General features: G+C 39.3%; 1 protein-coding gene and 1 pseudogene across 1 annotated transcript; one reads left to right on the top strand and one right to left on the bottom strand.

Annotated features, from left to right (window-relative positions):
- Window positions 1-64,295: 64,295 nt before the first annotated feature.
- LOC136137508 (phosphatidylinositol 3,4,5-trisphosphate 3-phosphatase TPTE2-like) lies at window positions 64,296-114,410 on the top strand. Its single transcript, XM_065895913.1, has 16 exons — window positions 64,296-64,339; window positions 65,515-65,676; window positions 67,472-67,591; window positions 69,064-69,163; window positions 69,306-69,369; window positions 70,122-70,186; window positions 76,152-76,212; window positions 77,213-77,294; window positions 77,400-77,488; window positions 84,121-84,182; window positions 85,854-85,934; window positions 89,249-89,354; window positions 95,105-95,196; window positions 108,231-108,326; window positions 109,587-109,657; window positions 114,305-114,410. Exons 2-16 carry the CDS (start codon window positions 65,585-65,587, stop codon window positions 114,408-114,410), a joined length of 1,287 nt encoding a protein of 428 aa, XP_065751985.1. The 5' UTR covers window positions 64,296-64,339; window positions 65,515-65,584.
- Window positions 73,499-74,365, bottom strand: LOC136137851 (serine/threonine-protein phosphatase 4 regulatory subunit 2 pseudogene; annotated as a pseudogene).
- Window positions 114,411-117,207: the final 2,797 nt, after the last annotated feature.

The following is a 117,207-nucleotide window of genomic DNA, read 5'->3' as shown; positions in this document are numbered from 1 at the left end:
TCTACTTTTAAAATCTGCAAATAAGGCTCATAATAACCAACTACATATAAACTTAAGAAATTGCTGATTCTAGATGTTAAATGTTGGATACATATTTTTAAATAAAATAAATAAGTCATGAGACTTTATTCCCACTTTTCCTCCCTGCCAACCATAAATATATAGCCACCTGAGAGAATTTACAAGCCTGTACTCACAGTACTTCGCTCATAAACCAGTTTTGCCTTAATCTCATTGCTTTGTAGTTATTTATATGCTTTTTTTTAAAAGATTTTTTTTCTTTGACGTGGACTTTTTTTTTTAAAGTCTTTATTGAATTTGTTACAATATTGCTTCTGTTTTATGTTTTGGTTTTTTGCCGATGAGGCATGTGGGATCTTAGCTCCCTGACCAGGGATTGAACCGGCGCCCCCTGCATTGGAAGACGAAGTCTTAACCACTGGACCACCAGGGAAGCCCCAGTTATCATATGCTTTTGTTCCCAATAGTGTGTGAGAGCTGGGAGCAGGGATCGTATATACTATTCTTCCATGTCTCAAGCAGCACCTGTAGGGGAAGGTTCGTTGTCTCTGGAATCTTGGCTCTGCCATCCCCCAGCTTGTGTGTGGTACATCACTGCTGTGGACTTCAGTTTTCTCATCCATAAAGGAAGAAGAATCTCTTCTTGCTGGACTGTTGATGATATTGAGTGAGTTGATGTGAGTGAAGGGCCCAGTGTGTGGTCCAGCTATCATCCGAGCTTTCAGTGTCCCTTGGCCACCATTTGACTTGTCCCTAGATTCAACTTCCATTTCCATTTCTGACATCAGCTCTTTTGATAGATTTTACATATTTATTTCTTTATTTTCTTGTCCCAACCAGTCAAAACCCATCATGATATCCCTGTGCTCTCTCTCTTGAAAATAGGTGTTCTTGCTTCTTAATGCAGAGCAAAAATGGCATGAATGGAGGGAGATGGGAACACCCGGTTTCACAACTCCAGGGCACAACGCTCCCACAGTCTTCTGAACCACGTCTTCTGGAGTTGTGCAGCCTCGCAGCCCTACTTCCTGGCCTCCAATCTACAAAACTATCTGTTTTCAAACCCTTCTTAGTCTGCATTTTCCCTGTCCCTTCTACCTGTGCTAAGGACCACATCCCTTCCCTGATTGCGTCGGGCTCTGTGGAGGAGTTATTTCTCCATTTCCTTCTCTTTCATCAGCTCTTTTCTCTTCTTCTCCTCCCCCCACACCCCATTCACTCTTCAGTTCATTGCAGTCTGGCTTTTACATCCACTAAACTGAAACTGACTCCAGTAAAAATCACTCTAATTTCAAGGCCTTTGCCCTTGCTCACCGAAACTTTTTAATCACTCTATTTTACATTGCATCCCAGCAACTCTGCTGTGAAAACCAATTTATAAGCTTTACCGTTCTAAAATCACCTTTGTATTTTATCTGTTTTTGTAGGGCAATTACAATTCTGTTTATCCATTTTGTAGCTACTAGAGTCACAGGTGGTCATTTTAGACCGCAGACTCCAGAAGGGCAAAAGGCCTTGTAACCCTCAGCGTGTGGTTGAACAGAGTATCTGGTGCTTCATATATACTGGCTGAGGTGATCTAAGCGGAGTTCAGAACAACTTTCACGCAAGCTCAGAAATGGCAAGATTAGAAGCAGATTTGCTGTGATTTTACTTATAAATAACAAGAAGTTTTGCTCCTGGTAAATGGAAGGTGCCGGTTCATCTAAAAGAATAAGAAAGAAAACTGATGACATGACTTCCTAAATCTAAATCCTTTGAGTAAAATCAGGAAATAGGAAAACCCGCTTAGATGCCTGTATGATGTGTGGTTATGCTCAGAGTAGGCTGTCTACAAATTCCTGTTGGATGAGTCCAGCTACCCTGCTGGATACAGCTTTAATGAGCTCCCAGGAGCAGCTAGCCACATCCCTTAATAATGTCTTGCGGCTGACAGCTGCAAGACCTGCATGGTGGTAGCATCCTTGTTAGACAATGGAAGAGGAGAAAGGCCAATCCTGAGTAAACATCTAGGAATTTAGTACAAGAAGTTTAGCAAAGAACTGTATAAAACTGCAAATAAGTCTAAATATCAGTTAATGCAAACTTCATATTGTTAGGTATACCTATTAAAAAAGCAAAAACAAGAGCTGTCTGCTTGCCTAAGGGTTGCCTTTAGCCAACAGGTGAGTTTTGGACAAAATGTTTTTGGGTTTTTTTTTAGGTGTTTATTTTTTTATTTCTTTTTTTCCCTTTATTGGAGTATAATTGCTTTACAATGCTGTGTTAGTTTCTGCTGTATCACAAAGTGAATCAGCTATACGTATACATGTATCCCCATATCCCCTCCCTCTTGCGTCTCCCTCCCACCCTCCCTATCCCACCCCTCTAGGTGGTCACAGAGCACCGAGCTGATCTCCCTGTGCTATGCAGCTGCTTCCCACTAGCTATCTATTCTACATTTGGTAGTGTATATATGTCCATGCCACTCTCACTTCGTCCCAGCTTACCCTTTGGACAAAATGTTTGAATTAGAATCTTTTGTTCATGATGCCGATACAAGCCAGTTTTCCACCATTGCTAACACTCCCAATTGATCTTACTTCACTCATTTACATAATGCATGAGACTCCTGAAGGCAGGAACCCTAGGCTCACAGGAAGCAGAAACCAGAGAGAGACATTTAGGGGTCAAACTGGCCTAAAATTAGAATTCAGTCTTCAAAATTGGTTTAGCCAAGCTTTCAGAACTTACGGGCATTGTTTCTTTACCTAATTTCTCTTAAGAGCTTTGTGGAGTGCTACCACTTGTGGAAACACTTTGAAAAGAAGGGCTTGTTACAAGTAATTTCCCAGAGGATCTTACAGATACGCATTTTTTCCAATAATCAAGAAGCACTTATTGTGTGCGTTCCATGTAGCAGCCTCGATGCATAGATGTATGACGTCTCGTTGAATTTGCATGGCCATGGGAGGCTCAGAGAGTAAAGCCTTGCTCAAGGGTACCCAACCGTCACCTGGCCAGGAACAGTCCCCTGAACCCAGTACCATGTCCTTTCCATGGGTCCCAAAGGCAATACATGATTTCCTATCATTTTGGGGTGCTGAAAATAGTAATTTTATAATCTAGAAACGATCGGCCTGAGGGTACGGGTACAAGATTAGAATAAAAAATCTCTAACGTTTTTGGGTGCCTACCATGTGCTGGCGTTATTTTAAGTGCTCACATGTATGAATTCAATTAATACATCAACTCTATAAGGCATTATCCCATTTCACAGAGGAATAAAGTGAGGTACAAAGAAGATAAATAACTTGTTTGCCCAAGAGTACAAGCAGTCAGTGAACTGCTAAGCCAGCAGTCCAACTCCAGGGTTCATATATATACATACATTAAACCATGTTGTAGCTATTTCTCTTTTATTTAAGGGGCAGGGGTGAGGGTGGTGAGAGACAGCAAATTAAGCACTAGTCTGTATTCAAAATCCAATGAAACGTTTCTGATATAAAAATGATTTGTCTCTATTGATACTTTGATTGACATTCAGCGTTTTATTACTATGGCATCCTGTGATATAAATGTATGCTTTCTTTGGTGAGTTCTAGAACTATAAAATATCATTGGAAGCTAATTATATGGATACATCTAAACAATTTTCTTGTTTTCCTAATTGTTTATTGTTATTAGGAAAATAAGGGGGAAAAAACGTGGGATGAGTAGCTCTCAGCAGTGGAAGAGCTACAGCTCTCCTCCCATGAAGTCACCATCTGCTTCTGTCCGGCCATTGCTGAGTCCAGATGTTCCTAACCTAGCACAATTCCCACAGTGAATGTTTTCCAACCGAAACTTCTTTGTTCAAGAAAATCAAGGCAGAGCAATATTTTATGGAGGTTGGACTTTGGCTGTTTTGAGCCACATGTTATTAAAACACAATTCTCCTGATGCATTTGTGCTGTGTTCCCAATCAGTAATGTGATCCCTCATTCATTATATTGAACTTTGGTTTTTGCATGACAAAAAAATTTAAATTTCAAGTCTGAGTTATTACAGGAAAGATTTCTTCTAAAATATGAGAGGTAGCAGGAACTTGCTATGGGTTCCTTGCTCACAGCTGTAAAAAATAACATTGTGACCAAGATGTTTGCTTGAACTATTTAAAAACCAATTGATTCTGACGATTCATAAGGTGATATTCATGAATAATGATTGTTTGAAAATTATATGAATCAAAAGCGGAAAATCCTTAGTAATTTTAACTTAATTTCCATATATTTAAAATCTGGTTTAAGACTAAAGGAAGCTTTTGAAGAAGAAAAAAGATGTCCCAGATCCCTAACACCATTTTTCATTTTGGAGTGTTCCTATCCAGCCTATAACATCGGTGAGTGATTAGTGGATAGACTACAGGACATATTTATGGTGCTAGGATGACCCATCCAAAGTTCTATCACTAAGTTTAAGTTTTATGACCCATCCCATAAGACACAACTTAAGTGAAAGAGGAAGATTTTTTTCCCATTTAAAAACAATTTTAAAGTAAAAATTTACTTTCATGGAATTTGGTTGTTTTCTAGCATTCGAGAGGGTGTGGTGACTATAAAAACAGCTGTTTGTTGACTGCAAGTAGAAGTTATATGGGCTTGGCAAATCAGGAAGTCTGAGAGTATTAAAAAAGCTAAGCTGGTAAAAAAAATAGCAGCAGGATGAGGGAATGTTGCTTGAGTTTTGGGTGGGCTAGAAGCCCTCCTGAGGCAGTGTCTCTGGCAGTCATGGGCCAGTGGCAGGAGATGAGAACAGAGGCCAGGAAGGAGGGACTAGGCCAAGTTGGAATGAACTAGGCCTTGAAATCAACATGTGGAATTACATTTCTACAAAGAAGTAGCTGCAAGGCCGTATACTATTTATACTTAGAGTTCCAGGATTTTAAAGAAATAATTGGCCAATGTTTTTACCAGAAGTCGGGACCACTGTTTGTATATCTAAATATTAGAGCTAAATGGGTGTGATGTGGACATTTAAAGGTGAAGTCCAAAGAGGCTAGTCTGCTTGGCATTTGCTGCAGGAAACCAGTGTGTGTAATCTAACACAGCTAATATTTGTTGGGAGCTTGCTACGTGTGAGGCATTGGTGAAGGCACTTACCTGTATAAAATAATTTTATCTTTACACCAACTTTGTGAGCTACATGTCTCCAGACAAGGACCCTGAGACCCAAGGAGGCTTAAGAACTTGCCCAGAGTCACACTGAGAAAATGTGGCGTCAAGATCGTACTCTGGCCATTTTCTCCAGAGCTCTCACTATTAACCAGTGTTAGATCTGCCTCTCTTTTTATTTTTTGAATGTTATTTTTTTTATACAGCAGGTTCTTATTAGTTATCTATTTTATACATATTAGTGCATATATGTCAATCCCAATCTTCCAATTCATCCCACCACCACCCGCTCCCCCTCCACCGCTTTCCCCCCCTTGGTGTCCATGTGTTTGTTCTCTACATCTGTGTCTCTATTTCTGCCTTGCAAACTGGTTCATCTATACCATTTTTCTAGGTTCCACATATATGCGTTAATATACGATATTTGTTTTTCTCTTTCTGACTTACTTCACTCTGTATGACAGTCTCTAGGTCCACGCACGTCTCTACAAATGACCCAATTTCGTTCCTTTTTATGGCTGAGTAATATTCTATTGTAAATATGTACCACGTCTTCTTTATCCATTTGTCTGTCGATGGGCGTTTAGGTTGCTTCCATGACCTGGCTATTGTAAATAGTGCTGCAGTGAACATTGGGATGTATGTGTCTTTTTGAATTATGGTTTCTCTACGTATATGCCCAGTAGGGGGATTGCTGGGTCATATGGTAATTCTATTTTTAGTTTTTTAAGGAACCTCCGTACTGTTCTCCATAGTGGCTCTATCAATTTACATTCCCACCAACAGTGCAAGAGGGTTCCTTTTTCTCCACACCCTCTCCAGCATTTGTTGTTTGTAGATTTTCTGATGATGCCCATTCTAACCAGTGTGAAGTGATACCTCATTGTAGTTTTGATTTGCATTTCTCTAATGATTAGTGATGTTGAGCATCCTTTCATGTGTTTGTTGGCAATCTGTATGTCTTCTTTGGAGAAATGTCTGTTTAGGTCTTCTGCCCATTTTTGGATTGGGTTGTTTGCTTTTTTGATATTGAGCTGCATGAGCTGCTTGTATATTTTGGAGATTAATCCTTTGTCAGTTGCTTTGTTTGCAAATATTTTCTCCCATTCTGAGGGTTATCTTTTCGTCTTGTTTATAGTTTCCTTTGCTGTGCAAAAGCTTTTAAGTTTCATTAGGTCCCATTTGTTTATTTTTGCTTTTATTTCCATTACTCGAGGAGGTGGATCAAAAAAGATCTTGCTGTGATTTATGTCAAAGAGTGTTCTTCCTATGTTTTTCTCTAAGAGTTATATAGTGTCCAGTCTTATATTTAGGTCTTTAATCCATTTTGAGTTTATTTTTGTGTATGGTGTTAGGGAGTGTTCTAATTTCATTCTTTTACATGTAGCTGTCCAGTTTTTCCAGCACCACTTATTGAAGAGGCTGTCTTTTCTCCATTGTATATTCTTGCCTCCTTTGTCATAGATTAGTTGACCATCTATGTGTGTGGGTTTATCTCTGGGCTTTCTATCCTGTTCCATTGATCTGTATTTCTGTTTTTCTGCTGGTACCATATTGTCTTGATTACTGTAGCTTTGTAGCATAGTCTGAAGTCAGGGAGTTTGATTCCTCCAGCTCCGTTTTTTCCCCTCAAGATTGCTTTGGCTATTCGGGGTCTTTAGTGTCTCCCTACAAATATTAAGATTTTTTTGTTCTAGTTCTATAAAAAAAAATGCCATTGGTAATTTGATAGGGATTGCATTGAATCTGTAGATTGCTTTGGATAGTATAGTCATTTTGACAGTATTGATTCTTGCCGTCCAAGAACATGGTATATCTCTCCATCTGTTTGTGTCATCTTTGATTTCTTTCATCAGTGTCTTGTAGTTTTCTGAGTACAGGTATTTTACCTCCTTAGGTAGGTTTATTCCTAGGTATTTTATTCTTTTTGTTGCAATGGTGAATGGGATTGTTTCCTTAATTTCTCTTTCTGATCTTTCGTTGTTAGTGTACAGGATTGCAAGAGATTTCTGTGCATTGATTTTGTATCCTGATACTTTACCAAATTCATTGATTAGCTCTAGTAGTTTCCTGGTGGCATCTTTAGGATTATCTTTGTATAGTATCACGTCATCTGCAAACAGTGACAGTTTTACTTCTTCTTTTCCAATTTGTATTCCTTTTATTTATTTTTCTTCTCTGATTGCCGTGGCTAGGACTTCCAAAACTGTGTTGAATAATAGTGGTGAGAGTGGACATCCTTGTCTTGTTCCTGATATTAGTGGAAATGCTTTCGGTTTTTCACCATTGAGAATGATGTTTGCTGTGGGCTTGTCATATATGGCCTTTATTATGTTGAGATAGGTTCCCTCTGTGCCCACTCTCTGGAGAGTTTTGATCATAAATGGGTGTTGAATTTTGTCAGAAGCTTTTTCTGCATCTACTGAGATGATCATATGGTTTTTATTCTTCAGTTTGTTAATATGGTGTATCACATTGATTGATTTGCGTATATTGAAGAATCCTTGCATCCCTGGGATAAATCCCACTTGATCATGGTGTATGATCCTTTTAATGTGTTGTTGGATTCTGTTTGTTAGTATTTTGTTGAGGATTTTTGCATCTATGTTCATCAGTGATATTGGTCTGTAATTTTCTTTTCATAGTATCTTTGTCTGGTTTTGGTATCAGGGTGATGGTGGCCTTGTAGAATTAGTTTCAGAGTGTTCCTTCCTCTGCAATTTTTTGGAAGAGTTTGAGAAGGGTGGGTGTTAGGTCTCTTCTAAATGTTTGATAGAATTCACCTGTGAAGCTGTCTGGTCCTTGGCTTTTTTTGTTGGAAGATTTTTAATCACAGTTTCAATTTCATTGCTTGTGATTGGTCTGTTCATATTTTCTATTTCTTCCTGGTTCAGTCTTGGAAGGTTGTATCTTTCTAAGAATTTTCCATTTCTTCCAGGTTGTTCATTTTATTGGCATAGAGTTGCTTGTACTAGTCTCTTAGGATGCTTTGTATTTCTGTGGTGTCCATTGTAACTTCTCCTTTTTCATTTCTAATTTTATTGATTTGAGTCCTCTCTCTCTTTTTCTTGATGAGTCTGGCTAAAAGTTCATCAATTTTGTTTATCTTCTAAAGGAACCAGCTTTTAATTTTATTGATCTTTGCTGTTGTTTTCTTTGTTTCTATTTCATTTATTTCTGCTCTGATCTTTATGATTTCTTTCCTTCTACTAACTTTGGGTTTTGTTTGTCTTTTTTTCTCTACTTCCTTTAGGTGTAAGGTTAGATTGTTTATTTGAGATTTTTCTTGTTTCTTGAGGTAGGATTGTATTGCTATAAACTTCCCTCTTAGAACTGCTTTTGCTACATCCCATAGGTTTGGATTGTCGTGTTTTTGTTGTCATTTGTCTCTAGGTATTTTTTGATTTCCTCTTTGAGTTCTTCAGTGATCTCTTGGTTATTTAGTAACATATTGTTTAGCCTCCATGTGTTTGTGTTTTTTATGTTGTTTTCCCTGTAATTTATTTCTAATCTCATAGTGTTGTGGTCGGAAAAGATGCTTGATATGATTTCAGTTTACTTAAATTTACTGAGGCTTGATTTGTGACCCAAGCTGTGATCTATCCTGGAAAATGTTCCATGTGCTCTTGAGAATAAAGTGTAATCTGCTGTTTTTGGATGGAATGTCCTATAAATATCAATTAAATCTATCTGGTCTATTGTGTCATTGAAAGCTTGTGTTTCCTTATTAATTTTCTGTCTGGATGATCTGTCCATTGGTGTGAGGTGTTAAAGTCCTCCACTATTATTGTGTTACTGTCGATTTCCTCTTTTATAGCTGTTAGCAGTTGCCTTATGTATTTAGGTGCTCCTATGTTGGGTGCATATATATTTATAATTGTCATATCTTCTTCTTGGATTGATCCCTTGATCATCATGTAGTGTCCTTCTTTGTCTCTTGTAACATTCTTTATTTTTAAGTATTTTATCTGATGTGAGTATTGCTACTCTAGCTTTCTTCTGATTTCCTTTTGCATGGAATATCTTCTTCCATCCCCTCACTTTCAGTCTGTATGTGTCCCTGGGTCTAAAGTTGATCTCTTGTAGACAGCATATATATGGATCTTGTTTTTGTATCCATTCAGTGAGACTGTGTCTTTTGGTTGTAGCATTTAATCCATTCACTTAAGGTAATTACTGATATGTATGTTCCTATTACCGTTTTCTTAATTGTTTTGGATTTGTTTTTGTAGGTCCTTTTCTTCTCTTGTTTTTCCCACCTAGAGAGGTTCCTGTAGCATTTGTTGTAGAGCTGGTTTGGTGGTGCTGAATTCTGTTACCTTTTGCTTATGGGTAAAGCTTTTGATTTCTCCACGAAATCTGAATGAGATCCTTGCTGGGCAGAGTAATCTTGGTTGTAGGTTCTTCCCTTTCATCACTTTAAATATATCGTGCCACTCCCTTCTGGCTTGTAGAGTTTCTGCTGAGAAATCAGCTGTTAACCTTATGGGAGTTCCCTTGTATGTTATTTGTCATTTTTCCCTTGTTGCTTTTAATAATTTTTCTTTGTCCTTAATTTTTGTCAATTTAATTACTATGTGTCTCAGCGTGTTTCTCCTTGGGTTTATGCTGCCTGGGACTCTCTGCGCTTCCTGGACTTGGGTGGCTATTTCCTTTCCCATGTTAGGGAAGTTTTTGACAATTATCTCTTCAAATATTTTTTCAGGTCCTTTCTCTCTCTCTTCTCCTTCTGGGACCCCTATAATGCTAATGTTGGTGCATTTAATGTTGTCCCAGAGGTCTCTTAGGCTGTCTTCATTTCTTTTCATTGTATTTTCTTTATTCTGTTCTGTGACAGTGAGTTCCACCATTCTGTCTTCCAGGTCACTTATCTGTTCTTCTGCCTCAGTTATTCTGCTATTGATTCCTTCTAGTATGTTTTTCATTTCAGTTATTGTATTGTTCATCTCTGTTTGTTTGTTCTTTATTTCTTCTAGGTGTTTGTTCTTTAATTCTTCTAGCTCTTTGTTAAACATTTCTTGCATTTCCTCGATCTTTGCCTCCATTCTTTTTCCAAGGTCCTGGATCATCTTCACTAACACTATTCTGACTTCTTTTTCTGGAAGGTTGCCTATCTCCACTTCATTTAGTTGTTTTTCTGGGTCTTATGTTGTTCCTTCTTCTGGTCCATAGCCCTCTGCCTTTTCATCTTGTCTATCTTTCTGTGAATGTGGTTTTCATTCCACAGGCTGTAGGATTATAGTTCTTCTTGCTTCTGCTGTCTGCCCTTTGGTGGATGAGGCTATCTAAGAGGCTTGTGCAAACTTCCTTATGGGAGGGACTGGTGTTGAGTAGAGCTGGGTGTTGCTCTGGTGCTTAGAGCTCAGTAAAACTTTACTCTGCTTGTCTGCTGATGGGTGGGGCTGGGTTCCCTCCCTGTTGACTATTTGGCCTGAGGCGATCCAGCACTGGAGGCCACAGGCTCTTTGGTGGGGCCACTGGTGGGCTCCAGGAGGGCTCATGCCAAGGAGTACTTCCCAGAACTTTGCTGCCAGTGTCCTTATCCCCATGGTGAGCCACAGCCACTCCCCACCTCTGCAGGAGACCCTCCAACACTAGCAGGTAGGTCTGGTTCAGTCTCCTATGGGGTCACTGCTCCTTCCCCCTGGGTCCCAATGTGCACACTACTTTGTGTGTGCCCTCCAAGAGTGGAGTCTCTGTTTCCCACAGTGCTGTTGAAGTCCTGCAGTCAAATCCTGCTAGTCTTCAAAGACTGATTCTGTCGAGGTTCCTCCGACCGTTGCCAGGCCCCCAGGTTGGGAAGCCTTATGTTGGGCTCAGAACCTTCACTCCAGTAGGTGGACTTCTGTGGTATAAGTGTTCTCCAGTTTGTGAGTCACCCACCCAGCAGTTACAGGATTTGATTTTATTGTGATTGCACCCCTCGTACGGTCTCATTGCAGCTTCTCCTTTGTCTTTGGATGTGGGGCATCTTTTTTGGTGAGTTCCAGTGTCTTCTTGTTGATGTTTGTTCAGCAGTTAGTTGTGATTCCGGTGCTTTCGCGGGAGGGAGTAAGCGCACGTCCTTCTCTGCCATCTTGAACCAATCTCCTCCTACATCTGCCTCTCTGATGCATGGCTTCTGGAGTGGTGTCTAAAGGAAGCTTACCCCCAAAAGAGCTCACAACAACTTTATTCACTGTATTCCCTACTAACAGATTCACGACTAACATTAGTGCGGTGTGTGGCCTGGTTCATTCATCGAGATGCCCTCTTCAGCCTGCCTTTGTATGGGGTACAGTCTGACTCCCACCTGCTCAGCCCTCAGGCTATGTCTACTGGCTCCCTGAGATGTTCCAACCAGTAGTGTGAACATTAGCTTATCCTTTGGATTTGTTTTCTAGTTCTTTCTGGTCCTCTTACTATTTTTGTCTCAGTCTAGCTCTTAAAAATATGCTTTCTGTTGTAGTGTATTTAGATTTTTCAGTAGCAGCATTTTTAGATATTCTGTACTGGGAAAAGTGACTCTGAATGTTTACTCCTCAGTATTGCCATCAATTATCTGAAATGCTCTTCTCTAATATTACTGTGAAACAGCTTGGATTCATGAAGACATAAATACATCACCCAACAACAAAAGGGATTCAGGCTAGTAAGGAATGGTGGGCGTTACTGCTTTGCAGAGGCATACATTAACTAGCGCAATGCTTCTTAAAGTGTCTGGGAATCATAATCTTCTGGGGAACTAGTTTAAAATGCAAATCCTAATTCCTAGCCTCCTTGAGATTGAGATACAGTAGATCCAGGGTGGAACCCAGGAATCCCCATTTGAAACAAGCACCCCCAAATGCTTCTGATACAAGTGGACAGCTGATCCACTTTTGAAAAACATGAAACTAGCAGAAGGTTGGGGAAAGCATATTAATATGGAGAGAGAACTATAGAAATTACATCCATGGACTTCAGGAGATGCTTTCTCTTTGGGAGGCAAGAGCACGGACTTTGGAACCAGACCAACTGATCTGAATCTTGTTCCATACTAATTATCCATCCAACCTTGAGTAGGAGTTGAAAACTCCTATGTGTACCTTGGTTTCCTTACATTAGGTGAAGCTAATAATACCCTTCACATAAGGTTGGTGTAAGGATTGAATGTGATAACAGAATAGAACATCTTGTAGACTTTTTGCTAAAGAAAGCTTCTAAATGCATGCATTTATTTCTACTCATGCTGAAATCACACCAAATGATAATAAAGGAATACAACAAGGCATATACACTTAAGGACAAGCAGAATGGGAGGAGCCAACAGTAAACAAGAAATGTTGTCAGAGTTTGGAGACAAAAAAATGGATGGAGGCAGAGCAGACAGTTGAATGGTCCTCATCACTTGACCCTAGTATGACCCTATTGGTTGTTTATAGGCAGTGTCCATTCAGCGCTCATGCTCTCCTAGTGGTTAAGTATTTTCATGGTCACCCCTGGATGGAGGAATAGTAGTTGACTTGATAAGCTGGAAGTTGAACCTAAGTGCCTGAGGAGAGTGAGGCCAACAGGAAGAAGCCGATTTGCTCCAGAGAACACTGGAAAAGCTTAGGATTTGGCAGTACCAAACACCATGCAGAGCAGGGGTGAAGAATAGGGGCTAAAAATGGAGACAGGCTAAAAAATGTGTTGGGGCAGATTAGACTCAAAATTAGACTTCTTAACTACAAATCTGAAGTTAATAAGACAATGAAACAACTATTGAAAACGTAGAGGAAAAGAAGTTTTTCAATGAAGTATTCTATATCAAATTAAATATCAATCAAGACATTTTCAGACATAAAAGGTCTAAAATGTTTTATTTCCTATGATTTCTATCTCAAGAAGTTACTGGATAATGTGCTTTATGAAATGGGCAAGTAAACCAGGATAAAGGAAGACACATAAGGGCAGGAAATGAAGACTCCAATATCGAAGAGAAACAGAAGGAATTCCCAATAGATGCAGAAGGGAAGTGCCAGGACAACTGTGCATAAGGCCTTGATTGGAGCAGGACAATAGACAGCTCTGGGAAAAAGTCCCCTCAGCCCCGAAAAATGGAATTGATAGATCATCTGATACATTTGACCATGAGAAAAATAATATTAAGAGAGATTTTACAATGATTTTGAGAGTTTGGAAATAACAATTGTAAATACATTGAAAACTTAAACAAGGCAATTAATAACTCCAGGAAAAACAAAATTTGCACAAAAAACCCCATTGTGATCATAGGCCTCTTTGGCTCAGTAGTAAACAAAATTGTCATATACCTTACTGAGAGCATGGGGGAAAGAAATGAAGGAAGTGAGGCTGAATTCTCATTGTCCATAATAGGAAGTTAGTAAAATGCTGTCTGAAATAGAGAAATCAAGAAATAGTAGCATAAGGATTTTATTTATAATTTTGGATGTAAATATTAGAAGAAATTTAAATGAACTGAGGTCGTTTCCTCTGGGGAACAGGGTGGCACTAGAGAAGGGTGAAACGGGATTCTGTTCTTCATTAGAAGTCTTGTAGTACTATTTGCTTTTTTTAAAAAAATTAATTTATTTATTGGCTGTGTTGGGTCTTCGCTGCTGTTCGCAGGCTCTGTCTAGTTGCGGTGAGTAGGGGGCTACTCTTCGTTGCGGTGCGTGGGCTTCTCATTGTGGTGGCTTCTCTTGTTGCAGAGCATGGGCTCTAGGCGCGTGGGCTTCAATAGTTGTGGCACACGGGCTCAGTAGTTGTGGCTCACGGGCTCTAGAGTGCAGACTCGGTAGTTGTGGTGCACGGGCTTAGTTGCTCCGAGCCATGTGGGATCTTCCCGGACCAGAGCTCAAACCCGTGTCCCCTGCATTGGCAGGCGGATTCTTAACCACTGTGCCACCAGGGAAGCCCATACTATTTGCTTTTTAAAATTTGTGTACAAGTATGACTTTAACGACAGTGATTAATTTAAAATATAAATGCTCTTCATATATAGATATACATATACAGTGCTTGTCACTGGTAAATACTCATTAGTTGGTAATTATTTTTATTGTTTGTGGTGAACTGTAGGTGAGAACTAGGGCACCCTCAGAGGCTTCTCCAGAATTTCTCTAGGAGAGATTCAGAGACAGCAATCAGATTGACAGGTGGAGGTAGTGGGTTGAATTATGGTTCCAAAAATATATGCCCCAGTCCTAGCCCACATATCTGTGAATGTGACCTTACATGGAAGTAGGGTCTTTGCAGATGTATAATAATTAAATTAAGGATCTCATGATGAAATCATTCTGAATTTCAGGTGCACCCTAAATCCAATGATGAATGGCCTTATAAGGAACAAAAGAAGGAGAAGAACAGAGAGATACAGAAGAGAAGGCCACGTGAAGATGGAGGCAGAGACTGGAGTGATGTGTCTACAAACCAACAAACACTAAGAATTTCCAGCAGCCACCAGCTAGGTGAGATGCAGACTCTCCCGCAGAGACTCCAGAAGGAATCCACCATCACCAGCATCTTGATTTTAGACTTCTGGCTTCCAGAACTGTGAGAGAGTAAATTTCTGTTGTTTTAAGACACTCAGTTTGTGGGAACTTATTACAGCAGCCCTAGAAAACTAACTCAGTGAGGTTAGCAGATAGGTCTGGAACTTCATTTGTAGAGCACGCATCTTATTCTTTAGATTGTATATTTTGGGGGAATTTGATGGGGTCAGTGTAGGAGATTATGGGGGTGACTAAAGCCTCCTTATACTACCCTTGGGCACTGCCACTGGTAGATCCCGGTTGGATGAGCCAATGAAATAAATGTGTTTTATTATTTTTTCCAGCTTTATTGAAATATAATTGACATATAACACTGTATAAGTTTAAGATGTACAAGTGTTGATTTGAAATGCTTATTGCAAAATGATTACCACCATGGAATTAGCTAACACCTGCATCACATCACATAATGATCATTTCTTTTTTGTGGTGAGAACATTTGCAATCTACTTTATTAGCAGCTGTCAAGTATATAATAGAGTATTATTAACTATAATCACCATGCTGTACCTTAGATCCTCAGAACTTACTCATCCTGTAACTGGTATTTTGTACCCTTTGACCAACACCTCCTTTCCCCCCACCCCCCTTCAGCCCCTGGTCATCACCATTCTAGTCTGTTTCTATGAGTTCAGGTTTTTTAGATTCCACATATAAGTGATATCATATACTATCTGTCTTTCTCTGCCTGACCTATTTCACTGTAAAAAAAAATTGTATTTTAAAGTGATTTCAGATGCATACGTTCGTGTTATGAAATGTATTTTGGGGACAGCAGCATTTCTATACCACTATGTGGTAAAGGGCTTGAATGTTTCCCTATTTCATCAAAGAGGCAGATGTGAAACCAAGAGAAGAAATAGGTCTCCTCTGAGCCCATCCTTTTAGAAAACTTAATGAGACTTGGCTACAATAAGGTATCATTCATTGACATTCCACTTCTCTGTTTTAGAACTGGCTTCCTAATCCTTGAAATTAAATGAGTAATCTCTTTTTCCGTCCTATTCTTTGCTTTTTTAATTTACCTTTTCTCCTTAGTCTCATTTCTTTTAGCTGTCCTGGCCACACCTTTAATGACTCACAGAAAATTAGCCCACACCAAAAAAATGGTAAACTTAAGATTTCAAAAATAGTGCTTGGAAATTTTCTTGAAATTTTGATCTATTTTTTTTTAACATAGAAATTCATTTGATAGATGCCGTGAGTTCAAATTCTGTTTCCGAATGTCTCAAATAAGCCCATGTTTCTCCATCTCTAGCCCGACTAAGGCCATGCCCATCTCTCCAAAACCTTGCTCAGGAGATGTGTCTGCTTCTTCCTTTATATACTTCCATCTCTTCCCTTGAAACAATGGACAGTATAAATTGGTCTCCTAAAATCGTTAGTTGGGTGCACTTATCTTAAGATAAAATCTACCTTTTTTTTTTTTTGGCTGAGCAGCTTGTGGGGTCTTAGTTCCCCGGACCCTCGACAGTGAAAGCACAGAGTCCTAACCACTGGACCACCAGGGAATTCCCAAATCTAGCATTCTTAATGCAGCCTACTAAACCCTGCATAATCTGACCCCTGCCATCTTCACAGCCTCGTCCTCTACTATTGAGTTGGCCAAAAGGTTCGTTCGTTTTTTTCCCGTAAGATGGCTCTAGTAGTGCTTGGTTGTCTTTAAATTCATTCGAAACAATTTTGTTACATTGTACTGTGACAGCTGCCATATCAGCAACATGCATTAAAAAAAACATCAAAACTGGTGAATTTTTGTGTAGCCGTTTTAATGTTGAAGATGGACGGAAAACAACATTTTTGGCATATTATGCTTTATTATTCCAAGAAAGGTAAAAATGCAACTGAAACGCAAAAAAAGTTTTGTGCAGTGTATGGAGAAGGTGCTGTGACTGAGCGAACGTGTCAAAAGTGCTTTGCGACGTTTTGTGCTGGAGATTTCTTGCTGGATGATGTTCCACGGTCAGGTAGACCAGTTGAAGTTGACGGCGATCAAATCGAGACATTAATGGAGAACAATCAATGTTATATCACTCGGGAGATAGCCGACATACTCAAAATATCCAAATCAAGCACTGAAAATCATTTGCACCAGCTTGGTTATGTTCATCACTTTGATGTTTGGGCTCCCCATTAGTTAACCAAAAAAAACCTTTATGACCGTGTTTCCGCATGCGATTCTCTACTTAAACATAATGAAAACATTCCATTTTTTTAAAAAATAAATTTATTTATTTATTTTTGGCTGTGTTGGGTCTTCGTTTCTGTGCGAGGGCTTTCTCCAGTTACGGCGAGCGGGGGCCACTCTTCATCGCGGTGCGCAGGCCTCTCTCTCACTGTCGTGGCCTCTCCCGTTGCGGAGCACAGGCTCCAGACGCAAAGGCTCAGTAGTTGTGGCTCACGGGCCTAGTTGCTCCGCGGCATGTGGGATCTTCCCAGACCAGGGCTCGAATCCATGTCCCCTGCATTGGCAGGCAGATTCCCAACCACTGCGCCACCAGGGAAGCCCGAAAACATTCCATTTTTAAAACAAATTGTGGGGCTTCCCTGGTGGTGCAGTGGTTGAGAATCTGCCTGCTAGTGCAGGGGACACGGGTTCGAGCCCTGGTCTGGGAGGATCCCATATGCCGCAGAGCAACTGGGCCCGTGAGCCACAACTACTGAGCCGGCGCGTCTGGAGCCTGTGCTCCGCAGCAAGAGAGGCCACGATAGTGAGAGGCCCACGCACCGCGATGAAGAGTGGCGCCCGCTTGCCACAACTAGAGAAAGCCCTCGCACAGAAACGAAGACCCAACACAGCAAAAATAAATTAATTAATTAATAAACTCCTACCCGCAACATCCCCCAAAAAACAAAACCAAATTGTGACGGGCGATGAAAAGTGGATACTGTACAATAATGTGGAACGGAGGAGATCGTGGGGCAAGTGAAATGAACCGCTACGAACCACACCAAAGGACGGTCTTCATCCAAAGAAGGTGATGCTGTGTATATGGTGGGATTGGAAGGGAGTCCTCTATTACGAACTCCTTCCGGAAAACCAAACGATTAATTCCAACAAGTACTGCTCCCGATTAGACCACCTGGAAGCCGCACTCAACGAAAAGCGCCTGGAATTAGTCAACAGAAAACACATAATCTTCCATCAGGATAACGCAAGACCACATATTTCTTTGATGAGGAGGCAAAAACTGTTACAGCTTGGCTGGGAAGTTCTGATCCCTCCACTGTATTCACCAGACATTGCGCCTTTGGATTTCCATTTATTTCCGTCTTTACAAAATTCTCTTAATGGAGAAAATTTCAATTCCCAGAAGACTGTAAAAGGCACCTGGAACAGTTCTTTGCTCAAAAAGATAAAAAGTTTTGGGAAGATGGAATTATGAAGTTGCCCGAAAAATGGCAGAAAGTAGGGGGATAAAACAGTGAATACGTTGTTCAATGAAGTTCTTGGTAAAAATGAAAAACGTATCTTTTATTTTTACTTAAAAACCAAAGGAACTTTTTGGTCCACCCAATACTATTCCCTTCATACGTTATGCTCCAGCCACATGGCTTTCACTTCGCTCCTCTAATACATCAACTATTTTCCTCCTAAGGCCTTTGCATGTGCTGTTCCTTTTACTTAGTATGCTCTTTTCTCCAATCTTTTCTTTCTTCTGTAACTATAGCTACATTTCACTTGCTTTCTTTATAGATTTAACTCTAGAAATTAAAAACCAATCAATAACATTTAAGAAATGATTATGTATATGTAAGTTATTATAAAAACAAGTAGTAAGATTGGGCCTATTAAAAAAAAATTCCACTCTTAGGTATTTATCCAAGAGAAATAAAAACATATGTCCACAAATGACTTATACTTAAATATTTTTAGGGCTCTATTTATAATAGCACCAAGCTGGAAAGAAACCAAATTCTGTCAACAGAAGAATGGACAAACAGATTGAGTTATATTTGTGTAATAGACTACTACTCAACAATAAAAAAAAACAAGCCACTAGTGCATGCAACAACTTGAGCCTCCAAAACATTTTATTAAACAAAAGAAGCCAGACATAGAAGAGGATATATTGTATGATTCCATTTATGAAAAGTTCGAGGGCAGGTAAATAAATAGCAACAGAAATGAGAACAACCACTGTCTTTGGGGGTGTGTGGTGGGGCAGGGAGAGGCATTGTCTTGAAAGAGAGCAAAGGAACTTCTGAGGTGATGGGACTGCTCTGTATCTTGCTTTGAGTAATGGGGTTACACAGGTATACACATCTGTCAAAACACACTATACACTGAAGCTATGTGCATTTTATTGTGTATGAAACACACCGTAATTAAAGAACAATGCAATCTTATATTTTTGTAATCTAGCTGCTCAAAGAGACTTGTCAATAATCAAGTCCAATGCTTCATTTTATTTTCTTTCTAGCTTCTTTCACCTCTTCTGAATCACACTCAAATGTCATGTATGTTAATAACGTGAGAGGTTATCAGGCCTCCCTCCAGATCCATAGACTTATTTTACCCGTGGCATTATGATTCCAGACATCTCATCCCCACACCTACATCAGATCAGAAGTAGCTGAAAAGTACACTGGAAGGCACACTGGTAATAGTGACACCCTGACAATGAAAGAGAAAAAGAAAAACTAGAAGTATGACGTAAGATGGGACTTCCCTTATAGTTCAGTGGCTAAGACTCCATGCTTCCACTGCAGGAGCCGTGGGTTTGATCCCTGGTCAGGGAAACTAAGATCCCACATGCCAGCGTGGCATGGTCAAAAAAAAAAAAAAAAAAAAGTATGACCTAAGACTCCAAAAAGAGTGTGAACCTGGAATAAATGAAACAAAATCAGACTATGGTATACATTTCCTTAGCTGTAGGGCATCACATTTTATAATAGGGTTCATCCGGAAACGTTAAGTCGTATGCAGTATATTCTATTTTAAAAGCAAAGAAGGGTAAATACACGAACATTTCATAGAGAACATTTTAAATCATATTTTTGTTTTGGCACACGAAGGGATAAATTTTAGGATAGCCAGGTAAATCCAGTCAGGAATGAAAGCCACTCCCTGCTAGAACAAGGACTGGTGGCAAAGGAGCCACCTTTGGGCAGATGGCTAGTGTTAAACCACTTGGTGGAGCCCCAGGCAACCGAGAGGGTCATGTAATCCCAATAAGCTCTGATTTGACACCATTACCACCAACATGGAATTTCCTGAACGCTGTAAGGAGGCTGAGAAATGCTGCAAGAATGTGCTTTGTCTGGGCCACATGGTTGTCAAAACTCCATAGGCGAAGACCCATGAAAGTGTCGTGCTAGCTCTTCTGAACGTAAATCATTCTAAATGGGCTCGTAGAGCGCTTTCTGAGTAATTTCCACTCTACAGAGATTTGATTGCAGAAAACTTCCGGTAAACTTAAAACAAAACTCAGTTTCCTATAACACTTAGAAAGTGTACCGGGGCTTCCCTGGTGGCACAGTGGTTGAGAGTCCGCCTGCCGATGCAGGGGACGTGGGTTCGTGCCCCGGTCCGGGAAGATCCCACATGCTGCGGAGCGGCTAGTCTCGCGAGCCATGGCTGCTGAGCCTGCGCATCCGGAGCCTGTGCTCCACAACGGGAGAAGCCACAACAGTGAGAGGCCCGTGTACTGCAAAAAAAAAAAAAAAAAAAAAAAAAGAAAGTGTACCAAGCTGGGCACTTGTACCAGGGCAAGTGTACCAAGTATTAAAAACACTGGGTTGGGGGCTTCCCTGGTGGCGCAGTGGTTGAGAGTCCGCCTGCCGATGCAGGGGACGTGGGTTCGTGCCCTGGTCCGGGAAGATCCCACATGCCACTGAGCGGCTGGGCCCGTGAGCCATGGCCGCTGAGCCTGCGCGTCCAGAGCCTGTGCTCCGCAACAGGAGAGGCCTCAACAGTGAGAGGCCCGCATAAAAAAAACAAAAAACTGGGTTTTTGTTCTATTGAGGGAGGCCCTTGATGAGTAGTAGAACTTTGACATTTCGGAAAAAAAAAAAAAAAAGGTAGATAAATAAAGAAGATGGACATTTCTGATCATCAGTGACTAAACAAAACCTTGCTGAACTTGGAAAGTATAAAGAAAGAGGGAATACCTCCTAGCTTGAGGTGTTGTATCCTTGAGTTCAGATTCATGCTTGAATTGGATGCCATGTATCCTCAGGGATGAAGGGCCCACGGGAGAATGAGAAAAGTGAGGGGAATGCTGCTGGAAGGAGAGAACATGGAATGTCCTAGTGGTCAAGAGGAATGCGTTTGTGGGTGTGTGGGAGGATATCAAGGGAAAAGAACACTGAGAAGCTGATTTGTTTTGTAACTGCCAAAGCATTCCTGGGACGTTCTTCCTAGATGCTGGGATTAGAGAGGTGGGAACTTTCAACCATATGTTTCTCCAAGTACAAGCATTAAAAGAAATTTTTTGGCAGATGTATTTTTTAATTCGAAAAAGAAAATGGTGACATTAAGGCAACTTTGAAACAAAATGACTTCTCATAATTCCACTACTCTTTAACAGCTAATATTCTATGTCTATGTTTTCTTCTAGACTAAAACTCTCTTTCTTTAGCAATACTTTTGGGCGAGTAAGTTTCCTCTTGGCATGATCTCTATTGAAGCAGCTTCTGACCCCTAACAAGCTGGGAACAATCCTCCAGTCCTGTATCATTCTGCTTTAAATTGGAAACTTGAACTGCAGAGGGGAATTACCTGCAATTATCATTTCACGGCTGTTTGCAAGATTCCCCCCTTTCAACATCTGCTGCCTGTGGTCTGTGGAAGTAAAGGAAGTCAAGCACTGTGGGTAAGAAAGCAATTCTGTAGCTCCTCTAGAATGGGTTTAGGGAACATCCATTCTAACTCTCTGTTTAGTAAGAGAAATGAGGCCCAGAAAAGGCCACGGAGCTAGTAAACGCTGTAGCTGAGATTGGACTCAAGCTCTTAAAAAACCAAAACATTTAAATTTTAAATAACTTTAGATCTATAGAAAAACATTTAAAATAGCACAGAGAGAGTTCAAGTCTACCCTCATCCAGCTCCCCCTAATGTTAACAATTACACAACCATAGTTCGGTTATCAAAACCAGAAAATTAACATGGATACAATACTATTAATTAAACTACACACCTTATTTGAATTTCATCAGTTTTCCCTTTAGTATCTTTTTGTCTGTCATTCTGGGATCCAGTCCAGAATCTCACATTGCATTTAATCATTATGTCTCCTTAGTTTCTTCCAATCTGGGAGAGTTACTCAATCTTTGTCTTCCATGACCTTGAAACTTTTGAAGCGTACTGGCCAGGTATTTTGTAGAATGTCTCTCAATTGGGCTTTGTGTGATGCTTCCCCACGATTAGATTGTGGTTGTATATTTTTGGCAAGAATAACACAGGGAAAGTGTCCTTCTCAGTGCATTATAAGAGAAAATACACAATGTTGGTATGCCCTATTACTGGTGATATTATCCTTGATCACTTGGTTAAGGTGGTATCTGTCTGGTTTCTCCACTGTCAACTTACCACTTTTCCCTTTGTAACTGATGAATATCTTAGCAGATATTCATTGAGACTGTGCTAATATCCTAATTTTCCTCAAACTTTCCATCAATGGATCTTGCCTGCAGCAATTATTATTGTGATGTTTACCTAGTAGTGATTTTGTCATAGATAGATGGATAGACATAGATATGTATGGACTCATGGATATTTATTTAATCCTATGGACAATAACCCCATATTATCATTATTTACTTTGTCGCTCAAATTGTTCCAGCTTTGGCCATTGGGTACTCACTCCTTGAGGTTGACTCCTATATCCTTTTGTCAGGCCTCGTCATTGTGGGCATTCTGAATTTTCTGACACAAGACTTTCCAGGCTCGATTAGATTCTCCCTACCCCAGCCCTAGAATCAACCACTTCTGTGAGGAACCCTCTGAACCAAGACCTTTTGATATAAACCCCTCATGCCCCTTCCACCAGCTCATGTTATATCTTAAACACTTTTGACTTGAACCTTTTGTACACTTTTCTCAGAAATACACTCTACGGTGAAGTTTGTATTGGTTGGGTTTGGTCCAGTCATTCAGCATCGCTTTTTACTCCCGATGCTTCTCTGTCCACTTTAATTGTCCGCAGGGATGATCCAGGCATGAGGTGGCAGGAGGGTGAGAAGACAGAGAAGTGGATTGGAGTGTAGATAAGGGGATAATGCGGATAGAGATGAAGATATGGAGAGGGAGCCTGGGAGACTCAAATATACACATCTAAATTCTTCCTGCTTCACGACTACACAAATAAAACAGACACACACACACACAAATTTCAAAAAAAGGAAGTTAGAAATTTTGAAGTTTTTTTTTTTTTTGAAGTTTTAATTTAAGTTTTCTAGTACTTGATCCACTCTGCCTGTGGGGAAGGTGCTCTGTGACTTTGGCTTCTCTTCCTTCTCTCTCTTTCTCTCTCCCGTTGCCTCTAGCAGCTGTCCAGGCTGATTTATAGGGTCATAGCAAGTCAGCTTCCGGCTGAGTCTCACACGCTCATTGAGTATGTGTTATTACACTCCCTGTGTTAGGGGCTGGATAAAGTTACCCATAAGGATGTTAACTGAAAACAGAGCTAAGTTTGCAGTGGACATTAAGAGACACACTGGAAACAGAAACTTGAAAATCCTAGGTTTCTAATCCTTTGCATGAAATAATAGGACTTAAAAAACAACTTAGAAAACTATTCCAAATAGATGAATACGTATCATGTTGTAAATACCTGCAGTAAAGCCCATGTTCCATTCCAAGACTCAAGAACACTGAAGGGTAGCGGCTGTAGTTTCTTGGGGTTTGGTATGAGTGTGGGATTGTTTTTCCTGCTATCTGAATAGTTATTCTATTTTTTTAATTTGTAACTTTCTACAAACGACACTACACTTTTTCCTACATACTTGTCCCTGGGTGTGCGTGTGTGAAGGACAGAGAGATTGAAAGAGGAGAAGGAGAGAGAGGGAGAAGAAGAGGGAGAGCGAGAGACATGACACACTAGTTTCTTACTGTTACAGGAAATTTAATACATGTCAGCACAAATCTGAGACTGACTCATTTGGCAGGAAGAACAAATCCACACACCACAGTAAACAGAGAATGAGGTGAGATCTCAAGAATAGGGGAAGGGTGGGGAGGCACTCTACAATTTAAGATATGAATAGAGGTGCTTTATTAAAATTATTTTCAGTTTCTGATAGTCACGTTGAATTTTTATCCTGACCTCCACAGGACTTGTCTTAAATGGTTTAGGAAATTTCATCCTTCCCTCTGATCGCTCAATCATTTAGCCATCGAGTCCAACGTATCCTACCTCTCGTGCATCTTGTAGGCCACACCATCTCCTTTCTGTCCCCACGTGTACTCACTTGGTTCGGGCCTTCACCGAGTTTTGTCTAGACTATTGCTCAAGTTTTCTTTCCATCTTTGAATGTCTCTGAATTATTCACCCCTTAAAACTCATTCCAGGCATCTCTTCCTACCCCATCAGGGCTAGCTATTTCTTTCTTGATGCCACCACTGAACCTTGTGTTAACTCATTCTATTATTCTGCTCCAAATGGATTGTAACTTCTACTGTATATACTCATTTCCCTACTAGACCAAGGCTGTGGGCTCCTCGAGGAATGGGATTGTGTCTACGTTCCCAATGGGGTTTATTTCTATATCCCCGATGCCTGGCAGTGTTGGGCACACTCGGTGCTTGATAAATGCTTGGTCAGTGAATGAAAAAAATAAACAAATGACCAGGTGAATAAATGAAGGAGTCCACTCAGTTCACCAATGAACTATTTTTAACTAGTAAACCCCTCACTGTCAACCCCAAGCAAATGTTTCTCCCTGGAGCTGACAATTCATAACAAGTCATATGATGGAAGATTATATCCTTTAAGATGACATCTACAGGCAATAGTTTCTCCTCTACAGCTAGCGGTCTTCTCAAGATAAGTTATTTTTACTTTTTTTGAAGGCATTTGTAATTATTATGCCTCATATCGCCATCTAGTGAAGCAAACTGGTAATACAGCAATTAAGCTATCTATGCATGAATGTGAGAAACACACTTGTGAAAAATCATTTATAGAAAATGATCCTTCCTTCTCCAGGTTCAAAAACCTTCAGTGATGTCTACTTTGTACTTTCTAGAGTTCAGCAACTTTTTTCTTGCCAAAATAACTTATTTCTAGATATCTGAATGGTGTCATGCCACTGGAAAATAATGTGGATATATGGAAAACATTTACAGCTAGCCTGTGTTTCACGGCCTTTAAATCAAAGAGCCACTGATATTTATTAACACAGAATGCTCTTTTAGATATGTTATAGAATAAAATTTTTTGTGCTCGCTTCGGCAGCACATATACTAGAATAAAATTTTTGTAAGCTATGCAAACAATCCCAGCAATTTAATTTAATTAATATTTATCGAGTGTATTTTAGTGATCAAAATGTGCTTCAAAGTAAGTATCATTTCACTGTGATACCCATCTTTGTAAAGCTTAAAAATAAATGCTATAACAAAATACTGTATTGTTTAAATATCTGTCTTTTTTTATTCCTAACATCTTTATTGGAGTATAATTGCTTTACAATGTTGTGTTAGTTTCTGCTGTTGTGTCTTTTATCTATCTATCTAGACTGTAAAGAAAAGCAAGGGGGTCATGAACATAAAAACCTTCAGAAGAATGGTCACCTCAATGGAGAGACAAGGGGAATGAATAAGAGGAGAACCCCCAGTAGCTTCCACAGGGTTAGAAATGTTTTTGTTCTATGTGAGGTCATGGATTTTTATTTTATTGCTTGCTTCATAATTTAGATGCACATATTTTTGATCCAGTAACCCCGCTTTTTAGAATTCTTCTGGTAGAAACAAAGCACCAGTATACAAGTATATGCATTTAAAAAAGGGAGAAGAAAGAAAGAAAAAGCAAAATAAAGAAATGAATACAGTTACCACATAAGCTTCATGTATACTCTACTTTTGGACTCATATTCGTTTTTCATAAAAGCAAAATTTGATCATAAATATGATAAGCATTATCATATGATATGCTTCAATAAAAACTATTTTTTAAAACTTAAAAAGACCTTTCAGTGATATTTTAATAAACATATAGTTTGTTATAAATAGATACATATGCGTAATTATAATAAGGTTATTATGCTAATAAAAGAACATTGACAAAGTGGAGAAAGTCTGATAGCATAAAAAAGAAGTAAATGAATTACAATGCTTTCATATGGGGATTTAAGAACATGTTTTCTAGTATTTTCTTCAGCCTAAAACTTTAGTATGTTTTGGTAGCTGTTCCCCGAACAATATTTTATCTTATTTATTTTATTTTTAATTTTTAAGATTTTTATATATCTTTATTTTTATTGAGGTATAGTTGGTGTACAATATTATAGGAGTTTCAGGTGTACAACATAGTGATTCAATTTTTAAAGGTTATACTTCATTTATAATTATTATAAAATATGGGTTATAGTCCCTGTGTTGTACAATATATCCTTGTAGCTTATTCATTTTATGCATAGTAGTATGTACCTCTCATTGCCCCTCCCCACTTCTTTCTCCCCACTGGTAAGCACTAGTTTGTTCTCTATATCTGTGAGTCTATTTCTTTTGTGTTATGTTCACCAGTTTGTTTTATGCTTTGGATTCCACATATAAGTGATATCACATAGTATTTGTCTTTCTCTGTCTGACTTGTTTCACTAAGCATAATATTCTCCAAGTCCGTCCATGTTGCTGCAAATTCCATTATTTTCTTTTATGGCTGAGTGGTATTCCATTGTATATATGTGCCATATCTTCTCTCTCCATTCATCTGTTGATGGACACTTAGGATGCTTCCATATCTTGGCTATTATAAATAATGCTCCTATGAACATTGGGATGCATGTATCTTTTTGAGTTAGTGGTTGTTGTCTTTTTTTTTTTTTTTTGTCTTCTTTGGATATACACCCAGGAGTGGAATTTCTGGATCATATTGTAGTTCTATTTTTGAATGTGGTGTAAATTCAAATTTCAGCATGGGAGTACAGCTGATTACAAAACACTGGGGAAGATTATCAAAATTAAAATTATTAATGTTTTTAAATCCAATGCCAGCAGAGACAGACTGATTTGCTTGTTGGTTCACTCTGCCCCACCTATAGATTTCTCCAAGTTTATCTTTTCAGCCAAATATGTAGCCAGTTTGAGCGCCTGGATTTATGTGTAGGTCTCATTGAGCTGCCCACTTTGTCAGGTTCAGATCCTGTTACTTGGTTAACCAAGAAAACTCTATGTTCCCAGGAATATGTCAGACCTTTTCAAAGTCCTCTCTTGACATCTTATTTCACAGCTTTCTTTTTTTTTTACAAAGTATTATGGTTAGCCTATTGTTTTCCCCAACTCCTATCTACCACTTCAGTCAGCCACAATGTTGACCAACAAAACTCTAGATTTTTGGTTTTGGCAAACTTCCAGGGCACCCTTGTTTCTGTGTTGGTTTATCACTTTAGTTTCAGTGCTAAAGTGTGTGAGTGTGTGTGTGTGTGTGTGTGTGTGACGATTTAGTGCTTCCCTTACTTTCTTGTGAATTTAGCAATGTATTTAAAAGTACATTTGGAAGTAATATCAGTAAAACTGGCAGAGACCTCCAAAAACTCTTCCCTTCATAAAAGCAGAAGAACACTGGCAAAAATGGTCAGAATCAACTTTTTCAGAACTCTGGAAACTAACCAAAGCCTTACAGCAATCTGCAGAGCATTTATTCGAGAACATAGGCTGAATTTTGATGAGAACGGTGAGCTTTGGGGTCCTCTAACTTGCCCTATTCCTAGTCACACCCTCCTCAGCCCCATAGGAGCCTTGAAAACCAACATCTGCAATCCCGGTGTTGACCTAAAATAGACTGCCAGCTATTTCTCCAGCAAAAATGGGTTTATATGGGGTCAACAGAAATGTGCGATTCAGGGTCTGCAACCGTGGCGAGCCATTTGCAAGTTCCCACACAGCAAGGGAAAGAGAACTTTTTGTAGAGTAGAAATGGAAGCTGGGAGAGCTGTAGTGAGAAAAAAAAAAAAAAAAAAAATCCATGCTTTTCACTGGTTGAGTCCTTGCCAGGAAAGGAAAGGAGGTCTTTCTTCTTCTTGTTGGGCATGAGAGCGCCCCCTTCTGGTCTCCTGACTATTTAATTGAGGTTTCTGTTGATTAATTCTTTACCTTTTCCCCTTTTGATCAAGCTCTTTCTCTGAAAGCATCACTGATCAAGAGTCAGGTTTTCCAGTTTCAGTGGCTTTTTATCTCTCAGTGCCAGGAAGGACCTTTCCTGGGGGTAGTGTCTCATGTGGGAGAGAAAGTGTACAGATTGGAAACCTACTGAGGTTACACTGGGATAACAAGGCGGGATGGGAGAGAGCAACTCTCAGCACTTTTTTCTTTAATTTATTTTTTTATTGATAGATTTTTTAATTGTATCATGTTTTTTACATCTTTATTGGAGTTTAATTGCTTTACAATGTTGTATTAGTTTCTGCTGTATAACAAAGTGAATCAGCTATATGTATACATACATCCCCATATCCCCTCCCTCTTGCGTCTCCCTCCCACCCTCCCTCAAGCACTTGTAATCTAAAGTTTATATGTTATCAAGATCATAGACATTGGAGAGCCTCTGAAGCATTACATCATCATCAAAGGTTTAGTGACAAACTTCCAACAGCCCTGGTTTGGATATCTTTACTTCCAGGTCACCAGATGATGTGCAGGTCCAGTTGGGGTTTGGTGCTTTCTTTAGGTGTGTCATGTGAATCTAAGAGTCTATTCCCTAGAGTCTGGTGGCACAAGGATTGGTTAGTAGTACCTGATGGGGGCCTTTTCAGAGAGGTTAAATGGAGTCTTTCTGGAAGTATCTTTTCCAATTGAAGAAATCTCCAGTTTATAAGCTGTGATGCTCGAGGGCTTCATCTCCCAAGAGTGCACTGTGAAAAGATGGCTCTACAAAACATGGTTATTTTTTTTAATAGAAGCAATTAGGCCTTTGTAATATTGGTGTATCTCTCCTTTTGTCAGTTGTGGGTCAAAAGAGGCAAAAGCCAGTGCATTGGGCATCCTGTGACTATTTCAAAGGGTGAGAGTTCATGAGTTCCAGTAGGGGTGAATCTAAGATCGACAAGGTATTTGGAGGGCCTCTCCAAGACTCAGGTTTTGCCAGTTGAGTCTTAATAACGTCATTAGTGCTTTTGACTAAACCAGAGGATTGAGGGCGGCAAGTGCAGAGAAAGTGTTGTAAACCTGGCCAAATAGCACAGACTTGTTGAAGTATCTGACAAGTAAAATGGGTTCCTCGATCACTGTGAAGTTTGAGGAGCTCCCCAGGTAGGAATAACCTTTTCCAGAAGGACTTTAGCCACAGAAGAGGCAGTAGCATGTCTGCAAGGGAAGGCTTCAGTCCAGTGTGAAAACATGCAGACCGTGACTAAAACATATTTATATGCATGAGACAGGAAGTTGTGTGGAATCCGTTTGCCAGACCCCACAGCATCCGTTAGGCAGTTTCAAATGCCCAGGAACAGTACAAACAGGCTTCTGTGAGTTAGATTTAGGACAAGTGGGACAAGCGATGTAGGCATTTTTGTGGTCTTGTTAATGTTTCCCCGCCAATATTGATTCATGAAGGCTATCATTTTGTCAGTAGACCAATGGTTTAAAGCATGAACTGTGGTGAGGTGTGGGAATTTTAGAGTCTCTCGCAGGACTGGGTTGTTATTTGGTCCAAACCAGAACTTTCTCTTTTTATCAAACCAACAGTTGTTGAATTTCCAGTCTTGTTTTTCCTTTTCTGAGGCCAATTTTTGGGCTTCTCTAGCCAGGTTTCCTAAATTATCATTTGTGGAAATAGCCCTTTTGATCATGACAGAGGTTTGACTGCTGTTGGTTCCTTTAAGGACAGCATGCCTTGCAGTAATGTCAGTAAGATGATTTCCTTTAGCTTCCAGAAAGTCAAGTTTAGAATGCCCTGGAATCTTAATGATAGCTAAAGCAAGCAAGTAAAATTATTGCACCCAAGAATTCCTAAACATAGGGGGCTTTTATTGGCATTGGAATTAAGGAAGTCACATTGCTTACACAACATTCCGAAATCAGGAGCCGTTCTGAAAGCATATTTACTATCAGTATAAATATTGGCAGTTTTGCTCTTGGCTAAAGTGCAGGCCTGTATAAGAGCATATAGTTCAGCCTGTTGGGTCAAAGTAGCCATAGGTAAGTATGCTGCCTCAACAATACCAAAAGGAGTTGCGCTAGCAATACTCAGCCCAATGTTTGCCATTGTCACCGTTTAAGCAAGAACCATCAGTGAGCCATGAGAAGTCAGCGTTACCCGAAGGAATTGCCTGCGGATCACCACGAGGAGTCAGGAGGTGACCCATCGGCATTAAGCAGTCAGGAGGGACTTTGTCGGGGACAGAGGGGAGAACGGCAGCAGGGTTAAGGTTATTGCCACGTAGAAGTGTCATGTGAGGAGAGTAAATGAAAGGACTTCATAGGAAGTGAGCGACTGGCTGAGAAATGTTGAGTATGAGGATTCAGGGGGGCTTTTACTGCGTGAGGTGCAAAAGTGGTTAAAGGGGATCCCACAACGATATTCTCAGTGGTCTTAACCAAAAGGGCAGTGGCTGTAAGGCAAGAGGGGGTATCCCAGTGTCACAGGGTCAAGTTGCTGGCTCTAATAGTCAGTGGAGTACCCCAAAGGCATTACATTACTTTTCTTATACGAAAAAGGAAGAAGGGAATCTGAAAATTGGGATGCCCAAGGGCAGATGGGTTCATCAAACTCTCCTACAAGGCCTTAAAGGCTATGTTTATGGTTTTTCCCATAAAATTGGGTCAGTGTTGTTACTATTTAGTAAAACATACTAAAGAGGTTAGGCTATAAGAAGGAAATTCGGAATCTAATTTTAGCAATAACCAACTAGCTTTGGTGCTTTTAGTTTGGGGTTTTAGGAAACTTAGGACATCATGAAATCTATCTGGATCTGGGTGTAGCCCTTGTTCTGATAGTAGATGCCCTAAATATCTAAACTGGGTTTGGGCAAGCTGTAATTTTTCCTTGCTGACCTTATGTCCCTTTAAGGCTAAAAGCTTTAGCAGGTGGCCGCTGTCTTCCTGTGAAGGGGCTTGAGAAGGAGAGCAGAGAAGCAGATCATCCACATATTGCAACGAAGTGGAACCTCTCGGGAATTTTTTATCATCAAGATCAGCCTTCAGGATTTGTAAGAAGTAAGTAGAACTCTCAGTAAACTCTGAAATATTACTGTGCAGGTGAATTTTTCTTCTTCCCAAGTGAGGGGAAAAGGTATTGGCTAGTTTCATCAACTGGAATACTAAAGAATGCACTGCATAAATCAATTTCAGTAAAGAATGTGCTTCCTGTAGGAATGGATGTTAGCAATATATGAGGGTTAAGAACAACAGGGTGTTTAGGGATAACAATGTTTTTTCTTGTTCAGAAGTCCTAGACAAACCCCCACCCTCGCCCTTAGGTTTTCTCACAGGGGCAATAGGAGTAATACAGGGATTAGTAAAAGGGATAATGAGACCTTGAGCCTGTAATCTTCTATTATGGGCTTTATGCCTTGAAGGGCTTCTTTACTTATACGCTCTTGATTAATTCTGGGAACAGGTTTTGAGAGATCTCTCTGAATCTTGATGGGAGGTGCACTGTGAATTTTGCCAATATCAGTGGGGATTTTGCCTGTAAGGAGGGTGGTAGCTGATTCAATAGGGACAAATGATTAGTGTTTCCAGGATCAGCTGTAGACAGAGCAAATAAAGATGTCACAGGGTCATTTAATTCATCTGATTGGCTGCTTTGATGCCTACTGTTAAGTTCTAGAATTTCCCCACCCCACCCCCAATTCTCTCCTGGTGGTCCTGTGGTTAAGACTCGGGCTTTCCCTGCTGTGGACCTGGGTTTGATCCCTGGTCTGGGAACTCAGATCCCACCAGCCACAGTGTGGCCAAAAAAGAAAAAAAAGAATTATTCCCCCCTTCTGAGAGAAGGAAATTCTGGCATGATACTTCTTTAAGGAGTCACAGCCTTACAAATGCATAGGGGTGAAGGAACTAAGGAGAAAAGGGTGTGTGTCTCTCAAGGGGCCTAAACAAAAGGAAATAGGTTCAGAGACAGAAGCATCTTGAGGTTCATTAGAGGTCCCTGCTGTTTGAACTGTTCTAGTACTCCAAGGCAGGGGCTGCTGCTTTATAGCAGTGGGGTTGATAACCAAGAGTGTGAATCTGATGTCACTTAGGACTGGAGGAGATTCAGCCCCAATCTGGAGAAATGTTTCTCCAAGCCAGTTAGAGAGAGGATTGGAAAAAGCCCCTGTAGTTCCTCAGAGCCCCCTCACTGAGAATTGAGAGCCTGTTCAAAGGCTGCTTAGAGGGCTGCAGGTGCTTGAAGAGCTCAAATTGCCAAGTCTCTTTTCCAATGTCTCTGCAAAAATAACAGAAACTAGGAGGGTTTTGCTTTTCAATTGCTGGAGTTGAAGATTAAGAATTTTGGTGATCTTCCTTTTAGGTGACTCATCTAGCACGCAAGAGAACTGCTTTGCCAGATTAATTAAATTTGGAGTGGACATAGTTTCCCATTTCATCCTGGTCCATTTTACTAGAAGGAAAAGGTCCTGGTTTAGCCTGTAAATAAATACAGAGTTAAAAGCTACCTGAGTGGAATCAACATCTGAAGGAAGATCAGAATTTTCATTTAAAATAATCAGAAATTGACCGTAATAGTCATGAACAGGCTTCTCAGATTTTTGTGTGCAAGGCTGAATTGTGTTCCCATCAACAGGCTTTGGAAAACCCTAGAAATTGCCCTAGGAAGCCACCTAGCGATTGTTGAGCCTGATCATATAAATTAGCAGGCTGGTTTTGAAACTGAAAGTAATCATCAGTTAGATCCATTACACCTGTAATGATCAAGCTCCCTTTAATTGTTTTTACAAAAACGTGCAGGTCCTCGAGTAGCCTGAACAATAAGAGGTTGGCCTGAGTTGTTTTTCAGGAGCTTGGAGTCAGCTGTGTCCAGTTTGAGCTCCAGCTGGTTAAGACTGGTTAAGACCACCGACCCTCCAACTGAGCATGCTCGGTGACCTTTTGACATCAGAAGGCAGGAAAACACCATCCTCAGAGCATGCTAATACCATTATTTTCTGAGCATGCGTACTGGGAAGAAGCCGGTAGCTTAGGTGTATCTACGCAGAAAGAAGATCACCTCACCTTTTTCTTATTTCCAATTAGCTTTCCCCATGCTCCCCACGCCTTAGTTTTAGCCCATAAATACCCCTAGCTCCCAGGCTTTTGAGGAGGTGGTTTTCAGACTTGTTCTCTTGTCTTCCTGCTTGGCTGCCTTGTGAATAAACCCCTTCGCTGCTGCAAACTTCGGCGTCTCAGCATTTGGCTTGCTGCGTGTTGGGCAAACAAACCTGATTCGGTAACGCTTTTCCAGTTGTATTTTTAGGTACCTTTCAGGATTTTCCCAATTAGCAGTCTTTATTCAGTGTTGGGATTGGCCTTTGCCGACCAGCATATGGACTAGCTGATACAAGTCAGAGAAAGTAGGCTGATAAGTTGAGTATCAATATGAAATTCCTCAGCAAATCTGTGAGGCTCTTCGGTTACTTTGGGGAAAATCTGTGACTATGGCTCAAAATTCAGCTTTAGCTCAGAGAATAGAAGAAATTAAGGGTTTAGTCTCGGGATCCTCAGTAGGTTTAATTTATTATTTTTTTTTGCGGTACGTGGGTCTCTCACTGTTGCGGCCTCTCCCGTTGCGGAGCACAGGCTCCGGAGGCGCAGGCTCAGCGGCCACGGCTCACGGGCCCAGCCGCTCCGCGGCATGTGGGATCTTCCCGGACCGGGGCACGAACCCGTGTCCCCTGCATCGGCAGGCGGACTCTCAACCACTGCGCCACCAGGGAAGCCCAAAATGAATGTTTGTTAATTTACAACTAATACTTGATTGTTTCTTCTCAATCCTATGAATTGATACCTTGAGTAAAATGATTTTGTTTCCTCCTCATTCCTGTATCAACCTTGCTTATTTTACTTAAAGTTAATATTAGCCAGAAAATATTCAGCCCTCTGGTCATTCTCTCCAGCCTATAGGGGAAGCCAAAAGCTCAATGTAACCTTTTTTAGAATCAAAATATGTAACAAGCATCCCCTCCATTAGATGCAAAAGAAAAAGTAACAGGGGAGACAGTCTGCCCTGAGATGATTATCCTGGGCTCTTTGGTCTTCATACCCCACCCCTGTCCTTAAGGAGAACAGCGTCTGTTTTTTTGTTTTAATTATTTTTTACCTGTTTATTGGAGTATAATTGCTTTACAGTGGTGTGTTAGTTTCTGCTTTATAACAAAGTGAATCAATTATACATATGTTCCCATATCTCCTCCCTCTTGCATCTACCTCCCTCCCACCCTCCCTATCCCACCCCTCTAGGTGGTCACAAAGCACCGAGCTGATCTCCCTGTGCTATGCGGCTGCTTCCCACTAGCTAGCTATTTTACGTTTGGTGGTGTATATATGTCCGTGCCACTCTCTCACTTTGTCACAGCTTACCCTTCCCCCTCCCCATATCAGCGTCTGTTTTTAAGTCCTTGCAGCCTGGAACCAAGTTCATTGTATTCCCCACTCTGGTACATCTCGGGACCACCTGGAATCTGTTGTTTAGTGTTGCTATGGACACGGAGTTCTTATTCTAGTGTTGGCTTGTTAGCAGCACCAGGTAAAGACCTAGGGTGGAGGCCTCTGGCCAAGGACGTCCCGTCCCATCCCATCCTCTGCCGTTTATGTCGCTCATGTTGCCCTTTCACCCTCACAGAGTGAGAAGAGTATAACGTTTTAGAGGGACAGCTGGAGGGTGTGGGGAGGAGGAAGGAGGGGGAGAAGGGACCGGAAGGGGGTCTTCGGACCCCGTAGACAGGAAGGTTTGCCTTGTGCTCAGCTGTGGGGAGCCCTAATTAACGCTCCTCTCCCCTCCGGCTGATCCTGCAGAGCCCCGTCACCATCAGGGCATGGGGACGTGGGACATGGAGGGGGAGGGGGCACTAGGCCGATGTAGGACCAACTAGCGGTAACTTTGTGGCTGGCCAGGACCTGGGCCGAGATTTCACTTAACGGGCTTGATTTGGGGAAATTAAAAATAAAGAATGGAAAAGAAAGAAGGAAAAGGCATTATCCTGAAAGGCAGCGGGAGAGAAAACGGCTGTCAGGATCTTGAGGAAAGTTTGCTCCCGCTTAGGAAAGGCTGTACCCGAGTCACAAAATGCGCCCCACTGCCCCGCAGCCCCTTCCGAGAGGCAGAGCCTCTGCCCTTGTTAAAGCAGCCTTGCCTGCAGATAAGTGGGTCCAGGGCTTGCAGGGAGGGGGCCCAAGAACCCGGCTGTGCCGTGGCCGCCCTGGCTCTCGGGTCCACCTCGCCCCTGGAACACAGGCGGTACCTCTGAGCTTTGGGCTTCCTACTCCCACTTCCTACTCCCATGAGCTGGTATGCCTCGAAGGTATGGGATTCACAGGTGGCTGGGCCCCAAGCCCAAAACTCAGAATCAACATTTATGCCCAAATTGGTGTTTTTGAAAAAAAAAAAAAATTTGTTTTCTATTTCTTTTCAAATTTCTCTCCTTGCCCGGAATTTAGGGGCTGGTGGCACATTTCTGCCTGTCTCACATGGACGTAGTATTACTGCTTGTTACGTTGGCAATCTACTTGGCACTGTGTTACTGTCCAGTGACTTCCAGTTTTCATCCATGAAATCTGCTCTGTGAAATGCTGAGGGTCACATCTCTGAGCTTTCCCGGTTCTTTCATGTATTCTGCAGAGAATACTTCAGGATGGAAATATCCTAAGTCACTATGATGATGTAAAATTGGTTTGCAGTGGGTTTTGTTTCACTTCCTGGGTCCTGTCTGGCAAGTGGGTAATCTTTAAAGAGTCCTGTGCTTGAGCTAAACTTGAATTTTATTGAACACAAGAAATGTTTTTCTCTTTCTTGAGCTAAAATGCATGTTTCACAGGATTGATAAAATTGCACATTTTATGTTTGTGGAGTCAAGACTGGAAATGCTGATCCAGATGTGTGACTTTCTAACTGGGGGGACATCATATGTGTTTTAAACGTATCGAATATATAATGCATACATGCTTTTCCTTTTCTTAGATTAATTGTAGATTAAATTCAAGAACAAAACAAACCATGCAGAGATTAAAGAAGAGTTCTTTATGTGCCTGGTTCATGCCTCAAAAAAATAAGTAAGTGATAAGATTCAAATTTACTGAATTTTAAGCATAATTCTCAGCCTTGGTTAACAGAATGGAGGGAATACACGTGTACCTTCTTTCATAATAAATGTAAGCTGTATGCAAATGAATTAGCAAACTCCAAATTTAAAGCCCTTGTTTTATGCCTGTAATTTCCTTAAATACTACAGGTTAGGCAGTATGTCAGTAATAGTATGCATGTGACAGTCATGGTCCCTTTAAACTTGTCCTTTAGCAGTGGCCGGTTGCCCTAATGGAGGATGTTCTGTCCATGGGTGGTGACCACTTTCTAGGGACGGCCACTACAAGGGCTTCAGTTGTCACATCTCCGTCAACACCTGAAATGTTGCTAATTACCACAGTGAAGATCACAAATGCATTTTTATTAGTGAGATTAGTGGTTTACAAATCGGCATGATGGATATTAGAAATACAAAAATATTCAAGATCTGTGAACTGGTGAAAATAAATAATAGTAACTATCTCGAGGAATGTAATGAGGACCAACTGAAGTAGTATTTGTGAAGCATTAGCACAATGCCTGGCCCTTAGTAAAGACCATTTAAATGTTTGTAAGGTGAAAGATCACTTTGTGATATTTCTTTAATATTGGAAATTTTATCCTTATTTTTTTCAGCTTTTTCTTTTCCATTTTTTTCTCATTTATTCTCAGATGTCTATAATCCAGATTTTTTTTTATTGGAGTATAATTGCTTTACAGTGGTATGTTAGTTTCTGCTTTATAATGAAGTGAATTAGTTATACGTGTTCCCATATCCCTTCCCTCTTGTGAATCCAGATGTTAGATATGATTTTATGCTCCATATCAATTGGCTTTTCCTTTGTATGTTCGCCCTCTATATTCTTTTTTTTTTTAAATAAATTTATTTTTGGCTGTGTTGGGTCTTCGTTGCTGCACGCGGGCTTTCTTTGTTGTGGCGACCAGGGGCTACTCTTTGTTGCAGTGTGTGGGCTTATTTCGGTGGCTTCTCTTGTTGCAGAGCACAGGCTCTAGGCACGTGGGCTTCAGTAGTTGTGGCTCGTGGGCTCTAGAGTGCAGGCTCAGTAGTTGTGGCACACAGGCTTAGTTGCTCTGCAGCATGTGGGATATTCCTGGACCAGGGCTCAACCCGTGTCCCCTGCATTGACAGGCGGATTCTTAACCACTGCGCCACCAGGGAAGCCCTCTCTATTCTTTTCTACTATTTTCTGGGAGAGTTTCTCAATCTCATCTTCCAACTCTGATTTGCTTTCCACATGTACCCAAACTACTCTTTATCCCATGAATGGATTCTTTATTTCAACAATTATACTTTTAAACTTAAGATTTCCTCTTGGGTTTTTTCCTTATGGTTTCTTATTCTCATTTCATGTTACTAACATCTTCTCATGTATCATTAAGTGTGCTTCTCATGTGTATTTAAAAATCTTACTACAGTAATCAAGACAGTATGGTACTGACACAAAAATAGAAATATAGATCAATGGAACAGGATAGAAAGCCCAGAGATAAACCCACGCACATATGGTCACCTAATCTATGACAAAGGAGGCTAGAATATACAATGGAGAAAAGACAGCCTCTTCAACAAGTGGTGCTGGGAAAACTGGACAGCTACATGTAAAAGAATGAAATTAGAACACTCCCTAACACCATACACAAACCCTCAAAATGGATTAAAGACCTAAACGTAAGGCCAGGCACTATAAAACTCTTAGAGAAAAACATAGGAAGAACACACTTTGACATAAATCATAGCAAGATCCTTTTTGACCCACCTCCTAAAGTAATGAGCATAAAAACAAAATAAACAAATGAGACCTAATGAAACTTAAAAGCTTTTGCACAGCAAAGAAAACTATAAACAGAACAAAAAGACAACCCTCAGAATGGGAGAAAATACTTGCAAATGAAGCAAACAACAAAGGATTAATCTCCAAAATATACAAGCGACTCATGCAGCTCAATATCAAAAACAACCCAATCCAAAAATGGGCAGAAGATCTAAACAGACATTACTCTAAAGAAGACATACAGATGTTTTGTTCATCTCTGTTTGATTTTTCTTTAATTCTTCTAGGTCTTTGTTAAACATTTCTTGCATCTTCTTGATCTTTGCCTCCATTCTTTTTCCGAGGTCCTGGATCATCTTCACTATCACTATTCTGAATTCTTTTTCTGGAAGGTTGCCCATCTCCACTTAATTTAGTTGTTTTTCTGGGGTTTTATCTTGTTCCTTCATCTGGTACATAGCCCTCTGCCTTTTCATTTTGTCTATCTTTCTGTGAACGTGGTTTTCATTCCCTAGGCTGCAGGACTGTAGTTCTTGCTTCTGCTGTCTGCCTTCCAGTGGATGAGGCTATCTAAGAGGCTTGTGCAGGCTTCCTAATGGGAGGGACTGGTGGTGGGTGGAGCTCAGTAAAACTTTACTTTGCTTGTCTGCTGATGGGTGGGGCTGAGTTTCCTCCCTGTTGATTGTTTGGCCTGAGGCGATCCAGCACTGGAGGCTACAGGCTCTTTGGTGGGGCTAATGGTGGGCTCCAGGAGGGCTCATGCTAAGGAGTGATTCCCAGAACTTCTCCTGCCAGTGTCCTTGTTCCCACGGTGAGCCACAGCCACCCCCCGCGTCTGCAGGAGACCCTCCAACACTAGCACGTAGGTCTGGTTCAGTCTTCCCAGGGGTTACTGCTCCTTCCCCTGGGTCCCGATGTGCACACTACCTTGTGTGTGCCCTCCAAGAGTGGAGTCTCTGTTTCCCCCAGTCCTGTTGAGGTCCTGCAATCAAATCCCACTAGCCTTCAAAGTCTGATTCTCTAGGAATTCCTCCTCCTGTTGCTGGACCCCCAGGTTGGGAAGCCTCACTTGGGGCTCAGAACCTTCACTGCAGTGGGTGGACTTCTGTGGTATAAGTGTTCTCCAGTTTGTGAGTCACCCACCCAGCAGTTATGGGATTTGATTCTACTGTGATTGCACCCCTCCTACTGTCTCACTGTGGCTTCTCCTTTGTCTTTGGATGTGAGGTATCTTTTTTGGTGAGTTCCAGTGTCTTCCTGTGGATGATTGTTCAGCGGTTAGCTGTGATTCTGGTGTTCTCGCAAGAGGGAGTCATTTTGTTTACTTTTGGTTCAGTGATTAGTTAGGAATCAACATTTCTATAAAGAAGACATACAGATGGCCAAGAGGCACATGAAAAGCTGCTCAGCGTCACTAATTATTAGAGAAATGCAAATCAAAACCACACCGAGGTATCACACAGGTCAGAATGGCCATCACCAAAAAATCTACAAACAATGCTGGAGAGGGTGTGGAGAAAAGGGAACCCTCTTGCACTGTTGGAATGTAAATTGATAGAGCCACTATGGAGAACAGTATGGAGATTCCTTAAGAAACTAAAAATGGAACTACCATATGACCTAGCAATTCCACTACGGGGCATACACCCAGAGAAAACCATAATTCAAAAAGACATATGTGCCCCAATATTCATTGCAGCACTCTTTATAATAGCCAGGATATGGAAGCAACCTAAATGTCCATCAGCAGAGGAATGGGTAAAGAAGGTGAGGAACATATATGCAGTGGAATATTACTCAGCCATGAAAAGGATCGAAATTGGGTCATTTGTAGAGACATAGATGGACCTAGAGACTGTCATACAGATTGAAGTAAGTCAGAAGGAGAAAAACAAATATTGTATGTTAATGCATACATGTGGAATCTGAAAAAATTGGTGTAGATAATCTTATTACAAAGCAGAAATAGAGACACAGACGTAGAGAACAAATGTATGGATACCAAGGGGGAAAGCGGGGGTGGGATGAATTGGGAGATTTAATTGACATATATACACTCTTGATACTCTGTGTAAAGAAGATAACTAACAAGAACCTACTGTATAGCCCTGGGGACTCTACTCAGTGCTCTGTGGTGACCTAAATGAGAAGGAAATCCAAAAAAGAGGGGCTATATGTATACATATAGCTGATTCACTTTGCTGTACAGTAGAAACTAACACAATATTGTAAAGCAACTCTACTCCACTAAAAATGTATTTTTAATTAGAAAAAATATCTTAGTCATTGTGTTGCAATGGTTCTGCTTCAGATGGTATATGATGTTCAGTTTGTTGTATTTTTCAGGAGTCGTACTCCTCAGGTATCTATTTTGACTTGTGAGTTCACATTCCTTGTGCCCATTGGCCCCTCTGTCTGGTAACTTGTATTAGGAAAGAGCTGAAGGTTGGGGACCGTCTCAGCATAATTATTAATAGTGCATTCTTTTTTTTTTTTTTTTTTTTTGCGGTACGCGGGCCTCTCACTGTTGTGGCCTCTCCCGTTGCGGAGCACAGGCTCCGGACGCGCAGGCTCAGCGGCCACGGCTCACGGGCCCAGCCGCTCCGCGGCATGTGGGATCTTCCCGGACCGGGGCACGAACCCGTGTCCCCTGCATCGGCAGGCGGACTCTCAACCACTGCGCCACCGGGGAAGCCCAACAGCGCATTCTTGTCACTTTCAAACGTATCCTGGCTTGGATGACATATTATAATGTCACTCTTGTTGAAAGCTAAGATCCAGGGTGTGTTTTCCTCAGTAAGTTTAACATGAGTGGAGGTGATGAGCCTGGGCACAGAGAGTCTCAGGAACCATGAAACACTGTGACCAGGCAAATCCTCTGATCAGGGTATGTCGCCTTTCAGCTCCTGGGCAAGGCAGCATTGGGGGAGACAGTCACCCTAGGTTGTCACCTGGGGCTTTGGAGATGGGGCGTGGATGAGTGAAGGCCCAAGGATCGCTCTTCAGCCCTTTCCTGTTTTCATCAGCTAACCTGATCCTACCCTAACTTTATCCTAACTACCTCTGGGTAGTTGCTACTGGGTTCTACTGAAGAGGCACTTAATGTCTCCAAGCAACTCAAGGGAAAGGCAGGAACCGAACTTAAAATTTCCCCTCCCACTGAGCCCCTCCAGGCTGCCCTGGGCAGCCCTTTTCCTCAGTCTGTCCACCAGTTAAGGGTCGACTCTTTAGAGTCTTCCAGTTTTGTGTTATTTCTTGGAATCCATACTTCCATTCGTCTTTTATAGTTTTGGGAGGAAGGCTATTTCTCATCTTGGATAGGAACCCAAGATTTCCCAGGGAATTACTCTGAGAATGGCAGGCCGCCTAAAAACCAATAATATTTGTGAAATGGTGAATATTCAGCATGATCTTATGAGGTTGACGGATGCAAAGTGCATTTTTATGTGTCTTATTTTACAGCTGAGGAAATTGAGTTGTAGAGAGATTAAATTATCCAAGCCAGTGATTTGGTGGTGGGGAGTCTTGGTTTTGGATAATATAACCAAATATCTTTGAAATAAATTCAGAGAAAAATAACAAGGAATCATTCTAAACATGCTCTACTTCTAGTTGAGAAAAAAAGTTTAAAATATTATATAGGCCGCCCTTGATCTACCTACCTGTTTCCTCTCTACTGAATGATGACCAGTGACTAGTCCTTGGCGTTGGAATATTCGTTGTTCTGGCATTTTTTTTTTTTTTTTTTTTCCTGTAACCCTTCATCCACCTCCTCGTCCCTATACTCTTGGCTCTTTCGTGTTTCCCAAATTGATTCCAGAGTGTGTGCATGGTTGGCAAAATGGGGAAGGAGAAAGGAGGTTTAATAATGGATGCTACGTCTCCTTTGCTTCTTTCCCTCGCTCTCCAGTGGATTCACAAACACACACACAGCCCAGAGGCTGTCTCAGAGAGCCCAGTGCTGTACTCAAACGGTTTGTTTAGTTTTTTCCCATATTCATGATTTTACTTTTCATGTCTTGAAATTCTATTGGGAAAAAGAAACTAATTGCCTTCCAAACTGTCTGACGTATTTTTTGTATGATTTTTACTCTTTGGCAGAGTTATGGATGCCTCTTTAGTTATGGATGCCTCTGACGACGTTGAAAAGGGGTGAGTTGACTGATATGGGTGGTGAAAAGTATCGGGAGCACTGACCGCAAAGGGAGGTCTCTTTCCATGAGAGACTGGAAGCTTCTATAGGTAACTTTCTTTTTGGGGTCTAGATGGAAAAAAGAAGAGGTCATAAGTGGGAGAATCCTTACTCATAGTCTCTTTGTGACCTTTACTAACTAGTAGCCAGAACTCTTAGGAAACTGTCAGAATGTCTGGGTGTGTCTCTGCTAGTATGGGCCAGGAAAGGAGGAAGGATGGGGCAGAAGAGAGCAGCCCTGCTCCATCTCGGCTCTGACCCTCACCCTCCAGAGCTCTGCTACCATCTAAAGCTGGTGTTCCAACTGTAAACCCACCATCATATTGGAGAGAGCCCCTGCGTCGGGCTTGTTGTTCTTTGAACCAAACTGAGGAACAGCAAAGGAGTACACAGTACAAGAAAAATTGGGCTGCAGGGGAGGGGAGGATAATCAGGAAGTTAGAAGGGGCTGGAAGTTTGTAGATCTACAGGCTGAAGTTGAATTTTGAAGTAAATGCGACCTCAGTGCAGTTACACATGAGAGTTAGGTTTAGAAATCAAGAATTGTACTTTTCTGGGTTTGTCAGTCTCCTTGGACAGGCGTAAGGTCTTCATTACAACTAATAAAGCCCTATTTCTTGGGAAAATTGAAATACTGATTGCCAAATAAGTAACTTCCATGTAGATTTTTAGGGTCCAACCAGTTTAAAAATTGAAGGCTACTTGTAACTAATTAACTCTATGAAGTCATTTGGAGTTTGATCGTGTGTTTTTAATTCCTTAGAAATGACCCATATGAAGTGACATCAGGAATCTGTGACGGAGCGACCTGTGAAAGGTGAGGTGTATACTGAGGGGTGGGGGGCCAGGGGAAGTGAAGTGGAGAAATTTAGTCTCGGGATTATCCATGGCAATGCAGAATTTTCTGGACAACGATCTAAAATTCTTTCTAAAGACATAGGAATTGCAGTGAGTTGTTATGTTTACTATGTTTTTTAGATTCAAGGAATCCTTACTGTTCAGATAAACTCTTTATATCACTATTCCATACAGAATATCACTAATGATAAATTTCTGCATACTAGTGAAGTAAAATAGAACAATTCTTGAGGGTCCATGGTGGTAATACAGATGTTAACTTTGTTAATTCATATGATAAGTCAGTGTGAAGTTTGAAAGGAGGGAACTGTTGGTGGATCTCTTATCATTGGGAAGATAGGGTTTATACTGACACATGAAGAAAAGGGAAAACTATGGAAAGTAAAGATATGTGGCACTGAACAGCACCTTCAATCAACTAGACCTAATTGACATTTATAGAAGAGCTCATGTAACAAGAGCAGAATATATATTCTTCTCAAGCTCACATGAAACATTCACCAGTATAGATCACATTCTGGAACATAAAACACACCTTAGCAAATTTAAAAGAGTAGGAATCGTACAAAATTTGCTGTCAGACCACAATAGAGTTAAAGTAGAAGTCAGTAACAGAAAGATAGCTCGGAAGTCCCCAAATCCTTGAAGGTTAAACGGTGTACTTCTCAATAACACATGGGTCAAAGTAGAAGTCTCGAGAAATTTTAAAGTCTTTTGAACTAAATGAAAATGGAAATATAAACTATCAAAATTTGTAGGATGCAGCAAAAGCAGTGCTTAGAGGGAAATTTACAGCCTTGAATGCATATATTAAAGAAAGATCTAAAATCAATAAGCTTCCAGCTTAGGAAACAAAAGGGAAAAAAGACCAATATAAACCTAAAAAAGCAGAAGAAAAGAGATAATAAAAGAGCAGAAATCAATGAAATTGAAGGCAAGAAAACAATAGAGAAAATCAACAAAGCCAAAAGCTTGTTCTTTGAAAAGATCAATAAAATTGATATCTCTTTGGCCAGGCTAACAGGAACAAGAGTCAGAAGACACAAATTGCTAATGTCAGAAATGAAATGGGGGTTATCATGACTGATCATATGGACATTGAAGGGATAATAAAGGAATATTATGAACAACTCCAAGCCCACAAAGTTGATAGCTTACATGAAATGGAGTAATGCTTTAAAAGATACTACCAAAACTCCTACAAGGAGGAATAGACCTGTATCTGTTAAAGAAATGGAATCAATAATTAAACCTTCCAAAACAGACACTAGGCCTAGGTGGTTTCACTGGTCAATGGTCAATGTTCCACCAAACACTTAAGGAGGAAATGATGTCAATTTTCTAAACTGTTCCAGAGAATAAAAGCAGAGAGACCACTTCCTAACTCATTCTCTGAAGTCAGCATTACCATAAACCAGACAAAAATGTTACCAAAAACTAAAAGCACAGAACATAGAAGCAAACATTCTAAACAAAATACTGGCCAATTGAATCCTACACTGCATGTAAAAAATTATATAGCCAGACCAAGTGGGATTTGTCTCAGATAGGCAAGGCCAGTTCAATATTTGAAAATTGGTCAGTGTAATCCATCACATCAACAGGCTAAAGAAGAAAAATTGATCGATGCAGAAAAAGCATTTGGCAAAATCTAACACTCATTCATGATTTAAAAAAAAAAAAAAAAACTTGGCAAACTAGGAATGGAGGGCAACGTTCTCAACTTGATAAAGAACAGCCATAAACCCCCTACAGCTAGCATCATACTTGATGGTGAGAAACTCGAAGCTTTTCTGTGAAGACCAGGTACAAGGCAAGGATGTCCCCCCAATATCACTCCTTTTCAACATCATACTGTAAATCCTAAGAGGGATTATAGTAATGAGCAATGAGAAGGCAATAAAAGTATGCAGATTGCAATGGAAACAATTAATGAAGAAAATCCAACAGAATCAATTAAAAAAAAAACTGGGCTTATTAAGCTTCTATCCTGTAACCTTGTATAACTGCATAACATACAAAAGCTGATAACTTCCCCATACGCCAATAATGAACAGGAGGAATTTGAAATTAGAAGGACAACACCATTTAAATTAGGACCCCCAAAATAGATTTATACCTAAGTATTTATCCAACAAAATGTACAAGATCTATATGAGGAAAACTAAGAAATTCTTATGAATGAAATTAATGAACTAAATAAATGGCAGAGACTTTGTGTTCATGTGTAGGAAGCCTCAATGTTGTAAAGATGTTGAATTCTTTCAAATTGTAGATTCAATGCAATCTGAATCAGAATCCCAGAAAGTTATTTTGGGGATATTGGCAAACTGATTCTAAAGTTTATATGGGAAGGCAAAAGACCCAGAATAGCCAACACACTACTGAGGAAGAGTAAAGTCAGAGGACTGACAAGACCCAACTTAAGTCTTAGTGTAAAGCTACAGTAATCAAGACATGTGGTGATGGTTAAAGAATAAACAAATAGATCAAAGGAATAGAATAGAGAACCCAGAAACTGGCCCACACAAATATAGACAACTGGTCTTTGATGAAGGAGCAAAGGTACGACAGTGGAGAAAGGATAGTTTTTCAACAAATCATGCTGGAACAACTGGACATCCACATGCAAAAAATAATCTAGACACAGATCTTACATGCTTCACAAAAATTATATCACAGACCTAAACATAAACTGCAAATCTCTAAAACTCCTAGAAGGTAACACAGGAGAAAAGGTGGATGACCTTTAGTTTAGTAATGACTTTTAGATACAACACCAAAATCAAGACGACGAAAGAAAAGTGATAACTTGAACTTCATTTGAATTAAAAACTTCTGCTTTGTGAAAGATCTTGTTAAGAGAATGAGAAGACAAGTCAGCCACAGACTAGTAGAAATTATTTGCAAAAGACACATCTGATAATGGACGGCTATCCAAGTTAAACAAAGAACTCTTAAAACTCATCAGAAAATGAATTATCCAATTAAAAAAATGGGCAAAAGGTGTGAACAGACACCTCACCAAAGAAAATACACAGGTGGCAAATAAGCATATGAGAAGATGCTCAACATCACATGTCACTCAGGAATTGCAAATTGAAACAAATTTCGTTGCATGCCTCTTAAAACGGTCAAAATCTGGGACACTGACCACACCAAATGACGGTGAGGGTGTGGACAGCAGGAAACTTCATTCACTGCTGGTGGCAGTGCAAACTGGTGCAGCCACTTTGGAAGGCAGTTTGGCAGTGTCTTACAAAGCAAAATGTAGTCTTGCCATATGATTCAGAAATTATGCTCCAAATGCTTTGGAAACTTGTCTACACAAACACCTGCACACAACTATTTTAGCAGCTTTACTGATAATTGCCAAAAACTGGAAGCAACCAAGATGTCATAGATGAATAGAAAAACAAACTGTGATAGCTATATATAATGGAAAATTATTCCACAATTAAAAGAAATGAGCTATCAAGCCATACAAAGAAACAGAGGAACCTTAAATGCATAAGTGCTAAGTGAAAGAAATCAGTCTGAAAAGGCTACATACTATGTGATTCCAACTATATGACACCTGTGGCAAAGGTAAAACTATAGAGACAGTAAAAAATATTAGGAGTCGGGATTGGGTGGGGGCAGAGGGATGAATAGGCAGAGCATAAGGAGATGCTTAGGGCAGGGCAACAATTCAGTATGATGCTGTAATGGTGGACACATGGCATTATGCATTTGGCAAAATCAGTAGACCTGTACAACACAAAGGGTGAACACCAGTTTCAGCTATGGACATTAGTTAACAACAACAGATCGATATTGGTTCATCAGTTGTAACAGATGTACCAGATGAATGCAAGATATTAATAATAGGAGAAACTGTTAGGGAGAAGGAGGTATATGGAACTCGCTCTATTTCCTGCTTAATTTTTCTATAAACCTAAACTTGTTCTAAAAAATAAACTATTTTAAAAAATTTACAACCACAAAGGAATATCACCTCATGCCTGTTAGAATGGCATTGTTGGGCTTCCCCGGTGGCACAGTGGTTAAGAATCCGCCTGCCAATGCAGGGGACACAGGTTCAAGCCCTGGTCCAGGAAGATCCCACATGCTGTGGAGCAACTAAGCCCATGCGCCACAACTACTGAGCCTGCGCTCTAGAGCCTGCGAGCCACAACTACTGAAGCCCACACGCCTAGAGCCCGTGCTCCCCAACAAGAGAAGCCACTGCAATGAGAAGCCCGCGCACTGCAATGAAGAGTAGACCCCGTTCACCACAACTAGAGAAAACCCGCGTGCAGCTACAAAGACCCAACGCAGCCAAAAAAATAAATATAAATAAAATTTAAAAATATGTATGTATAGAATGGCATTGTCAGAAAGATAAAAAATAACAAGTGTTGACAAGGATGTGGAGAAAAGGGAAGGCTTGTGCACTGTTGGTAGGAATGTAAATTGTTACAGCCACTATGAAAAACACTATGGAAATTTCTCAAAAAATTAAAAATAGAATTGTCATATGATCCAGCAATTCCGCTTCTGGGTATTTATCTGAAGAAAATGAAAACACTAACTTGAAAAGACGTTTGCACCCCCGTGTTCGTTGCATTATTTCCAGTAGCCAAGACATGGTGACAACGTGTCCATTGACCAATGAATGGATAAAGAAGTTGTGGTATATATGTATACAATGGAATATATTCAGTCATAAAAAAAAGAATGAAATCTTGCTATTTGCAACAGCATGGGTAGAACTTGTGGACATTTACGCTAAGTGAAATAAGTTAGAGAAAGATAAATATCATATGAGCTCACTTGTATGTGAAATCTTAAAAGAAAAAAAGGTCATAAGAGAAAAGATTGGTGGTTTCCAGAAATGGGGGGTGAGGGCTGCGTAGCGGGTGGGTGAAATGGGTGAGGGAAGTCAAAAGGTACAAACTTCCAGTTATAAAATAAGTCACCCTGGGGATGTAATGTACAGCATGGTGACTATAGTGAGTAATACTAATAATACTGTATGAGGGATGGTACCTGCAAACTACAGTTGAATTTGAAATAATTGCAAACACAAAAACCAGTTACACCTTGGGATTAGGTTCAGAAGTAAAGAAATGCTTTTAAATCTTGATCCAGTAAGGATTCTTTTACAGGCCTAGGAATTTCATTGCCACCATGTAAAGCCACATTTCTAGGGTAAAATGAAATACTTATTTCCAAATAACCAAATTACGCATGAATTTGTAATTTTCGATTCATAATTGAAAATTTGTTTCTCTCTCTACAACTTAGCTAATTTGAATGAAAAAAGTAAGTCTATGAAATCGCATGATGTTTCTGTACATTTTAATCCTTAAGCTATAAGCTGAATGAATTGATATCTGTAACCAGTAAGGAAGCCATCACTGAAAAGTGAGATTATATACAGATAGATAGATATGTAAAGATGCACACACAGAGATATTTAATACTAAGTTTCTTGTATGCTTTTTCTAAAATGTTGGCATGTTCTGTATGTAACATTCTTTTTTTTGATCTAGTTGATAAAAGAGAAACAGATCAGAAGAGGGAGACTTACTCCCATCTGAGTGACTAGTAGCCAAAACTCTTAGAAACCTGTTAGATTGCCTGTGTGAGACTCTGCTAGAATGGGTTGTATTAGTTTGCTAGAGCTGCTGTAACAAAATATCACAAATCTAGTGGTTTAAACAACAAAAATTTGTCTCAATCCTCAAGGCTAGAAGTTGGTATCAGGATGTTGGCAGGGTTGGTTTCTTCTGAGAGCTGTGAGGAAGAATCTCTTCCGTGCCTCCCTCCTAGCTTCTGGTGGCTGCTGTCAATCACTCCAATCTCTGCTTTCAACTTCACATGGCATTCTTTACTTTTGTGTAAGGACATCAGTCATACTGGATTAGGAACCCACCCTAACCAGTAGGACCACATCTTGACTAACTACTTCTGCAGCAATGCTACTTTCCATAAGGTCACATTCTGAGTTAAAGGGGATAAGACTTCACCGTATGAATTTTAGTGGGACGCTGTTCAGCCTACAATGTGGGACAAATGAGGAGAGATTCATATTTGGAAACAAGGGGAAGGCTAGCAGTGGCCTGGGAAGAGATGAGCCCTCAACAGAAGGGAATGGAGCTAACAGACCCTAGATCTGTCCCACACCCTCCAGTGCTCTGCCACTACGTAAGGGTCCTCAAACCCAAACCCATGATGGCAGTGGAAGTGGCTGGAGCCATCACTGCCTCAGGCCTGCAGTTGTTGACCCTGTGTGAGGGATCAACATTATGTAGTGTCCTTCCTTGTCTCTTGTAACATTCTTTATTTTAAAGTCTATTTTATCTGAGTATTGCTACTCCAGCTTTCTTTTGATTCCCATTTGCATGGAATATCTTTTTCCATCCCCTCACTTTCAGTCTGAATGTGTCCCTAGGTCTGAAGTGGGTCTCTTGTAGACAGCATATATATGGATCTTGTTTTTGTATCCATTCAGCGAGACTGTGTCTTTTGGTTGGAGCATTTAATCCATTCACATTTAAGGTAATTATCGATATGTATGTTCCTATGACCATTTTCTTAATTGTTTTGGATTTGTTTTTGTAGATCCTTTTCTTCTCTTGTGTTTCCCACTTAGAGAAGTTCCTTTAGCATTTGTTGTAGAGCTGGTTTGTTGGTGCTGAATTCTCTTAGCTTTTGCTTGTCTGTAAAGCTTCAGATTTCTCCGTCGAATCTGAATGAGATCCTTGCTGGGTAGAACAATCTTGGTTGTAGGTTCTTCCCTTTCATCACTTTAAGTATATCATGCCACTGCCTTCTGGCTTGTAGAGTTTCTGCTGAGAAAACAGCTGTTAACCTTATGGGAGTTCCCTTGTATGTTATTTGTTGTTTCTCCCTTCCTGCTTTCAATAAATTTTCTTTGTCTTTAATTTTTGCCAATTTGATTACTACGTGTCTCGGCGTGTTTCTCCTTGGGTTTATCCTGTATGGGACTCTCTGTGCTTCCTGGACTTGGGTGGCTATTTCCTTTCCCATGTTAGGGAAGTTTTCAACTATAATCTCTTCATTTATTTTCTCTGGTCCTTTCTCTCTTCTCCTTCTGGGACCCCATATAATGCGAATGTTGTTGCGTTTAATGTTGTCCCAGAGGTCTCTTAGGCTGTCTTCTTTTTTTTTTTATTCTTTTTTCTGTATTCTGTTCTGCAGCAGTGAATTCTACCATTCTGTCTTCCAGGTCACTTATCCGTTCTTCTGCCTCAGTTATTCTGCTATTGATTCCTTCTAGTGTATTTTTCATTTCAGTTATTGTGTTGTTCATCTCTGTTTTGTTCTTTAATTCTTCTAGATCTTTGTTAAACATTTCTTGCATCTTCTTGATCTTTGCCTCCATTCTTTTTCCGAGGTCCTGGATCATCTTCACTATCACTATTCTGAATTCTTTTTCTGGAAGGTTGCCCATCTCCACTTCATTTAGTTGTTTTTCTGGGTTTCATCTTGTTACTTCATCTGGTACATAGCCCTCTGCCTTTTCATCTTGTCTGTCTTTCTGTCAGTGTGGTTTTGTTCCACAGGCTGCAGGATTGTAGTTCTTTCTTCTGCTGTCTGCCCTCTGGTGGATGAGGCTATCTAAGAGGCTTGTGCAAGTTTCCTGATGGGAGGGACTGGTGGTGGGTAGAGCTGGCTTTTGCTTTGGTGGGCAGAGCTCAGTAAAACTTAAATCCACTTGTCTGCTGATGTGTGGGGCTTGGTTCCCTCCCTGTTGGTTGTTTGGCCTCAGGCAACCCAACACTGGAGCCTACCAGGGCTCTTTGATGGGGCTAATGGCAGACTCTGGGAGGGCTCACGCCAAGGAGAGCTTCCCAGAACTTCTGCTTCCAGTGTCCTTGTCCTCACGGTGAGACAGAGCTACCCCCCACCTCTTCAGGAGATTCTCCAACACTAGCTGGTAGATCTGGTTCAGTCTCCCCTGGGGTCACTGTTCCTTCCCTTGGGTCCCGATGCACACACTACTTTGTGTGTGCCCTGCAAGAGTGGAGTCTCTGTTTCCCCCAGTCCTGTGGATTTGCAATCAAATCCCACTAGGCTTCAAAGTCTGATTCTCTAGGAATTCCTCCTCCCGTTGCCGGACCCCCAGATTGGGAAGCCTGACGTGGGGCTCAGAACCTTCACTCTAGTGGGTGGACTTCTGTGGTGTAAGTGTTCTCCAGTTTGTGAGTCACCCACCCAGCAGTTATGGGATTTGTTTTTACTGTGATTGCACCCCTCATATCGTCTCATTGTGGCTTCTCCTTTGTCTTTGGATGTGAGGTATCTTTTCTGGTGAGTTCCAGTGTCTTCCTGTCGATGATTGTTCAGCGGTTAGTTGTGATTCTGGTGTTCGTGCAAGAGGGAGTGAGAGCACGTCCTTCTACTCCACCATCTTGAACCAACTTTGAGTCATTAACTTTTTGGCGGGTCAAAAATATTCATTACAATGTATATAGAATCATTTCTAGGAAAAATGAGATATCAAGTTCCAGATAACTGATTTACATGTGAATTTCCTAAGAGCCAACCAGTTTATAAGCTTAAGTGTAATTGTAGCAGGGAATTCTCTGGCGATCCAGTGGTTAGGACAGCACACTCTCACTGCTGAGGGCCCAGGTTCAATCCCTGTTTGGGGAACTAAGATCCCACAGGATGCACAGTGCAGCCAAAAAAAAAAAAAAAAAGAGTAATTATAGCTAATTTGAACTAAAAATGTAAAAGTCTAGAAGTCATGTGGTACCTTACTATGTCTATTTTTAATACCATAGCACAAAAACAAAAACATACCATAACACTACCCTGAGTGAATTGGCAGGAGGATTCTTCATGGCAAACTAAGATATGATAAATAAACACATGTATAATATGTACACACATACAAACACACAGAACATAACATATTCAGAGAGACTGAGATTTGGGATGTTTACCCTTAGGAGCACCCATGGGAATATAGAGTTCCCTCGATACTGTTTCTAACGTCCGCTCATGGTAAGATTCTATGTGGAATAGTCTTTGTCTTTTGAATTGAGGTAGAAAAAGAGGCACAAGACATAGAGGGAGTCTTCTTACTCCCAGTCTTGACTCTCAGTTACTAGCAGCCAAACTCTCGGGAAACTGTCAGATTGCCTGTGTATGAGACTCTCCTGGAGTGGGTGTGGGGAAGATGAAAGCCGTCTGGAGCAAGGAGAATAATAATAAATTGTATCAGCTACTATGTGAGGCCGATAACCCAAATCCAGACCCATGTTCACATCAGATGGAGCCCCTGACTCAGGCCTGTAGTTACTTGACCCTATGTCAGGAGCAGGAAAGACGAGCGTGCTTCCTGTGGAGCACAGACGTGGTCAGGAAGTTAGATTGGTCAAGAAAGTTGGGTACCTACAGCCTGAAGTTGAATTTGAAATAAATTCCACCCCAAAAGGTTGTTCCACATTGGATCAGGTTCAGTAGTAAAGAACTGTACTTCAATCTTGAGTCATTACCTTTTTGACAAGTGTAAGATATTCATTCCAAATACATAAAGCCTCGTTTCTGGGGAAAATGACCTACCAGGTTTCAAGCAATCGATTTACATGTCAGTTTTTAAAGGGTCGTCTAGTTTATAAGTGAAAGCATTAATTTAAACTAATTTGAACCAGAAAGTTTAACTGAGAAAATTATAGGGTGTCTGACTCTGTGCCTTTTTAATCCTTTAGCACTGCTTTGAGTGAATTGACAACAGGAAGACCTGATGGACCCACCACTAATACGTGAGATAGAAATAAAGATAGAGAAATGTCAACAAAAAAATATATATGTATATAAATGCAGAGAGAGAGAGCATGTGAGAATGAGAGAAACAGAGAGAGGAAAGGGGAGAGAGGTTGATTATATTTGGGAGGTTCATTTTTAGGAGTATTCATGACATAACAGTGTCTTTGACATTGTTTCTAAATCTTTTTACTGTAGCCTATGTAAGTATGTTTCTTTCTTTCTTTTTTTTGTATCTAGTTGGATAAAACAGAAACAGGTCATAAGACGGATGCTTTTACTCATCTGTTTATCACCCTTAGATGCAGCCAAAACCCCTAGGGAAACTATCCAAATGCTTGTGTGTGAGGCTCTACTAAAATGGGCCAAGAGAGGAGAGAAACTTATTTTGCGAGGAGAAAGTTGTACTCCTGAAGGGGTTCAGGAGTCAAGAAATGTCTATAAACTTGATTCATGACTTCCCCCCAACCCAGGACTTAAGATTTTCATTACAAATGTATAAAGCTTCACTTACAGGGGAAAATGAAATACCAGGTTTTAAACAACTGATTAGAATGTTATTTTTAGGACAACTAGGTTATAAATTGTAGAGCAATTGTAACTAATGGGCACTTAAAAATAAGTCTAGGGAGATGTGAAGTCTTACCGTGTGCGTTTATAATCCTTTAGCTATGACCAGAGCGAGGTGGAAAAAGTAACTTGTGTTGAACCCTTCGATGAAAGGTGAGATATAAATATATATAGATAGTGTAAGGGGGAATATTGAGATTTGTGAAATTTATTCTGGGGACCATCTGTGGCAATACAGAGTTTCTTTGATGCTTTATCTAAGGGTTTTGTTTGTTTGTTTTGCCAGCCTCAATATGTTACTGTCTTTCTTTTTTGGATCTATTTGGGGGGAAAAAAAGAACAGGTCATAAAAGGGAGTGTTCTTACCCCTAGGCTGTTTGTTACCCTTAGTTAGGAGCAGCCACTATCTGATACTTTCCTTTAGGAAAGTATCAGATTGCCCATGCATGGGCCAAGAGAGGACAGAATCATAATAGGAGTTAGGAGAAGGTCTCAGCGGATAGAGAGCAGAGGGGGAACCCTCAGCAGAAAAAAATGGATCTGATAGACCCTGGATGTGTCCCTCACCTTCCAGAACTCTGCCACCGTGTGAGGCTGGTGCCCCAAACCCAAACCCACCAACATTGGAGGGAGCCCCTGCCTTGTCTTGACCCTGTCTGAAGGGCAGCAAAGACATCTATGATTCGTGAAGGGTTACTAGGTGGTGTAGGGACTTGAGAAGGCAGAAAATTATAGGACAAGTGAGATGAGTACCTACAAACTCAAGCTGAATTTGAAGTAAATTTAATCACAAAATGGTGTTACACTTGGGGGTTAGGTTTGGGAGTAAAGAAATGTACATAAATTTGATTTATTAAGTTTTCCCACAGGACTAAGATTTTAATTACCAACATATAAAGTTCATTTCTACAGAAAAATTAAATACCAGGTTTTAAATAACTGATTAGAATGTTATTTTTTTTTTTTAGAATGTTATTTTTAGGGCAACTAAATTGCAGAGGAATTATAGCTAAATTGCATTTAAAAATAAATCTATAAGACACGTGGAGTCTTACTATGTACATTTTAATGCTTTAGCCCTGACTCATGTGAATTGAGAGGCAGAGATGAAAGGTGAGATATAAATATAGAGAGAGGGGAAAAGGGGAGGACATTGAGATTTGTGAAACCCAATTAGTTATGGAGTCCTTGTCTCAGGCAGTGATTTGAAACCTATTCAAGGAGAAAACGATATCCATAGTATGTGAAAAGTAGGTGTTGCAGGGACCCAGGTTCCAAATAACTGACATATAAGCTTTTTAGAGTTCAACCAGTTTGTAAGTTCTAGAGCAAGTGTATCCAATTTCTGCCCAAAAAAAGTGAAGTCATTTCGTGCTATGTACATTTTTAATCCTTCACAGTGACCCAAATAAATTGACATCAAAGGTCTTTGACTACTTTGATATATCTTGCCTTTTAGTTATGGTGCCTTCCAAGGCTGCTGATATAATTTACTTGCATCAGTGCTATCTACATATTATTAATCTCTGTCTTTATAGAAAGAGTGAGACAGAGAGAAGCAGAGACAGAGACATAGGGAGAAACAGAGAAGGAAAGACTTGCAAATTTCAGTCTTAGAAGTATCCATAGGAATACAGCGTTTTCTAGACAATGATTCTAAATTTCTTTCTGTAAGATTGGGTCATCCAGTGAGCTAAGTCATGGTTCCTTTAGATTTAAGGAATTCTTTTTCTTCAAATAAGTTTTTCATATCACTGTTCCATGTAGCAAATCTCTAATGATATATTTTTGCATTTGTTGGCGGTTAAAGTATGAAGGAACAGCTGTCCAAGATTGATGATGGTGATGAAGACATTGACCTTCTCAATTCACATTAGTAAGTCAGTTTGAAGTTCAGAGGGAGGGAGCTGTTGATGGATTTCTTATCTTTTAGAATATGGGGCTCATGCTGAGGTGAAAAAAAAAGGAGCTATGGAAAAGATAGCAAAATGTTTGGGAGGGAGGGTATAAAATGATTCCATTTGAATTTGTATATAAGTACCGTACTTGAAAAAATATTTCCACATATTCACAAGTGTTCGTCTAGTTTGAAAATGTGAAAATATCCTTAGTAGAGACTAATTTTATTACAAAGTTTCTTTCTAAACAGGATTGCAGAATGCTACTTGCTCTTCACTTGTGTTCCTTTCTCATTTTTCTTGGATATGTTCTGATTCTTAGTTTTGTTGATTTTGTCTATGAGCAAATGGGACTGAGAGCAAAAGCAAACATGTTTTGCTGATTAAAGACCTCTTAATGTCCATTGGGATTTTATTAATTTTGAGTAATCTCACGAGAGTACTTCCTGTTGCACTGATCTGAAGGCATTTTTACCTGTACTCAATGACAGGGACACGATACCTTCTTAAAATCACATACGTCTGAGTCTCCCTCCCCCAAACTACTATGTATAAAATAAGCATCAAGGATATATTGTACAGCACAGGGAAATATAGCCATTATTCTGTAATAACTTTATATAGAATATAAGCTGTAAAATTATTGAATCACTGTGTTGTACACCCGAAACTAATATAATATTGTAATTCAATTGTATTTCAAAGAAAAGCCCATATGTCTGGACTGCAGAATTATTCATGCAATTTTTCTTCTGCTACTCTCTTGGCCAGTTACTTAACCATTCACCAACTTGAATTAATGTTGGGGAGTGAGTATCGCTAAAGAGGCAATGAATTGGTTACTGTTGTAATCTGTTGGTGTCTAGACAAAAACAGCATGAAAAATAAAGGGGCAACTAATGAATACAAGTAGTTCTTCAAATTACCCATGAATTTCCATTTTCTGTTTTTTCATCATGGGCCATCAGTGAAGAGTTCACTCTGCTACTTAATTAAATGATATGTCTGCATATTAACTATATATTTTCTGCAATGAGGCTGCCCAGGGCGGGGGCAAAATTTGAATAGACTGAGGAAGGCAAGCATTTCCTTCTTCTTACAAACAAAAAGTGTTAGTTTAGTTTTGTTTTTTAAATTACAAATGCTTATGGTATAGATTTGGGTGGCATTTGCAATAGTCCCTGTGTGAGAGACACTGGTGTTTCAGACTGGGGGATGGTATTAGATTTGGAGTAAGACCTGGAATCAGTGCTTGGCTTTGGCATCTAATATGCACTGGACACTTGGCAAAATACTAAACTACCTTAAATTTTAGATCTTTTATCTGTAAACTGGTAATAATGTTATCTACAATATCTATCTACTGGGTGCTAGGTGTAGTATAATAAAAAACTAAAAATAAATGTGGAGTAATATGTACACACATATTATGTAGTGTCATTTTAAAACTCTAAAGCACCATAAAGAATTTTTATACTAAAAACCAAAAATAAAGCAACAAATTTCACTATTACGAAAATCAGAAAATACAAACAAGCAATAAATCCTCCCATTAATAGGCATTGCTAATGTTTAATAGATGCCCTTCAAGGTTCTTTAGGCTTTTTGTTTATGGATACGGTATCATACATTGTTTTAAAAATAACCTTATTACTTAGTGACATATCATGACTATGTTTCCATGCATTTACATTTGCATTTACAACATTATATATTTTTTAATTTCAGATTTTTTATTGTTGCCTGAAGTTCTGCCTGTATTTGACTTTATTGATTTTTAAATTTGCAACATTCCTTTTGACAGCTGTATAATATTTCATGGTATAGATGTTTAAATTGTCATTCATTTAAATTGTCAGATATTTCTGGACATTTAAGCTGTGACTTCTTACAAAAAAAATGGTGAATAACTTTGAGACCAAACCTCTGTATATTTTATTTCTTTATAATAAAAATTCTCAGAGGTGGAAATTCTGTGTCAAAAGGAACGTGTGTGAGGCTATTGATTTTGATACTTTCCACACCAAGATGCAGTGTACATTTCTTCCCCTTTCACGCTAGCCATCGCTCATCTTTTCAATGTTAGTAAATATGTTTGTTCTAATGCACATTTGACATTGTTTTTGTTTATACTTTTTTTCATAGAACTTGTATTTCATTGTTTGCAAACTACCTTTGCCTGTTTAAAATCGGGGTGTTTATCACTGCCATTGGATAGAAAAGTTAAATATATCCTTTTTATATCATAGATAGGGCAAGTATTTTTTCCCAGGTTGCCTAGCTTTTCACTATATAGAAGTTTATAATCCTCATACAGTTGAGTACATCTGTCCTTTTCTTTATGATTGATGCCTTTAGTGTCAGAAAGTCTTTCTCTACCTAAGATTTTAATATATTCACCAAAATTCATCTATGTTTTGAATTTATTTTCTGTATTTAAATAAAACATCTGCCCAGGATTTATTTTGTATTAAGGTATAAAATGTAGGAGTCTACTTTTCTCCCAGGTGACTACTTAGTTTTCCCAGGATCAAAGTTGCATCCCCCTCCATTGTCCTTACCCTAATTTATTGCATTTATCACCTTATAACTTACTACCTTATTTACTTATTTATTATATTCATGGTCTGCACGAGACAGAATTTAAACATCATGATGGAAGAAAATTTTGTCCATTTTTTTAACTGCTGTATCTCCAGTGCCTCAAACAGTGCCATGGCACATAGTAGGCACTCAGTGAGTTTGGTTGAATGAATGAACCCATTATTGAAAACATTTATATCTTGTTCAAAGATTTTAAAATCCATCTCTATTATGTTATGAATCTTTATACACTGGGTCTTTCCAGAATCTATTTAATCATTTTTCTAGCCTTCTGATTTCAGCATGCTTTTCACACATTATGATATAATTTATAGTGAACTAAAACATTTTTTAAAAACATAAGTTCCATCTTTTCCTCTTTCCCTTTTGTTTTTGTAGTCACAAATTACCTGTTTTTGTTTAGTGAGTTTGTTAGCAAACTATAGATAGCTATAGTTATTTTTCTACTTTCTTTTTTTCTCTCCCTTCAACCTTTATACTATAATAAAGTATTTAAAAACCTATCTTGGTAAAGAGTGGCAATTTTCTGGTTCTATTTATCACCTTGCTCAAAGTTTTGTGTATTTTTGTCATTTTGTTTCTGATAGAAGAGTTCCTTTCAACATCTCTTGTAAGGCAGGTCTAGTGTTGATGAACTCCAGCTTCTCTTTGTCTGGGAAAGCATTTATTTCTCATTCATATCTGAATGATAACTGTGTTATATAGACAGTTTTTATCTTTCAGTATTTTGAGAATGTCATTCCACTCCCTCTTGGCCTGTAGGGTTTCTGCTGAGAAATCTGCTGATAGCCTAATAGTGGGGGTTCCCTGGTAGGTTACCATCCTTTTTGCCCTGGCTGATTTTAAAATTCTTTGTCATTCACTTTTAACAATTTTAATATTATGTGTCTTGGAGAAGGTCTTTTTGCATTGAGGTAATTAGGTGTTCTCTTAGCTTAATGGACTTGTAACTCCAGTTCCTTCCCCAAGTTTGGGATGTTCTCAGCTATTGTTTCTTTAAATAAACTCTCTGCTCCCTTTTCCCTCTCTTCTCCTTCTGGGATATGCACTATCCTAATGTTGTCCTTCCTGAAAGAGTCAGATAACTCTCTCAGGATTTCTTCCTTTTAAAAATCTTTTTTCTCTTTCCTCTTCCACGTGTAGCATTTGTAGATTGCTATATTCCAGCTTGCTAATTCTCTCTTCCATATTGTCTGCTCTGTTTCCAATGCTTCTAATGTGTGTTCTTCATCTCATTTATTGAGTTCTTCAGCTCCAGAGTTTCTTTTTGGTTCCTTTTTATTTATTCTAATTATTTTCTATTGACGTATAGTTGATTTACAATGTTGTGTTAGTTTCTGCTGTACAGCAGAGTGAATCAGTTATTTATTTTAATTATTTTTTATTGACGTATAGTTGATTTACAATGTTGTGTTAGTTTCTGCTGTACAGCAGAGTGAATCAGTTATACCTATACATATGTATCCACTCTATTGAGTAGAGTTCCCTGTACTACACAGTATTCGTTATCTATTTTATATATAGTAGTGTGTATATGTCAATCTTAATCTCCCAATTGTTTCTTTTTAGAGTTTCAGTCTCTTTGGTAAAATATTCTTTCTGTTCATTCATTTTTATTCCTGAGCTCATTAAACTACCTTTCTGAGTTTTCTTATATCTCATTGAGTTCATGGGCTGTGCCACTGCAGGTGGGGGAGTGGCAGTGAGGTTGTGGTCACCTCGACGGCTGGAGGGACAGGATCCCAGGCTCCACTGTTGGTCAGTTACATGTAGCCATGGGTGCTGGTGTGGTCTGGAGCCTGTAGTCATGTGTCCTGCTTCCCCTGCTGCTACTGTGTTCTCTGAAGCTGTGTGCACAGCTGCTGTGGTCAGAGGGCCAGGATTGCAGGCACTGATTCCACTGTTCCCTCGTTCCATCTCTTCTAAGTGTTCCAATTCACCCGCCTTTAGATGTACAGATGTGTGGAGTCCTCTGGCAAACTGTTGTGTTGGACAGTGGCACCTTTGTTGAGTTGTGGGTTTTATTGGTTGTAGATTGAAGGGGAGAGACAGAGGCAGTTTTTCACTCTGTCATGTTTCTGACATCACTGGGAATGTACCATATTTTTTTATCCATTCACCCATTGATGGGCATTTGGATTATTTCCAGTTTTGGCCTGTTATGAGTAATGTGGCTATGAACATTTATGCACAAGTTTTTTGTGTGGACACAACTTTTATTTATTTTGGGTTAGTGCCAAGGAATAGGATTGCTGATACTTAGGTAAAGTGTATGTTTAATTGTATAAGAAATAGTTTCCAAAATGGCAGTACCATTTCACATCTCTTCTTACCTTTAGGTTTTTATTTTCTTTCATCAAGTTTTGTAATTTTCAGCATACAGATCCTGCACATATTTTGTTACTTTATAAAAAAGTATTTCATGGGTTTTGGTGCTAATAGAAATGGTTCAGTTGCTTAAATTTCTACTTTTCAATCATTCATTGCTAGTATATAGAAATATAGTTGAATTTTGTATATTGACCTTTTATACAATAACTATTAAACTCACTTATTAGTTCTGTTAGCTTTTTTGTAGATTCCTTGGGATTTTCTAGGTAGGCAAGCATCTCATCTACAAATAGTGAGAGTTTTATTTCTTCGTTTTCAATCTATAGGCCTTTTATTTCCATTTCTTGCTTTATTACATTGACTCCAATATAATTTTGAGTGGAAGAAGTGTGAACTGACATCCTAGATTCCTAATCATTGGAAGAAAACATTCAGTCTCACCATTAAGATTGATATCAGCCATAGGTGTTTTTGTTTGTTTGTTTGTTTTGGGGGGACATAAATGCCCCTTGTCAGGTTAAGGAAGTTTCCTTTTTTCCTAGTTCACTGAAAGTTTTTATCATAAATGGATGTTAAATTTTGTTTAAAAATTTTTTTACCTCTATTGAGATTATTATATGGTTTATTTTCCTTAGTTTATTGACATGGTGAATTACATTATTTGTAGAATGTTGAACCATCCTTGAATTCCTGGAACAAACACCAAGTGGTCATGAATTTAAAATATATATATACTGCTGGATTCAATTTATTAATGTTTTGTTAAGGATTTTTGTATCTATATTTATGAGGGATATTGGTAATTTTCTTGTCAGGTAATGTCTTTACTGGTTTTGGTATCAGTAATGCTAATCTCCTAAAATGAGTTTGGAAGCAGTCCCTATTCTTCTGTTTTATGGAAGAGTTTGTTTAGATTTGTATCTTCCTTAAAGAATTAAGTAGAATTCTCCAGTGAAGTCACTTGGGCTTGGACTTTTTTGTTGTTGTTGGAAAGTTTTAAACTACAAGTTCAATTTCTCTACTAGATATATTACCTTTTAAACTATTCAGGTTATCTATTTTTTTCTTGAGCACATTTTAGTAGTTTGTGTCTTTCAAACAAGATCTCCATTTAATCTAAGTTGTCATGTGCCACTTTTAAAATTTCTGTAGTGATAAAATGCAATTAAATATCTTGTATAGTACTCTTCCACTTCACTGGTTTTATTAAATCGTGGTCAGAAAATGTCTGAATAATTTTTATATTTTAGAATACCATTAAAGTTTTTTTTATCTTGTAGGATAAATTTCTTTTAAAATTTCATAGAAAGTCTTTAAATATGTTTTATCTACACAATAGAAAAAATATATATATATAGTTTTTAAATAAATATATATATATTTTAAAATGGATAGTGTTTGACCAGGGACACTCAGATCTTATCCTTGCTACCAACACCCCACTCCAAAGGGAAGTATATCCCTGAGGACCAAGCTGGGCAAAGGACACTCCTAGGTACTTTGGAGGTTCCTCTCTAAGTCCCAGTAAAGAATCCTAATGAGCTAACTTAGGTTGGACTCAGATCTAAAGCCTGACGCTGCTCTCTTCAACCTGAGTTTAATCTAGGAATATAGCCTTGTCTGTTGTGGATAGTTTGGTGGTGGTGGTGGGGGGGACCCAGAGCCCTGGAGTGAGAGCAGGAAAACCAAAGAATCATCCCAGTGCTTTAATGCTTTGAGTATGACCACATGCCTCCCTCCACCATCTGTGCAGAGAAATAAGTGTCCAATGGGAAAGATAGGACCTGCCCCCAATGCAGATCCCACCCCTGTTCAACATGGTCTTAATAGTATCTTATAGAGTCTACCTTCTATCAGTATAAAATAAGTCATTGTCATAGTTAATATTTTTGCTTTGAATTCAACTTTGATATTAATATTACAACTTTTAATGTTTTGAGATTTAACATTTGCATCTCATATCTTTGTCCATCTCTTTATTTTCAAACTATCATTTTAATTTAGTTTTTGTCCTTGTATACAGCATATAGTGCCTTTAGTTTTTAAACTTATCTAAAAGTATTTGTCAGTATTTGATATGAGAGTAATGTGTTTGTATTTATTATCATTTCAGGTATGTTTGGTTTTATTTGCTATCATTTTACTTTGTTTTCTGTATTAAACACTTCTTGATATTTTTCTTTAAATTTTTTTTAACATTATGCTATTAGTTGATTTGTTTTTATTCAAGTTTTAATAATATGAAAGTTATAAACCTATTTTTAGAAAACATAATTGTACCTTTGTTTCTCCATCAATATCCAGTTTAAAACTGGACTTGTACCTGGGAAGATAGAAATGCAACATGCTTTTACTTCTGTCTTCTGAGAAACCTAAATTAATGTGGGAAAACCCTGCAAATTTAAATCCATACTTTTATCGAGAATTTTGTTATTTATCTTTGCTTTTAGAATCATTTGTTTACATTTCCACGTGCTACATTAACAATGATTATTTGGACTTAGTTCTGAATTTTTATGACTTTATTTCTTGACACCTTTTCTCTATAAGGCATCTTCCTTATTCTTGCCTCCTTCATTTTTATTCCTTGCTCAGTTGGCTCAAACACTTCTCTGAGTAGTCATTTTTAGGAAAGTTGCATGGTTGCACTGGGTGTTGGGGAGTGTATGTCTGTTGCTCCCAAATATGAATAGTACTTTTTCTAAATGTATAATTACCAAGTTATAGTCCTTTCCCAGCAAACTCCACACACATTGTTTGAAGCTGCATTTATATAGCACACTCTTTTTTTTAAAAAATCTCAATTCTATATTTACTTGGGGTAGTTTTGGGAGGCACTGAAAGTGATAGTAGAGCCTAAAGCCACCCCAAGCCATCCTTTTTTGCCCCAATGATTCTGTCGGGCATGGTTCTGTAAATTCACTTTGTCAAGTAAGTTCTGATTTGTTGTAACATTTCTTTGCTACCCAGAGATCTGATAGTCTGTCTGGGATCAGAAAGGGCTTGTATTAAGAGAATGGCAACCTCAGGGGAGGTTCACCTCTTTTGGCCAGTCAGTTCCCCATCCACATCCACCTTTGCTCGCTAAACCTGGGCAGAGGTAGTGGGTGCAGATGGAGAAGGGAGAAATGAGAGGAGGTGGGGAGATCTTATAGCTCAGCTTAGCCCAACAGTATCCATCTGTGGCCCGTTCCATTTGGCAGTGCCCCAGTTCTATTCGGCATATATCCTCCCTCTTCTCCAGTCTTGGGCACAGTCTGTGAGCATCGCTTTGGGATTAAATCCCACTTGGGGTGGAATTTGGGTCACGTGTTGGAGGCTTCAGCAGGGCAAGAAATTGCTCCTCAATGACTACCTTGTCTCCAGCCATAGGGCAAAATGAGGCACAACTGCTGGCGCTATAAAACCGTCTCCTCCTCCTACTAACAGAAGGAGCCCAGCCTCCAGTGTGTTTCCGCTTTGAAATGTATCTTACTAACATTCCTCACCTCCAAAGTGCACTTCCCACCCCAGCTGTGAGTCTCATTAATGTTTAACTGTCTTATTCATGGGGTGACTTGTTTCAAGAAATGAATATTACAAGACGAGCTTCCCTGAAGTCCCTTATTCTATTGCTGTAGAACAGGTTTGGCCATAGTTTGATGACTTGCCCAGGATCCCACAGCTCACTCATGGGAGAGCGGGAACACACATCTCTTCTACCATTCCCTTCTGTCTCCATGCTCTGTTGCTTTAGTTGATGACCCCAAGCTTAATCTTACCGTTAAGTTGGGATTAGAGCTTTACAGTGAAGGGAAAGTTTAATGGTTTTTTTCACATATGTTCTACATAGGAAAGAAAAAAAGAATCAGGTGAAATTTTTTTTTTTGCGGTACGCGGGCCTCTCACTGCTGTGGCCTCTCCCATTGCGGAGCACAGGCTCTGGACGCGCAGGCTCAGCGGCCATGGCTCACGGGCCCAGCCGCTCCGCGGCATGTGGTATCTTCCCGGACCGGGGCACGAACCCGTGTCCCCTGCATCGGCAGGCGGACTCTCAACCATTGCGCCACCAGGGAAGCCCCAGGTGAAATTTTTACAGTTATTAGTAAAAAGCATTTTGTTAGGCAACTTCTGGAGACTTTAAAAATTATATTTATTAAAGGCCTTTGTTGGTTAAATTCATACTATATGTTAGGAAAAATCTGATACACTTGAAAGCTCTGAAATTTTATTTTTACTTCTTATTGCAGCAGCAAGATTAAGAGAATTGTGTACTTGATTGTATCATCCTTCGCTTTCAGGTATGTGAGACTCCAGAAAAGGAGGTAATTAAGTATGTATTACATTTAATATCAATATTTTTTAATGGCAAAGGATCTGGGAGGGAAAAAAAAAGCATTTCCACTGTCAGTTTGTCGCTAAATAACCTTTTTGCCTCATTTAATGCAATCTAATTTATCTTGGAATTTTAATTGAAACTAAACATTAAGAATTGCAAAGAAATGGCATGTACGGAGTCTAATATCAACATATTAACATGTTTTTTTCTACCTGTAAAAGTAAAAATAATGAAACATGCATTTCAAAATTCTATAGTTATAAGGAAAGTTTTAGTAAATATTAATAAATACTAGGTGTTTATTCACCTAGAATTACTCCTTAATTCTGGAAACATTTTACTTAGATCTTTCTTCTCTACACGATAGTAAGATTTCATACTATGTTACAGATTCACACAATGTACTTGCTTCCTTTTAAATTGATATTTTAATTTGCATTGCAATTGTGAAAAAGTGCTTTAAGATTAATTTATCTTCATAGAGTATACAAATAGTATAATCAACTTATAGAGAATGTGTTTAGCATATACAGGAAAAAGGCTTAGGAGTTAGAGTTCAATTATGTATGTATTTATTGAATTGAATTCCTTCTTACATGCCCAGAACTGTGCCAGAACCATCCATTGATATGTAATCTTATATTTGTTGATAAACTCACTGATAAGAAGCCTTACTGGTCAAAGTAGTCTTTTAAGGGCTTATGTTAGTCATGCTTTCACTTGGTTTTTATTACTAAATTCTTTAAAAATATCAAGATTAATGAGGTTTAATTTATTGTGGGAAATGGGTAGAAGACCCTTCTAAAGTTCTTAAATTTTAAGAAGAGTTTACAATCGGAAACATGTAATTTTAATGTAGTTTGCCTCTTCTGTCTTGGAGTGTTGGTCTGATGTGTCTTAATATAAAAGGGCATGACACCATGAAGTGGTTTAGTGGGAAATTTATTTCCCTAACAACTGCTTCTATTGGGTGAAAGCAGAGTCATTTATGTTGAGATTCTAAGGGCAGTTCTCCCTACCACTGAACAGTTTAACCCAAAATAATGACATTTTGATATCAGATCATTGGGCTGAAGTTAGTCTACCTATAGGTGTGAAAACCACTTTATCCTTATTTGATTTATTTGTTTGTTGTAGAATATTTGGAATTTTGCTGACCTTTGTGGATCTGTCCCTCATCATTACAGACATAGTTGTCTCTGATAGCATGATGTATATTCCTTTGGAATATCATTCAGTTTCTTTAGCTATTGCTTTATTTTTTTTCATGGATGTTTTCCTTCGAGTATTTATAGAAGGGTAAGTTTGATTAATTTTTTAAAAGCACATAGAGCTATTTTGTACTGCTATGAGAAGCATCCCAAGGAATTACCAGGTCAACCCAACTAAATATGCCCCTCTTTATCAAAATAATTCTCCTTGAAGGGCATACTCCACAAGAGAAACAACAATCCAAATCCCAATTTCTATCAGATTGAGCTTTGATATCACTATTGCAACTGGCACTCTAGTCTCCAAACCATGTATTCTAGATGGTTCCTTCAACAGGTAAAGCTTAAAGGGTTTGCAAAATGGGGCCAGGCAGCTAATATGTCTACATGCATGTTATTAAGAGGAATATGTATGTGAAGTATAAATATTGATATTTTTATTGAGTTCAATGTAAATAAAAGCTGACAGTATATTAAGTACTAGATAATAGATCATGAGCAAACCCTACCTCAGTTAAAAATTTGTGGTACTTCCCTGGTGGTCCAGTGGTTAGGACTCCATGCTTCCACTGCAGGGGGCATGGGTTCGATCCCTGGTCGGGGAACTAAGATCCTGCAAGCTGCACGGCCAAAAAATTTTTTTTAAATGAGAAATTTAAAAATAAATGAACAAAAACTTGTGTTAAGCTCTATGGGAGAGCGAGTCAGGGACTGAACTCCCCAGCCTCACTTCATCCACAGCACTTTGGAACATGCTTGCCTCCTTTCTGGCTGAATCTCTGTCCTCGTGCCTCTGAGCTGAGGACAGTTGCCCACTCCCAGGTTACTCAGAGCCTAAAGGGGCTATCCCAGGATTAGAAGAAGATTTCCCTGGAGCCCCAGTGCCAATGGCTGAAGGAGCTAGTGTTGAGGAGGTGCCAGGGCTGAAAGTTCAGCTTTGCACAGAGGAGGCCACACCAGCTCACTGGGATTCCACTGTGGGTGCAAAGCCAGGTGATGAGTTTGCAGGCCAAAGTAGTGGACCCATCTTCCTCTCACAAGCTCCTGTCATGCACATCTTACAGCCCGTTTCTCTAGAGCTGTGACACGTTCAGCTTCCATTGTCCGATAGCATCGCTCACCATCCCATCTCTCTCTCCCACCTGTGTGAAGGCAATGCTTGTCTCTTGTTCAATGGCTTGGTTATATCTCTTACTATACTATGGTTATACTTGCCATATTGATGTTCTTGTCCTATATAAGTATAAAATGAGTATGAATATTTTTTTCCTTAATCTACTCTAGTAAATGCACTTTAAATCATTCATCAAGGGCTTCCCTGGTGGCGCAGTGGTTGAGAATCTGCCTGCTAATGCAGGGGACACGGGTTCGTGCCCTGGTCTGGGAAGATCCCACACGCCGCGGAGCAACTAGCCCCGTGAGCCACAACTACTGAGCCTGCGCGTCTGGAGCCTGTGCTCTGCAACAGGAGAGGCCACGACAGTGAGCAGCCTGCGCACTGCGATGAAGAGTGGCCCCCGCTCACCGCAACTGGAGAAAGCCCTCGCACAGAAACGAAGACCCAACACAGCCAAAAATAAATAAATAAATCATTCATCAAAGCTGAATTCCTTTTTTTAAAAAATATTTATGTTGGCTGTGCTGGTTCTTAGTTGCAGCATGCGGACTCTTAGTTGCGGCATGCACGTGGGATCTAGTTCCCTGACCAGGGATCTAACCCGGGCTCCCTGCATCGGGAGCGCAGTCTTACCCACTGGACCACCAGGGAAATCCCAAACCAGAAATCTTAAGGGGGATGAGTCAAATAATTTGTGCTTTTAAAATATCCCTACCTCTTCTTTGGGGAAGCATAAACTTATATATATATATATTTTTTGTTACAGGATACGACGGTATTTTTCTGATATATTTAACTCCTTAGATGCTGCCATTATTGTGGTGACTCTACTGGTCAATATTGCTTATATTTTCTATGACTTTAAGGTTCTTAAAGATTTCCCCAAGTAAGAAACATATGCTTCCCTTCTCTTAAAGTTTTTCTTTCTTAAAAAATATTTTCTGTGGCTTTCATTTTGTGTAATCTTTTTAACTCTGAATGTGCTAATTCTGTGCTAAATGAGCTGCTTGAAAATGAAACATTGAGATAAATTTCCACATATCTGGAAACTAAAGGATGGTGGTGTTTAGGGACCAGTGAAGGGTGTCCACACTGAGTACCTTTAGTTGAATGAAGAAGATGACGCCCCCAAAGAAGAAACTGGGGACTTGCCTCTTGTCCTAACTTGAACTTCTCTACATTTTGAAATTCCCACTTGCGCTTCAACCACAAATTTCTTACACGTGAAATTCCTGGGTTTTTCCTATAACCAAGAGAGTACTGGTTTGAGTTGATGAAAAATTTGAGTGCCTCCAATGATGATTCTCTAAAAAGGAACAAATGGAAGAGAAAAACGAGGTGCCATGGGTGGAAACACAGAGGTACAATTTTGGCAGTATAGTTAACATGATGAAAGCTGAGGCAAGGTTAGAATTATTAGGGATCAAACAAAAATGTGTATGAGAGACCGATGGCTTTTTTCTTTCTCCTCCTCTTTCTACTGTGGCAGCGAGAAGAAAAAGAGCAGAAGTGTTCTAGGATGTAGCTGTTGGGTGGCTCCCTAGGCTTATTCCTTAGTCAGATAGCTTGCCACTTCCTGCACTCCAGCTTCTCAGGACTTTCCCTCAGGTCCCAACAAAACTTGATGTGACAAGCTTTCGGAGTTTTTGAAAATAACCAAAACCAGTATGGTCTTCAGACAGGCAACCTCAGCATCACCGAAGAGCTTGTCAGAAATACAAGAAGAAAAACACCTCAGGACCCACTCTAGACCTACTGAATCAGTATGCACACTCAAGCTAGAGAAGCGCTAGCCCAAACCATCAGTTCTTTGCCATCGTGTTTCTTCCTGATGGTCGGAGACACACTTGGGAAGTAACTCATCTGCTACCTGCCTGATGTGTGTTCACAGCTCTAGTGAACCCCTGTTACTCATGGGAGTAACAGAGGGGAATAAGAATTCTGTTTTGATGGGAAAAAGATTGAAAAATGCTTGTCTTAAACCACAGAAGTTAAACCCACAAATTCTGAGAGTCTACCATATGACTACTTCTTTAAATCAGAGTTTCTCAACACCAGCACTACTGATATTTTGGACAGATACATTTTTAGTAAGGGAGCTGTCCTGTGCATCGGTACTGAACAGCATCCCTGGCCTCTAACCACTAGATGCAAGTAGCAGCCCCTCACAGGCAGTTGTGACAACGAAACATGTCTCTGGACATTGCCAAATATGCCCAGGGTGGGTGGGGTGGGTGGGAGGCTTGGGCCAGGGGGTCGTGTGCAAAATTGCCCCTGGTTAAGAGCCACTGCTCTAAACTTAGTCCATACTGACAAATTCCTCTGTCTCTAAAGCAAAAATGAATCTTTTTTTGTTAGATTGACAATTATTTTACGACCTCTACGACTTATCACTCTGATAAGAGTTTTTCATCTGGCTCATCAAAAAAGACATCTTGAAATGCTGACCAGGAGGATGGTAAGTGGGCAAAATATGTTTATGGTTCAGAAAAAATGTTTGTGCTTCAGGAAATACTGGCAGGGGTTGTAGATATCTATATATTGTTCTTTTTTTATGTTGATTTATGTTTTACAAACGAATGATTGTTTTAAACCCTCAGGTTTCAGGAAACAAACGGCGATACAAGAAGGATGGATTTGAGTTAGACCTCACTTACATTACTGGTTTGTGAAGTTTTCCTATATTAATATCACATTTTTCTTGTGTGTGAGTAAGTAATTATATGCTAATTTTGTTCTTTCCCTGTCTGAGGCATGTTCTTTCAAAGCATTTTTTATCCACGAAGACATAGGCCACTATGATAGTGGGACATATTTGGAGTTTAACCCTGAAAATGGAAAAATCTTAATTTTCATCTCAATTCAGGGCTACTTGCTTATAGTGTAGGAAGTTGAATGGATTTTCAGCTGACTGCATTTGTTTGGTTTAGAATTTATTGAATTCTAGTAGTTATCCTCGGTCCCAAGGATTTCAGAGAGGCCTGTTCTCTTCCTAGAACGCTGAAGTCATTGCTTTGTAGGTCTGAGTTTCTGAGTCAGGGGAACACTGGAAAACATCCTAGGAGTTCCCAACATTGCTGGAGCCCAGATCTCTCATTTTTCTTTGGTGTTTAAATAAGAAATCAATTCCCACCACAGGGGGCCCTCCAGACTAAAGTCAACGCAAATCTGTTGCGTAAGGTTAGAACCGGTTGAGACTTGGGAACACTGAATGTAACGGTCAAAATAGTGGATACTTTAATATCCAGTATTGGATATTAAAGTTGATTATCCTGAGGGTTAGTTAGCTTTTTTCCTGTCATTCTCAATCCTGACAGTTCTTTTCTATGAAAGCAGTCTGATTATATGTAAGTCGAGTTATCATATATTGTTTCACATCTATAACATTTGTTAATAGTGACTGTTTTGACTTCCAGAGCGAATTATTGCCATGTCATTCCCATCTTCTGGAAAGCAGTCTTTCTATAGGAATCCCATTAAGGTAAGAGTTTTTATCTAACAAATGCTCACATTTCTCAGTAAACATAGACTGTGGAATTGTGAGATAATGTGGGCCCAGAGATGACAGTGTTCTCCTAAAAATTTACTCCTTCAGGTAAAAAATTATCATGGATTGCTATCAATTAGCTTTCGCTCTGTGATGAATCACCCGCAAACTTAAATGACTTATAACAGCAAACATTTCCTTTGCTCGTGATAATGTGGTTTGTGAATTTGAGTTGGGCTTAACTGATCAGGGACACGCTTAACTAATTTCAGCAGAGCTAACTCATGCATCTGTGGGCAGCAACTGGGCATCTGAGGGTTGGCTAGTCTAAAATGGCATTGCTGGATGGCTCCAAGTGATGTCTTATTCTGTAACAGGCTAGCTCAGGCTTGTTCACATAAGGCAGTGGCGAGGACCTCACTAGCATCAAGCAAAAGAATGCAGAGGCCCTGGCTCTCAACTAGTATAATGTGGCTTCTACCTTATCATATTGGACAAGCGAACTACAAACCCGGTTCAGATTCAAGCAGACGACAGATGCCGTCTCCGGAAGGCAGGAATTGTGGTGAATTGTGGGTGTTTTTCATGGTCTGTCATAGGGAAGAAGATTGAGAATTCTTTAACTAAAATGTGTATTCTTAGATTGAGATGCTAAATTACAGTGGATACATACTGCTTTAGGTCCCGTAGATTAAATAAAGTTCAAACATCAAGTGATGCTTACTATGAAATGCCAGTTAAAAGTCATTGTTTAAGAAGTTTGCATATGTGTGTGGGTGTGTATACATTAGTGCAATTTACAGTATTTGTTCTATCTCAATAAAACTGTGATTATGTATGTATATATGTCTATATATAAGTATGTATATATATAATTATACTTTGAGGCATGTAAATTGCACTAATCTCATGTATATCTTGATAAAATTATATATAGGTATATATACAGCCAACACCCCTATCAAAATATAGAACATTTCTTGCTCTTTTTCAGTCAATACCCCAACACACTGGAGGTAATTACTATTCTCCCTTGTGTCACAACAGATTAGTTCTACTTTTTCTTGAATTTCACATAAATGGAATCATAGACTACATCTTCTGTGACCAGCTTTCTTTGCTTAAAATGAATTCTGTGGGATTTATCCAATATTGTTGGGTGTACAGTAGTTCTTTCTAAATAGTATAAGATAATATTTATTGCTTCTAGAATACTGATTGAAAGCTCAAGCATTCAGTTTACTTACAGAAATTATACAATTATACATTGCTTCACAAAGTCAGCAAACACATTACACTCTAAAAAGTCTATTTTACAGAAAATTAAAAATTCTAAATATCAAAAGGTACATCTGAAGAAACAAGTATAAATTTGGCAGCCAGTAATTTTGACAGGAAGTTGTACAGCTTGCATGACTTTAATCTGTGAATATGGCCTTCAGTCATTTAGCTCAAGTTCATCATTAATTTATTTTTCCAGTGTAATTGTGTTTCATACCATTGACATTTGCATACTCTAGAATACGTTAGAAAGAAATGTGTAGTATTCACAAATGTTCAGAAAAGCAAGCAAAAGTTCTGTGAATCTGCCCAGTTCTTCTGAGACGGTCTCACATCAACTTCATAAGCATATTCAATCCTACAAAATAGTAAGCTAATGTTTGAACACAATTTCCAAGATAAAGCACATTTTCTTACAAATAGTGAAGTCTTTTTCTCAAGCACCACAAAAGTATACAAAAGAATTTTAGTTTGAACAGATCTCTCAGAACGTGTTTAACCTGATATTTCAACAGACTTAAAGTTTCCATGGTTTCACAAGGACCAGATTTTTAATTACTTAGAGGAGAAAGAAACAGCCTTGAAAGATGTGGACTCGATCATTACCAGTAGAAAAAGTATCCAATGCATACCTTATAGAGACAGAAAAATAGAACATTTCCCCTCTCAGAATAATGTGTATATAATTATATGTAATATATATTATATATACTATACTATACAGCATATATAAGATAATGTATAGTTGTACATGGAATTATATAATATATAATACATTTCCTTAAAATAGTGTATATTTAAATAAAATGTATATTGTATATATTAAATATATATTAATATATAATGTATAAAATATAAAATTATAGTAAATGTAATATATATCATATGTTATATATAATTATATGTTATATATTACTGCATATAAATTTTATATAGTATAACTATTATTCTATTTATAAATATATATCTTATCTCTTATAGAAACAGAAAAATATAACATTTCCCCCTTAGAATAATACATGTATACTTATATATAATATATATTATACAGAATAATATATAATTACATGTATAAATTATATATTATATGTATATGTCTTATATAACATGTAAATATATTATTCCATTTATAAATATATAATATAAACTCATCTCTTATAGAAACAGAAAAATATAACATTTCCCCCTTTATAATAATATATTATATTTATATATAGTATATTATGTTACTATATATAATTATATATAAATTATATAACTATATATTACACATCATATAATTATATAACAATATAAGTATGCATATATTATGAATGTATTAACATCATAAATATATAATACTATAAGTAGATATGTAACTTATATAAATTTATAATTTATATATTATATAATTTATATTTTGTATGAATGATATGTAAATTAAAATTTATATATCATTTATGCAATATGTAATTCTGTTATATATATTGTATATAATATATGTTATATTACTTTATTTTATATGATATGTATTATATTACATATGTTATATCATATAACATTATAAAATATGTTACACATAAATATACATATATTATTCTAAGGGAGCAAATTTTTAATTTTTCTGTTTCTGTAAAAGATGAACATATATGTAATTTATATTTATAAATATAAATAATATAACTACCATGAAACCCTTTAATTCATATGGTAAATGTTGAAACTATGACCAAAATATGAAAACTACCAGAGCTGTTAGAAAAAGACTAGAAGCCTCTTCACATATGTATAATCTAAGCATGATACTCTCCAAAAAAAAAAAAAAAAAGAATTGTAATTATTACCTTCCAGTTTGAAAACTTTAATTCTAAATTAAAAAAATCTATACACAAGCCACTGATTTAACCAGATCCTCACCCGCGCCCCAGAAAAGGTGTTTAGTAAGCAGGACCCGGAAGAGCTGATATTCACAGTTCCTACAAGAACAACTCTTTCAGGGTTTATCCCATGAAGTACTTTATTTTACAACCTTCTTCTCATGCAAAACTAAAGGTCCATTTGATTACACAGAAATTTCATACAGTGTAAAACTAGAACTGAGTGTGAAATACTGCATGTAAGTATTTCTAAATAGTCTTGTTCTATCGGTTCATCAGTGACTTCTGTGGCTTTATAGTCATTTTCTGTGGAATATTCTGAGAGAATCTCTCCAGTTCTACTGGAATTGGAGCCTCCTAGTTCTTCTGTTTCATGGCAGTCGGAATCCTACTTGCAGGGCCTCTGTTTTCACTGTCTTCTGAATGTAAATCTGTCTCATCCTGAGACAGATGAGATTCCTCTATTTGATTATTTTCCACAGAATTCTCTTCATTTATAGTTAAGGCATCATCAGATTCTTTCTCTTGAATTTTTTTTTCCTGGAATCATTTCTGTTGCTAAAGACACTCGTCCTCTTCATCCTCTTCTCTTCGTCTTTATTATTAGATGAAGCTGGTTCTTCTGTTTCTTCTGTCATAACTGAAGAAGTATGACTAGAAGTTGTTTGGTCATCTCTGACTTCACCTTCTTTGTCAAACTTGAGTTTTTTAACCTCATGTCCCTCAGCTCCCAGACCATATTCATTTGGATGTTTATTTTCTATACGGCTGACTGAGGAACTCCTGATCCAGATGTCAGAGTCATTGTGAATTTTGTCCTAGTCATGCTGTAAGTTTGTAAAGACTCTTTGCTCACTGTGCTCTGAGGCAAACCATTCCTCCCTCCCTCCCTCCTTCCCTTCCTCCCTCCCTCCCTTCTTTCCTTCCTTCCTTCCTTCCTGCTCTCTCCCTTCCTCCCTCTCTCCTTCCCCACCCCATTCTCTCTCTCTCTTTGTTTTTGTATAAGTTGCAGGAGTACAGCATTAAACTTTAACATCTGTATACACTACAAAGTGATCACCAGTACAAGTCTAGCTGCTGTCTGTCACCATACAGTTGACACTCTACCTATTTCAGCCACACCCCAAACCCCTTCCCCTCTGGTAACGAGTAATCTGTTCTCTGTATCTGGTTTTGTTCACTTTTGTTTTATTTTTTTTAGATTTCACATATGAGTGAAATTGTATGCTGTTTGTCTTTCTCTGCCTGACAGTTTCACTTAGCATAATACTTTCAAGGTCCATCCATGTTGTTGCAAATGGCAGGACTTCATTCTTTTATGGTTGAGTTGTATTCATTGTGTGTGTGTGTGTGTGTGTGTGTGTGCACACACACACGTATTTATCACATCTTTATTCATTCATCAGTGGACATTTGGGTTGTTTCCATATCTTGGCTGTTGTTCATAATGCTGCAGTGAATATAGGGGTGCATATATCTTTTGGAATTATAGTGGTTTTTTTTGTTCTTTGGCTAAATACCCAGAAGTGGAATAGCTGGGATCATATGGTATTTCTAGTCTTAATTTGGGGGTAATCTCCATGCTGTTTTCCATAGTGGCTGCTCCAATTTACAGTCCCACCAACAGTGTTTGAGGGTTCCCTTTTCTCCACATCCTCTCCAACATTTGTTACTTCTTACCTTTTTGATAATAGCCATTCTAATAAGCGTGAAGTGATACCTTATTGTGGTTTTGATGTGCATTTTTCCCTAATGATTAGTGATGCTGAACATCTTTTCTTGTGTCCATTGGCCATCTGTATATCTTCTTTGGAAAGTTGTCTATTCAGGTCCTCTACCCATTTTGTAATTGGGTGGTTTTTTTGTTTTTAAGTTGTATAGTTCATATATTTTGGATATTAACCCCTTATTGGGTATAGAAATTGCAAATATTTTCACCCATTCACTAGGTTGCCTTTTCGTTTTGATCATGGTTTTTACCACCGTGCAGAAGCTTTTCAGTTTGATGTAGTCTCATTTGTTTACATTGGCTTTTGTTTCCCTTGCCTTTGGAGTCAGATCCACAAAAACATTGCTCAGGGCAATGTCAATGAAATTACCAGCTATGTTTTCTTCTAGGAATTTTATGTTTTCACATCTTTCATTCAAGTCTTTAATCCTTTTTGAGTTAATTTTTGTGTATGGAGTGACATAGTGGTATAGGTTCATTCTTTTGCATGTGGCTGTCCAGTTTTCCCAACACCATAGATAAAAGAGACTATCCTTTCTGTATGTCCTTTGCTCCTTTATCATAAATTAATTATCCATATATGTGTGGGGTTTTTTTCTGGGCCCTCAATTCTGTTCCGTTGATCTATGTGTTTGTTTTTGTGCCAGTACCCTACTGTTCTGATGACTTCAGCGTTGTATCAATAGTATAGTTTAAAATCGGGGAGCATGATAACTCCAGCTTTGTTCTTCTTTCTGAAGATGGGCTATTCAGGATCTTTTGTGGTTCCATACAAATTTTAGAACAAATTACAATTTTCTTAAAGCTTGTTAACCGCCTACTAACTTCCTTCTCTGGTAGCTTTAAACAATGTGTATTTACAGTAGAGGCTAATCAGAGTAGTCATCACAACTTCTGTGGGCTATCTGAAAACCATCAGTGGGTTAGATGTGACTTGGAATGTATGTACCTTTTTATTCCCTGAATCTCCCATAAAAGGTGCTAAGTGACGGACCAGTGAATAAAAGGGTGATAATCATTTTAGGTTAGTCCTAGGAAAAGGCTTATGTTGGTGCCACGTGGAATATGTAAGGTATGTGTCCATCTTTTTTAGGAAGTTGTACGGTTCCTGGATACCAAGCATCAAAACCACTACCGAGTCTATAATCTCTGCAGTATGTACATGACTTGATATTTTGCTATTATAGATAGAAAACAGGTCACTCACTGCATGTAAGAAGGTGACTCAGTTTTTACGTTTCCTTTAATCGTAGGTATTTGGTGGTGGTGGGAAGTGAGTTTTAAAAAGTCTCCATCTTGTGCTGGCTCCATTTGGTAGGAAAAGAAAGTGCAACAGCACACAGTACCCCGTGAGGTAGGCAGGAGACTGGGGGCAGAGCTATTTTAGGAGACTCAGGTCTAGTGGTAGTAGGTTTTGGAAAATATTTGTTTTTTCCTGCCAGCTCGTGTTTTGAAGACAATTCAACAAATGCATGCTCTAACCCACTAGGAATGAGGAGTGAGGAGACCAGGGCCCTGCATGGGAAGAAACCCCAAAACCCTATAGCAAACAAACTATAGCCCAGCTGACCCTCTTCCTGTATATTAAATGGACATTTTCAGGAGGCAAGTATCTTGGTTGGTTGCATTGGCTTCTGCTCTGTGTAACCTTCTGATAATGGAGTGAGTAGCCTGCTAGAAAAGTACAAGTAAGGCCTATTAAACCAAAATAATTTGGGCTTATGTTACTCAAGACGGACAAAACACTACTCTACTTTTTTTTATTATTATTATTATTTTATTTTTTTTGCGGGACAGGGGCCTCTCACTGTTGTGGCCTCTCCCGTTTTGGAGCCCAGGCTCCGGACATGCAGGCTCAGCGGCCATGGCTCACAGGCCCAGCCACTCCGCGGCATGTGGGATCTTCCCGGACCAGGGCACGAACCCGTGTCCCCTGCATTGGCAGGCGGACTCTCAACCACTGCGCCACGGGGGAAGCCCCTACTTTTATTTTTGAGACCCTTACGTTTCTTTTAGAGCAGCAGGAGCCAGACAGAAAGCTCCTTTTAAAGGTAGAGGAGGAATTTCAAATAGAAAAGTATAACTTATTTATACCTTGACCATTTACTGTGTTTATTAGGGTTAGAGATACAACCCGTGCATCATTTATTTCAGGTGAAAGAGCTTATGATGCTAAGTACTTCCATGATAGGGTCCGTCGATACATGATTGACGATCACAATGTCCCCTCTTTGAGGTAAGTTTGATGCCAAGCTGGCTGTCAGAAGGGGGCTAAATACAAAGGGCTTGATTTTTTGGGGAAGTATTTTCATTCAACTAAAAATCTTTCACTTGGAATCAGTGAGATGGTGGCGTTCTCCAAGGAAGTAAAAGAGTGGATGGCTCAAGATGAGGAAAACATCACAGTGATTCACTGTAAGGGGGGCAAAGGTAAAAAACATTTTTCTTTTTCTTTCTCTTCTTCTAAAGAAATTTGAAAAATATATTAAAGTACACCAACAAGATACGTTCTGCTATTAACCGGTATTAATCATTGTTAACATTTTTTCTATTAGCTTCAAGACTAAAGGAAGGGGAAGGAAAGGGAGGAAGTGGGGAGGAAAGGAAGAAAGAGTAAAGAAGAGAAGAAAGCAGGAATAGAAGAACTGAGGAAGGTTAAGTGTGTTTTCCCTTGTTTATTGACTATTTGGGTTTCTTCATTTTTGATTTGCCAAAATATCTGTCAAAATACAAACACTGTTTAACTTTAGAAACCATCAGAGCACTTTTCATTTTATTTAAGGTTATTCTTAAACTTTGTGAGGACCTTTTAAAGTTAAGAGTGTCGACAGCAATGCCATTTCAAAGACCAAAAGTTATACTGGAATTTTTATAGTGTCATGATACATAGAAGTTGATTTTGGTGGGGGGAAAATGGGGGTGGTGGGAAAGCCAGTTGTAAATTCAACCAATTTAACTTGAGTCAGATTTTCTCTCATTCAGATTTAGGCTTTTAATAATCATCTAGGCATATTTCACAGTTTTTGACAAGTAAGGAATTATGGTTTCGTTGGGCTGTGAAACAGTTTTTTATATTAAATTCCAGGAAAACACACTTTAAAACTGCCTTCTGTAATTGAGTAGAATAAAGTTTTAGTCTTATGTGAAAAGTAGTTCCAAGCTCATGAGTTAGTAGGCAAGTTCTATCTTTAGTTCCACAGGTCGAAATATTCTGTATGTACGGCAGTTTACAACATTGTGCGTAAAAGAAGAATACAGAGGTTGAACCACATGGAATTGCCTTTCTTTGGACCATCTTTTGCTTTAAAAAAAAAGGCCATTTAATATGGCTCAACCAAAATATTATAATCTAAGAGTTGGCTTTAGTTTTCTTTTAATCAGGTTAATTCCCTGCTTAAAGGAAAACCTTCATTTCAAATTTAATTATTTTTTCTGAGGGCAGACTCACACTATTCTGTGTCCATGTGCGTTTCATTGCTTTTCCTTTAGGATTGTTTGGAAGAGGCTAGTATTCAGTTGGTCTGTACCAGAACAGCTCCTTTTTTCAAGTTTTCATTCATCTTGGTTTTGCTTCTTTTTGTTGGTTGATGCCTGCACATTACCAGTAATATCATGATAGCCCAAATATTTTATTATTGATTTATAGGACTTCTTTAAATAATCTGGGTGCTAATTTTTTGTTAGCAGTTTGTATTGCAAATATCTTCTTCCACTGTGTTGTCTGTTACATTTGATTATGATCTATTTTGTCATGTAGAAGTTTTTAATTTTTAACGTAGTGAAGTTTATCAGTCTTTTGTGTGTGTGTGGTTCGTGCATTTTGGTCACGTTTAAGAAATCCACCCATACCCTGAGGTGGTGAAGATATTCTCCTTATAAAATAGTAAAGTTTCGCTTTTTACATTTAGGTCTTTAATCTAATTGGAATTTGGGGAGGGAGATTTTTTTTCCATATGGATAGACAATTGTCCTAAAACCATCTATTACATGCTCATGTAGTCCCCATCAACTTGTAGTCCCTTCTCAGTCATATACCAAGTTTCCGTATGTATTTGGGACTGTCTGTGAATTTTCTATACCACACTATTATAATTTTTATAGCTTTATAATATATCTTGATAAAGACAGAAATCTCTGGACTCTTCTTACATTTAATTTTAGAATTTTATCAAGTTCTACAAGAAAACATATTTGGGATTTTTGTTGGAACTGCATTGAATCTATAGATTAATTCAGAAGCATTGAGAACTTTGCAATATTGAGCTGTACATGAATAGTTTTCTATTTATTTGAATCATCTGATCTTTCAATAATATTTTGTACTTCTCTTCATGATGGTCTTGTATATCTTTGCTAAATTCATCCCAAGACACATTGCTACTGCAAAAGGAAGCTTTTTTCTATTACATTTGGATTGGTTCCAATTTCTACTATTATAATGCTGCTATGAAATACATTTTTCTTATTGCACGTGTGCCCACATTTCTGTTGAGTGTAGACCTTGGACTAAAATTGTTTTGTCTTAGATAATGAATCTCAAACTTTAATAGATGATGTCATCTGTTTTCCAAAACAGTTGACAATTTACACTCCACTGGCATTGCATAAAAGTTCCAAGTGTTCCACATCCTTACCAACACTTGGATTTCTCAGTCATTTTATTTTTAGCTGTTGGGTGGGTATGTAGTTGTATCTCATTATGGCTTTCATTTGCATTTCTATGGTTACTAATAAGATTGAGAAAGTTTTCATAGGTTTATTATGATATCCTTGCATATTCTTTTTTTGTGAAGTATCTGTTTAATTTCCTTGTCTATTTTTATCCTGGATTGTTTGTTTTTCTCCAGTTGACTTGTAGGAATTCATTATATATTCTCAATTTCAACTCTGTTGTTTGTTATATGTATTATACAGTATTACAAGATAGCTTTTCTGCTCTGTGATTTGCCATTTCTCTCTGAGTATCTTTTGGTTAACAGCACTTCTTTTCTAACATAGTCAGTGTACATTGTTCTGTCTCTTCTTAAGGTTAGTGTTCTGTGTCCTAATTAAGAAATCTTTCCCTGAGTTTAAAAATACATAGTCCTATATTATCTTATATAAGTTTTATTTCGTTTGGAATTGATTTATGTGTGTGGTGTGAGGAAGGGGTCAAGTTTTATCATTTTCCATTTGGCTGTCTAATTGTTTCAGCACACTGATTTCATTTCCTTGCTGTTCTGCAGGACATGGGTCTCTTTCTGAACTTTCTAATCTATTCATTGCTTTTTCATCTATCTGTGTGCTAGTAGCACAACTCTCTTACTTGTCTTAGCTTTCTAATAAGTCCTGATTTCCTTTCAAGGGAGTCCACTCATCTTGTTCTTCACAGTTGTTTGGGTTTTTTAGGTCATCTACATTTCTGTATACATTTTGGAATCAGTCAAGTCACACACACACACACACACACACGATGGAACTTTGGAATTTCATTGAGGCTGTAGACAGAGGGGAATTGAAATCTTTACAATACTGAGTTTTCCAATCCATGAATGGAAATATCCATTCATGTAGTTAAGTCTTCTTCAATCTCTCTTTATAATGCCTTTTCATTTTCTGCATAGAAAGCTTGTATATATGTGGTTAGATTTATTCCTAGATATTTGATATCTTGATATTTTAACTTATAAATTATATCCCTTGGAAATTTTTATGTCCTAAATGTTTTTTTGTTGATGCTGTAAATGCTGTTGATTTTACTAACCTTGCAATCAGCAAACTTAACTAAATTCTTTCATTAATTCTATTAACTTGTCTGTAAATTCTTTTGGATTTTATGGCACATGATTATATCGTATGAAATAATGAACTAAATTCTTCCTTTTCAATCCTTTTTTTCCCTAGCACTGGCTAGAACCTTTGGTACAGTGTTGAATTATACGTGATGATCGCAGGAATCCTTGTTCTCCCGCTCTCACAGGAAAAGCTTTCAGCATCTCGATTACTTTAGGGTGTGTGTGTGTGTTAGTGTTAGATATTCTCTATCAGATTAAGACATTCCTTTAATTGCTAAGAGTTTTTATAATGAATGAATGTTGAATTTTATCAGAAGCTTTTTCTGTGTCTTTAAAATAATATGATTTCTTACCTTTATTCTATTAATCTGGTTGATTACATTGATTATAAAGTAGTAAACTAACCTTGAATTCCTGAAATAAACACAATTTTGTTGTGCTCTATTAGTTTTTAATAAATTGTTGGATTCTGTTTGCTAATATTTTCTTAAGGATTTTTGTATCTATGTCATGAGTAAAAGTGGCTATAGTTTTCAAATTTTGGCTTCATAAACCAAAATTAAGTTGTACTTTTTTTTTTTTAAGTCTCTGGATGAGTTTGTATAAGTTGACATTTTTTTTCCCTTACAGGTAAGGTAGAATTCAGTAGTAAAGCCACATTGGCCTCAGTGGGGGAATTGGCCTTAGTTTCTCTGTGGGGAAGTTTTTAAAGTATGGTTCAATTTCTTTATTAGATATGGGATTATTTATAATTTTATTTCTTCTGCGCATTTTGGGTATTTTCCCAAGCATTTGTTCATTTTATCTAAATTTTCAAATGTCTTGGCATCAGATTGTCTTAAAATATCCAATTCTAATGTCTACAGTGGTGTTCCCTTTTTCATTGCTTACATTGCTATTTTTGGTGCCTTCTCTCTTTTTTCTTTTGATCTTACCAGGAATTTACTAATTTTATTAGTCCTTTCAAAGCACCATGTGTTTTGGCCTGACTGATCTTCCCTATTATTTGTTATTTCATCATTTACTTTAGTGTTTCCTTTCTTCCACTTTCTTTGGTTTAATTTGCTGTTTTTTTCCTAACTTCTTGAGATGGATGCTTAACTCATAGATTTTCAGCCTTTCTCTTTTCTAGTTAGCGTTTAAGGCTATAAATTTCCCTCCAAGAATAGATTTAGCTTCATCACACAAGTTTTTATGTATATTCATTATTATTTAGTTCAGAATATTTTCTAATTTCCATTGTGCTTGTTTCTTAGACTCATGGGTTATATAGAAATACACTGTCTTATTTTCAAACATGAGGATTTTGTAATTATCTTCTAGTTATTCATTTCTGGTTGTATTGCATTGTGGTCAGAGGACATACGCATCTTTTTAGTTCTTTGAGACGTATTTAGACTTGCTTTATCGCCCAGAATTTGGTTGATTTTATCAAATGTTTTCTGTGCACTTGACAATAAAGTGTATTATGCATTGTCCTGAACAGTGTTCTATATGTGCCCCTTAGGTTGTTTGTTAATTGTTTTATTCAAATCTTCTATATCCTTACTGATATTTTATTTTGGTTTGCTTGAATTCTTTGCAGCATAATTCCTTCCTCCCACCCCCACCATTTGCTTGGAAGTCGTATACTCTTTTTATATTCCTTAGTAATTTCTCTAAAGATTTCAACCGACATCCCTTATTTAGCTGTCAGTTTTTGCTTTTTTCTTAGTGTTGACCTTGTATCTTCCTGAACTCTTTCATTAGTTTTAGGGGTTAGCCTATAGATTTACTTGGACTTTTCTAGTCTGCAAATAATGAGAGTTTGTTTCTTCTGTTTTTAATCCCTATACATTTTGTTTTTCTTATCTTACAATACTGGCTAAGCCATGTAGTAAATAGAAGCAGTGAATAGTGGATAGTTTGTTTAGTTCCTGGCTTTAAGAGGAATGTTATCATCATTTCATCATTAATATGATATACCTGGTAGGTATTTTGGTAGATTTCCTTTCACCATAGTTAAAAACTTAAAACCTTTGTCCAATAGCAAAAGTTTAGTGAATGAATATATGTTTATGTTTTAAGTTAAAATACTGAAGACAAGTATAAATCATTTTAATGATTCCTTGCATACCTGACTTGACTGGATGAGAAGGCATCTACTTTGTCTGTGGTTGTGCTTACCCATAGCCACTGGGACATGAATCTGCAAGTTTTTTTTCGAATGGGAATATATAAGAGCTGTAAAGACTCAGAGATGTCCTCCAGAATTGAAATGTTAACTATCCATGCTAGAGAGCTAGATTGTTAATGGTCAGTAGCCTCCTTTAGCAAGAAGCTTTTACTTATCAGAGCACAGGGTGGTACAAAGTCCTCTTTGGAAGTACTTGGCTTAGAATATTTTTCAAACTATGGGTTGCAAAATAAATTTAGTGGTTCATTTTTTTAAAAGGATAGAATAGAAAATAGGGTGCATCTTAAAGTAAAAGGATAAGTTTGGAATTACATAAAATAAAGTTCAGCATATACTGGCTAAGACAAAAGCTACAGTTCATTGTAGAAAGAACAGATGCAATGTACTTTTTAACTCACATTTTGTATGGCAGGACAAAAATATAAATTAGAAAAAAACCATGAGACTTTGAGGATAAAGTGACATAAAATCAAGGATTTGCTTTAACATGCTGGTGGGGGGCTGGGGTGCGTGTAGAGAGGGGGAGGGAAAGAAGGATGAGGGAAGAAAAGGAAGAAACAAGTATAACAATTAATATGATAATTATCGAATCTGGGGAACAGGTATATGGGGGCTCATTATTCTGTTATTTCTACTTTAATATATGTCTTATAACACAAAAAATACCTCTAACTAAAATGGAAGGAATAATAGGTATGGCAAATGCTAGGTGGTGTTTTGGGTTCTGTCCACGTTTTATCTTTTATAGTTTCTTTTATTTACATTAGTAGGAAAACAGGATGTGTAATTAGCTCTTAATTGGTAGGTATCTCTTTAGCTTTAGAGTCCTGGAGCAGAGCTCACTGCCTCTGCCTGTTACTGCAGTCTCCAGGGGCCATGATTCAAGAACAACATACACGTGCCCATCCATGCACACAATTAGCACAGAACTCCAGGTAGAACCTCAGAGCAAGCAGTGTAAGGGCTTTGTCTATCTCTGAATTGAAATATTTTGAACCAGCACTTTCAGAGTGGAAGAAAATCAATCCAAAATGAACTCTAAATACTTCTGAGTGTAGTTTTATACCAAGTGCTGCCATGGGCAATGGTTCACGAACTAACTTCTTTTCTAGGAAGAACTGGAACTATGATCTGTGCCTACCTTCTTGCCAGTGAAATATTTGCAACCGCAGAGGTATGAAAGATGCTCCTACCAGTGCTGTCTTAGGCTGATTGAATTTGCTAGCTCTGAAACCTCGCTGGTGGGATGTTAACATGATCCCTGAGTCACGGTAATCAATGGAGTTATAATTGGAGAGGTGATTATTAGAAAGCCTGGTTTGGATACTTTCTCATTTAACTGGCACTCTTAGTAACTGACCTCAGGGCCTCTTTCTTTGGGACGGGATGAGGGTGAGGTCAATGAGGCGCTCACCTTGGACACAACGTTTAAGGGAATGCCAAAAATCTCAGTAATTAAGATAAATAGTATCCCAGTGCAGCATTTAAAAAATCTAAGTTAATGCCAAAAAATCCATCGTGGATACAATATGAATATTTTAACTAAAGACAGGACACAGCAGAGTCCAGATTAATGTGAAATGAGTAAGGTCAAGTTGTGAAAGTTCAAGAAAACCTCAGCAATACAGAAGCTTGACTTGCCTCCCCCAGACCCATAATCCCACCAGCTCCAGGCCTTCCTCCTTTCTCACGAGAATAAGAAGATGGGTTAGGGAAGTTTTCTAAAGGACCTTGAACATCCTTGCAAGTGCTAGGTAGGTAAAAGGCATCATTTTCCAACTCAGAACAAAGTCTCTCCTGGATGTTATATCTTTGCACAGTCAACATCTGTGGCCTGTGCCCTCTGGAAATTTCTGAGAAGACAGGATGGGCTGTTGCTATGTCTTAAAGCAGGGTTCCCACTCTTTTTCTGCCATGGTCTTGCTGAAAAGCCACCTACCTCTTAGAGGGCACGCTCCCAGCAGCTCTGCTTCTCGCTCAGCCTGCAGCCCAGATAAGAGAAGCTGGGGGTTCTGATCTGGGCCCAGCACCCTGATTCCACCGTCTTCTTTATTTCAAATTTGAGACACACAAGTTAGGAAAATGGATGCTCTAGGACAGTGTTTTTCACACTATGGATCACAGTTTATCAGTGAGTTGTGAAATCAACTTATTGGGTTGTCACTTGCATTTTTTAAATAAAATGGAATCGATTAGAATAGGAAATATCAAAAGGTAAGTATTGTTTTTGAAACTTTTGTTTCAGTTCTGTGTGAGTGCGTGTGTATGTGTGTGTGTGTGTATCTCCCAGGTTTATGAATGTGGATTGTAGCTTTAAAAATAAAAAGTTTGAGGGACTTCTCTGGAGGTCCAGTGGTTAGGACTCTATGCTTTCACTGCTGAGGGTTGAGTCCCTGGTCAGGGAACTAAGATCCCATAAGCCATGTGGCGTGGCCAAAATAAGTAAATATATAAATATAAAGTTTGAAAGCTGTTGGTCTGGAGCCCTAGACAGAGCCAGAGGCCGGTGCTCAGGCCTTTGCTGTCTCTGACGGGCTGCATGCATCTCCATGGCAGGTCACTTGGCTTTCTTTTGGTCCTAATCTTCTCCATTTGTAAAATAGAAAGATAGGAAGAAGGACCAGATTATCTCTAAAGTCTTCCAGCTCTAAAATTGTCTGTCTTTATGAATCTTTGAATGAGAGTAGGCCTTGATGTGGCTTTGTTAATTCTGTTATTTCGGGTATAGCCTCTGCCCAAAGACCACTGACGTAAGGAAATCATGTGCCCTTAGAAACTTCAGAATGCCTTATACAGGAAAGGGACGTGCAGATGACCCATGACTGGACTGTCCCCTTTTTTATAGGACAGCCTTTATTATTTTGGAGAACGACGAACAGATAAATCCACCAGCAGTAAATTTCAGGGAATAGAAACTCCTTCTCAGGTAAGTGCTCTTTCTTTAAAAGGGGTCACTCTGGGTAATTAGGTTAAGATTGGCATCTATTACCTGGTTTCATTTTAGACTCTCTTCCTTAGGTGATTCCTTAGGTCATCTTCTCCTTGGGTGGTCTTCTCCTTGGGTGCCCTGTGACAGGCCTTGATCCCTTCCAGAGGCCAGGAGCCCTGCCTCAGGTGTTGGCTTGGCTTTGCACCTTTGCTCTGAGTTCTCCCCAGAGCGCCCTGCCTTCCATTTTAACTGGTTATTGTTTGCAGAGTTCAGGAGTTGATTCCCTTCCCAAGGTAGGAAGGTCCAATTCCTAAGGTTTCAGACCCCCTGAAGATTATCTGAAGTCACTAGCCCTTTATTTCCATGTAAAGAGGAACTGAGTCTTTCACAAACTGCTATTAGGGCAATTCAGCCCTTGTAGAACATTGTGTGTGTGTGTGTGTGTGTGTGTGTGTGTGTGTGTGCGGGTGTGTGTGTGCGCACGCATGGGCACACATGTGTAAGGGAGAGACAGACAGTGACAGAAAAAGAGACAGAGTCGGTGGGAGGGGGGCTGCACTTCAAAGGAGAAAGGAAAAGGAAAAGTAACATTTTTCAAAAACCTATTTTATACTAGACACTATTATACTTTTACATATATTGTCTCATTTAATACTCAGACATTCCATGTGACCCATGTTATTACCTTATTTTTTTTCCTTTTTAAAACATTTTATCATGGACTTTTTCATAAAAAGTCAAGACAGTCATACAATAAATCCCCTTATATTCATCACACTGCTTCAGCAATCATTTCGTCATGTGGCCAACCATTCATTCCCTCCCCACTCTACACACACACACACACACACACGCTTCATTTTCACACTAAACTTGGATTATTTTGAAGGAAATCCCAGACATCAGAGCATCTTATCCCCTAAGCATTTTAATATGACATCTAACATAAAGACTCTAAAAAAAAAAAACCCCTTAAAACCATTGACATACCTAACAATGTTATACCTTAATAGTATCAAATGTCTAGTCCTCGTTTAAATTTCCATAATTATCTTAAAATCTTTTTAAAACTTAGTTTCAGTCAGGATCCAAACAAGGGCACACATTTCATTTGGTTGCTATGTCTCCTTATGTCTCTTTTAGTTTATAGGTTTCCCACCTCTCTTTCTTTTTTCCTTGTAAATTGTTTATTGCAGAAACCAGGACGTTTATCCCATAGAGTTTACAACAATTTAGACTTTGTTGAATCCTGCTAAGGGTTTTGCATTCATTATCTAATACAATATTCTCAATAACTCAATGAGTGTGCCCCATTGTGATTCCCATTTTATAGACTGGGAAATCGAGGTTCAGGGAAACTAACTTTTTGAACTAAGAACTCAAATCCAGATCTTTCAGACTCCAAAGCCCGTTATTTCCCATCCTGTGCACAGCTTCTCATTTGGATTGCCTTTTCTATACGGCCCCTCAAACCCAAGTGAGAGATGGTTGGGAATTCTTAAGTAAATGTGGATGTGGCCATGAAGGAGAGTTTTCTTTGAGTGAAGTGACGAAAGCTGATACCCTTGGCCTAGTTAGCAGAACACTGTAACTGCTGGCTCTAGACATTTCATTTGGGATCAAAGAACTCAGCCTTATCCATTCATATTTTTCTGCCAAACACAAGCAACACAAGAAAAAAAAGAAAAGATAGCCATAGGCTATAAGTAATACATCAACTTATTGAAGCCCAGCTCGAATCATGCCATTTCACGCTCAAAATCCATAATGGCTTCTGACTGCCAATGGCAACAAATATGTTTTAACCTGGCACTCCCAATCTAGATTTGATTTTTCCAACCGCTTCTTCCGCTATGTGCATTCACACGCTCTAACGCGTTTGGATTGTTCGCCGTTTCCCAGCCTGTTTATACTTTACACCCATGTGCTCACGAGGGCCCCTTGTCCTGGAGTCCCTTTGCCCTCCCAGCCTGAAGTAGTCTCCTGCTTTTTCGGGAGTTCTTATAGCCCTTTGTGTTCCTTTTAGGGACTAAGTTGCTTTACATTATTTTCCAGCTATTCGAAGTCGTGTCTTCTCTACCCTTTTTGCATGCCCATGTCTTGCCCGTCTTTCCACCCTGGCAGCCCAAAGTGCCTCATATAGTATCTCCTTTGTCTGTAGTGAGTGCTTACTAAATAGATGTTGATTTTATTAACTTCTGCTACATGCGCCTGTTGTTCTGGGCTGTAGGGGAAAGAAGAGTGAGAGCAAACGCAGCTACAGGGCCATGGTAGGTTACAAGCCTTTAGTGGAAGGTCAAGAATCTGGTGGCAGGAGCCAATGGGACGTTAGATGTAGCTCCTTCAGGCACATCTTCCCTTCCCCATTTCCTCTGCAGTCACGTGCAGTGTCTCTAACTTACTCCAGGACTGGCATACCCTAGGCCGCAGCTGAGTCTCTTCTGATTCACTGGGCTAGCAGCACAGGGGCCCGGCCTCAAGGGCTGTGTTGGCGAGGCCCCAGGACAGAGTTCCCTGTGTGTGCGGCAGTAATTCTCAGACACCACCCCCTCCTGATCCTGCAGTGTGGCCATTCAATGCACTGCATACATTTCATCCACCCCTGAGTTAAGAGCTGGACTGGTCCTTTCCAATGCAGAGGATGGTGGTTAATTTTCTTAACACTTCCCAGTGGATGGGGAAGACTCTATGAACTTTTCAGTCCGGTTGATTCTGTACCAGAACTCTTCTTAACTTCTAGAAGAAAGGAGAGCCCTTGTGAACGGCTTGCCACAGGAGATGGACTAGGCTAAGAGAATCCCCAGGCTTCCTTGCAAAAAGGGAATTGGGGAAACGGGAAGTGGAGAGATGCTCACTGGCTGGGACTGGAGAAGAATGTGAACGTACTGCTGGCCTATGGCGCTCTCCCGCTGAGCTTTTCCATCTTCCCTTCTCTCATGCCGAGAAGGCTACTGCTCCCCAAAGCACAAACCTTCCTTTAACTCAGCCACAATGAAGCTCCTATCCCAGGCCGACCTCTCCCGCGTTTGCAGTTAATGGCATCCTGCTGTCCTGTTGTCCTAGCTGTTTTGTTGACTCTGGTCAGTTGCACTCAGTCCCAGCAGCCTCTAAGCAACACCTGGCTCCTTTCTTGTTCCTTGCCTTTTGCTCTTCATTCAGTATTTTTTTTCTAAGGTAGATATTTAGTCATGAGGCAACAAATGCCTAGTTCCATAATGGCACCCGATCAATGTTTCCTTCATCAATTATTTTCCTTAAAAAAATCAGGACTTTTTACCTCCACTTAAATCGAGACTTCTGTTGTTTTGCAGAACAGATTTGTTGGATATTTTGCAATGGTGAAAAATACCTACAATTTGACCCTTCCTCCAATGAAAAAACTCACGATGGAAAAAATCATTATTTATTCAATTCAAGGTAAGTGCTTTATGTATAATTGGAGAATTGGCAGGAGGGCCAATGTTCTTACTGTTCGGAAGGGTTTTCTCATGGTTATATACAGAGACAATCCCAACGCATAGCTGTCTTTTTGTGTAGCCTCAGGTATAAACCCCTCCCCCTGGAATTGCCCATCAGCCCAGCGCTGCTGTGGCCACGTTACCACTGCTTAGGTGTCCTCTCCTTTCCTCTCCTATCACCAATTTGGGGGGCTCCATCCCCCCTTCCCTTTCTCCTGTTCTCATTGCTACTTTGGCCTCAGCCCAGGGTGTCCTTTTCAGAGTAGAGCCTCTGAGAGTAAAGGGAGGGAAGGTCCCATGAGACCTGGAGACCACTTCTTCCTCATGCCCATCTCTGGTTCAGGGTTGTCTTGGGAGATGCATCCCTGTATCATTTTCTTCCCTAATCCTCTTAGAAACCTTTTTTTTATTCTTATCTCCTGATCTCTCCCTTTCCCCGCCCTCTTCCCCCATAGCCCCCTCTCCCCCAGCAACTCCATCAGGATGTCTTAAATACCCGAACAGCAAATGAATTTTGTTGCCACAAATTCTGTTTGCAAATAACTACTGAGAACTGCCTTGGGCCAGGCCCCCTGCTCGTGTTTCTTTGCCCTTCAGGAGCCCCCGAGTGTCAGCAGAGGAGAGGAAGGTACACGGATGAAGAGCTGACCACAGTGTTGGACAGCTTCCTAGAAGAACAGCACTTAGGTCTTCCGAACCTACAGGAACACGAAAAAGGGTTGGGAGAAACCTGGCCTCTGGGCGGGGGTGGGGGGCTCTCTCAGCCCCCTAGCTGTTACCAGTTCTTACCAAGAGTAAAAATCCTTATAAACTTGAAAAGAGCTGACGATGCCTGCTTCAGGAATGTAAGGAGAAAGAGGGGACCTGCCGTCGCCCCGAGAGGCAGAGATATTGGTCAGATCGTCCACCTCTGGGACTTGAAAGACAAGGAAGGGGAGGGGAGAGGAATGGGCCTCAAGGCCATGTCTCTATTGCTCTGTCACCCGCCTAGCCTCCCTGTACAGCTCACCCTCGGGGAGGTGGAAACAGGGACCCCTCAGTGTGGAGGCGCAGCGGGAGGTGATGCTTCTGATTCCCTAAAGCAACAGCAGCTTGTGGAGCGCGAGGCGCGGTGCTGCGTGCCGGGGCTCTCCTGGGCCCGGCTGCAGGGCGAGGGCGCTGGTGTCCACCCAGACAGCCTGTTGCCTTTAGCCCTCTGAGGAGTCACACAAAATAAGATCTAGATGTGTATTTTTTTAACGCTTCGTCCAATTATTCAGAAATAAGAGAACCCTTTAGAATATGTGTAAAAACTGCATAGTCAAAAAAAAATTACGTTAGTTAAAATATAAAATGCTTTTTTCAAATTATTTACGTATTTCTCCCCTCTCCACACGCCCGCATCGCCGCCACTGCTTGGCAGGGCTGAGGAATTGTGAGAGTTACCAAGAGCAGATTGCATGGGTTTCTGGCTTCTGGAAACAAACTTCGGCCCAGCAGCATGGTTTCTGTGGGAAATTTTGGTCTAGATTTCCAAACAAGCGTTGTGCGGGCAGACCCTGGAAACACAGCCTGTTCCAGCAGGGGGCTGCCTGTGTGTATAAAGGAGCAACTGCGAAGCCTTCGTGGGCTGCAGAGTGCTCTATGAGGTGCATTCTGACTGTGATGTGTGTGTGTCATGTACGAGGGACAGGGCTGGAGTGGAGCCTCGCTCAGCACACCATCTGCCTTCAGACGTCCCCAGGGTAGAGCCAGGCTTGTCCGGCAGCTGGTGGGTGGGAGGGGACAGCAATGTCTTGTTCCCCATTGTTTCCTGCAGAAAGTGCAGTGTGAGAGGCAACCCAGGTGGCTGTTGGAGCAGTGTCTTCCTCTAGGAAATTGAAACTCAGCTCTAAAGCCAAGTTGGTGGCGTGAGAGCCTGTTTTGTACCTGAGTGTATCTTCTCCCTCAGGGTCCTCTTGGTTAACAGTGGGAATCCAGGCATCCCTCGTTTTATTGCTCTTTGCTTTATTGTGCTTCAGAGACATTGCACTTGTTCAAAAAATGAAAGGTTTGTGACATTTCTGAGTTGTCAGATGATGGTGAGCAGTTTTTTTTTAGCAATGTGGCAATCAAGTTTTTTTATTTAATGGTTTGTGTTAGAATTTTATGTATTTATTTATTGGCTGCATTGGGTCTTTGTTGCTGCTCGTCGTATTTCTCTAGTTGTTGCTCTTCATTGTGGTGCACGGGCTACTCATTGCGGTGGCTTCTCTTGTTGCGGAGCACGGGCTCTAGGTGCGCGGGCTCAGTAGTTGTGGCTCGTGGGCTTAGTTGCTCTGTGGCATGTGGGATCTTCCTGGGCCAGGGTCAAACCCGTGTCTCCTGCATTGGCAGGCGGATTCTTAACCGCTGTGCCACCAGGGAAGTCGCGATCAAGTATTTTTTAATGAAGGTATGTACATAGTTTTCTTAGACATAATGCTATGGCACACTAAACAGACCAGTATAGTGTAAACATAACTTTGTGTGTGCACTGGGAAAGCAAAACGTTCGTGTGACTCGCTTTGTTGCGATATTCGCTGTATTGCAGTGGTCTGGAACCGAACCCACAGTATCTCCGAGGTAACCCTAAAACAGTATCTATACAAACCTCTGTGAGTATTATACTATTCCAAACAGGCAAAAAGGCATTTAGTCTGATGGAGTTTTGATGCATTTTCTCTAACGTGAACAATGAGACTAGGAATAGTTTCTCAAACTTCTAAGCTTAAAAATGGTTTTAATAAGTTCTAGCATTTCATATATTGTCCCAGTCTGATATCATATCCTAAGACTGTGACTTCTCTCTTCATAGTTTGAATTGTACTTAACCTCTGTGGAGATATTGTTTAGTTAAAACTGTAAAGTGATCTAGAGAACAGAGGAACTAACACAAATTTATAAGTACTGCAGGTGAAAACTGGTGGAGATTTTATGGGTTTGGTTTCCTCATCTCAGGCTAACATAAAATAGGGGATTTTAAAAGTCTAATTTGAGATCCCTCATAAAGGCTTCCAGACAGAAAGTTGTGCCCTTTGCAGCTGTTCTTACGGTGTGGGCCTCGGCTGGCAGACCCAACTTAAGGCCTGCCCGGTACGCCAAAATTCTTGCTGCACCCACGTAAATAAGCAGGCCAAACCCAATGAGAGCAGCCTTCTTTTGGGATAAGAATTATCCCCTTTGAGGGAGATCAAGGTGGTGAAGTAAGAGGATGCTGAGCTTACCTCCCCCCATGAACACATGGAAAATACAACTACCTGTGGAGCTACCTGGAGGCTGGCAGAAAGGCCCTTCTGCGGCCAAGGCTGTAAAGAAAAATCCACACGGAGTCTGGTAGGAAGGGAGGAGAAGTGATCTGGTCGAGACCTACACCCTTGGTGGGGGACCCAGACGTGGAGGGGGGGTGTCATGGGCTTGGGGAGCCTCCCTGGGGAGCAAGGGGTTTGAGCCACACATCTGGCACTCCAGCCCTGGGGTCTGACACCAGGAGGATGAGTGCCCTTAGCTGCTTCGAAAGCCAGTGGGGCTCATGGGAGGCTGTAAAACACTGAGACCTCACTCAGAGAGTGAGTGCTTGTTTATCCCCCCATCCTGGCAGACGCAGCAGCCTGAAAACTCTGACCAGGGAGAAAGCAGCCTTGGCCAGTGCTCGGTCACTGCCCACATTTAGGAGGAGTGAAACTACTCCAGGGCAGGGACTGACATTGCCAGCAGGAAAGAAACCAACTCAGCAGTGAGGCACCAACCCCTCCGGCCCCGACCCAGCCTCTAACCAAGGGTGCACAGTGGGGAAAATGTAAAACCAGCACAGAAGTGCAGCCCCAAACCCTTGAGCCCCTGCTGCATCCCAAACCAAGGTGGAGACTGCCATCTCTCTCACACACAGGGTCGCACCTGGCTCCGGCTCCAGCCCCTCCAGCCCCGCTTCCCACCAAGGTGGTGGCTGCCACCGCACCCCAGGGACCCATGGGACCTGTGCTCGCTTCTCCCACCAAAGCCACTGAGCATACGCAGGCTGCACAGTCCTGCACAAGGGCACACCTTCAAGACTGGGATAGGTAACTGATTCACTTAATTTCATAGAGACAGAGACAGGTAAACAAAATGAGAAGACAAAGGAGTATGTTTCAAATGAAGGAACAGCAACAAAAAAACCCTAAAGAATCATCTTCCTTTGAGATTATGATCACAACAGACTGTCAGGAAAAAATGTGATAGATTCTGAAATGGGCAGTGTCTTCTCTAGGCCCACCTCCAGGGTTACCTTCACCTCTCATGGTCTGTAAGCTATCTTACAACTCTAAGTTGTAGAAAACTGACAATAATGCAAATAATTTTTGTACATAAAAATGCAAATTAGTTGTGTCTAGCAGAATGCAACTGATTATTGACCTGTTTTGTATTTATTTGTAAATTCATTTCATCATTCCTTATCTGTCCATAAATGTGCAGTACTTTGAAACAGCTGTAGCGTTTTACTGGTTCCTTAGTAGTAAGTTAAAATTTCTGACGTGTTAAGAAATGCATGTACAGGACAGTGCTATGGCATGCAACAATTTCTGTAAAACAAAAGGAGAATATATTTGTTCGTGTGTATATACACATATAAAACCTCTGGGAGAATATATATTCATATTTGATTATACATGCATAAAAAACTAGAAACTAGTAATAGGGGTTAGCTGTTTGGGGCTGGAGAACTGAACAGGTGGGAGATAGGGAAAATGGAGACTTTTCACTTCATGCCTTTTATACCTTTTATTTTTAAATCATGCAAATATACTTAAATTATTTTTAAAAATTTTTAATTGTGTGGGAATTAATTTAAGCTCATAAAGCAATGCCCTTTTCCTGTCATGTGATAAGTGTTCGACTTGGTTTAGCTCTACATTTCACTGACTTCTGTTGACATCCGTAGAGAGAAGTTCTGCAGGTGGATGGGACAGAGGGAACTGAGGCAAAGAAACCATGATTCCTCAAGACAAATTAATTGTGTTAGTGAGAACAAAATTAAATGAACACAAAACAAACTTAATATAACAATTAAGAATGATGGATATATGACTTTATTAGAGTATTTGTTTTAGTTCTGTACCTTTAGTTCTGTGCATATTTAAGTGAAATATGCAGGGTGGAAAGGAAAGCCGGAAAAATTAATTGGAGGCTTGAGAAACCAGCCCTTTCATGAAATGCTGAAGTAAGTGGGTCAATTAAATTGAAAAAAAAAAAAAGGGAGAAGAAACCATTTGTCTGTGAATATATGCTGAACATAGCAGGAACGTTTGGATACAGCTCTCCTATATTTTCCATAAACTGGATTTAAACTAGGGCAAGAGGAATCTAGACTATTTATTATTAAGAAACATCACAATTAGAAGTCTGAAGAAAGCAACACATCAACAAGAAAGGTTGCACGTCCCCTTCCCTAATTTTTTTTTTTCTATGAAGGTGAAGCGATGGGATTCTAAATCTTAGAAGCTGAACAATGTCCTTTTTTTTTTTTCTCCAGCCTTATAAATTCTGCTTTAGGGGACAGAACTGAACTTTTGAAGCCTTGTCTTTCAAAGACAAAATCCATACAAGAGCCAGATGATTCAATATTGACACATTGTTAGCTGGGATAATTTTTTCTCTTTTTAATCTGTATTGTTAATTGGTGAGACATTTTGATCTTTGCTCTAACCAGCCTAACTTTTTAACTTCATTCAGGTGTTGGAAAAGGCAATGGAAATGATCTAAAAGTACAAATAATAATGCAACGAAAGCCTGTCTTTTTCTGTTCTGCTTCCAAAAACTCTAGGGTAAGAGACAGCATGGAAACTGAAAATTCTAGTGTTTGTTTTAAATCTCAATGTCAAATCAGCATGTTGCCCTCCCCAAACCATCACTCACCACAGGGAGGGGCCGTGTTGCTTTCTGGTTACCATCCAACTTGGTGTCCCTGGGTTTGGATTTGAGTCAAGAGTTAAATTTATTGTTCAAAATAGTTTTCAGGGGAAATAGTTTTCCAGAATATATTTTCAGTTCAGAGTGGTGCTTTGCCTTTCCCTTTTCCACAAATGCCAAGCATGTTCCCAGGAATCTGTCAGAGTTTTAAATTCATGTATCTGGTCACTTTTAGCCATATTCTCTTCTTCTTGGTCATTTTTATTATATGGCACTGATTCTGAAATTTTAATGTGCATGAAAATCACCTAGAGACTGGTAAAAATGCAGATTCCTAAGTTATACCCCCAAAGTGTGATTCAGGAAATCTGGAAAGGGGCCCAGGAATCTCTAGACTTAGCAATGTCTCAAGTGATTGGAACTCAGATATCCTGTGGGACTGCACTGTGAGAAACAATGCAGGCGTGGGGAGGAATCTCTTTGGGACCAAATAGTCAGTTTTCTTAAAGGCTGAAGAAATGGTTAAGACTACAGACCTTTTCTGGAGCAACAGGAAAGTTTCCTTCATGGGTGTAAGAAATATAAACTTTTAAGATTCTTTCTCAGGCCTTGGTCTCTAGTTCTCCTATTACCTCTCCTCTTCCTTCTTTTTACTCCCCTGACCCCCGGGAGGGGGCACTCCCCCCAAGCCTCATCCCTGGCTTTCTGTTCTTATCTCCACACATACTCTATTCTTGGTTCTACACATCCGTTCCCCTACTTTAAATTATAATATCTTCTTTCATTCACTTGACACATATTTATGAGCCCCGTACACGGGGTAGACGCAGGAGCTGCAACGTGGGCATTCTCTACCCCAGCAATTCAAACACAGTTGTCAATCCAAATTTATCCAATGAACTTTTCATCTGCTTCTGCAAACGACACCAGCATTCTCTTACTCAGACTTTCAAATCTGGTATCATCTTTGATTCTCTCTTTGCCCGCGGCCCCTAAATCCAGTTAGTCACCAATTCCTGCTAATGAGACCACTGGAATCTCTCTTCACTCGCTCCCTTCCTGTCTGTTCCCATTGCCACTACCCGGTCCAGGACCTCATTTGCTCATGCCTAGACTTCTACAACGGTCTCCTTACCTCTGCTTTCTCCTTATACAGGGCAGTATATAGGGTCCTGCAATACACATCCTGAAATACTGCTCTCATTGTAAAAAGCTGTAGCTAGAGCAGAAGACACACTGTGTACCCACGGTCAAAGCTAGTTAATATCTTTGGCGCAATATTCTTTTTTTTTTTTTTTTTCTGGCTGTGAGGCATGCAGGATCTTATTTTCCCAACCAGGGATTGAACCCATGCCCCCTGCAGTGGAAGCGTGGAGTCTTAACCGCTGGACCACCAGGGAAGTCCTTCTGGCTCAGTATTCTTATCTGTAAAATAAAGGTTACATCTCAAGTGTTGTGAGGATTGAATTAGATAATATATGTGAAGTTGCTCTGTGAGTCATACGTCACTAAATAAATGTTAGATGTGATAATTACCAGGCCAGCTTCATCACCTAGGAAATGCTCCACTATAACCTTCAACAACTTCATTCTTATTTTCCTGGGTCTTGAATTCTCAAGATACAGCCCTATCATACCTGAGCTTATTCGCATTTGTAACATGGCCTGCTGTCTCCATGCCAGGTAGACTGGGTCCCCTCTGGCCCTTGGAACACAACACTCTAATTTCTGCTTCCTGTTTTTGCTGGTCTTTTTCCCCTCCTCCAGCCCTGCCCTCCCAGTCCCCTGTCTGAACTGGATTCTCTTTACAGAGCTCCTCTTTTTTAAAAATTGAAGTATAATTGACATACAATATTGTATTAGTTTCAGGTGTACAACATAGTGATTTGACATTTTATATACATTATGAGATGATCACCATAAGTTTAGTTACCATCTGTCACCATTTAAAGTTATTACAACATTATTGACTATATTCCCTATTCTGTGTATTACATCCCCATGACTTATTTATTGTATAACTGGAAGTTTATGCCTCTTAATCCCCTTCACCTATTTCACCCATCCTCCTATCCCCTGCCAACCACCAGTTTGTTCTCTGTATGAGTCTGCTTCTGTTTTGTTATGTTCATTTGTTTTTTAGATTCTACGTGTAAGTGAAATCATGCAGTATTTTTCTTTGACTTAATTCACTTAGCATAATACCTTCTAAGTCCATCCATGTTGTCACAAATGAAAGATTTCATTCTTGTTATGGATAATACTCATATATACATACATGTGCGTATATATATACACACACACACATATATATACCTCACATTTTCTTTATTGATGGACTTAGGTTGCTTCCGTATCTTGGCTATTGTAAATAATGCTACAGTGAACATAGGGGTGCATATATCTTTTCAAATTAGTGTTGTCGATTTTTTTTTTTTTTGGATAAATACCCAGAAGTGCAATTGTCCAATCATGTGGTAGTTCTATTTTTAAGTTTTTGAGGAACCTCCATACTGCTTTCCATAGTGGCTGCACCAATTTACATTCCCACCAAGAGTGAAAGAGGGTTTCTTTTTTTCCACACCTTCACCAACATTATTTTTTGTCCTTTTGCTAATAGTCATTCTGACAGGTATGAGGTGATGTTCTGAATTGCATTTCCCTGATGACTAGTAATGATCATTTTTTCATGTGCCCGTTGGCTGTCTGTATGTCTCCTTTAGAAAAATGTCTTTTCTAGGTCCTCTGCCCATTTTTCAATTGGATTGTTTCTTTTTTTGATGTTTCCTTTTCAAGTTGTATGAGTTATTTTTATATTCTGGATATTAACCTCTATTGGATACATAATTTACACGTGTCTTCTCCCATTCAACAGATTAGCTTTCCATTTTATTGCAGGATTCCTTCACTGTGCAAAAGCATTTTAGTTTGATGTAGTCCCACTTGTTCATTTTTGCTTTTGCTGTCCTTGCCTGAGGAGACGGATCCATAAAGGTATCGCTAAGATCAAAGTCAAAGAGCTGACTGCCTGTGCTTTCTTCTAGAAGTTTTATGGTTTCAGGTCTTACATTCAAATTTTTAATCCATTTTAACTTTATTGTCATATGTGGTGTAAGGTAGTGGTCCAGATTCATTCTTTTGCATGTAACTGTCCAGTTTTTCCAACACTGCTTATTGAAGAGATTCTTTTCCACTTTGTATATTCTTGTCTTCTCTGTTGTAGATTAATTGACCATAAGTGTGGATTTTTTTCTGGCCTCTCTATCCTGTTCCATTGATCTATGTATTTGTTTTTGTTCCAGTAACAACTGTTTTGAATACTATAACTCTGTGATATATTTTGAAGTCAGAAAAACTGATACCTCCAGTTTTGTTCTTTTAAAGATTACTTTGGCTATTTGGGGTCTTTTGTGGTTCCACACAAATTTTAGGATTCTAGTTCTGTGAAAAATGCTATTGGTATTTTAATAGGGATTACATTGAATTTGTATATTGCTTTGGGTAGTAGCATAGACATTTTAACAATATGAATTCTTCCAATCCATAAGCACAGTATACCTTTCCATTTAATTGTGTCACATTTACGTCTTTCATCAATGTCTTATAGTTTTCAGAGTTCAGGTCTTTCACTTCCTTGGTTAAACGTATTCCTAATTATTTTATTCTTTTAGATGCAATTTTAAATGGAAGTTTCTTAATTTGTATTTCTGATAGTTCATTATTAGTGTATTGAAATGCAACAGATTTCTATACATTACTTTTGTATCCTGCAACTTCACTGAATTCATTTATCTGAATAGTTTTTTGGTGGAGTCTTTAGCATTTCCTATATATAGTACCATGCCATCAGCAAATAGTGAGTTTTACTTCTTCCTTTCCAATTTAGATTTGTGTTATTTCTTTTTACTGTCTAATTGCTGGGGCTAGGACTTCTAATACTTGGTTCAATAAAAGCAAGAGTGGGCATCCTTGTCTTGTTCCTTATCTTAAGGAAAAGCTTTCAACTTTTCAACACTGAGTATGATATTAGCTGTGGATTTATTACATATGGTCTTTTTTTTTTTTTTTTTGCGGTATGCGGGCCTCTCACTGCTGTGGCCTCTCCTGTTGCGGAGCACAGGCTCCGGACGCGCAGGCTCAGCGGCCATGGCTCATGGGCCTAACCGCTCCGTGCTATGTGGGATCTTCCCGGACCGGGGCACGAACCCGTGTCCCCTGCATTGGCAGGCGGACTCTCAACCACTGCGCCACCAGGGAAGCCCTACATATGGTCTTTTTATCTTACTGAGGTACGTTCCCTCTATACCCACTTTGCTGGGAGTTTTTTGTTTTGTTTTTTTTTTATAAATGGGTGTTAAACTTTGTCAGATGCTTTTTCTGCATCTATGGAGATGATCATGATTTTTATCCTTTGTTAACATGGTGTATCATATTAATTTCATTTGCAGATGTTGAACCATCTTTGCATCCCCAAAATAAATCCCACTTGGTCTGGTGTATGATTCTTTTAATGAGTTGTTGAATTTGGTTTGTTAATGTTTCACTGAAGATTTTTGCATCTATGTTCATCCAGGATATTGGCCTGTAATTTTCTTTTTTTGCAGTGTCTTTGTCTGGTTTTGGTATCAGGGTAATGCTGGCCTCATGGAATGAGTCTGGAATTTTTTTTTTTTTTTTTTTTTTTTTTTGGCGGTACGCGGGCCTCTCACTGCTGCAGCCTCTCCCGCTGCTCCGGATGTGCAGGCTCAGCGGCCATGGCTCACGGGCCCAGCCGCTCCGCGGCCTGTGGGATCTTCCTGGACTGGGGCACGAACCCGTGTCCCCTGCATTGGCAGGCAGACTCTCAACCACTGCACCACCAGGGAAGCCCCAAGTCTGGAATATTTTGATGAAGGATAGATATTTACTCTCCTTTAAGTGTTTGGTAGAATTCACCTGTGAACCTGTCTGGTCCTGGACTTTATTGGGAGTTTTTTGATTACTGATTCAATATCATTATTAGAAATCTACCTATTGGATTTTCTATTTCTTCTTGTTTTGGAAGATTGTGTGTTTCTAGGAGTTTATCTGTTTCTCCTAGGTTTTCTAATTTGTTGCTGTAGTTTCATATGATCCTTTGTATTTCTATGGTATCAGTTGTAACTTCTCTTTCATTTCTGATTTTATTTGGGCCCTCTCCCTTTTTTTTCTTGATGAGTCTGGATAAAGGTTTGTCAGTTTTGTTTATCTTTTCAAAGAACCAGTTCTTAGTTTAATTATCTTTTCTATTTTTAAAAAATCTCTGTTTCTGTTCTGATCTTCATGATTTTTTCCATTCTACTAACTTTGGACTTTGTTCTTTTTCTACTTCCTTTAGGGCTAAGGTTAGATTGGGATTTTACTTGTTTCTTGAGTTTTGTCTGTATTGCTATGAACTTGCTTTTTAGAACTCCTTTTGCTGTGTCCCAGAGATTTTGGAATGTTGTGTTTCCATTTTCATTTGTCTTAAGGTGTTTTTAAAATTTTCTCTGATTTCTTCAGTGACCCATTGGATTGTTTAGTAGCATGTTGTTTAGTCTCCACGTGTTTGTGTGTGTGTTTTTTTTCTAGTTTTCTTCTTAGAGTCAATTTCAAGTTTGGTACTGTTGTGGTCAGAAAAGATGCTTGGTATGGTTTTAATCTTTATTTAGACTTGTTTTGTGGCCTAACATGTGATCTATCCTGAAGAGTGTTCCATGTACACTTAAAAAGAATATATATTCTGCTGTTCGGTGTAGAATGTTTTTTATAATCTATTAAGTTCATTTGGTCTAACGTGTCATTTTTGACTTTCTGCCTGGATGATCTTTTCATTGCTGTAAGTGGGATATTAAAGTCCATACTATTATTGTATTACTGTCAATTTCTCTTTTATGTCTGTTAATATTAGCTTTACCTATTTAGGTATGTCTATGTTGAGTGCATAAATATCTACAAGTGTTATATACTCTTGTTGGATTGAACCCTTTATCATTATGTAATGCTTTTTTTCCCTTGGTCTATTGTTAGAGCCTTTTTTTGTTTTGTATACATTTATTTTATTTATTTATTTTTGGCTGCATTGGGTCTTCATTGCTGTGCATGGCTTTTCTCTAGTTGCAGCAAGTGGGGGCTACTCTTTGTTGCCGTGCACGGGCTTCTCATTGTGGTGGCTTCTCTTGTTGCAGAACACAGGCTCTAGGCACGTGGGCTTCAGTAGTTGTGGCACGTGGGATCAGTAGTTGTGGCTTGCGGGCTCAGTAGTTGTGGCTTGTGGGCTCTAGAGCACAGGCTCAGTAGTTGTGGCACATGGGCTTAGCTGCTCCACGGCATGTGGGATCTTCCCAGACCAGGGCTCGAACCTGTGTCCTCTGCACTGGGAGGCAGATTCTTAACCACTGTGCCACCAGGGAACTCCCACAGCCTTTGTTTTTAAAAATTGGTTTTATTTTTGGGGATTTTTTAAATTGAATTATAGTTGATGGACAATATTATATAAGTTACAGATGTATAACACAGTGATTCACAATTTTTAAAGGTTATACTTCATTCACAGTTATTATAAAATATTGGCTATATTCCCTGTGTTATACAATATATCCTTGTAGCTTATTTATTTTATACATAATTTGTACCTCTTAGTCCCCTACCCCTATCTTGCCCCTCCCCCTTCCATCTTCCCACTGGGAACCACTAGTTTGTTTTATATCTGTGAGTCTGTTTCTTTTGTTATATTCCCTGGTTTGTTTTATTTTTTATATTCCACATATAAAGGATATCATACAGTATTTGTCTGACTTATTTCACTTAGCATAATACCCTCAAAGTCCATCCATGTTGTTGCACGTAGCAAACTGTTCTTTTTTATGGCTAAGTAGTATTCCACTGTGTGGTGTATATGTGTGTGTATATATATATATATCTTTATCCATTCATCTGTTGATGGACATTTAGGTTGCTTCCATATCTTGGCAATTGTAAATAACGCTGCTGTAAACACTGGAGTGCATATATCTTTCTGAATTAGTGGGTTTTTTTCTGTATACAATTGTAAATAATGCTGCTGTAAACATTGGAGTGCATGTATCTTTCTGAATTAGTGGGGTTTCTTTCTGTATACAATTGTAAATAACGCTGCTGTAAACACTGGAGTGCATATATCTTTCTGAATTAGTGGGTTTTTCCTGTATACAATTGTAAATAACGCTGCTATAAACACTGGAGTGCATATATCTTTCTGAATTAGTGGGTTTTTTTCTGTATACAATTGTAAATAACGCTGCTGTAAACACTGGAGTGCATATATCTTTTTGAATTAGTGGGTTTCTTTCTGTATACAATTGTAAATAACGCTGCTGTAAACACTGGAGTGCATATATCTTTCTGAATTAGTGGGTTTTTTCCTGTATACATACCAAGGAGTGGACTGCTTGGTCACATGATAGTTCTATTTTTTGGTTTTTTGAGAAGCCTCCATACTATTTGCCACAGTCACTGCACCAATTTACTTTCCCACCAACAGTGTATGAAGGGTCCCTTTTCTCCACATCCTTGCCAACGTTGGTTGTCTTTTTTTTTTAAATCTTTATTGGAGTATAACTGCTTCACAATACTGTGTTAGTTTCTGTTGCATAACAAAGTGAATCAGCCATATGCATACACATGTCTCCATATCCCCTCCCTCTTTAGCCTCCCTCCCACCCTCCCTATCCCACCCCTCTAGGTCATCGCAAAGTACTGAGCAGATCTCCCTGTGCTATGCTGCTGCTTCCCACCCGCCAACTATTTTACATTCAGTAGTGTATGTACGTCGATGCTACTGTCACTTCGCCCCAGCTTTGCCCTCCCCCCGCCACATTCTCAAGTCCATTTTCTATGTCTACCTCTTTATTCCTGCCCTGCAACTAGGTTCATCAGTACCATATATATATATATATTTTTAGATTCCATATATATGTGTTAGCATACAGTATTTGTTTTTCTCTTTCTGACTTACTTTGCTCTGTACGACAGACTCTAGGTCCATCCACCTCAGTACAAATAACTCAATTTTTTTTCTGTTTATGACTAATATTCCATTGTATATATGTGCCACATCTTCTTTATCCATTCATCTGTCAATGGACATTTAGGTTGGTTCCATGTCCTGGCTATTGTAAATAGTGCTGCAATGAACATTGTGGTACGTGTCTTTTTTTTTTTTTTTTGGCTGTGTTGGGTCTTTGTTGCTGTGCATGGGTTTTCTCTAGTTGCAGTGAGCAGGGGCTACTCTTCATTGTGGTGCATGGGCTCTCTTTGCAGTGGCTTCTCTTGTTGCAGAGCACGGGCTCTAGGCGCCTCGGCTTCAGGAGTTGTGGCTCGTGGGCTCTGGAGCGCAGGCTCAGTAGTTGTGGCACACGAACTTAGTTGCTCCATGGCATGTGGGATCTTCCTGGACCAGGGCTCGAACCCATGTCCCCTGCATTGGCAAGCAGATTCTTAACCACTGCACCACCAGGGAAGCCCCATGTCTCTTTTTGAATTATGGTTTTCTCAGGGTATATGCCCAGTAGTGGGATTGCTGGGTCATATGGTAGTTCTATTTTTAGTTTTTAGTTTAGTTTTTTAAGGAACCTCCATACTGTTCTCCATAGTGGTTGTATCAATTTACATTCCCACCAACAGCGCATGAGGGTTCCTTTTTCACCACACCCTTTCCAGCATTTACTGTTTCTAGATTTTTTGATAATGGCCATTCTGACTGGCATGAGGTGACCTCACTGTAGTTCTGATTTGCATCTCTCTAATGATTAGTGATGTTGAGCATCTTTTCATGTGCCTTTTGGCCATCTGTATGCCTTTCTTGTGAAATGTCTATTTAGGTCTTCTGCCCATTTTTTAACTGGATTTTTTTTTGATATTGAACTCCTTGAGCTGTTTGTATATTCTGGAGATTAATGCTTTGTCCATTGTTTCATTTGCAAATATTTTCTCCCATTCTGAGGGTTGTCTTTTCATCTTGTTTATGGTTTCCTTTGCTGTGCAAAAGCTTTTAAGTTTAATTAAGTCCCATTTGTTTATTTTTGTTTTTATTTCTGTTACTCTAAGAGGTGGGTCAAAAAAGATCTTGCTGTGGTTTATGTCAAAGAGTGTTTTCCTATGTTTTCCTCTAAGAGTTTATAGTGTCTGGTCTTACATTTAAGTCTTTAATCCATTTGGAGTTTATTTTTGTGTATGGTGTTAGGTAGTGTTCTAATTTCATTCTTTTATACGTAGCTGTCCAGTTTTTCCAGCACCACTTATTGAAGAGGCTTGTCTTCTTTTTGATGATAGCCATTCTGACAGGTTTGAGGTGATATCTCATTGTGGTTTTAATTTGCATTTATCTGATGATTAACAATGTTGAGCATCTTTTCATGTGCCTGTTGGCCATCTGCACGTCCTCTCTGGAAAAATCTCTATTCAGGTCTTCTGCCCATTTAATTGCCTTTTTTTTTTTTTTTACTGTTGAGTTGTAGGAGCTGCTTATATATTTTGGATATTAACCCCTTATCAGTCATATCATTTACAGATATTTTCCCCCATTCAGTAGGTTGTATCTTCATTTTGTCATTGGTTTCCATTGCTATGCAAAAGCTTATATGCTTAATTAGGCCCCATTTATTTATTTTTGCTTTTGTTTCCTTTGATTTAGGAGACAGATCCAAAGAATTATTGCTATAATTTACATCAAAGAGTGTTCTGCCTATGTTTTCCTCTAGGAGTTTTATAGTATCCAGTCTTACATTTAGGTCTTTAATCCATTTTGAGTTTTTGTACATGGTGTTAGAGAATGTTCTTTTACATGTAGCTGTCCTACAGCCTTTGTTTTTAAAGTCTATTTTGTATAAGTATTGGTACCCCAAATTTTTGTTTCTATTTGCATGGAATATATTTTCGTATCCCTTCACTTTCAGTCTGTGTGTGTCTTTAGATCAGAAGTGAATCTCTTGTAGGCAGCATATAGATGGGTCTTGTTTTTTTTTTTTTTAATCCATCAGTCACCCTATGTCTTTTGACTGAAGAATTTACATTTAAAGTGATTATTGATAGGTTGTACTACATACCATTTTGTTAATTATTTTCTGGTTGTTTTTACAGTTCTTCTATGTTCCTTCTTCTCTTGCTCTCTTCCTTTGGAATTTGATGACTTTAGCATTATGTTTGAATTCCTTTTTCTAATTTTTCTCAATATTAGGGTTTTGGTTTGTGGTTAATTTGAGGTTCGTGTATAGCAGCCTATGTGTATAGCAGTCTATTTTAAGTTGATTACTTAAGTTCAAATCGTTCTAAAAACACTACATTTTTACTACCCCCACTCCATGTTTTATGTTTTTGATACATTTTACATCTTTTGATTTTGTATACCTGCTAATTATTGTAGTTATAGTTGATTTTACAACTTTTGTCTTTAAACCTTATAACCTTTGTAAGTGATTGATCCACTGCCTTTACTATACGCTTGCTTTTACCAGGGAGATTTTTCCTTTTACATGTTTTCTGATTTCTAGTAATGGCCTTTTCTTTTTTTCTTAAAGAAGTCCTTTTAACATTTCTTGTACGACTGGTTCAGTGGTGAACTCCTGAAGATTCTGCTTGTCAGGGAAACTTTATTGCTCCTTCAATTCTGAACAATAACCCTGCCAGATAGAGTATTCTTGGTTATAAGTTTTTCCCTGTCAGTACTTTGAATATATTGTGCCACTCGCTTATGGCCTGTTTCTGCTGAAAAATCAGCTGATAGTCTTATAGGGGTTCCCTTGTACATAACTAGTTGTTTTTCCATTCTTTTGCACCTAATATGCTCTTGATTCCATCTACTGTATTGTTCCTTTCAGTTATTGTATTCTTCAGCTCTGGTTGGTTCTTTTTTGTATCTCTTTGTTGAAGTTCTCACTGTGTTCATTCTTCTTCCAAGTTTGGTGAGTATCTATCTTTATGGGTATTACTTTGAACACTTTATCACGTTGATTACTTATGTCCATTTTGTTGGTTCTTATCCTGAAGTTTTGTCTTGTTCTTTCATTTGGAGCATATTCCTGTCTCCTCATTTGTTTCTGTGTATTAGGTAGATGAGCTACATATACTGGTTTTATAGAAGTGGCCTTATGTAGGAGGTTTCCTGTGGGGCCCAGAAGAGTAATCCCTGCTAGTCACCAGAGCCAGGGATGTTTTCTATGTGGGCTGCGTGTGCCCCTCCTGTTGTACGGTGCCACAGATGCTGCAGTCACACTAGTGGAAGGGGCTGGCCCCCAAGCCAGCTGCCTGTGTGGCCTGGCCACAGCTGTCGTGCATTCACTGGTGGGCAAGGCTGGCCCCAGTGTGGCTGGCTGTGGGGCCCAACCACAACAGTTGCAGGTACAGTTGTGAGTGGGGCTGGCCCCCAGGGTGGGAGCTTCTTTGGGCTCCCACCCTGGGAGGAGGGGGACTATAACCAGCCAAGGACTCCCACTGGATATGGCAGGAGGGGTGGCAGCTGGGAGGAGCTGCTTTGGGCAGGGCAGGTCTGCAGGGGAATGCTGGGGTTGGGGTGAGTGGTGTTAGCAAGGTAGATGGCAACTGTTTTGAAATGGCGCCTGCCAGTGCTGGGCCAGCCTAGGTAGAAGGAGAATTGTTTAAATGATGCCCGCCAGCACTTTGCTCCCCAGAGGCACACCCTAAAGTTAATGAACGTACTTCGCATATGGCCTGGGCACTTTGCAAAGTACTGCCTCTGTCCTGGGACTCAAAGTGAGTGAATTTGTGTGTGTGCCCTTTAAGAGCAGAGTCTTGGTTTCCTACAGCTCTCCTGGATACAAGCCCTGCTGGTGTTCAAAACCAGATGTTGTTATGGGGGCTCATCTTCTTGGTGCAGGTCCCTAGGGCTGGGGTGCCTGACGTGGGGCTCGAACCCCTCTCTCCTTAGGGAGAACCTCCATGTTTGTGAGGTTCCCTCCCGTTTGTGGGTAGCCATGTTGGGGGTATGGGTCCTGATGAGACCACATCTCTGCCCTCCTACCTGTCTCAATGTGTTTTTTTCTTTATATCCTTAGTTGTAGGAGAGCTGTTCTGCTGGTCTTCAGGTCATTCTGAGAGAGCTGTTGCACACGTAGTTATAGTTTTGGAGTGTCCGTGGGAGCATCTTCCTACTCCACCATCTTGATCCTGCCTCAGTGCTCCTCTTAATTTATACAAATCCTTCCATGTCCATCTCAGTTTCTACCTCCTCAGTGACACTTTCTCATTCTACACCTCCTGTTAGCCTCCCTGAAGCACACAACGGCACCCTTAGTCTTCATCATACAGCTTAACACGTAGTTCTGTGCTATTCTGCTATTGTTCCTGATGTGTTTTACTCCCTGAAGCATCAACGGAGTCTTCACTTGCTTTTGTATTTTTCACAGGGCCTAGCATAGACCTTTCTCACTGTGGGTGTCATTATCATACAAGGGTGTACCCGTAACAAATAATCAGTATAGCTTCAAAGTCGTTCATTCCAGAAACTTGGCCTACCTTTGGTCACTCCATCCAGCAGTCTGCTACAGACAAGGCCTATGATCCCATCAGCAAACACATTTTTGATAAAATGTGAGCAACTAGGCACTGCTTTTTAAATACGCATACTAACTATAACATTGAGCTTCTTATGTATTCCCAACATATGAAAATTAGCTGACACACATTCAACACTATTGTTTGCTTGGTTAAAGTCTAATAGAAAATTGAATACTTTGCGTTTCAAGTGTTCCACCATAACCCTCAACCACGATGGCCTGTTAAAAATGTTAACAACGGTATTGCAACTTTATAGAAATAAATATTAACATTTATACATGTAGTCATTGGTCTGTGAGACCAAGAGTACTTGATTAAATAGAAGAAGCCTCAATGAACTTCACTGCTGTCTCGTTATCAGTTAGGTTTATAATTCTGAATTCCATGTGTTCATCCACAGATAGTTCATGATGCTGAAACAGACAGAGTAATAATTAATCTATCCAACTGTCCACCTCTGTATGATGAGGTGAAAGTGAAATTCCTCTCTTCTTCGGTGAGTAATCAAGAAACAGTTTATGCTGCTAATCTTGTCTAGTCTTCTGAATGATTCTGGTTTGGGATTTCCTTTGCTACAATTCCCAACAAGGGAGATGATAGGAGATGTCAACCCCTAGTCAGGTATGGGGAGACAAAACAAGTCAGATTTCTATACTGAATTTTTTTTAAAAAGAAAATATGTAATTATATTTTTGCTCATTTGTTTTCTAAATTGTATACAATTTACATGTATTAATTTTCAAATAAGAAAAAAATACAAAAACCCTGATGTTAAAAAAGGTATAAACTACATAGCAGTGATCATATTTTGGGTATCTTTAAAACACATTGCCCCCCATAACTTATAAAATACGTGAAGGTGAGGGAGATTTTGCTTTCCTCTCAATTGACGTATAATTCATTTAAAATAGCATATTTAATCCAATATTTATGAAAAATAAGAATATCTGCCATTGTCATTACAGTATAATTTATGCTGACCAATTATCAAATGTATGTCTGATTCTGTATATAGCAAATTTCTAAGTAATCCCCAGTAGTTTCATTTTCCTATTAAATCATCAACCAGAACTGCCAACATGTAACTGTGTTTGCTCAATTTAAAGCTTACTTCCTGTGCCCGCCTGCATCCCATGCTTGCTCCCTGTTGGCGGAGAATTTACTAAGTTTGAAATGGTACATGTGTTGAAGCAAGTGGCTGGGATAGCTCCCCTTGAATAACTGAGCCAGTCTGAATTCTCTTAATCAGTGGTCTCTAAGCAGAAGCACCGGTGTAGGGGTGCTAGCCAAGGGGATGTTGGTGACTTCTGGCCTTTGTGATTGTCAAGGGTCATGAGATGAAAGCACTTTCAGAAATCTTAGGTATTTCTATCATCATCAATCATGGTTAATTATCCAGTGTAGCTGCTCCTTGTAGGAACGGATGATATTATTGGGGCAGAAACAGACATAGGTCCTTAGTAGATTCTGTTTAGCACTATCCAAACCAGATTAGAAGACCAGTGTCTAAATTTATAAATATCACAGAGAAAATACATTTTTGCTAGAAATGGCGAGAGAAAGGAACAGCAATCTCTTAAAGTCTCTGTCTTGGTGTCTTGAGTATAATATTGACGGTAAGTGCTGCATATTCAACAGCTACAGTTATCTGATGAACGTACAGATGAATAAGGGAATTTTAATCCCTTTGGAAAGATTATTTTTCACAGTAAAATGGATATGAAGAACTAATTTTTTTTTAACCATGTCTTTTTAGGATCTTCCTAAATACTATGACGACTGTCCATTTTTCTTTTGGTTCCATACATCTTTTATACAAAATAACAGGTATGGCTATGGTATAATCCAGTAGAAACAGCTTAGTCTCGAATGTCTATGTAAGAGGTAATGACAGGTCTTTTGCTAATTGCCGTAAGCCCAATTTATAGAAACCAAAAAATCCTTGAGTCACCGTTCTTCATTGCTTTCCTTATTGTGATTTGGTTATTTAAAAAATATGGCTATTTTTAACATCTTTATTGGAGTATAATTGTTTTACAATGTTGTGTTTCTGCTGTATAACAAAGTGAATCAGCTATATGTATACATATATCCCCCTACCCCCTCCCTCTGCGTCTACCTCCCACCATCCCTATCCTACCCCTCTAGGTGGACACAAAGCACTAAGCTGATCTCCCTGTGCTATGCGGCTGCTTCCCACTAGCTAGCTATTTTATATTTGGTAGTGTATATATGTCCATGCCACTCTCTCACTTCGTCCCAGCTTACCCTTCCCCCTCCCTGTGTCCTCAAGTCCATTCTCTATGTTGTGTCTTTATTCCTGCCCTGTCCCTAGGTTCATTAGAACCATTTTTTTAAATTCCATATATATGTGTTAGCACACAGTATTTGTTTTTCTGACTTACTTCACTCTGTATGACAGACTCTAGGTCCATCCACCTCACTACAAATAACTCAGTTTCATTTCTTTTTATGGCTGAGTAATATTCCATTGTATATATGTGCCACATTTTTAAAAATACATCTTTATTGGAGTATAATTGCGTCACAATGCTGTGTTAGTTTCTGTTGTACAACAAAGTGAATCGGCCATATGCATACATGTGTCCCCATATCCCCTCCCTCTTGAGCCTCCCTCCCACCCTCCCTATCCCACCCCTCTAAGTTGTTGCAAAGCACTGAGCTGATCTCCCTGTGCTGAGCTGATCTCCCTGTGCTGTGGCTGCTTCCCACTAGCTATCTGTTTTACATTTGGTAGTGTATATATGTCAATCCTACTCTCACTGCTTCCCCCTGCCACCCCCATGTCCTCAAGTCCATTCTCTACATCTTTATTCATGCCCTGCCACTAGGTTCATCAGTACCATTTTTTTTTTTTAGATTCCATATATATGCAATAGCATACAATATTTGTTTTTCTTTCTGACTTACTTCACTCTGTACTTATAGACTCTAGGTCCAAACACCTCACTACAAATAACTCAATTTTTTTTTATGGCTAATATTCCATTGTATATATGTGCCACATCTTTTTGTTGTTTTTTTTAACATCTTTACTAGAGTATAATTGCTTTACAATGGTGTTAGTTTCTGCTTTATAACAAAGTGAATCGCTTATACATATGTTCCCATATCTCTTCCCTCTTGTGTCTCCCTCTGTATCCCACCCTCTAGGTGGTCACAAAGTACCGAGCTAATCTCCCTGTGCTATGTGGCTGCTTCCCACTAGCTATCTATTTTACATGTGGTAGTGTATACATGTCAATGCCACTCTCACTTTGTCACAACTTACCCTTCCCCCTCCCCATATCCTCACGTCCATTCTCTAGTAGGTCTGTCTTTATTCCCATCTTGCCCCTAGGTTCTTCATGACCTTTTTTTTCTTCTTAGATTCCATATATATGTGTTAGCATATGGTATTTGTTTTTCTCTTTCTGAGTTACTTCACTCTGTATGATAGACTCTAGGTCCATCCACTTCACTACAAATAACTCAATTTCATTTCTTTTTATGGCTGAGTAATATTCCATTGTATATGTGCCTCATCTTCTTTATCCATTCATCTGTCGATGGACACTGAAGTTGCTTCCGAGTCCTGGCTATTGTAAATAGTGCTGCAGTGAACATTGTGGTACATGACTTGTTGAATTATGGTTTTCTCTGGGTATATGCCACTAGTCGGATTGATGGGTCATATGGTAGTTCTATTTTTAGTTTTTTAAGGAACCTCCATACTGTTCTCCATAGTGCCTGTATCAATTTACATTCCCACCAACAGTGCAAAAAGGTTCCCTTTTCTCCACACCCTCTCCAGCATTTTATTGTTTGTAGATTTTTTGATGATGGCCATTCTGACTGGTGTGAGATGATATCTCATTGTAGTTTTGATTTGCATTTCTTTAATGATTAGCGATGCTGAGCATTCTTTTATGTGTTTGTTGGCAATCTGTATATCTTCTTTGGAGAAATGTCTTTTTAGCCTTTCTGCCCATTTTTGGATTGGGTTGTTTTTTTGATATTGAGCTTCATTTTTCATATTGAGCTTGTATATTTTGGAGATTAATCATTTGCCAGTTGCTTTGTTTGCAAATATTTTCTCCCATTCTGAGGGCTGTCTTTTCATCTTGTTTATGGTTTCCTTTGCTGTGCAAAGGCTTTTAAGTTTCATTACATTTCATTTGTTTATTTTTGTTTTTATTTCCCTTACTCTAGGAGTTGGGTCAAAAAGGATCTTGCTGTGATTTATGTCATAGTGTTCTGCATATGTTTTCCTCTAAGAGTCTTATAGTGTCTGGCCTTACATTTAGGTCTTTAATCTATTTTGAGTTTATTTTTGTGTATGGTGTTAGGAAGTGTTCTAATTTCATTCTTTTACATGTGGCTGTCCAGTTATCCCAGCACCACTTATTGAAGAGGCTGTCTTTTCTCCATTGTATATTCTTGCCTCCTTTATCAAAGATTAGGTGACCATATGTGCATGGGTTTATCTCTGGGCTTTCTATCCTGTTCCATTTATCTATCTTTATTTTTGTGCCAGTACCATACTGTCTTGATTACTGTAGCTTTGTAGTATAGTCTGAAGTCAGGGAACCTGATTCTTCCAGCTCCATTTTTCTTTCTCAAGATTGCTTTGGCTCTTCGGGGTCTTTTGTGTTTCCATACAAACTGTGACATTTTTTGCTCTAGTTTTGTGAAAAATGCCATTGGTAGTTTGATAATTGCATTGAATCTGTAGATTGCTTTGGGTAGTATAGTCATTTTCACAATATTGACTCTTCCAATCCAAGAACATGGTATATCTCTCCATCTGTTGGTATCCTCTTTAATTTCTTTCATCAGTGTCTTATATTTTTCTGCATACAGGTCTTTGTCTCCTTAGGTAGGTTTATCCCTAGGTATTTTATTCTTTTTGTTGTAGTAGTGAATGGGAGCGTTTCCTTAATTTCTCTTTCAGATTTTTCATCATTAGCGTATAGCAATCAAGACATTGCTGTGCATTAATTTTTTATCCTGCTAATTTACCAAATTCATTGATTAGCTCTAGTAGTTTTCTGGTAGCATCTTTAGGATTCTCAATGTATAACATCATGTCATGTGCAAATAGTGACAGTTTTACTTTTCCGATTTGGATTCCTTGTCTTCTCTGATTGTAAAAATATGGCTATTCTTGAGACCCACTGTTGCATTATCCTCAAGGTCCATGCCATAGGACTGCGTTATAAAACATACTATAAGCAGATCTTGAGTGTGGCAACAAATCCCTCCCATGTTTGTTCAGTACCTTGAATATGGTAGGTCCTCAGTATGTGTTGATTTACTGATGACTGACCAACACCAAATTCTATGCCACAGGAAGGTGTCATCCAGGGAGGCTTCAGCTAGTTTAAAAGGTAGTTGACACACTTACATCTAGGGCAGAAGTTATAAGACACAGTAAGTATCAGTGAAGACAGCTTTCAAAAAATTAATGGTCTCCCATTTAAAACTGATTTTCTTATAACTAAATCGGATAATCTATTTTTAAAAAGTAATTGAAGAGTATTCCAAAGAACCTCTATCATATCTGAAGCTCATTCCTAAATCTAGAAGTTCTCCACATCGTCTATTCTGTGGTGCTGAAAATTTGAGATTGGTATCACCATACCATTCAATACAAAAGGAAAGATAATATTCAAAAAAATCATAAAGAGTTTTGAAGAAGTGGTTATGATTGTATGTGCCATGAACTGACAGTTCCCATGACATACAATCCTAGCCTTTTCTTCAAATGTAGATTGCATCTAATCCCACCTCAAGTCCACTAAGGTGACAGGAAATAAAAACCTAGCCTAAACATCTACAATGCACACACATTTAGTGGATATTGATAGTGAACTTTGGACTTGATGGAACATTTTTACCAATTTTTTCCCCTGGATGTATACAGACAGACGTCTAGGTGGAACTTCATTTGGTACTACTTCTCAAAAGTGGTTCTTGCTAAAGGGCATAGTTTTTTCCTTTAAAACACCATGTTCATATTAGGGAAGCAACCTGCTCAATCACTTTTCTCCTCACATAGTTTCTGAAGATTTAACGTGTGAATTTCCATACTCCTTGGTAAAGCTGTTTTTATTATGAGACTTAATTTACCCAAAATGCCAACTTCATCATTTAAAAGACACTTGTTATTACTGGGTTTTAATACACATCTAGTCTGATTTCTCACATATAGAAATTTAATTTATTAAATATTAATTCCATAAAAGGCAACATTAAAAGGATCAGTGACACGTTGTTACTGAAGGTCATATTTTTGTGTCTTAAGAGAGAAAGTGGGAGAGCTGGTTTTTGAAAGCTAATTAGATGCAGAGGGAGGGGTCGAGACTGATGCTGGCCAGCAAGGCTTGTTCTTTTAAAGCTCTAACAAGGGTGTCCTACAGCATGGCTTTTCTGTTAGCCCTACAATAAAATGTAATTTTTTTTCTATTCTAGGCTTTATCTTTCAAGAAGTGAATTGGATAATCCCCACAAACCAAAAGCATGGAAAATTTACCGTCCAGAGTTCGCAGTCGAGGTCTATTTTGATGACGTTATCTAAGTGTAGTTCCCCTTCTAGGCTAGAATCATGTTCTTCCCAATCCTTGCTACCTATTTATATCTTTTAAACCTATTTCCTTGCTGATATATTTACCTATATATACATATGTCCTTGAGAACTCTATTAAATATATACAAAAGTGTCAATGGCAATAGTTTTTTTTGAAAGAACATACGTCACAGTTTTCATTTGTATTGAGATAAATTTGAAACAGTACACGGGAACGTTATCACTTAACAACTCAGAAATAAAACTTTCCTATCAAAATAACATTTAAAAATTGTGATTGTCCCCAATACTGTGGGTTTATTTACTTATGTATTTTTGGACAAGTATTCATTCCCTACTTTGGTTTACATTTGTAATTTCAGATTTGTTAGAAAAGTAATTTCTAATTCCTTCTTCTACTTGATTTACAAACTATTAACGAGCATCAGAATGGCAGCAGAGATCGTTTTAAAACCCATCACCCCTGCTCACAACCAGCTTCACCTAAGCTTGGGGAACTCTGAAGTAAGGTCAAGTTTTCATTATAGACACTGGTTAGTCCTGTGTCCACAGGGAATCATTTTCTCTTTGGTACCAGGTGCTACTTTATTCTAAGTACTTTCACTGCCACTATCTTAAGGCCATAATTGTCTTTGAAAACAGTTCTATGTTGGCTTTACTATTTGAGTGATTTTCCTTTTATTGGCAAGGCTCTCAACAATCTAGCCCAAGTTGAATTGATCAGGAAATGAAAAGTAGCAAGTGATGAGAACCAGTGCCTCTGCTAAAACACAGACTACTCGTTCCTGAAAAACCTTGCACTTTGCAAAAAGCACACGATAAAAAAATAGGGTTTGTGGGGTTGGGACAGACCATTCCAACTAAGCAGTGTTTTAACAGCGCACTAACCACTGGCCACTTGGGTTGGCAGCCCCACGAGGTCTGGAGGTTGCCACAGTCAGTATTTTTTAAGGGAAACAAGAGCAACAGTTTATAGAGAAGGGTTGGTGGGTGCCGACCTAGCAGGGATGGGAGGAGAGCCCCGAGCCGCCAGCGTCGTGGCGTGGAAGTCCATGCAGGGGCTTCTCTCCGCCTCAAAATAGCCCCCAAAAAGCGCAGCTGCAAAGGTTATTCTACTCCCCTTAATCTGACTCCCCTTGGGGGAAGAGCTCTTGGAGACACAGCCTTTCAAACTCCTTCCATGTTATGACTGCATTATTCCCTGTAATTTGGGTTACAGAAGTGTACTGTGGCAGCCCAGGTTATTTCCTTTAAAACTCCTGCAGCTGTAATCCGTGGAGGGCAGACCAGTGGGCAGGCCTAGGTGAATGGGAAAAAAAGCGAGGAGTAAGATCTACTTTTAACACGGGCAAAAGCTGGGAAACCCTAGTTTTCCAGAATTTTGCTTTTTGAAATAAAGGAAATTACAGCTGGGAGTTTCTCTTCCCTAGCCCTCCCAAATGGATGAAAATTTCTGGCAATTATGAGCTGTCACACTAGTCTGCTTTTGCTCATAAAGAGAACTTGTTCAGGGCCTCCAGCAGGGCTGCTTTCCTAGAACCCCGTGCAAATAATTCATTAAACAACTTGAGAAACTTAGATCATCATATATCAGAACGATATTGGTTTTCTTGAATAGAATTTACTGACCTGGAAAACTTGATATCCAGAAGTTTATTTTAAAAAATAGAATGGCATCCTGCCAAATCAGTCACATCGCATACACAGCCTGGTGGAGGGAGAGTAATTCTAGTGGGCCACGTTTCGCAACTGCAGTGTATACAGAATGTGCATTTATATCAGTAGTTATTTGACATCAGGAATCTTGCTGACAAAAAAAACAACGCTCGTTGCAATAAAACCATCACCTTGAAATATCACCATACATAACTCAAACATTCCTGACGGTTCTTACCCCATAAAGTACTTAAACAAATCATACAGTCAACTATTAGGCAAATTTAATGATAGAACATGAGAATTTCTTTAAACACAGTATTTCAAGTTACTCTATTTTTGTCCGGAGTACAGATTTGAAATGGTACAAACTGTACCCAAATACTGAACCATGAATTAAGCAAAGACAATGAAACGTTAAAAAAAAAAACTCTCAAGTTTCCATTCATTACTCCCACGCACTCTTACCTGCCTCAGACAGTTTCTGTTGAAGATATTCAGTTAAATCTTTACAGGACAACACGTGAGAAGACCTACTGCCAACAGGGCTTAGACAACAGGGGCCCGGTGGGCTCTGGAGCAGGTCACTTCCTGGGGGAAGCCAGTCCCATTTGCTATTTTTGCTTCAATCCAGGCCTGTTCAGAAGAAGCACCACTCAGTAGCTACCGACCATTTAAGTACGGACAAAAGTAAGGTAGAAAAATTGCTTTTCAAGAAAAGGCAAACGGAAGACCAGGCATAGCTCTGGAGCCCATCGGGCACAACACCGGGCATCCCCCCTCCGCTAAACGTCTGCCAACAGCTGGCCTTCCCGACCCTCTCCGGCTTCTGGCCGGAGTCACCACCGAGGCTGCAGGGAGAACAAAAGCTTGTGGAAACTGGAGGTCTCACACACAACGCTTCCGTTCTGCCGACAGGGGTGGACAGACCAGTGTGCATCATTATTGACACGTCAGCCGCAGGGGCGGATTAAGAGCTCTTTATTAGAGGCCTGGGGGGTCTCGGAGCAGCACAGAATGAGGCGGCTGACTTCACTGGTGACGACAAGGGCTCCCGTGAGCCAGACGGCCAGGGAACGGCTGCCCATCCCAAGTCTGCGGGAGTCAGATGAACCAGGGTTTGTTAGTAGTG

Source organism: Phocoena phocoena, chromosome 18, assembly GCF_963924675.1.
Source record: "Phocoena phocoena chromosome 18, mPhoPho1.1, whole genome shotgun sequence".
Classification (NCBI taxonomy): Eukaryota; Metazoa; Chordata; class Mammalia; order Artiodactyla; family Phocoenidae; genus Phocoena; species Phocoena phocoena.
The sequence above is the reverse complement of the archived record's forward strand: the minus strand, read 5'-3'. Positions and strand labels throughout refer to the sequence as shown.

Excerpts from the sequence above, each read along its gene's own strand:
- LOC136137508 (XM_065895913.1), top strand. The coding sequence starts at position 65,585 with ATGATGTATATTCCTTTGGAATATCATTCAGTTTCTTTAGCTATTGCT. Across the intron at positions 77,489-84,120 it reads TCACTGTAAGGGGGGCAAAG|GAAGAACTGGAACTATGATC; the intron begins GTAAAAAACATT and ends CTTCTTTTCTAG. Across the intron at positions 109,658-114,304 it reads TCTTTTATACAAAATAACAG|GCTTTATCTTTCAAGAAGTG; the intron begins GTATGGCTATGG and ends TTTCTATTCTAG.